Source organism: Malaclemys terrapin, chromosome 11 (genome assembly GCF_027887155.1).
Source record: "Malaclemys terrapin pileata isolate rMalTer1 chromosome 11, rMalTer1.hap1, whole genome shotgun sequence".
Classification (NCBI taxonomy): domain Eukaryota; kingdom Metazoa; phylum Chordata; order Testudines; family Emydidae; genus Malaclemys; species Malaclemys terrapin.
In genome coordinates, this window is record NC_071515.1 from 987,584 (window position 1) to 1,118,193 (window position 130,610).

The window sequence follows — 130,610 nt, forward strand, 5'->3', positions numbered from 1 at the left end:
CCCTCTCCGTCGGGGCTGTGTGGCCCAGAGAACAGAGTCCGTGCGGCCGCCCTCTCCGTCGGGTCTGTGTGGCCCAATGACCACAGTCCGTGCGGCCGCCCTCTCCGTCGGGGCTGTGTGGCCCAATGACCACAGTCCGTGCATCCGCCCTCTCCGTCGGGGCTGTGTGGCCCAGAGAACAGAGTCCGTGCGGCCGCCCTCTCCGTCGGGGCTGTGTGGCCCAATGACCACAGTCCGTGCGGCCGCTCTCTCCGTTGGGGCTGTGTGGCCCAATGACCACAGTCCGTGCATCCGCCCTCTCCGTCGGGGCTGTGTGGCACAGAGAACAGAGTCCGTGCGGCCGCCCTCTCCGTCATGGCTGTGTGGCCCAATGACCACAGTCCGTGCATCCGCCCTCTCCGTCGGGGCTGTTTGGTCCAGAGACCAGAGTCCCTGCATCCGCCCTCTCCGTCGGGGCTGTGTAGCCCAGAGACCAGAGTCCGTGCGGCCGCCCTCTCCGTCGGGGCTGTGTGGCCCAGAGACCAGAGTCTGTGCAGCCGCCCTCTCCGTCGGGGCTGTGTGGCCCAGAGAACAGAGTCCATGCGGCCGCCCTCTCCGTTGGGGCTGTGTGGCCCAGAGAACAGAGTCCGTGCATCCGCCCTCTCCGTCGGGGCTGTGTGGCCCAGAGACCAGAGTCCGTGCGGCCGCCCTCTCCGTCGGGTCTGTGTGGCCCAATGACCACAGTCCGTGCATCCTCCCTCTCCGTCGGGGCTGTGTGGCCTAGAGAACAGAGTCCGTGCGGCTGCCCTCTCCGTCGGGGCTGTGTGGTCCAGAGACCAGAGTCTGTGCGGCCGCCCTCTCCGTCGGGGCTGTGTGGCCCAGAGACCAGAGTCCGTGCGGCCGCCCTCTCCGTCGGGTCTGTGTGGCCCAATGACCACAGTCCGTGCATCCTCCCTCTCCGTCGGGGCTGTGTGGCCTAGAGAACAGAGTCCGTGCGGCTGCCCTCTCCGTCGGGGCTGTGTGGTCCAGAGACCAGAGTCTGTGCGGCCGCCCTCTCCGTCGGGGCTGTGTGGCCCAGAGAACAGAGTCCGTGCGGCCGCCCTCTCCGTCGGGGCTGTGTGGCCCAGAGACCAGAGTCCGTGCGGCCGCCCTCTCCGTCGGGTCTGTGTGGCCCAATGACCACAGTCCGTGCATCCGCCCTCTCCGTCGCGGCTGTGTGGCCCAGAGCCCAGAGTCGGTGCGGCCGCCCTCTCCGTCGGGGCTGTGTGGCCCAGAGACCAGAGTCCGTGCGGCCGCCCTCTCCGTCGGGGCTGTGTGGCCCAGAGAACAGAGTCCGTGCGGCCGCCATCTCCGTCGGGGCTGTGTGGCCCAGAGACCAGAGTCCGTGCGGCCGCCCTCTCCGTCGGGTCTGTGTGGCCCAATGACCACAGTCCGTGCATCCGCCCTCTCCGTCGCGGCTGTGTGGCCCAGAGCCCAGAGTCGGTGCGGCCGCCCTCTCCGTCGGGGCTGTGTGGCCCAGAGACCAGAGTCCGTGCGGCCGCCCTCTCCGTCGGGGCTGTGTGGCCCAGAGACCAGAGTCCGTGCGGCCGCCCTCTCCGTCGGGTCTGTGTGGCTCAATAACCACAGTCCGTGCATCCGCCCTCCCCGTCGTGGCTGTGTGGCCCAGAGACCAGAGTCCGTGCGGCCGCCCTCTCCGTCGGGGCTGTGTGGCCCAGAGACCAGAGTCCGTGCGGCCGCCCTCTCCGTCGGGGCTGTGTGGCCCAGAGACCAGAGTCTGTGCGGCCGCCCTCTCCATAGGGGCTGTGTGGTCCAGAGACCAGAGTCCGTGCGGCCGCCCTCTCCGTCGGGGCTGTGTGGCCCAATGACCACAGTCCGTGCATCCGCCCTCTCCGTTGGGGCTGTTTGGCCCAGAGAACAGAGTCCGTGCATCCGCCCTCTCCGTCGGGGCTGTGTGGCCGAATGACCAGAGTCCGTGCATCCGCCCTCTCCGTCGGGGCTGTGTGGCCCAGAGAACAGAGTCCGTGCATCCGCCCTCTCCGTCATGGCTGTGTGGCCCAATGACCACAGTCCGTGCATCCGCCCTCTCCGTCGGGGCTGTGTGGCCCAGAGAACAGAGTCCGTGAAGCGGCCCTCTCCGTCGGGGCTGTTTGGTCCAGAGACCAGAGTCCGTGCGGCCGCCCTCTCCGTCGGGGCTGTGTGGCCCAATGACCACAGTCCGTGCGGCCGCCCTCTCCGTCGGGGCTGTGTGGCCCAGAGACCAGAGTCTGTGCGGCCGCCCTCTCCGTCGGGGCTGTGTGGCCCAGAGAACAGAGTCCGTGCGGCCGCCCTCTCCGTCGGGGCTGTGTGGCCCAGAGAACAGAGTCCGTGCATCCGCCCTCTCCTTCGGGGCTGTGTGGCCCAGAGACCAGAGTCCGTGCGGCCGCCCTCTCCATCGGGTCTGTGTGGCCCAATGACCACAGTCCGTGCATCCGCCCTCTCCGTTGGGGCTGTGTGGCCCAGAGAACAGAGTCCGTGCGGCTGCCCTCTCCGTCGGGGCTGTGTGGCCCAGAGACCAGAGTCCGTGCGGCCGCCCTCTCCGTCCGGTCTGTGTGGCCCAATGACCACAGTCCGTGCATCCGCCCTCTCCGTCGGGGCTGTGTGGCCCAGAGACCAGAGTCCGTGCGGCCGCCCTCTCCGTCGGGTCTGTGTGGCCCAATGACCACAGTCCGTGCATCCGCCCTCTCCGTCGGGGCTGTGTGGCCCAGAGAACGGAGTCCGTGCGGCCGCCCTCTCCGTCGGGGCTGTGTGGTCCAGAGACCAGAGTCTGTGCGGCCGCCCTCTCCGTCGGGGCTGTGTGGCCCAGAGACCAGAGTCCGTGCGGCCGCCCTCTCCGTTGGGTCTGTGTGGCTCAATAACCACAGTCCGTGCATCCGCCCTCCCCGTCGGGGCTGTGTGGCCCAGAGACCAGAGTCCGTGCGGCCGCCCTGTCCGTTGGGTCTGTGTGGCTCAATAACCACAGTCCGTGCATCCGCCCTCCCCGTCGGGGCTGTGTGGCCCAGAGACCAGAGTCCGTGCGGCCGCCCTCTCCGTCGGGGCTGTGTGGCCCAGAGACCAGAGTCCGTGCGGCCGCCCTCTCCGTCGGGGCTGTGTGGCCCAGAGACCAGAGTCCGTGCGGCCGCCCTCTCCGTCGGGTCTGTGTGGCCCAATGACCACAGTCCGTGCATCCTCCCTCTCCGTCGGGGCTGTGTGGCCCAGAGACCAGAGTCCGTGCGGCCGCCCTCTCCGTCGGGGCTGTGTGGCCCAGAGACCAGAGTCCGTGCGGCCGCCCTGTCCGTCGGGGCTGTGTGGTCCAGAGACCAGAGTCCGTGCGGCCGCCCTCTCCATCGGGGCTGTGTGGCCCAGAGAACAGAGTCCGTGCGGCTGCCCTCTCCGTCGGGGCTGTGTGGTCCAATGACCACAGTCCGTGCATCCGCCCTCTCCGTCGGGGCTGTGTGGCCCAGAGAACAGAGTCCGTGCGGATGCCCTCTCCGTCGGGGCTGTGTGGCCCAGAGACCAGAGTCCGTGCGGCCGCCCTCTCCGTCGGGTCTGTGTGGCCCAATGACCACAGTCCGTGCATCCGCCCTCTCCGTCGGGGCTGTGTGGCCCAGAGAACGGAGTCCGTGCGGCCGCCCTCTCCGTCGGGGCTGTGTGGTCCAGAGACCAGAGTCTGTGCGGCCGCCCTCTCCGTCGGGGCTGTGTGGCCCAGAGACCAGAGTCCGTGCGGCCGCCCTCTCCGTCGGGCCTGTGTGGCCCAGAGAACAGAGTCCTTGCGGCCGCCCTCTCCGTCGGGGCTATGTGGCCCAATGACCACAATCCGTGCATCCGCCCTCCCCGTCGGGGCTGTGTGGCCCAGAGAACAGAGTCCGTGCGGCCGCCCTCTCCGTCGGGTCTGTGTGGCTCAATAACCACAGTCCGTGCATCCGCCCTCCCCGTCGGGGCTGTGTGGCCCAGAGAACAGAGTCCGTGCGGCCGCCCTCTCCGTCGGGGCTGTGTGGCCCAGAGACCAGAGTCCGTGCGGCCGCCCTCTCCGTCGGGGCTGTGTGGTCCAGAGACCAGAGTCCGTGCGGCCGCCCTCTCCGTCGGGGCTGTGTGGCCCAATGACCACAGTCCGTGCATCCGCCCTCTCCGTCGGGGCTGTGTGGCCCAGAGAACAGAGTCCGTGCGGCTGCCCTCTCCGTCGGGGCTGTGTGGTCCAGAGAACAGAGTCCGTGCGGCCGCCCTCTCCGTCGGGGCTGTGTGGCCCAATGACCACAGTCCGTGCATCCGCCCTCTCCGTCGGGGCTGTGTGGCCCAGAGAACAGAGTCCGTGCGGCTGCCCTCTCCGTCGGGGCTGTGTGGTCCAGAGAACAGAGTCCGTGCGGCCGCCCTCTCCGTCGGGGCTGTGTGGCCCAGAGACCAGAGTCCGTGCGGCCGCCCTCTCCGTCGGGGCTGTGTGGCCCAATGACCACAGTCCGTGCAGCCGCCCTCTCCGTTGGGGCTGTGTGGCCCAGAGAACAGAGTCCGTGCATCCGCCCTCTCCGTCGGGGCTGTGTGGCCCAATGACCACAGTCCGTGCATCCGCCCTCTCCGTCGGGGCTGTGTGGCCCAGAGAACAGAGTCCGTGAAGCGGCACTCTCCGTCGGGGCTGTTTGGTCCAGAGACCAGAGTCCCTGCATCCGCCCTCTCCGTCGGGGCTGTGTGGCCCAGAGACCAGAGTCCGTGCGGCCGCCCTCTCCGTCGGGGCTGTGTGGCCCAATGACCACAGTCCGTGCGGCCACCCTCTCCGTCGGGGCTATGTGGCCCAGAGACCAGAGTCTGTGCGGCTGCCCTCTCCGTCGGGGCTGTGTGGCCCAGAGAACAGAGTCCGTGCATCCGCCCTCTCCCTCGGGGCTGTGTGCCCCAATGACCAGAGTCCGTGCATCCGCCCTCTCCGTCGGGGCTGTGTGGGCCAGAGAACAGAGTCCGTGCATCCGCCCTCTCCGTCATGGCTGTGTGGCCCAATGACCACAGTCCGTGCATCCGCCCTCTCCGTCGGGGCTGTGTGGCCCAGAGAACAGAGTCCGTGTGGCCGCCCTCTCCGTCGCGGCTGTATGGCCCAGAGAACAGAGTCCCTGCATCCGCCCTCTCCGTCGTGGCTGGGTGGCCCAGAGAACAGAGTCCGTGCATCCGCCCTCTCCGTCGGGGCTGTGTGGCCCAGAGAACGGAGTCCGTGCGGCCGCCCTCTCCGTCGGGGCTGTGTGGTCCAGAGACCAGAGTCCGTGCAGCCGCCCTCTCCGTCGGGGCTGTGTGGCCCAGAGAACAGAGTCCGTGCGGCCGCCCTCTCCGTCGGGGCTGTGTGGCCCAGAGACCAGAGTCCGTGCGGCCGCCCTCTCCGTCGGGTCTGTGTGGCCCAATGACCACAGTCCGTGCATCCGCCCTCTCCGTCGCGGCTGTGTGGCCCAGAGCCCAGAGTCGGTGCGGCCGCCCTCTCCGTCGGGGCTGTGTGGCCCAGAGACCACAGTCCGTGCATCCGCCCTCTCCGTTGGGGCTGTGTGGCCCAGAGAACAGAGTCCGTGCGGCTGCCCTCTCCGTCGGGGCTGTGTGGCCCAGAGACCAGAGTCCGTGCGGCCGCCCTCTCCGTCCGGTCTGTGTGGCCCAATGACCACAGTCCGTGCATCCGCCCTCTCCGTCGGGGCTGTGTGGCCCAGAGACCAGAGTCCGTGCGGCCGCCCTCTCCGTCGGGTCTGTGTGGCCCAATGACCACAGTCCGTGCATCCGCCCTCTCCGTCGAGGCTCTGTGGCCCAGAGAACGGAGTCCGTGCGGCCGCCCTCTCCGTCGGGGCTGTGTGGTCCAGAGACCAGAGTCTGTGCGGCCGCCCTCTCCGTCGGGGCTGTGTGGCCCAGAGACCAGAGTCCGTGCGGCCGCCCTCTCCGTCGGGGCTGTGTGGCCCAGAGACCAGAATCCGTGCGGCCGCCCTCTCCGTCGGGGCTGTGTGGCCCAGAGACCAGAGTCCTTGCGGCCGCCCTCTCCGTCGGGGCTATGTGGCCCAATGACCACAATCCGTGCATCCGCCCTCCCCGTCGGGGCTGTGTGGCCCAGAGAACAGAGTCCGTGCGGCCGCCTTCTCCATTGGGTCTGTGTGGCTCAATAACCACAGTCCGTGCATCCGCCCTCCCCGTCGGGGCTGTGTGGCCCAGAGAACAGAGTCCGTGCGGCCGCCCTCTCCGTCGGGGCTGTGTGGCCCAGAGACCAGAGTCCGTGCGGCCGCCCTCTCCGTCGGGGCTGTGTGGCCCAGAGACCAGAGTCCGTGCGGCCGCCCTCTCCGTCGGGTCTGTGTGGCCCAATGACCACAGTCCGTGCATCCTCCCTCTCCGTCGGGGCTGTGTGGCCCAGAGAACAGAGTCCGTGCGGCTGCCCTCTCCGTCGGGGCTGTGTGGTCCAGAGCCCAGAGTCCGTGCGGCCGCCGTCTCCGTCGGGGCTGTGTGGCCCAGAGACCAGAGTCCGTGCGGCCGCCCTCTCCGTCGGGGCTGTGTGGTCCAGAGACCAGAGTCCGTGCGGCCGCCCTCTCCGTCGGGGCTGTGTGGCCCAGAGAACAGAGTCCGTGCGGCTGCCCTCTCCGTCGGGGCTGTGTGGTCCAATGACCACAGTCCGTGCATCCGCCCTCTCCGTCGGGGCTGTGTGGCCCAGAGAACAGAGTCCGTGCGGCTGCCCTCTCCGTCGGGGCTGTGTGGCCCAGAGACCAGAGTCCGTGCGGCCGCCCTCTCCGTCGGGTCTGTGTGGCCCAATGACCACAGTCCGTGCATCCGCCCTCTCCGTCGGGGCTGTGTGGCCCAGAGAACGGAGTCCGTGCGGCCGCCCTCTCCGTCGGGGCTGTGTGGTCCAGAGACCAGAGTCTGTGCGGCCGCCCTCTCCGTCGGGGCTGTGTGGCCCAGAGACCAGAGTCCGTGCGGCCGCCCTCTCCGTCGGGCCTGTGTGGCCCAGAGAACAGAGTCCTTGCGGCCGCCCTCTCCGTCGGGGCTATGTGGCCCAATGACCACAATCCGTGCATCCGCCCTCCCCGTCTGGGCTGTGTGGCCCAGAGAACAGAGTCCGTGCGGCCGCCCTCTCCGTCGGGTCTGTGTGGCTCAATAACCACAGTCCGTGCATCCGCCCTCCCCGTCGGGGCTGTGTGGCCCAGAGACCAGAGTCCGTACGGCCGCCCTCTCCGTCGGGGCTGTGTGGTCCAGAGACCAGAGTCCGTGCGGCCGCCCTCTCCGTCGGGGCTGTGTGGCCCAATGACCACAGTCCGTGCATCCGCCCTCTCCGTCGGGGCTGTGTGGCCCAGAGAACAGAGTCCGTGCGGCTGCCCTCTCCGTCGGGGCTGTGTGGTCCAGAGAACAGAGTCCGTGCGGCCGCCCTCTCCGTCGGGGCTGTGTGGCCCAATGACCACAGTCCGTGCATCCGCCCTCTCCGTCGGGGCTGTGTGGCCCAGAGAACAGAGTCCGTGCGGCTGCCCTCTCCGTCGGGGCTGTGTGGTCCAGAGAACAGAGTCCGTGCGGCCGCCCTCTCCGTCGGGGCTGTGTGGCCCAGAGACCAGAGTCCGTGCGGCCGCCCTCTCCGTCGGGGCTGTGTGGCCCAATGACCACAGTCCGTGCAGCCGCCCTCTCCGTTGGGGCTGTGTGGCCCAGAGAACAGAGTCCGTGCATCCGCCCTCTCCGTCGGGGCTGTGTGGCCCAATGGCCACAGTCCGTGCATCCGCCCTCTCCGTCGGGGCTGTGTGGCCCAGAGAACAGAGTCCGTGAAGCGGCACTCTCCGTCGGGGCTGTTTGGTCCAGAGACCAGAGTCCCTGCATCCGCCCTCTCCGTCGGGGCTGTGTGGCCCAGAGACCAGAGTCCGTGCGGCCGCCCTCTCCGTCGGGGCTGTGTGGCCCAATGACCACAGTCCGTGCGGCCACCCTCTCCGTCGGGGCTGTGTGGCCCAGAGACCAGAGTCTGTGCGGCTGCCCTCTCCGTCGGGGCTGTGTGGCCCAGAGAACAGAGTCCGTGCATCCGCCCTCTCCCTCGGGGCTGTGTGCCCCAATGACCAGAGTCCGTGCATCCGCCCTCTCCGTCGGGGCTGTGTGGGCCAGAGAACAGAGTCCGTGCATCCGCCCTCTCCGTCATGGCTGTGTGGCCCAATGACCACAGTCCGTGCATCCGCCCTCTCCGTCGGGGCTGTGTGGCCCAGAGAACAGAGTCCGTGTGGCCGCCCTCTCCGTCGCGGCTGTGTGGCCCAGAGAACAGAGTCCCTGCATCCGCCCTCTCCGTCGTGGCTGGGTGGCCCAGAGAACAGAGTCCGTGCATCCGCCCTCTCCGTCGGGGCTGTGTGGCCCAGAGAACAGAGTCCGTGCGGCCGCCCTCTCCGTCGGGGCTGTGTGGTCCAGAGACCAGAGTCTGTGCGGCCGCCCTCTCCGTCGGGGCTGTGTGGCCCAGAGACCAGAGTCCGTGCGGCCGCCCTCTCCGTCGGGGCTGTGTGGCCCAGAGACCAGAATCCGTGCGGCCGCCCTCTCCGTCGGGGCTGTGTGGCCCAGAGACCAGAGTCCGTGCGGCCGCCCTCTCCGTCGGGGCTATGTGGCCCAATGACCACAATCCGTGCATCCGCCCTCCCCGTCGGGGCTGTGTGGCCCAGAGACCAGAGTCCGTGCGGCCGCCCTCTCCGTCGGGTCTGTGTGGCTCAATAACCACAGTCCGTGCATCCGCCCTCCCCTTCGGGGCTGTGTGGCCCAGAGAACAGAGTCCGTGCGGCCGCCCTCTCCATCGGGGCTGTGTGGCCCAATGACCACAGTCCGTGCATCCGCCCTCTCCGTCGGGGCTGTGTGGCCCAGAGAACAGAGTCCGTGCGGCTGCCCTCTCCGTCGGGGCTGTGTGGTCCAGAGAACAGAGTCCGTGCGGCCGCCCTCTCCGTCGGGGCTGTGTGGCCCAGAGACCAGAGTCCGTGCGGCCGCCCTCTCCGTCGGGGCTGTGTGGCCCAATGACCACAGTCCGTGCAGCCGCCCTCTCCGTTGGGGCTGTGTGGCCCAGAGAACAGAGTCCGTGCATCCGCCCTCTCCGTCGGGGCTGTGTGGCCCAATGACCAGAGTCCGTGCAGCCGCCCTCTCCGTCATGGCTGTGTGGCCCAATGACCACAGTCCGTGCATCCGCCCTCTCCGTCGGGGCTGTGTGGCCCAGAGAACAGAGTCCGTGAAGCGGCCCTCTCCGTCGGGGCTGTTTGGTCCAGAGACCAGAGTCCCTGCATCCGCCCTCTCCGTCGGGGCTGTGTGGCCCAGAGACCAGAGTCCGTGCGGCCGCCCTCTCCGTCGGGGCTGTGTGGCCCAATGACCACAGTCCGTGCGGCCGCCCTCTCCGTCGGGGCTGTGTGGCCCAGAGACCAGAGTCTGTGCGGCCGCCCTCTCCGTCGGGGCTGTGTGGCCCAGAGAACAGAGTCCGTGCAGCCGCCCTCTCCGTCGGGGCTGTGTGGCCCAGAGAACAGAGTCCGTGCATCCGCCCTCTCCGTCGGGGCTGTGTGGCCCAGAGACCAGAGTCCGTGCGGCCGCCCTCTCCGTCGGGTCTGTGTGGCCCAATGACCATAGTCCGTGCATCCGCCCTCTCCGTCGGGGCTGTGTGGCCCAGAGAACAGAGTCCGTGCGGCCGCCCTCTCCGTCGGGGCTGTGTGGTCCAGAGACCAGAGTCTGTGCGGCCGCCCTCTCCGTCGGGGCTGTGTGGCCCAATGACCACAGTCCGTTCATCCGCCCTCTCCGTCCGGGCTGTGTGGCCCAGAGAACAGAGTCCATGCGGCCGCCCTCTCCGTCGGGGCTGTGTGGCCCAGAGAACAGAGTCCGTGCGGCCGCCCTCTCCGTCAGGGCTGTGTGGCCCAATGACCACAGTCCGTGCATCCGCCCTCTCTGTCGGGGCTTTGTGGCCCAGAAGCCAGAGTCCGTGCGTCCGCCCCCTCCGTCGGGGCTGTGTGGCCCAGAGACCAAAGTCCGTGTGGCTGCCCTCTCCGTCGGGGCTGTGTGGCCCAGAGACCAGAGTCTGTGCCTCTATCCCGTCTGTTATGCCTGTGTGGCCCGTTGGCTCCAGACAATATGGCTGCTCTCTCCCTCAGTGCTGTCTAGCCCAGAGACCAGAGTCAATCTCGCTGCCCTTCAGCGCAGGGCTCTTTGGCTGAGAGTTCAGAGACAAGATGGCTGCCCCTCCTCTTGGGGCTGTGCAGTCTAGTGGCACACTGCGGAGGTGGGCTGCCACCCAAGGATGGATGGCGGCCAGGGCAGGGGGACCCGGGCCCTCGTTACTCCACCGGGTCCTAGCCCGAGGCCTTGTCCATGGCCAATGTGTTTGCCATTCATTCAGTGGGGATCCAACCAGAACATCTGACGTCACGCAGCATGACAATGGCTAGTTCACCCAGGTTACTTCCTACGAGATGTTTCTAGGGCTTGGGCTGGGGGTCTCTGTGTTCCCGGCCTGGGAAACTCCCAGAGTCTCTGATCTCCCCTGCACTTCTGCAGGCCCCTGGGGATGCGGTTGGGTCTCGGCTCCTCGGGGCGCTGCAGTCAGGGGCTTCAGCTGCTTCTGGACTGGAGCCCACAATGTGCATCCTCCATTTTCAGCGCTCTGTCTAGACTGAGCTGAGCTGCTCCCTTTCACACGGTGCTCCAGCTGTAGCATGTCCGGCAGGGCTGGGGAGGGGCTTGGCTTCCTCCGCCTAGACTATGGGGTTCTGTGTGGCTGGTGCACCCGGCACATCCTGCTCTGCCTCTTCTGTCTCCTCCTTCCCAGGCAACAGCTGCTTTGGCGTCTCACAAGAGATTTGATCGGCGGTGGGCTCGGTTGGCTCCTGTTAGCCTCTAGATGTCTGTAGGAGGGAGAAAAGGCAGGAACACAAATCAGAAGAACAAAACCTTCAAGCAGGGGAGTTTTCCATGGCACAACCCCCCCCCATACTTTGCTAAAGCTCATTTGCAACTTCCCTGAGAGCTGGCATTGCTTAAAGAGAGCACCCACCGCCCGCAAGCTCCGCTGCCCTGTGGTTGAAGGGAGTCTGGGAGAATGTCTCCTCTCCCCGCCTGTCTCCGAGGACTTCGGGAATCACATGCGAGAAGCTCTGTGAATGTCGGGCTCGGTGCAGTGGGGTGAGATGTCCGACATGGAGCCCAAAGGTGGGGTTGTCCTGACTCTGCAGTAACTTCATTCCAGTCAGAGAGATTTCAGAGCTCAGCTACGGGGCTCTGCCTGCGTGCTGCGTTCCGGCCGGGCCGGCTCTGCCTGGCTGGGGTGGGGGCGAGGTGGCTCCGCGCACTGCCGTTCCTCTCCCCCCAGCCGCATCGCCGCGACGACCACCGCACCAGGAACCTCTGTCCCGGGTGCTGGTCTGGTCTGTAGGCTCCGCCCCCGCAGCTCCCATTGGCCAGGAATCCTTAATCCCGTCCTGGCCCTACTCCCCAGCCCGTTCCAATCCTGCTCTTGACTCCTGACTCCGGCTCCAACCCTTGGCTCCCCTCGGCTCGACCTCCACCACCCTGACCAGTAGGCCCCACTGCCACTGCTCAACCACTGGGCCCAACCAACCGTGCTTTGGTGTCCGACACCAGCGATATGTAGGAGTCGTTCACCGCACTGCTTTCCATGAGTATGGCTTTGTCAGCACTGGTTTTCATCTGCCATTGTGCTGCCCAGTCACATGGCTTCATTAGATCCTTTTCAACTGCTTCAAAGTCTTCTCTACGCCTGACTAACCTACATAATTTTGTGTCATCTGCCAATATCCACCTCGTTCAGTCCCGGTTCCAAATATAAGAACATAAGAAAGGCCATAGTGGGTCAGACCAAAGGTCCATCTAGCCCAGTATCCTGTCTTCTGACAGTGGCCAATGCCAGGTGCCCCAGAGGGAATGAACAGACAGGTAATCATGTAGTGATCAATCCCCTGTCACCCATTCCCAGCTTCTGGCAAACAGAGGCTCGGGACACCAAAAAGTTGATAAGCGTCTGTTGTACGTACCATAGCACGACAAAGAGGTCTTCTGTCTCGGTCCCGGTTCCCTAGTCGAATGCAGAACCCGACACAAGATTTCCAAGCTTCTCCAGCCATTTGTAATGTCTCTTGAGGATGCACCCTGTGGTCCTGTCAGATGTCAAAGGCACTTCCTGAAAAGCTGAAACAAAGAGGAAACGGGTTGAAAGCCCCATGGTGCTGATGTGACTGGTGCCTAGGAAACCTCCCCTTCAGATGGCCATCGCCACAGGCTACTAGCTACCCAAGAGTCTGGGGGCACAGAAACAATAACTCTGCTACTCCCAAAATAGCCCTGGACAGAGAGGAGACCCCATTCTGTGTGTAACTTCCCCCTCCCCCAGGATACACCCGGTCACACACACGTCCACACACACGTCCACACACTAAAACACAGGCAGGTGGGAGCAATTGTTCTTGGGATGTAACAAAAAAGTGACAACAGCAGAGGTGTTAAATCATCAAACATTTATGCACAGATCCGCAAAGGAATTTAGACTGAAATTCTTTGTGGCCCTGTGCCTTCATTCCTTAAGAGATCACAGGGAAAAGTGTTTTCCATCTGCACTGATGGGATTTCCTATGAGCTGATAACCAATCTCTGAGTGGTTCCCTGGCCTGCAATCACTCCATTACAGGGAGGGCAGGTGATGAATCTTTCCCTACAGAGGGTAATTGTCATCATCATCATCATGCTTAATAACAACAGCCCTTTTCAATTCTGTCCGGCCTTCCTTTAGAGACTTTCTGATCTTTCTAAAGACAGTCTCCCCACACAGCTCTAAGGCTACCTCTATCCTAGGAGCTAGGGATGGTTATCCCCTGCTCCCGTACACATCTTGTGGGACCTCGATGAAAGCTCGCGTCACCATCCTTCTTCCTTAAACACTGTCCTTAGCCAGAGAGGGACACATTCAAACCTGTGTTCAGGCCTTGTGCTGCACCCCTGTACTTCCCACAGAGGCACAAACACACAGAGCTATTTCCTTACCTTCATACAGGCGGGAGATGCCATCTTCAGTCACGGTTTCAGACAACAAGTCGCAGTAATGGCAGATAGTATTTCCTAGACATACAATGGATCTCATTACTTTTCAAATCCTTCGCTGAAAACTGCGAAAGGTGCAGCCATTCCCCCAAGACAGCCCTTGGGAAATGAAATACATTCCTTACATCTGCTCACAAAGCACATAAAAGCATCTGATGCACAGAAGTTACTGAGAGGCTGATTTCCAAAGGAGATTGAATTCACATCATGCGGGTTTCCACTAGGTGCAGCCAAAGAGTTGTTGTGGGCAGGGGAAGTTGGTGCAATCAATAGAGCTAAATTGCTCCCTTAATCTTGGAATACATGTTAATTCTGTCTCTCTCTCTCTCACACACACACCAGAAGTCTAGAAAAGGGCTTTGAAGGAAGCAGTTCAAAAAAGATCAAGTGAATTTCTCTGCTTACCAATGAACAGGGCTGCAGAATGTCTGATTGTTGTCTGTGAGCTTTCCAGGTACTCTAAGGCCTGGAACAGGAATTTGGGGATGTGTCTCTCGTTGTTCTGCATCTAGGAGGGAAGAAGGAAGAAATGCACAATATACAAATGACATGTTCTTCCCACAGCGAAGGGGCCAGGAAAGCCAAAGCACACAGCCAGGGCAAAGCAACAGCCAGTGTGAGCCCATACACCATAGCAGCACCTCTCTGGAGTTACTAGTGTGTTCTCCAGAACCTCAGCTTTCATTTTAAAAGACACAAGTTTGGAGGTCTGACAGTTGTGGAGAAAAATTTCAAAAATGTGAAGGGATTGTAACTCATGCAGAATTGAACCAGCAGAGAGCCTGGACTAGAGTCCTGCCACCCGCCCGAAGCGGATGGGTACTCAGGGTGTGGGGTTAGAAAGGTCTCCCTCAAGTCACCATTCACCACTCTCAAGGCACAAGGAATCCACCTACCAAGCACTTCCAAACACACTTCAGGAGCTGTGAGGAGCCATCCCAGGCCATGCTGCGGAACAGCCTCTTCAAATGAGCCCACCTGAGAAACACTGCGCAGCGGAAGAGCGTCAGTTTACATCTCTGCAAGAGAAGGTGAGACCAAGAGGGTTCTCACTGAGAGAGGGCCTTTTCCATCTCCGCCCTCTCTCACGCAATAGGGAGCAGCCAGCCCTCATGACCCAGGGATGTGGAGTGAGCCCCAAAGTCATTTATTGGCCCTGTACTGGAGCTGAGAGGAAGTGGGGTGACCCATAGAAATCAGCACAATGCTGAAATTCTCCAGAAAACTGGCACGTCTCCATCCCGGGGAGTGCAGGAGGAGGGGTTGGCTCCTCAGTGGCTGGGCCTGGGCATCCCCTCTTAGCGAGCATGGTCAGCTCTCTGCACCGCAGGAAACTCCCTGTCAGTGAAGGGCAACAGGCCTCATTGGCACTTAAGCCCCCAAAAAGTAATGGCTCAGCTCTGTTACCGTTCCCAGCTGTGACCTGCTGAGACCTCTGGAGCATTTTACTGATGAAATGAACCCGATCTAGGAGACAAGAAATGATTTCCTACAATGTCCAGCCTCTCTGTTCTCCTTACAGCCTGGAGCAATGTTAGTACTCCCCACCCCACAGTGCCAGACCCCCAGAGGGGGTGACCTGACACTGGCAGCTCTCCCCACCTCAGCGATGGACCTCGGCCACCCTCTCCAAGAGGATCTGGCACTAAATGGATTCCAGAGTCTGAGGTTCCCATCACTGTCCCATGAGAAGCCCTGATGTGTAAGGCTTGTAGAGTGACTGGTATGAGTGTTCCTCACATGCTCCTCGCTAACCATGTGGATTGAATCCTCACCTGTAAGATCCAGTTCGACTTTTTCTGTGTTCTCCTGCAGCTTCACTTCCTCTGACTCCACGTGGGTCTCAGCTGCTCTCTTCTTCAGGGACAAGTGCGTCCACCTTCGTGGTGAGGAAACTGTTCTCTCCTCATCGCTCTCTGCCATCGAGGTGTCAGATTGGCTGCAGACACAGAGTGTTTTCATGCCTGATAAGATGGTCCATGAGAATTTGCTTCTCTGGGGCTTCTCTGGCAAGGCCTGTTCTTGCTGGCTGAGGACAGAGCTGCCTCAATTGCTGCAGGTTGGACGAACACTTTGTGCACGTGGATCTCTCTGTGCTCCCTAGAGGCGAGTCTTTGGAAAAAGGAACGAAGCCTGGAGTAGAAAGAAGGAGGAAATGGGGGTTTCTGTCATTCTCTAAAGGAAGGGAATTAGTTTGCCCAGGATTCACAGATCCAAGAGACTGGTCTTTTGAACCCATCTGCTCCTCTAATAGCCAGGACTTGATCATACAAGTGAGAACATAAGCAACACAAGACCGCCCAGACTGGGTCAAACCAAAGGTCCATCTAGCACAGTATCCTGTCTTCCAACAGTAGCCAGTGCCCCAGAGGGAATGAACAGGGACTGATCAAGTGATCCATTCCTGTCGCTCATTTCCGGCTCCTGGCAAACGGAGGTTAGGGACACCATCCCTGTGCATCCTGGCTAATAGCCATTAATGGACCTCACCTGCCTGAATTTAGCTAGTTCATTTTTGAACTCTGTTATAGTTTTGGCCTTCACAACATCCTCCGGCAAAGAGTTCCACAGGTTAACTGTGCGTTGTGTGAAAAATACTTCCTTTTGTTTGTGTGAAACCTGCTGCTTTATTAACAAAGTCTTCAAAGGGGGCACTAGGGTGTGAACCAAGGACCATTTGATCTGCAGTCAAACACTCTACTCCTGAACTCTACCCCCATGATTAAACCCAGCTGAAGGTGAAGACACATGGGACCATGGTGAAACAGGAATTCTTCTGGGGAAGTTCTAGGGCCTGTGTTATGCAGGAGGTCAGACTAGATGATCAGGGCTGGCCTTAGAGCCTTCGAAACTCTGAATTTATGAACATCACAGGTTCTCCCCTTTTGTTCTCTAATAGGAAACCTCCATCCACCAGATCTGTAATTCCTCCCATCCTAGCACAGTCGCTGGCTACATTTCCTAGCCTGACTCTCACCCCATGGATCTCACGCCTCCTCTGCCATTGGGCAGACATGGAAACAGCAAAGGTCAATTTCTATTTTCCTTGGTCACTGCCTGGGCCTAGTTGCAAAACTGCTTCATTATTAACCCCGCTCCTTTGTGCACAGAATGTTGGGACTCTGGGAACAGATGGGGCCAAGCTGAAAACCAATAAACCTCTGTTCCCAGAGAACCCAGGAAAAGGAACAAAAGATTGTCATCGAGAAGGATTAAGGGTCTGGAAGGATGGATTAGCAGCTGCAAATATGTTGACTTATTCTCAACTATTTGAAAATCTGGAATTTATTAGCATGGGGAAAATAATCAGGAAACTTTCAATGAAGAATTTCCCACACTATTTATAACATCCAGTCAGAAGTTGGGCCACCAGCACAATAACAAAGAAATCACACCGAGACCCATGACAAATGTAGGCTACAGTTTATTTAAACCCCGTTCCTGGAAAGGAACTGCAGGGGGGAATTTACACATCTATTGTATATAGCCCAATGGGGGCATAGTAGAATTTGTAGAGAGTTTTGAAGTCTATCTCCATGAGATTATTTCTGAGAGAACTGCCAAGATGACAGCCAGGGGATGGGAGTGGAGCTGTATCACTTTCAATAGCTTAAGATTTATTTCTTCTGCATTATTTGAGCTCATTTATGTGTGTTTCAATCATGTAAAGTCTGAGATAGATATTGTCTCAAGACACATACAAAAGACAATCATTACATGAGACAAGAGGTTTAGATTCACAACTTGAAGGCAAGGAGTGCATTGGGGCAACTCCAAGGGAAATACTGTTTATGGAGATATCAATCTAAATTCTACACGAGTTTTGTTATCTTCCCTTTAGGTTATACCCATGGAAATTGACCCATACTCGTCTGCTGAAAGATCAAATCATGGAAATCTGCCTCCAGAGAGCGTGGAAGGCTGACGCAGAAGGGGAACTGAAAGATGCCCACATTCAACTCAAAACGGGATGTTGAGAAGTGACTGTTGCGACGCTGGCCCCACCAGTCCCTACGACAGGGGTGGCCAACCTGAGCCTGAGAAGGAGCCAGAATTTACCAATGAACATTGCCAAAGAGCCACAGGAATATGTCAGCAGCCCCCCATCCGCTCTCCCCCTCCAGCCCCCAGCACCTCCCGCCCACCAGCAGCCCCGCCAATCACCGCCTCCCCCTCCCTCCCCACTCCTCCCGCCCGCCGCAATCAGCTGTTTTGCAGTGCACAGGAGGCTCTGGTGGGGAGGGGGGAGGAGCGAGGGCATGGCAGGCTCGGGGGAAGGGGCGGGGGCCTTGGGGGAAGGGGTGGGGTGGTGGCAGGAGCTGGGGTAAAGCAGGGAGTTGAGCAGTGAGGACCCCGCCACATATTGGAAAGTTAGCATCTGTAGCTCCAGCCTCGCAGTCAGTGCCTATGAAAGGAGCTGAATATTAACCTCGAAGAGCCACGTGTGGCTCCGGAGCCACAGGTTGGCCACGACTGCCCTAGGAGAAGGAGGCACCAAGCTGTCATGTGCCATCTAATGAGCAGGAAAAGAATCTGGGAATTACCTTCTGTAACAACTCATCTTCTTTCAAACACCTGTGGAAATAGCTGATTCAAGAAGTTGTTGACAGATGGATAGTACGCGTCTATCAGCAGCTCCTTGGGTCACCAGCCGTTGTCAACCAAGCCAGTTGGCAGACTGAAGGCAGGGCAAGAATGCTGAAGCAGAACATTCTTTGCTGTTGGGATACGTGACATCACAATAAACTTATACATCAACACACCTGGACACCCACCCAGAGAGACACACAGAAAAGTTAGTAACTTTAACAACAGTGAGAGACTCACCCAAAATCTCTAGGAATTTTGATTTTGGGGAAGGGGATTATAGAAGCCGATTGCATGGGTGCTCTGGGCCTGGAGCACCCACAAGGAAAAATTAGTGGGTGTTTAGCACCCACTGGCAGCCAAGCTGTGCTCTCCCCGCAGTGCGTCTTGCCCGCCGGCGGCCTCATCTACACCTCACCCACTGCAACTTGAGACCATTGCTTCTTGTTCTCTCTTCTGCCACCACTGAGAACAGCCGAGCTCCATCCTCTTTGGACCCCCCCTTCAGGTAGTTGAAGGCTGCTATCAAATCCCCCCTCACTCTTCTCTTCTGTAGACTAAATAAGCCCAGTTCCCTTAGCCAATCCTCATACGTCATGTGCCCCAGCCTCCTAATCATTTTTGTTGCCGTCCACTGGACACTGCATTTGTTCTTGTTGAACCTCATCAGATTTGTTTTGGCCCAATCCTCTAATTTGCCTAGGTCACTCTGGACACTATCCCTACCCTCCAGCATATCTACCTCTCCCTCCAGCTTAGTGTCCTCTGCGAACTTGCTGAGGGTGCAATCCATCCCATCATCCAGATCATTAATGAAGATGTTGAATAAAACCAGCCCCAGCTTGGCCCATGGGCAAGTGGGGGAGGGGTGGAGGAGAGCAGGCACATGGTGAGCGGCAGGGACCCCACAGAGGGTGGGTGCGGTGCAGGAGAGGGGGAACTCAGCCAGGCAGAGGTGGGCAATGGGGGCTGGGAGAAGGGGCAAAGCAGATACAGGAAGAGATGGCGCCCAGGAGGGGCCTGAGCAACCAGAGCTTGTAATTAGACCACTCACAGCCTCCCCGCGGGGAGCGTATGGACACAAACAGGCTGGAGACAAGTGATGGCAGAAATCACTGGGGACTCGGGGAGCTAAGGAGGGTGACACCCGCCACAGGAGCTGAATTTCTGACTCGGGGCTGAGTAGTGTAGGGTGGATGCACAGCACAGCTGTGAGGCTGTCTGCTGCAATCAATCCCCCGGGGGCCAATTTAGTGGGGGTCTAGTGAAGACCCACTAAATCGACAGCGAAAGGACGGGACAAGGGTGGTCAGTTTTATTGGGTTAGAAAGTTGGCAACCCTAGATCCAGGGGAAACAACTCAAACACCCAACGAGGCTGGCCAGGGGCAAGACATCAGCTTTGAGGGGAGGGGTGGGGGTGGCACTGACATCACAAAGGCCTGTTGCAGGAACTCGGCCTATTGGGCAAAGGTGGTGGGGAGGGGGTGACCTCACAGAGAGACCCTGACATCAGCCGGGCAGGACAGCGGTGCAGGGCCAGGCCAGTCTCTGAGACCCCCCGCCTTTGCTGCCGCAAGTCTCCTTCGCGAGGTCTCTCCTCGAGGACTGAGAGAGAATTAGGATTCATGGATGTGAGCATGAGGAGGAACCTCTGTGGAGTTTTCTCCTTTCCTGCCACTGATTGTGCCAGAAAACAAACTTCCCTTTTCCAAGGTAAGAGGCCCAGAGAGGTTTGGAACCTGTTCAGTCTGATCCCCCTGGTGCAGGCAGCATTCTAGGCCCAGAAAACACTGGCTTAAGGTGGCCGAATATGTCAGCAGCCCCCCATCCACTACCCCCTCCAGCCCCCAGCACCTCCCGCCCACCGGCAGCCCTGCCAATCAACGCCAATCAACGCATCTGTAGCTCCAGCCTCGCAGTCAGTGCCTATGAAAGGAGCCGCATAGTAACCTCTGAAGAGCCACATGCGGCTCCGGAGCCACAGGTTGGCCACCCCTGCCCTAGGAGAAGGAGGCACCAAGCTGTCATGTGCCATCTAATGAGCAGGAAAAGAATCTGGGAATTACCTTCTGTAAAAACTCATCTTCTTTCAAACACCTGTGGAAATAGCTGATTCAAGAAGTTGTTGACAGATGGATAGTACGCGTCTATCAGCAGCTCCTTGGGTCACAGCCGTTGTCAACCAAGCCAGTTGGCAGACTGAAGGCAGGGCAAGAATGCTGAAGCAGAACATTCTTTGCTGTTGGGATACGTGACATCACAATAAACTTATACATCAACACACCTGGACCCCACCCAGAGAGACACACAGAAAAGTTAATAACTTTAACAACACTGAGAGACTCACCCAAAATATCTAGGAATTTTGATTTTGGGGAGAGGGATTATAGAAGCCGATTGCATGGGTGCTCTGGGCCTGGAGCACCCACAAGGAAAAATTAGTGGGTGTTTAGCACCCACTGGCAGCCAAGCTGTGCTCTCCCCTCAGTGCGTCTCACCCACCAGCGGCCCCACTGAGCAACTCCTCCCGCTCCCTCCCAGCACTTCCTGCCCACCGCAAAACAGCTCTTTCATGGAATTCAGGATGCTCCGGGAGGGTAGGGGAGGAGCGGGGACATGGCATACTTGGTGGAGGAGATTGGGAAGAGGCGGGGTGGGGGTTGGGGGAAGGGGTGGGATAGAAGCGGAACGGGGGTGGAGCAGGGTTAGGAAGAGGGGGCAGGGGTTTAGAGGAAGGGGTTGAGTTGGGGGTGCGGCCGGGGCAGAGCAGGGGCGGGAGAAGGTGGAACGGAGCTTTGGAAAAGGGGTGGAGTGGGGGCAGGGCCTGGGACTGAGCGGGAGTTGAGCACCCACTGGCCAGAGGGGAAGTCGGTGCCTACTGAGGGGGTGGACAAAGGACAAACCTACACCTTCCCCACTGCAATTTGAGACCGTTTCTTCTTGTTCTATCTTCTGCCACCACTGAGAACAGCCGAGCTCCATCCTCTTTGGATCCCCCCTTCAGGTAGTTGAAGGCTGCTATCAAATCCCCCCTCACTCTTCTCTTCTGTAGACTAACTAAGCCCAGTTCCCTCAGCCAATCCTCATACGTCATGTGCCCCAGCCTCCTAATCATTTTTGTTGCCGTCCGCTGGACTCTGCACTTGTCCTTGTTGAACCTCATCAGATTTGTTTTGGCCCAATCCTCTAATTTGCCTAGGTCACTCTGGACCCTATCCCTACCCTCCCGCATATCTACCTCTCCCCCCAGTTTAGTGGGAACTTGCTGAGGGTGCAATCCATCCCATCATCCAGATCATTAATGAAGATGTTGAATAAAACCAGCCCCAGGTTGGCCCATGGGCAAGCGGGGGAGGGGGTGGAGGAGAGCAGGCACACAGTGAGCGGCAGGGACCCCACAGGTGTGGGGTGCAGTGCAGGAGAGGGGGAACTCAGCCAGGCAGAGGTGGGCGATGGGGGCTGGGAGAAGGGGCGAAGCAGATACAGGAAGAGATGGAGCACCGGAGGGGCCACCGGGGCCCAGGCATCCGGGGCCTGGTCGGCGGCTGTGCCAGGCCAGGCTTAGCCTCCCCGCCTTTTATACCCACAGCCTGTGCTTCCTCTGAGGGATCTCCAGTGTCAATGTTCCCCGGAGCTCGCCTTCCCTGACAGGCCTGAGCAACCAGAGCTTGTAACTAGACCACTCACAGCCTCCCCGCGGGGAGCGTATGGACACAAACAGGCTGGAGACAAGTGATGGCAGAAATCACTGGGGACTCGGGGAGCTGAGGAGGGTGACACACCCCACAGGAGCTGAATTTCTGACTCGGAGCTGAGTAGTGCAGGGTGGATGCGCAGCACAGCTGTGAGGGGGTCTAGTGAAGACCCACTAAATCGACAGCGGAGCGCTCTCCGGGCGACTCGGGGACTACACCGGGAACGCCAGGAGTAAGGTAAGTCTCCCGTCGGCCCAGCACAGAGTAGACACAGCAGTAAGTCGACCTAAGCTACGTCGAATCCAGCTGTGTTATTCACGTAGCTGGAGCAGCGTCACTTAGGACGACTTACTGCGGTAGGATAGACACTGCCTGAGGCCTGAGTTTCCACTGCAGTCTGGATGCTCAAACACCGGCTTGGCAACACAAGTCACCAAGCCCAGGCCACACAGAGACAGGCCCAGTGTGCAGTGTGGACACGCCCCCAGACAAGCCCAGGATTGTCACATGAGGAAATCATTCCTTTCGTTTCACTTGCTGGCAGAGGAGCCCAGTGATATTGGAGCTCCCCAAGCGTCAGTGACAAACGCAGCGCTCCAGCCACTGAGCTCTAGGGCTCCCTGCTGAAAGAAACGCTTCATGAGGGACAGGTCAGAGAGAGGTGCTGGTCTCTGGCCAAGGGCAGGGAGTCCCACCCTCACATATAGACCATTTCCCTCGTTGTCTGTCTGTGCTGGGCCAGGAGCAATAACACGGCCTCCTGCATTTGCTATTGCAGAGAGTGGTTTATGACGGTCTCCTCAAACACAGGGTGCGAAACAGGTGTTGCTGGCACAGAGGGCCCGAGGGGGCAACAGTGGGGTTCGTTGTCCGGTGTGCTTCACGCCAATGAACACACCAGGGTGGAGAAGCAGAGAAAGTTTATTCAAGAGCTCTGAATAGGCATTAGGAGACCAGCATGTCTCAAATCAAGCGCACTGAGACAAGCAGTTTTCCCTTTTTATTCTTTTTTTTCCCCTTCCCTACTTTCCCCCCTTCCTCCCCCTGCAGTAGTTATATTAAACGACCTTGGCTGTGCACCTTGTTTGCTATGTTCCCTTCTGCAAGTAATCTTGTCCTTCAGCTAGAAGCATGTAGGTTTCCCTTATCACTACCGCTTCCCAGCTGCTGGCCTGTGAGGTTAGTAAACTTTAACATGCAGGGGCTTTGGTTCACTTTGGCCTAGTGCGGGGGGGCTTCATCAACTCTCATGGTCTTCCACCCCCCCCCGCTCCCGCCCGAGTTACCTAGGGTGATGCCTAGTGACACCAACACAGGCCTCAGACCTGGCTGGGTGTAAACAAGAACTACGCAGCTAGACTGAGCCAGCTGAGAATTCAGATGTGCCCCTTGCCTAGAGCGATGGACTGACCTGTGAGGGGACTGGAACCTGAGCTCCCAGTGTTTAACTGCCACTCGTTCAGCATCTTTCCTCCGAGTGCCGTCCCTGTAGGTTAAATACTCCAGCACCGGCCTCCCTGCCAGCTCTGGGCCCCACAAGCTTTCCTTGGGACTGGATTCTGTACAGCAGGGGTGCAGGGAACCAGCAGGTGCATGTGACTCCTTGGTGAGGTTTTGCGTGCGAGGTGTGTGTGTGAGTCTGTGTGTCGGAAACAATGTGTGTGGCACTCTCACTGAACCGACAGAGGGCGACGGTGGTCGGAGCGAGACACCAGAAGAATAAAGGGGCAACGATGGGCATAACGATGATGATTGTGTTGTGTTTCATTCCTTAGATCTGGTGCCACCGCCCGTCCCTTTAGCCTTGTAGTTTACCAAGGGTAAAACTAACCATCTGTTCAGATACAAGGGAGTGTTTGTGTTCATTTCCGCTAGCTACACAGGGGTTTGATGTTGCTACTTTCAATCCTCCAGTTCTGCCGGGATAAGGAACAATTCAGGCCATCACTGAACTGAAGGAGGGAGATGATTTTCTGACAGGGAGGGACGCCTCCTCTTCAAGGTGTTTGGCAGGCAGCCTCCTTCCCAGCTCTGTCCTGACAACAGCCAGTTGAAAAGGGACCCTCCCCAGCCCTCCTCAGCCCGGTGAAAATGAGGAGTGAGAGAGCGTGGGGCGGGACAAGGGTGGTCAGTTTTGTTGGGTCAGCAAGTTGGCAACCCTAGAACCAGGGGAAACAACTCAAACACCCAACGAGGCTGGCCAGGGGCAGGACATCAGCTTTGAGGGGAGGGGTGGGGATGGCACTGACAGCACAAAGGCCTGTTGCAGGAGCTCGGCCTATTGGGTAAAGGTGGTGGGGAGGGGGTGACCTCACAGAGAGACCCTGACATCAGCCGGGCAGGACAGCGGTGCAGGGCCAGGCCAGTCTCTGAGACCCCCCGGCTTTGCTGCCGCAAGTCTCCTTCGCCAGGTCTCTCCTCGAGGACTGAGAGCAGAGGTGAAAGTAAGCCGGTACAGGCCGGTATGGAGGACCGGTAAGAAAAGGTGCAGTCTGACTCCTCCAGCCAGGCTGACAACGCTAGGCTCCGTGCTTTCCCCTGCCTGGCACTCAGCAGCGGCTGCAGGGGCTCCCCTCTAGCTTGCAGCAGGGAGCAGGGAGCCTGGCTGAGAGGGAGAAGCGAGCCTACCCCCTGCATAAGAACAGTTTAACCCCAGCTGTTCCCTGCGCGGTTCAGCCCCTGGGGTTAGGAGCCGTTTCTGGCATCCTTGTTAATCTCACTCACAGTTGTTGCGGGGGGGAAGGGTGTGTGTGACCATGGCAGGGGCAGTTCTTTTCTGCCCTCGGGATGAGGGGATCTCTCCAATAAATATACACAACGAATACAAGCATTTCGCTGCACAGCTTAAATCCTCCCCTCCCCCCACTCAGCCGGGGCTCTCCCCTCTAGCTGCCTGCGTAAGAACCTAGGGCACAATCTCAGATCTCTTTGTGTTTTGTCCTGCCTGCAGAGTGCAGAGACTGAAATTGACAACACTTTCTCTAAGTATCTTGTATATTTCATGAAGGCTATTCCAGTTGTCCTTCACTCACCCCTGCCCTGCCTTCCCCTACTACTAGCCACCCACTGGTGTGCCCCCTGCACTCTTTTATGTGCCTGGAAGGGAGATTAAAAAATCCTTGATATCTGACTTGCTAGGAAATAGGATCTAGGGAAAGCAGGGCACTGGTGGGCATGGTGCAACACAGTCCCTTGCCCCCCGGCTCCCACCATGTGGGGGTATGGCACTCAAAAGCTAACTTTGGAACATCCACATGAATGTCTTCCTGGGAAAACAAAATCTTCTTGTCTTGCTTCACCGATCTAAACCTACTCTGATCCAGGTATGTTCTAAATGTATAGGTTCAGTATGGATGGATCTCTCAAAAAAGAGAAAAAGAGAGCTCTTCAGGGTAGGAGTTGGACCAACAGCCCCCTGGGGAAGGACGGACTCCATTAAGCAGCACACATTAAGCAGAAGTTCCTGAGGTGTTAGCCCAGAAACACTTGTCTCCCCCCTTAAAAGGGCACTGGCACCTTCCCCACAGGACAGTAATACATACAGTGTGTGTGTATGAATGTGTGTGTCACAAACAATACAGCTGCAGCCTGCTGCCGACTGGCCCGACCCCAGCAACCGGCCCCTGCTATTGTATTATAGGAGTATTGGAGATCCCCTCCTCCCGGGGGCAGAAAAGAACTGCCCCTGCCGTGGTCACACACACCCTTCCCCCCGCAGCCCCTGCAGCCTGCTGCCGACTGCCCCGACCCCAGCAACCGGCCCCTGCTATTGTATTATAGGAGTATTGGAGATCCCCTCGTCCTGGGGGCAGAAAAGAACTGCCCCTGCCGTGGTCACACACACCCTTCCCCCCGCAGCCCCTGCAGCCGCTGCTGAGTGCCAGGCAGGGGGGGAGCACGGAGCCTAGCGTTGTCAGCCTGGCTGGAGGAGGAGTCAGACTGCTTTGTCCCATTGCTCCAGAACGAGCAAATAGGGATGTAAAACCCCTGTCGCTTTCCCGTCTTCTCTCTCCCATGATTGAGTTCCTCTGTTCTCTGCCACAGCTTTTGCCCCATTCTCTTTGTAGAGAGGCAAAGTTTGTCTTGTAAATGGCTTGTCTAGTTTTTGTAAAGTCTATCCATGAGGAAGTTTGTGTGGAAGGAACTTTGCCTCTCTACAAAGGAAAAAGGACACTAAACTATCTAAACTGCTACATGCCACAAGGAGCCACAACAGTAGTTCCCTTAACCCACCCAGCAATATTGTTAATCTTTCCAGCTATACTCTTAGCCCAGCAGAAGAGTCTGTCCTATCTCGGGGCCTCTCCTTTTGTCCCTCCAGACCCACGAACATGATACAGTTCTGCGGTGACCTAGAATCCTACTTTCGACGTCTCCGACTCAAAGAATATTTCCAACATACCTCTGAACAGCATACTAACCCACAGAATCCCCCCTACCAGCACTACAAAAAAAAGGATTCTGTGTGGACTCCTCCGGACAGTCGAAACAACAGACTGGATTTCTACATAGATTGCTTCTGTCAACGTGCAAAGGCTGAAATTGTGAAAAGCAACATCACTTGCCCCATAACCTCAGCCATGCTGAACACAACGCCATCTACAGCCTCAGAAACAACCCTGACATCATAATCAAAAAGGCTGACAAAGGAGGTGCTGTCATCATCATGAATAAATTGGAATATGACCAAGAGGCTGCTAGACAGCTCTCTAACACCACATTCTACAGGCCATTACCCTCTGATCCCACTGAGGATTACCTAAAGAAACTACACCATCTGCTAAAAAAACTCCCTGACAAAGCACAGGAACAAATCTGTACAGACACATGCCTAGAACCCCGACCAGGGATATTCTATTTGCTACCCAAGATCCATAAACCTGGAAATCCTGGACGCCCCATCATCTCAGTCATTGGCACCCTAACATCAGGCTTGTCTGGTTATGTGGACTCTCTCCTCAGACCCTACACTACCAGCACTCCTAGCTATCTTCGAGACACCACTGACTTCCTGACTTCCTGAGGAAACTACAATCCATCGGTGATCTTCCAGAAAACACCTGGCCACTATGGACGTAGAAGCCCTCTACACCAATATTCCACACAAAGATGGACTACAAGCTATCAGGAACAGTATCCCCGATAATGTCACAGCTAACCTGGTGGCTGAACTCTGTGACTTTGTCCTCACCCACAACTATTTCACATTTGGGGACAATATATACCTTCAAGTCAGCGGCACTGCTATGGGTACCCGCATGGCCCCACAGTATGCCAACATTTTTATGGCTGACTTAGAACAACGCTTCCTTAGCTCTCGTCCCCTAACGCCCCTACTCTACTTGCGCTACATTGATGACATCTTCATCATCTGGACCCATGGAAAAGAAGCCCTTGAGGAATTCCACCATGATTTCAATAATTTCCATCCCACCATCAACCTCAGCCTAGATCAATCCACACAAGCGGTCCATTTCCTGGACACTACTGTGCTAATAAGCGATGGTCACATAAATACCACCCTATACCGGAAACCTACTGACCGCTACACTTACCTACATGCCTCCAGCTTCCATCCAGGACACACCACACGGTCCATTGTCTACAGCCAAGCTCTAAGATATAACCGCATTTGCTCTAATCCCTCAGATAGAGACAAGCACCTACAAGATCTCTATCAAGCATTCTTAAAACTACAATACCCACCTGCCGAAGTGAAAAAACAGATTGACAGAGCCAGACGAGTACCCAGAAGTCACCTCCTACAAGACAGGGCCAACAAAGAAAATAACAGAACACCACTAGCTGTCACCTTCAGCCCCCAACTAAAACCTCTCCAGCGCATCATCAGAGATCTACAACCTATCCTGAAAGATGATCCTTTACTCTCACAGATCTTGGGAGACAGACCTGTCCTCGCTTACAGACAACCCCCCAACCTAAAGCAAATACTCACCAGCAACCACACATCACTGAACAAAACCACTGACCCAGGAACCTATCCTTGTAACAAACCCCGATGCCAACTCTGTCCACATATCTATTCAAGTGACATCATCATAGGACCTAATCACATCAGCCATACCATCAGGGGCTCGTTCACCTGCACATCTACCAATGTGATCTATGCCATCATGTGCCAGCAATGCCCCTCTGCCATGTACATTGGCCAAACCGGACAGTCTCTACGCAAAAGAATTAATGGACACAAATCTGACATCAGGAATCATAATACTCAAAAACCAGTGGGAGAACACTTTAACCTGTCTGTTCATTCTATGACAGACCTGCGGGTGGCTATCTTAAAACAGAAAACCTTCAAAAACAGACTCCAATGAGAGACTGCTGTGCTGGAATTGATATGCAAACTAGACACAATCAACTCAGGATTGAATAAGGACTGGGAATGGCTGAGCCATTACAAACATTGAATCTATCTCCCCTTGTAAGTATTCTCACACTTGCTTCTTATCAAACTGTCTGTACTGAGCTATCTTGATTATCACTTCAAAAGTTTTTTTTCCTCTTACTTAATTGGCCTCTCAGAGTTGGTAAGACAACTCCCACCTGTTTATGCTCTCTGTATGTGTGTATATATATCTCCTCAATATATGTTCCATTCTATATGCATCCGAAGAAGTGGGCTGTAGTCCACGAAAGCTTATGCTCTAATAAATGTGTTAGTCTCTAAGGTGCCACAAGTACTCCTGTTCTTTTTGAGCTCAAACTTCATCACACATCAGAGAGTCCACATGGGAGAGCGACCCTACACATGCCCTGAGTGCAGGAAAAGCTTCAAACACAGGTCAAACCTGATGGCACATTGGAGAGTCCACACTGGGGAGACACCCTGCACCTGCTCGGAGTGTGGGAAAAGATTTAGTGACACCTCAACCCTCATCACACATCAGAGAATCCACATGGGAGAGAGACCCTACATGTTCTCTGAATGTGGGAAAAGCTCAGCTTTCAGCAAACATAAGAGAATCCACACCAGTGAGTAATGCCATAAATATCTTGACAAGGGCTGGCTAAAGATTTTTTGTAAAATACATTAGCTAATTCCCACACAGTTTGCACCATTTTCTTCAGTGTGGTGTCTCAGCTCCACGTGCGTTGCCTGCCTCTGTCTTTTGCCCCTCACCCTTCTTTGGGGTGATTCCCATCCTCCTTTATCAACTTCTTTGTCTGATATCACCTGGGAGTGTGTCCCCCTCCTGCCAGAAATATCCATCAGTACCATGTGCAGGAGATAGTGTTCACCTTGATTACCTACACTGAGGTTAAAACTACCTGTGCCTTGTCTCCACTGGGAGGTACATGGAAGTAGCGGCTCAGCTTAGTGAACTTTTGCAGTGCAGACGTAACCCGGGTACAGTGCAGATATAATCCGGGTACAGTGGCTGGGGTTAGCTTTCCCCTTGACCTGAGCTCACCTCCATCATTCTTCCCAGTCTAGACAAATCCCGAGCATCACGTTGATACCAATCCCCCATTACAAAGTGATTGTTAGTCACCGTGTTCCCCCTTGGGCCAGATTGTCTCAATCCCAGTTGTTCTCACCTTGCTCAGGGTTATGCTGGACAGAAGTATTTTTCTACCATTTTCCTCAATTAAAATAGATTGAAATCGAACAAAGAGCAGGAGCGGGATAGGGAAAATGTGTCATTTCAGCCTCTGTGACACCTGAAGGAGATGGGTGAATCAAAGGGATTCCCTCCTTCCCCATCCCTGTCACAATCCCCCCTCGCCCCAGCAGCACTAGCTTCTGTGTAAGCCACAATAGCGTTTATCCTCCCCACGTTCTACCCCTGCACCTCTCGAAGTGTCACGTGATGCCGTGTTCTGAGCGCTCTCTGTGCTTAGGTGTCACACGTTGAACCTAAATCCGACTCACTGGGGCTAGATGTGAAAGTGTCACCGACCTGGAGGGGGGATTTGAATGGATCCCAAACACAGAGTTGTCATTCTGTGCTTTCATCTCTGCTTTCATCTCTTGGCCAAGCTACTTCTGGGCTTTTTCCTGCTGAGCTGGGATTGTTGCAGATAGGAAGGTTGGCTGCTTTTCCCCCGCGTGATGGAGCTAAATATTTTGTAAATAACGTGCCTCAATCATGAGGTGGCACAGAGTGAAGCGAGTCTGAATGGGTCAGAGGAGAACACAAAGGGAGAAGCTGTTTTCATTTTGAGTTATCAGATATAAGCTGCTCTGGAATTTCATTTGATATGAAGCTGAAAGTGCCTTCCACCCCTCTGTGTTGTGGGGTTTTCTCTTTCCTGAAAGCGGTTTGGTCTCACAATTGGATATTACCTTTGTCTGACAGAATGTACCTCAGATTTACTGGGGACTTGGAGACAAGTGACCATTTGCTCAAACGATAATATCTGATTTTATTTGTGTCTTTTCCCCACCCCTCTATGGTGACATGGAGGAAGTTGAGTGCAGTTCAGCCAGCAGGAAACAATACTCCAAGCTGTCCAGCATGCTCCCACGGAACAAACCCATTTTAAAAGTTTTACTCGGAAATGGTGAACAATGGTATGCCACAAATTGTGCAGCTAACAGAAGTAACTGCACACGATCACACTTGTGGGTGCATTATAAATTAAAAACAAGAGATGTCCAATAACTAGGTGTGACCAGGGTTCTGGGGGGCACACTGAGATTGCTCAATTAGGGCAAACTGCAAAGAATGGTATCAGAGGGGTAGCCGTGTTAGTCTGGATCTGTAAGAAGCAACAGAGAGTCCTGGGGCACCTTTAAGACTAACAGATGTATTGGATGCCCACTTCGTCGGATGCATTCACCCACAAAAGCTTATGCTCCAATACATCTGTTAGGCTTAAAGGTGCCCCAGGACTCTCTGTTGCTTCTTGCAAAGAATGGGGCAGTCAAAACTGGTGGTTATTCCAATAGTTAGATTCACCAAGCCAGCAACAAAACAGCTTCCACAATACCTTACTGCTTACACAGAAGCCAAAACTCAGTTCCCTCCAAGCAACCCAGCCTGGGGCTCCCTCTCAGACAGCCGAGTCAAATCTGAGGAGGATTATTGAAAATCTTGTTCGTCATATAAAATGTTCTACCAGCCCCAAAAGATCGGACACATTACCCACCAGGTTAATGAATCTTTCAGATCTTACCCAAATACACACTTACCGCCAATTCTTTTTAACGAAACTAACGTTTATTAAAACAGAAAAGGGAGAGAGTTATTGGTTAAAAGATCATTATACATACAGGTACTAACATAGTTCTTCGATCAGTTTCATAGTAGAGATGGTGAGCTTTAGTGTTGCAAGGAGTCCTTTTAGAATTAGTCCATAGGTTCAGTCCAATATGCAAATACTCAATATCAGGGTGGTCCAGATGGGACTGGAGATCTCAGTCTTACAAATCGAACTGCCCCTGATTGAAGCTTAAACAGATCTGAGATGAAAGGATCAGGGCCCAAGAGTTTTTAATAGAGATTTTTTGCAGCCTCTTGACAGCACCCATCCTTGGGTGAATAGGCTTTTGAAGTAACCTTTATTTCCTAAGTATCACCGGTAATTAGTGACATGGATTAACATAAGACAGTTACCCATCTCCCACCATTTGCGGGTGATTTGCTATATACTTCAAAGAGAAATTGAGTCAGTGATATTGCTATATTTACATGTTCATTTACATGTTCGTATCTTCTTTTGATCGCTGCATTAACAGAATCCAGGATAGACAGGAACTGTTTGATTAAATATTGTTAGAATAGATGTAAACACACAAAAGCACAAACATTATCTATCAATATGTCTCTAAAAGTTGAATCTGGGTCAATTAGCCTGCAAGTTGCTTAACCCTTTCTAGCCCTGTGTCTCACTAGGCTTAATCAATGTAGTAATCAATGATTATGAATCAAAGACGAATACAGCTGAATACAGCAAGGAAGGGTCCCGACATGACCGGTGGCTCTGGAAGACAGGCTTGTGGAGCTCTTTAGCGGGGTGGTTACCCCGCTCCTGCCCTGAAGGGCTCAAAACAGCCCTGGGGGAAGGAAAAGCTACTAGGCTGATTGGGGAAGTAGCTGCAGCTGGGCCACGCCCCAATCAGGCCCCAGCTGGCCTGTATAAAAAGGCTGGGAGCCAGCGGCGCAGGGCAGTTTCTCTCTGCGTTCAGAGAGAGAAGGGCCTGGCTGCCGGGAGTGAGAGACAGGGTACCTGAGTGGAGCAGGCCTGGGGAGCTCCAGCCTGGAAAGCCCCAGGCTGCGGCCTAGCAGAAGGCCAAGGGGTACTGGGGGTTGCAGAGGGCAGCCCAGGGCTAGGCCAAGGCAGCAGGTCCAAACCCAACCTTGCCAATGATGAGTGGCCTATACTGCAGTCTGCCCCAGGGAGCCGGGGCTAGTTGGAGACTGGCAGTGGCCTTATCCTGAGGTGATGTGGGAATAGTGGGTGGGGGTTCCCTGGGGATGGGGGAGACCCTAAGACTGAGGGGTTACGGCCGGGGGGCAGCACCCCAGGTAAAAGAGCACCGGGGTCCAGGGAGGGACAGGTGGATCACCGACCTGCAGAGGGCGCTCCGGAGCTGGAACAAGCTAATTCCCAGAAGTCACCAGCAGGAGGCGCTGCAGGGGTAAGTCTGCTCCTCTACAAGCTCACGCTGTCTTAAAGATTCTGTGCTTATCCTGCCTGTATTTGTACCAAACTGGGGGAGTTTCACAATTTTCCCCAGATCACTTGATTTAATAGATCTTTGTTCTCAGTTTTCTGTGACATGTTTTTTACCAACCGTAATTGCTACAACTTCCTTGGAGGGGATACGTTGTAAGTTTCAACATGGCATATATTTTATGATTTGAGAGTTATGCAGTCTCCACACATTAAACAAAAGCAGAGAGGCATGGACACAAGACAAGAATTTAGTTTTGAACATTCCAGGCCTAATATCTGTTTTTCTGCTAGCCCTGAAATGACAATACTCCAGCTCTCTTTCTGTAACCGAAATAAAAAAGCATTTTAGAAGATCTTAACATGAGGACAAATCAAGAAACATGTGTGATGTTCTAGACAGTATAATGTTAATATTGCCAATATTGGCTAACACTGTAGAAGTTAACAGACTCTCTCCCCTAACTTCATCTCTAGTGTAGTAGCCAGGGATAGCACAACACCTAGAAGCTGTTGTATTTACGTGTATGTTACAAGCTTCTTGTATCTTAATTTTTGCTAAACTTGTATTCTCCAGCACAGATGCAAAGGAGAAGTTCGTACAAAGGTCACAGCATCTACCTACCATAGAGTTTCAGAGGATGCAACATGAATATAAAGGACTTCAAATCTAATCTACTTTACATATGCACTACTGACTACTTTCTTGTTTTGACTATATAACGCTGCTTTTCCACCTATGTTTGCTACTATAATCAATTACATTTGATCAGTTAGCACACTTTTAACCTTTTGTTTATAAAAACTGATTTCCCAGTATAGCTTATCCAGACAAACTGGTACTTTGTAATTAAAGAATTACATCCTTGAATAATCGTTCTGATTGTGAGAGCTTCGGTAAGCAAATTACATTCCAGAATAATAACTCCGTGTTAGAACTCAGGTTTCAGTCAAATTCTGTTCTTACAGGGTAGCTGTCATTGCACCAGCACTGCCGGGATTTCCCAACCTGTGTTTAGTTTAGCTAAGGCCTACACTGACTCAGTTTGCACAATAGTCGGATCGCAGAGCACTCTGGTCCCGTTCTGCCAGCTAGTGTTGTGAAGCATTGTGGGTTTTACTGCAGTTTGGTCATCACGCTGTTGTTCACTTGGCAATATAGTTTCAGATGATCTGGGAAGTGTGTTCCCCAGTCAGTGACTTGGAACTTGGCGAAAGGCCCATGGATTCGGATCCCAAAGCAATGGTGGTCCAGGCCCTACAGGAGGTTACCGTTGAAGACGTGTCCTTCCAAATCAGAGGCACGCTGTCGCTTCTGGAAGTTGCGGGGGAGGGGGGGAAGCGCAGACAACTTAGTCTGCCAGGAAGAGCAAGAGTCAGGCTAACTCTTCCAGTTAATAACGCGAGACTTTAATGCAGGGCCTGGGCGAGTGGGAAGAACTGAGAGGTTATTGACCTTGTTAGATAAGAACGGAACACAGACTGGAGCAGAAAATTGCTGAGGAAAGTAAGATATCAGGAAGGAACATGTATAAACAAAATGCAGCTGTTGCTCATTACTGTCTGTAACAAAAGGTATTGGGGTGTGTGACGGGTCCCCTGGGTGCCACCTGGAACTGGCGTACCAGTGAATCCCCCTGACCCACCAGCCCAGGCTCCCTTTACACTGTTCTGCTGTGACAAGCTCCTAACCCCTCCCGCACAGACAGGTAGAGACACACCCAGCTGCAGCTACACACACATGCTGAGATCCGCTCAGCTAAGAAGCTGCCCAGTTACTCAAGTGCACCCTCCCCCCCCCCCCCTGAGGGTAAACCCAAAGTTATACCGTCGTGCACTGCACAGGGAACTGTACAGTGCAAGCTCGTGAAATTTGCCCCCTCCCTCAACGTGGAGAGGAATATATACAGCTTTCTGCCCCAGGTAATGACTCCCCCACACACTGGTTTTAGACAAAACCAAAATGAGTTTATTAACCACAAAAGGTAGATTTTAGTGATAATAAGGGATAGCAAATGGATCAAATAAAAACACAATCTAAGCTTAATATACTAAAGAAATTGGATGAGTAGCAAATTCTCCCCCAACAGTTGATCAGCCTGGGTTCTGCCCTTCGCCCCCAGTTCAGTCCTCGCTTCTCAGGTGTTTCCACCAATCTTCTTGCTGAAGATCCATGATGACAGTCACTCCCCTGCCTTAAATAGCTTTTGCATAGGGCGGGAACCCTTTGACTCCAACTTTAGTTCCCACACCTTTCAGTGGAAAAACATTAGTATTCCAACATGGAGTCCAGTAGCAGGTGACTCGGTCACATGTTCTGGTAGGCAGAGCCATCCCTAGCTATTCTGGGGCCCTCTGCAGCCCCCCCTGTGGGTGGGGGGTTGTGGGGCCCCAGGCCTCTGTGGGGGGGGGCACCACCCCCCACCCCCCAGCACTCACCAGCAGCATGGCTGGGACCGGGTCGCTGCACTTCCCGCCGCTGGTGAGTGCAGGCCCTCAGGGGCAGGAAGAGGCGGGGCAGGGGCTTTGAGGAAGGGGTGGAGTGGGGGCAGGAAGCGGTGGGGCTGGGGCGGAGGAGAGGCGGGGGCCCTGGGGAAGAGGGGGGCAGGGGCTGGAGTAGCACACAGCTGCGCAGGGCACCAGGCAATCTGCTGGTGCCCAACGCAGCTGCGTACTTTGCGTATGGGTAAGGATGGCCCTGCCGGTAGGGCTACAGCAGCCATGTAGCGTCCTCAGGAAGGTTCCCTGTTGGGAGATTAGCATCTTCTAAGACCTATTGTTCTCCCTAATGGCCCTTCCCAGCCAGGCATCTAGTCTGAGTGCATTCTACCTACTGGGCGTTCCCAGGTGTAAACACATTTGTAATCGATGTATAGACGATATGCCTAACTTCAGATACCAAAATGATACATGCATGAAATTGGATAATCATATTCAGTAAATCATAACCTTTTCACTGATGCCTTATATGACCCATCTTGCCTAAAATACATCATAGTTATGCCATAATCTTATCACAATAATATTTACGATGATGAATACGGGGCATAAAGCCCAGGATGTACTGGCTTCACACCCCCAAACTTTTCTCTATTGAATGAAATCTAAGAATCTCTTGTATTAGAATTCTAGCAGCCGGGGCTTTAACGAATACACCACGAATAAAATCATGAGCGTTTGCAACACTGGAGGATCAGAGACAGTCGCTGAGTACCTTAAATATATACTGGGAATGATCTCGTTTTGTAGTACCCATAACGTAGCTCAATGTGAAATCCATTTCAGACTCTACGGTGGGACACACCATGTGGACAAGTTTCAGAGTAACAGCCGTGTTAGTCTGTATCCGCAAAAAGAAGAACAGGAGTACTTGTGGCACCTTAGAGACTAACAAATTTATTAGAGCATAAGCTTTCGTGGACTACAGCCCACTTCTTCGGATGCATATAGAATGGAACATATAATGAGGAGATATATATACACACATACAGAGAGCATAAACAGGTGGGAGTTGTCTTACCAACTCTGAGAGGCCAATTAATTAAGAGAGAAAAAAAAAAAAAAAAAAAAACTTTTGAAGTGATAATCAAGCTAGCCGAGTACAGACAGTGTGATAAGAAGTGTGAGAGTACTTACAAGGGGAGATAGAGTCAATGTTTGTAATGGCTCAGCCATTCCCAGTCCTTATTCAAACCGGAGTTGATTGTGTCTAGTTTGCATATCAATTCTAGCTCTGCAGTCTCTCTTTGGAGTCTGTTTTTGAAGTTTTTCTGTTGTAATATAGCCACCCGCAGGTCTGTGGGGGCCCCACCTCTTCGCACCACTACTCCGCCTCTTCGCACCACTACTCCGCCTCTTCCCCGAGGCCCCACGGCCTGGTCAGTCCCTGTGTGCACCGACCCACCCACCGACCGCCGGACACCTGGCCTGGGGGGGCCCCACCTCTTCGCACCACTACTCCGCCTCTTCGCACCACTGCTCCGCCTCTTCCCCAAGACCCCACGGCCTGGTCAGTCCCTGCGTGCACCCACCCACCTACCCACCTGCTGCCCGCCGAGACCCTCCCCACCTGCCGTGTCTCTCCTCACCCCCTCTCCCCGGTGGGGCTCAGCTCCGGCTAGCGGCCTGGGGCTCGGGGCTCGGGCTGGCCAATAGCCGGGGGCGCTCGGGCCGGTGCTGGGCCAAGGCCGGGATCGGGGGGTTTCGCCAGGGCTCCTGCGGGCGCGGTTGTGGGGCTCCAGCAGGCCGGGGGGGGAGGGGCGGCCTAGGGGAGGGGCCTTGGGCAGCAGGGCGGGGTCAGGGGTCAGGGTCCCCGAGGCGGGTTTCACCCTCTCCTAACCCGCCTCCAGCTGCTTGACCCCTCGGCCCAGTCAATGTCCCCCCCCTTTGCCCCCAGACCACGTGGGGCTAGTACGGGCAGGGGCCTCAGCAGCGCTTACTGCGCATGCTCAGTGCACCCCACGTGGCCCAGCCCCAGGCTGCAGCACTAAAACTAACCCGAGAGCCCCGCACGGAGGCCCGGGACACGTGACTCTCGCCAGCAAATCAGCGCAGGCGTCACCGTCTCCTGCAACCTCCGCCCCACCCGCTCGGGGCAGAGTCTGAGCCGGCCACGCCCCCGCTGTCCGGCGGGACAGCACCCGGAAGTTAAGTTGCCTGGTGAAAGCGCTAATTGTGTTCGACTAAACCCAGTGACCGGAAGTTATTTGCCCGAGTGGTCACTCTAGTAGTGTCTGACCGGATACAGTACCAGTGCCCCGGTACGCGGCTTAGTGTCCCCCCGGGAACAGTGACCGGAACTTATTTAACCTGGTGCGGTCTTCAATACTGTCCCCCCGGGAACAGTGACCGGAACTCATTTAGATTGGTGTGCTGTTTAATACTGTCCCCCGGGAACAGTGACCGGAACTCATTTAGCTTGGTGTGCTGTTTAATACTGTCCCCCCGGGAACAGTGACCGGAACTCATTTAACCTGGTGCGGTCTTCAATACTGTCCCCCCGGGAACAGTGACCGGAACTCATTAAACTTGGTGTGCTGTTTCATTCTGTCCCCCCGGGAACAGTGAGCGGAAATCATTCGACATGGTGCGGTTTTTAATACTGTCCCCCCGGGAACAGTAACCGGAAGTTATTCCCCCATAATACTCTCATTACGCAGGTGCCATCAAGACCAGTGGAGTACGCGGACTGGCCGTTGTCCCGGTTTCACGGCCCGGGGCACCCGGCGCACTCAGTGGGGAGGGCTGGGGGGGATGCGCTGAGGACTAGAGCGGGCGAACTCCATCTCCCATGGAAGCCACCGAGAGGTCACGTGTCCCTGCGGCGACAGCCTCGCTCTGAGAGCGGGAAATCCTGGTCGGGCCACACCCACAGCGCGTGCCCCGCACTGCCTGATGGGAAATGGAGGGTCACCCGCACTGGCCGGCTTCACCCCCGGTTGTTCTCGCTAGGGCGCGCGTGGCCCTCTCCGAAGGGGGGGGGGCGCTGTGACGTCATCTCGGTGCGACAGAGACGGGGCGGAAACGCAGTGGCTGACGGGACTAGTCCCCAGACAGCGGCCTAGCTTGGGGCCGAAGCCCTCGCGGGGGCCGATGGGAAATGCAGGCGCTTGACGCAGGCGCACTAGGGTTCCGTTCCCACAATGCCGCGTTGCCGCTGGACCCCGCTGCCGCGCTACGGCGGCCCGCGAGGTTGGGACACGGCGGGGGCGGGGCTCAGCGCGTGCGCGGGGAGAGGTGCCCACCCGGCCCGAGCAGGTAACGCGGGGGGGGGGGCGGGAGCAGCGCGGCCGGGGCGGGTCCGAGCCGCGAGCGGGGAGCGCCGGGAGCCTCCCTCGGCCCGGCACAGCGGGACTGCCCGGGACTAGCGCCGGAGCCGGGGAGTCGCGTTCCGGCCCCGATCCCTCCCCCCCCCCCCCCCACACAGACACCCCGACACCGCCCCCCCCAGACAGACACCACCCACACAGACCCCCCCCACACACACACACCCCACAGACACACACACAACCCCCCCCACACACAGACACTGCCCCCCACCCCCCCAGACAGACACCGACACCACCCACACAGACCCCCCCCCACACACAGACACTGTCCCCCCACACACACACCCCACACAGACACACACACAACCCCCCCAGACACAGACACTCCCCAACACAGACCCCACACACAGACACACACACACACACACACCCCGACTCTCACACAGACACAGACCCCATCATCCCAGCCAGGGCTTTGTCAAGCCGGGCCTTAAAAACCTCCAAGGAAGGAGACTCCACCACCTCCCTAGGGAACCCATTCCAGTGCTTCACCATCCTCCTAGTATGTCTGAGGTGAATTGAAAAATACTATTTCTTTTGTTGTATCATTTTTACAGTGCATATGTTTGTAATAAAAAATAATAATATAAAGTGAGCACTGTGTACTTTGTATTCTGTGTTGTAATTGAAATCAGTATTGAAAATGTGTCCAAAAATATTTAATACATTTCAATTGGTATTCTGTTGTTATAAGTGCAATTAATCACAATTGATTTGAGTTAATCGTGTGAGTTAACTGCAATTAATTGACAGCCCTAATATATAAAAACGCCAGATCCTCAGGACACCAATTTAATGTGGAAGCTAATTCTTACCTTAAAATGACAAGTTTCAGAGTAACAGCCGTGTTAGTCTGTATCCGCAAAAAGAAGAACAGGAGTACTTGTGGCACCTTAGAGACTAACAAATTTATTAGAGCATAAGCTTTCGTGGACTACAGCCCACTTCTTCGGATGCATATAGAATGGAACATATAATGAGGAGATATATATACACACATACAGAGAGCATAAACAGGTGGGAGTTGTCTTACTAACTCTGAGAGGCCAATTAATTAAGAGAAAAAAAAAAACTTTTGAAGTGATAATCAAGCTAGCCGAGTACAGACAGTGTGATAAGAAGTGTGAGAGTACTTACAAGGGGAGATAGTCAACGTTTGTAATGGCTCAGCCATTCCCAGTCCTTATTCAAACCGGAGTTAATTGTGTCTAGTTTGCATATCAATTCTAGCTCTGCAGTCTCTCTTTGGAGTCTGTTTTTGAAGTTTTTCTGTTGTAATATAGCCACCCGCAGGTCTGTCACTGAATGACCAGACAGGTTAAAGTGTTCTCCCACTGGTTTTTGAGTATTTTGATTCCTGATGTCAGATTTGTGTCCATTAATTCTTTTGCGTAGAGACTGTCCGGTTTGGCCAATGTACATGGCAGAGGGGCATTGCTGGCACATGATGGCATAGATCACATTGGTAGATGTGCAGGTGAACGAGCCCCTGATGGTATGGCTGATGTGATTAGGTCCTATGATGATGTCACTTGAATAGATATGTGGACAGAGTTGGCATCGGGGTTTGTTACAAGGATAGGTTCCTGGGTTAGTGGTTTTGTTCAGTGATGTGTGGTTGCTGGTGAGTATTTGCTTTAGGTTGGGGGGTTGTCTGTAAGCGAGGACAGGTCTGTCTCCCAAGATCTGTGAGAGTAAAGGATCATCTTTCAGGATAGGTTGTAGATCTCTGATGATGCGCTGGAGAGGCTTTAGTTGGGGGCTGAAGGTGACAGCTAGTGGTGTTCTGTTATTTTCTTTGTTGGGCCTGTCTTGTAAGAGGTGACTTCTGGGTACTCGTCTGGCTCTGTCAATCTGTTTTTTCACTTCAGCAGGTGGGTATTGTAGTTTTAAGAATGCTTGATAGAGATCTTGTAGGTGCTTGTCTCTATCGGAGGGATTGGAGCAAATGCGGTTATATCTTAGAGCTTGGCTGTAGACAATGGATCGTGTGGTGTGTCCTGGATGGAAGCTGGAGGCATGTAGGTAAGTGTAGCGGTCAGTAGGTTTCCGGTATAGGGTGGTATTGATGTGACCATCGCTTATTAGCACAGTAGTGTCCAGGAAATGGACCGCTTGTGTGGATTGATCTAGGCTGAGGTTGATGGTGGGATGGAAATTATTGAAATCATGGTGAAATTCCTCAAGGGCTTCTTTTCCAAACTCCGGTTTGAATAAGGACTGGGAATGGCTGAGCCATTACAAACGTTGACTATCTCCCCTTGTAAGTACTCTCACACTTCTTATCACACTGTCTGTACTCGGCTAGCTTGATTATCACTTCAAAAGTTTTTTTTTTTTCTCTTAATTAATTGGCCTCTCAGAGTTAGTAAGACAACTCCCACCTGTTTATGCTCTCTGTATGTGTGTATATATATCTCCTCATTATATGTTCCATTCTATATGCATCCGAAGAAGTGGGCTGTAGTCCACGAAAGCTTATGCTCTAATAAATTTGTTAGTCTCTAAGGTGCCACAAGTACTCCTGTTCTTCTTAAAATGACAAGTGATTTTATGTACTCATGTGGCACTTGTTGGCATTCCCCTAGCAACAAAGCTATTGAAACAGAAAGGCAAGCAGGGTGAGGCAGTGAAGCTGCTGCCTATCAGGGCTACCAGGAAAAAAAAATGCTTTTAATTTTGCCTGTGCTCCTAAGAGGTTGAAAGTTACCTAAACCCTGAACCACAAAAGTGGGAGCGGGGGCAGGTGCTTTGAAACTTCCATTCCCAGGATCGCCATGGCCAGTGGGTCATGAGAGACAGACTCTATAGGGGTCAGGGCAGGGCTTGCAACTCAGGGATAGCTCACGGAGGGGGGGGATAGCTCAGTGGTTTGAGCATTGGCCTGCTAAACCCAGGCTTGTGAGTTCAATCCTTGAGGGGGCCACTTAGGGATCTGGGGTAAAATCAGTCCTTGGTCCTGCTAGTGAAGGCAGGGGGCTGGACTCGATGACCTTTCAAGGTCCCTTCCAGTTCTAGGAGATAGGATATCTCCATTTAAAACAAAGAAACAAACAAAAAAAACCCCACTCCCATGTTTCCCTCAGGATTTTCAAACTATAACTTTCAGTTATAACTCATCTCGGTCAACTAAGGCTATGTCTACCCTATAGCATTCACAGCTGCAGTGGGCTGGCCCCGTGTTTGGGAGTGGCAGGGGATTCATTCATGGTCTTTTTCCTCTTTCAGGTGCTGGCAAGAGTCATCATGGTGCACCTTGGTAAGTGCAGACAGGGCTTGTTACCCTGTTTCCCCGAAAATAAGACATCCTCCGAAAATAAGGCCTACTTACAGTTTTGCCTCTCGTTGTAATATAAGGCATCCCCCCGATAATAAGACCTCCCCGGTAATAAGGCATCCACCGATAATAAGGCATTTTTCATTTCTGAAAAATAAGACATCCCCTGAAAATAAGACCTAGCGCATCTTTGGGAGCAAAAATTAATATAAGACACTGTCTTATTTTCGGGGAAACAGGGTAAGTGTTGCACGCACAGACTCCTAGTTTCTGCATCCCTCTAAATCAATCACAGTTAGTGGAGAATGTGCAGCCTTCTCCGCGGAACTCTCTTAAGGGTTGGTAAAGCAAATCTGTCTTATTTATTGTAAATAAATTGAGGTCTTAAAGCAATCTCATGGCAGGTACAGACGTCAGTTCCATCATAAAGAATAATCTATTGTTGGTGTGTAAGGGACGGTTACAGCAGTTTTATTGATTTTAAGTGAAACCAAACTTTTCTCGAAGGCCTTTTGGAATTTTTTGGCTAGACGTCTATACACATCTGTTATAATCAAATCTCTTGTGATACCTGTTGATCTTTCCTTCAGCTCACCTCCTTATGAAAAATTATCATGGAGGACACGTAGCTATCCGATTGGCTCTTGGTGGCTGTGCCAACAGACCCTTCTTCCGTATAGTGGTCGCATATAACAAGCGAGCTCGGGACAGCAAGTATTTGGAGCAAGTGGGCTGTTATGACCCGCTTCCAAATGGCCACAACGAAAAGCTGGTTGGCTTGAACATCGAGAGACTCAAACACTGGATTGGTTGTGGAGCACACATCACAAAACCAGTTGAAAAACTTCTAGGTAACTCAACGTGTTTTTTCATCTGAACTATTTCCTTATTTCGCTTAAACGACAATAGATTTTCCTAGGTGATCCTCCGCGTATTTGGAGTACCAAAGACCCTTTCTTCATTTCTTTGCATGAATTCTTGAAAATATGTATATATGCAATCACCCTTCTTTTGGCCACAGGAAATGGGATGGGTCTCATTTATGGAGACACTGAGCTGGCCGAGACAGCAGTAAAAGGCACTTCAAGTCACTAGAGGGAGGGTGAGAGAGACAATTACTCTCACTTCTTAAAAGTCTCATTAACTATTGGAACACTTTACCCAGGCTTGTGGTGGATTCTCCATCACTGACAATTTAACTCAAGATTGGGTGTTTTTCTAAAATATATCCTCCTAAGAATTATTTTGGGGTAGTTGTATAGCAGGGGTCTCAAACACGTGGCCCGCGGGGTTATTTTCTGCGGCCTGCGAGCTCCTCACGCCCCCCCCCAGCGTTTACCTAGAGCGGCTCCGGCCCGACGCGCACCGGGGGCAAACCCTGCCTGCCTGTCTGGCCTGCCCTGCCCCCGCGCCGGGAAGCGGCCGGAACGTGGGGAAGGGGGGGGCACATGGGTCTGTGTGTTGCTCTTGCTTCAGGCAGCGCCCCCAGCAACTCCCATTGGCCATAGTTCCCCATTCCCAGGCAATGGGAGCTGCAGGGGCCGGTGCCTGAAGCAACAGCAACACCTAGACCCTTGTGTCCCTCTTCCCCAGGTTCCGACCACTTCCCAGAGCGGCACGGGTGCAGGGCAGGGCAGACAGGCAGGCAAGGAGCCTGCCCTGCCCCCGGTGCACACTGGGCCAGAGCCTGCCCCCCGAACCCTTCCTGCAGCCGAACCCCTTGCCGCACCCCTGCCCTGAACCCCTTGCTGCACCCCTCTTGCACCCCAACCCCCTGCTGCACCCCACACCCCAACTCCCTGCCCTGAGCCCCCGCCACACCCCACACCCCTCCTGTACCCCCTGGGGGCAGGGAGGGGGCCGAGTTGGGGGTGGGGAATTTGGGGAAGGGGTTGGAATGGGGGCAGGGCAGGGCCTCATAGAAGGGGTGGAGTGGGGGCGGGGCTGAGGGCAGTGTGGGGGGAGGTGTCAGTAATGCGGCCAATGTACTAGTCCTCATGTGGCCCTCGTGGTCATTTGAGTTTGAGATCCCTGTTCTATAGCATGTGTTATATAGGAGGTCAGATGAGATCATCACAATGCTCCCTTCTAGCCTTTGAATCTCTGAGACTAGAACAGTAATATTGCAATTCCAGCTATAAACATAAATAATCTTTCAGGTCTATCTGGATTTTTCCCATTGCATCCTATGACCATCACAAATGCAGAAAGATTAAGGAAGAGAAGAGCCTTGAAGGCCATAACAGCTTCTGAGGAAGAAACTCCAGGTGATTGATAACATCTGTCTGAACTGAATTACTCAAAAGATTACTGTACAGACGAGGATCAGGACAGTGTGCCAGCTCAAAAGACAATATATTTACTACAGGGAAAACCGATAGTGGATGTGAATTATTTCATAAGAACATTAAAGTATTTTGAGGCTTTAGGAGGCCTCAGACAAGGATTCTGATTGTCCTCATTTGTTAATTAATAATTTGTGTCAAAATAAGAAGTAATCGTTCATGTTTATGTCAAACTGCGATTACTTAGGCCCAGATCCACAAAGGTAAAATTTAGGCTCCTAAATTCCACTGAAATCCAATGGAAGTCAAGAACCAAAATAGCTTTGTGGATCTGGGCCTTCCAGATTACAGCATTTATACAAATTGAACACAAACTCCTGTTTTGTAAATAGCTCTAGTGTGGAGGTGGAGAGAGTGTTACTGACTGTCATCAGTCTAATGTATAGGAAGTTGTGCTGGATGCCCCTGTAGGCGTCCTTCTAAAGTAATCTTACCATGACGTAAGCCATAGTTGGTTTCTAATTTTACAGTTAACTATTTCAAGATTTTGGGCAGAGGAGGGGCACTCAGAATTGGCCACTGTTGCTTCTTTATCTTCACCCAATTAAGCTGCAAATAGCGTAAGCAGCAGAAAATCTTTTTTTCGATTCGGGGTGCAGCACTGAATGTGACCAGAATTATTTACCCACACTACTGTTCTTCCAGAAGGTATCCCACAGAACATCACCGCTCTAAGCACAGCAAATACTTGGGTGTTTTTATACCTTTCTCCCTGAACAGTATTTGTTCAAACGTTATACATGAGTCCAGCTAAAACAATCATGTAAAAATCCAGGAATTACTACACGATGTTCATAGGTTATCAGCCACCACTAGCAGCCATTCGTATTCCAGTGTGATAAGCACAATAAGAATCGAGCTGTGGTCAGAGGCAGACAGTTATCACTGTTACTTGGAGGAACTCGCACATCATTCATTCTATCGTCTTCAATCCACATTCTAACTCGCTTAAATGTCTTAGGTAAGGCTTGTACCATCCCCAAAGATCACCAACCTCAGACTCTGGTAGCCAAACAAAGCCACTGCGTTTGAGTCATGGAACAGTCATCCCAAAAGCCTTAACGCCACAGTGCAAATCTCAGAATTAATTATGGGGAGCACATAAGATATTTCTCAGCCCACACAGTGCAGCACATCACACCTTTTAAAGCACTTGACGTAACAAAACTGAGACACACTCATTGAAGATCACAGGTTTCCGAGTGGTAGCTGTGTTAGTCTGTATCAGCAAAAAGAACAGGAGTCCTTGTGGCACCTTACAGACTAACAAATTTATTTGAGCATAAGCTTTTGTGGGCTGAAACCAACTTCATCAGATGCATGGAGTGGAAAATACAGTAGGAAGATGCATATACACAGAGAACATGAAAAGATGGGGGTTGCTGTACCAACTCTAACGAGACAAACCAATTAAAGTCTGCTATTAGCAGCAGGAGGAAAAATTGCTTTTGTAGTGGTAATCAAGGATGGCCCATTTCAAACAGTTGACAAGGTGTGAGTAACAATGGTGGGGGGGGGGGATTAGCATGGGGAAATAGTTTTTAGTTTGTGTAGTGAGCCATCCACTCCCAGTCTTTATTCAAGCCAGATTTAATGGTGTCCAGTTTGCAAATTAATTCCAGTTCTGCAGTTTCTCACTGGAGTCTGTTTTTGAAGGTTTTTTTTGTTGAAGAAAGGCCACTTTTAGGGTGGGTTCTAGCCCAAATAAATTTGTTAGTCTCTAAGGTGTCACAAATACTCCGTGTTCTTTCTGAAGATCACAGTCTCCTGCTTATTTAAGAAGCCCACAATGCAATAGTCCACTGTAGTGCTGACAGAAAAGTCGCCGTCCTCAGCTATTGCTCCAAGATGAATCTGCTGCTGTTCGTGCACCTGAGGAAGTTGGTGGGGGCCCAAAAGAGGGCAGCTCAGAGCAAGAGAAAGGGCTGAGAAGAGCCAGGCAAGATGGAGGCACTTGAGATTCATTGCAGGCCTATGTGTTGCTCCCTTGGCACCACACCCCTACGGCAAACCATGGCAACTCAGCCAGCTCTCAGTTGACAGGCAGCTGGGAATTGGTTACTTTTTTAACGGAGAAGTAAAATCTGAGCAAATGTACACATGGAACCACAGACAAATAAGATCTTTTGGGTGATACCTGAAGTCCTGCCTGCAAAGGTTCAGGCAGACATGGCGGGTTTGGATTTCGCCTGGGAGTACATTTAAACCAGGGGTTCTCACAACAAAGTCTTGTGTGGCCTCAGCGTGTGACCACCAATTCTTGCTGGTGGCTGCTCTGACACTTTTCCCTAAAATACTTAAACTTTAGGAAAAACAAATAAATATGCACATACACATGTCCAAATCATTTATTTATGTTGGTTTTTTCAGACAATAATAAAAATGAGGTGAAAAATGATATTTGTGTGTTTAATAGTGCTTTTCACAGCACACTCAGTAGCTCGCTGGGAAAACTGATTTTAACAAACAGACAAGTATCACTTTTCCCAGCCTCCCAGGGAGCTAGAAAGTGTGCTGGGAAAAGTGATATTTGCATGGTTGTGAGGCATCGGGGGAAGGGTGAGCCCCGCTGCCGTATGGCCGGAGCTGGGGGTCAGCTCCCACGGGGTCCAGAGTGAGTGGCCGGAGCCCAGGGTCGCTGGCTGCTGCTGCGCGGCTGGAGCTGTCGATCAACACCCACCACCACGGGGCTGAGGCTGGGGGTTGGTGACTGAGGCCAGCAACTGCCACTACACAGCCAGAGCCTGGAGCCAGCGCTTGTTGCTGCACAGCCGGGGTTAGCGCCCAGGGCCAAGGACACATGGCCGAAGCCAGAGGTCAGTGCCCCCCTGATGCACAGTCAGAGCCCGGGGCTCAAACCGTGCAGCTGAAACCCTGCGGCCAGGTTCTCCCCTAGGGCTGAAGCCCAAGCCCCAACGTGCCCTGCCCACCCCACAGGTGGGTCAAGAACTCGCCTTGCTCCTGCAGCATTGTGCCCCATCTGTCTCCAGAGGCAGTGCAGGAGCAACAGGGAGGGAGGGGGCGAGGCTGATGCTTTGGCCTCTCCATCACTGCCCAGGAGGCTGTTCTGACTGCACAAAAAGCCCCTGGTGGCTGCATGCGAGAAATGCTGATTTAAACTGACTTCCAGCTGTCAAACCCTTTGCCGTTGTACCTCGAACTGCTGGTTTCTCAGGGCAGAGTACTTAAGGGTTAAGTGAAGTGCTGCTGAAGAATAAGCTTCGTGTCCTTTAAAGGAAACCAGGATAGACACAAATACTGAAGATTTTTAATATTTTCTTTATCCAAAACAAATAATGAAACGATATAGAAAATTCTATAAACCAACCTTTTGCATTTTACAGATTTGTAGTAGGCAAAATTTGATTTTAGATAGTGCCCATCCCCAGATATATTCCAGATTAGTAGAAACAAGACATGATTTCCCTGGGAACTAGGACCAGTTTTTATTCTGTCCCCTTAAATATGAAAGGAGCAAATTAAAAGTTCATTTGTATGTGGGCTTCGGGAAGAGTTCCTTTCTAGTTTCTAAAAACACAACACGGTTTTCTTTTCTGGATTTCTCAGCCTCAAATACAAGGAGGTGGGTCTGCAGGGTTGCTTCTGGACCAGTCTGAATGCGGGATGGTTTATTCTCCTGTTTAAAAAACAAAATTATTTCTAGTGTTACAGGAATTAAAGCCAGAAGTCTGGTTTATAAACCTGGATCCTTGCATCCCTCTCACAAGGGGACTGTCTGATCAGGCTCAAGGCAGTATTCAGAAATAAATTGTTTACTTTGTCCCTTTACTATTCGAGTTATACCAAAGCAAGAGTTAGATAGTGGTTGGGCAATCATCATACAGTTAAATGGGGTAGATATTAATTAGAATGTTATTGCCAATAAAGACAGTCGACTCAGTAGTAAAGCTTTTGATAATTAGGGGAGGCAACATTGTTTAGTAATAACTGGCTGAAGGAAGAGAGGTCCTACTCAGTCACTCCAATGCTGGGGGAATCTCCGCTTTGTTCGTCTTCCCAAAAGAATTTTAAAATGGTGACGCCCAAATGAGACCTCTCTCAGACAGAAAGAGAAGAAATAATGGTGGGGAGAAGGGGGGGCCCTGGTCTGGGGAGAGGAGGCATACAGAACTTCTGGATGGTATGGGAGGGACAGAGGGCACACAGAGCCCCGGCTGGGCGAGATGAAGAAACGTGGGACAGAGCCTGTGACATGAAGGAGGGGTAGGCAGATGCAGGGAATCTGTGAAATAGAGGGGGATGGGAGGGTGGCACATGAAGGGGGGGACGAAGGGAAGTCAGGAGCCCTCGGTGTGTGCAATGAGTACAGCTAAGTGTGAGAGTGCCAGTGAATAATACTTTGCACTTCAAAAGTGACTTTTATCACGGTCTCAAAGAACTTTAGAAATGCAGATTATTTCTTCCCATTTACAAATAAACACTCTGCCGTGGTTTTCTGAAGAGAGCAGCACAGAGTCAGAGGATTAGCTATGCTTCTGCCTCATGACCAAAACAGATCATCTGCCAACGTTTGCTTTATGTGCATGTAGCATTCGGGGGTGGGGTTCTGGGAAGGGATCAGGAGTGATGCTTATATGTCTAAATCGTCCAGTAGAAGATCTGGAAGTAAAAGAAGACTGACAGAGGCAGGTTTCAGTATGAACCCAGCTCCCAGGTAAAGCCTGGCCCCTTCTTGGCAGCTGTGGAGCATTCTTAAAAGACCTAGTCTTGGACTGCAAAGGTTTGGGGTAGCGTTTAAGGAGCACTGACAGGCGATGCATACTTCCTACTGCCCAGGATAGGGTGAGCAGACAGCAAATGTGAAAAATCGGGACGGGGGTGGGGGGTAATAGGAGACTATATAAGAAAAAGACCCAAAAATTGGGACTGTCCCTATAAAATTGGGACATCTGGTCACCCTAGGCCAGGAGTTCGGCTGCACAGGGGCTCACTGCACACCACTATACAGCTGAGATTTGGAACTTGATCAGTGGATCCTTTGTGTTCTCTTAAATAGTAGGGATGAATATTCCCTCCACTGTGGGAATTTCTGGGTAAAATCCTATTGTTGGTATAATGCAGGAAGTCAGATTAGAAAAACCACATTAGTCCTTTCCATGGAATCATAGGACTGGAAGGGCCATCAAGAGCTCATCTAGTCCAGTCCCCTCCGCTCAAGGCAAGACTAAGTACAGTAGAACCTCAAAAATACGAACACCAGAGTTACAGACTGACCCGTCAACCAGACTCCACGTGGACCCAGAAGTATGCAATCAGGCAGCAGCGGAGATGAAAAAGAAAAAAAAACCCAACAAATACTGTGCTGTGCCGTGCCAGTATTGCATCTTAAAGTTAGGCACATCTGGACTGCCTGTCCCCGCCCCTACCCCCCACTTGCCAGGCAGCAGGCGAGCCACTTACAGGTGAAGATGCTGAGGTTCACAGGCACAACTGTGAGCTCCCGAGCAGAAGTGCTGGGGTCTGCACTGGTCACAGGGGCTGTTTGCCCCTCTTGCCGGAGCGGGACAAGCTTGCAACCTTAGTCTCAGTCCAGGAAAGAAGCTTCTTGAGTTGCTGCTGGAACCTGGCCTAGAGTGTGAGCTGCTGGAGCCCGGACTCCTGCCTGCATGCTGTGCCCTGGAGGAGCAGCTCACTTTTAAAGGGCCCCAGCCTGCACCACGCGCCCACTGATGCCCCAGTGCCCCAGGGTGCCTCACTCATCACCCTGGCAGTTGGGCTAGAATCAGAAACTTGTCGGGCAGCCGCTGCAGAGCTGTGAGCCCCCATTCTGAGCAGTCCGCCCTGAGGAGCATCCCGTACCGGCTTGTTCAGAGTTACGAACCACCTCCATTCCCGAGGTGTCCGTAACGCCGAGGTGCTACTGTATTATCTAGACCATGGTAGTCAATAGGCAGATCATGGGCCAAATCTGGATTGAAAGGACCCCAAAATCTTTTTATTTACATATTATTGTTATTTTTTTAAATGATTTTCTCTGCAGTCTGGCCCCTGACTATACATTGATGAAGAATTTGGACCTTGACAAAAAATAATTGACTACCCTCATCTAGACCATCCCTGAGAGGTGACTGTCTAGCCTGCTAAAAACCTACAATGACAGAGATTTCACAACCTCCCCAGGCAATTTGTTCCAGTCAGCGGCGGCTCCAGGCACCAGCGCACCAAGTGCGTGCCTGGGGCGGCAAGCCGCGGGGGCGGGGGTGGGGGCGGCCTACCATTCGCTCCGAGGGCGGCAGTCAGGCGGCCTTCGGCGGCATGCCTGCGGGAGGTCCGCCGGTCCCGCGGCTTCGGCAGCAATTCGGCGGTGGGTACACCGAAGGCGCGGGACAGGACTGGCAGACCACCCACAGGCATGCCGCCGAATCCGCGGGACTGGGGACCTCCCGCAGGCATGCCGCCGAATCCGCGGGACTGGGGACCTCCCGCAGGCGTGCCGCCGAAGGCCACCTGACTGCCCTGCTTGGGGGTGGCCAAAAAGCTAGAGCTGCCCCTGGTTCCAGTGCTTAACTATGCTGGCAGGAAGTTTTTCCTAATGTCCAACCTAAACCTCCCTGGCTGCAATTTAAGCCCATTGCTTCTTGTTCTGTCCTCAGAGGTTAAGAACAATTTTTTCCCCTTCTTGTAACAATCTTTTATGTGCTTGGAAACTGTTGTTATGTCCCCTCTCAGTCTTCTTTTCTCCAGACTAAACAAACCCAGTTCTTTCAATCTTTCCTCATAGATCATGTTTTCTAGACCAGCGGTTCTCAACAGGGGGTTTGTGGCCCACTGGGTGTCCGTGAACCCTTTCAGGGGGGCCACAGGGCCCTGTGGCTAAAATCCAGAGCCCGAACCCCAGCACCTCCCGCAGGGCTGACGCCCTGATCCCTGGGGCCCCCCACAGGGCTGAAGCTGGGAGCAGCAGGGTTCAATTCTGGAGCCCCGATGCTCCCCACGGGGCAGAAGCCCTGAGCCCATGGGAGTACACAGGGGTGTTACACGCCCCCCAACTACAGTGCAAGAGCAGGGCAGTCCTGGGGCAGCTCCCCACCCCCCCTCCACCTCCTTCTCTCCCCACCCCCTGGCTATGTCGGAGGTGGGAAGCCAGAGCCCGGAAGTGTGGTCCAGCTACTGCTCTGGGCTGGTGCCATGGAGCAGGCAGCCGCAGCGTTCCCTCGTCTCCTGCTGCTGCAGGGGGTTGAACCTGCTCCCCTTTGCTCGGCTTTGTGGCTGGCAGAGCCCTCAGGGTATAGGGACCGCATGGGAGCCCTCACAGCACATAGCCCCTAGTTACCTCCTCCCTGCACCCTGAGCTACCCCCTGCCTGCACATAGCCCCTAGTTACCCCCTCCCTGCACCCTGAGCTACCCCCTGCCCGCACACAGCCCCTAGTTACCCCCTCCCTGCACCCTGAGCTACCCCCTCCCTGCACACAGCTCCTAGTTACCCCCTCCCTGCACCCTGAGCTACCCCCTGCCCCCACACAGCCCCTAACTACCCCCTCCCTGCCCCCTGAGCTACCCCCTGCCCGTACACAGCCCCTAGCTACCCCCTCCCTGCACCCTGAGCTACCCCCTGCCTGCACATAGCCCCTAGTTACCCCCTCCCTGCACCCTGAGCTACCCCCTGCCTGCACACAGCCCCTAGCTACCCCCTCCCTGTACCCTGAGCTACCCCCTGCCTGCACATAGCCCCTAGTTACCCCCTCCCTGCACCCTGTGCTACCCCCTGCCCACACACAGTCCCTAGCTACCCCCTCCCTGCACCCTGAGCTACCCCCTGCCCACACACAGCCCCTAGTTACCCCCGGCCTGCACCCTGAGCTACCCCCTCCCTACACCCTGAGCTGTTTTCAAACTTTTTGAGCTGAGCCCCCCACCTTTGAGTTGCTGAGGTGAGTCAGGGGGTGGAGGTGGCATTCCCTCCCCAGACCCCGACGTGCGGAGCTGGCTTGAGCCTCACTGGCCCCTGCCCACCCAAAACAGAAGTCAAACTATGCCCGCGTTTCCACCCTCCCCCGGCCCAGAGCCTCCCCCTCCCCCGCTGGGCTCTGGAGTTTTTATGGCATGTTGTGGGTGGCCTCCGAAAGAAAAAGGTTGAGAACCCGTTCTAGACCTTTAATCATTTTTGTTACTCTCCTCTGGACCCTCTCCAATTTGTCCACATCCCTCCCGAAATGGCGCCCAGACCTAGACACAATACGCTAGCTGAGGCCATGTCAGCGCAGAGTAGAGCGGAAGGATTACTTCTCGTGTCTTGCTTACAGCTCTCCTGCTCATCCTGCCCAGAGTGATGTTTGCTATTTTTGCAAGTGTGACACTGTTAACTCATGTTTAGCTTGTGGTTCACTCTGACCCCCAGATCCCTTTCTGCAGCATTCCTTCCTAGGCCGTCATTTCCCATTGTGTGTGTGTGTGTGCAACTGATTGGTCTGTCCTAAGGGGAGCACTTTGCATTTGTCCTTATTGAATTTCATCCTGTTTGCTTCAGACCATTTCTCCAGTTTGTCCAGATCATTTTGAATGTTCATCCTATCCTCCAAAGCACTTGCAACCCGTCCCAGCCTGGTATCATCTGCAAACTCTATGCCATTATCCAAATCATTGATGAAGATATTGAACACGCCCGATCCCTGTGGGACCCCACTCGTTATGCCCTTGCAGCTTGACTGTGAACCACTGATAACTACTCCCTGGGTACAGTTTTCCAACCAGTTATCCACCCACCTTGTAGTAGCTCCATCTAGGTTGTATTTCCCTAGTTTGTTTATGCAAGGTCAGAAAGCCTTACCAAAGTAAAGATATACCACATCTACCGCTTCCCCTCTGTCCACAAGGCTGGTTACCTTGTCAAAGAAAGCTATTAGGGATTCATACCTGGATCTATCCAGTCTTAATAGCTATGAATCCAATGGCTTCCCCTCCCACATGATGTCAGCAAAAGTAGCAACGAGGCAGCTGAACAGCTCTGCTGCCACAGTGTGGCATGGGGGGAAAGGATTTTTTCCACTCAGTCCCAGAATCCCTCCCCAGGGACCAGCCCAGCTGCTTGGGATATGCCTTGGCCACAAAGTTTAGGCTTCAGCCAGTTCATAGCTCAGTTTCAGACCATGTGAAAAATCAGAAAAAGTAACAACCATCACCAATTACATTTGAAAACTTGTCTTCACAACCATAAACGTTTAACAGAAAGTTTCTATGTAAAGCTTCAATTCTGCAGAAAGTGATGGGAAAGCATCCCACAAGTAAGGGACATTTTCTTCCTTGCTATATTGCCAGGCTCTGAAAGAAAGGGAGCCAATGGCAAAGCTGGGACCAGAACCTATAATTCCCGACTCCCAGACACTTACTCTAACCACTGGAGACAGCAAGCTTAGCAGGGTGTGAAGATTGGTAGTCAGGAGATCTGGGTTCTGGTTTTGGTTCTACCATTAACTCGCTGAGAAACCATGAGAAACCACTGAGCCTCTCTTTGCTACAGGTTCTGTAAAACAAACGTAAGTTCTACATAAACGCAGGTGTGATGTGAGTTTTAACTACTTTTTGAAATGTACTTTGTCTTTCACTTAAAAATCCCAAAGTATTAATAAAAAGAAGAACAGGAGTACTTGTGGCACCTTAGAGACTAACAAATTTATTAGAGCATAAGCTTTCGTGGACTACAGCCCACTTCTGGGCTGTAGTCCACGAAAGCTTATGCTCTAATAAATTTGTTAGTCTCTAAGGTGCCACAAGTACTCCTGTTCTTCTTTTTGCGGATACAGACTAACACGGCTGTTACTCTGAAACTTGTCAAAGTATTAATGTAGGGTAAAAATAAACGGGGACTTCTTAAAACGTATATTTTTTAAATACTCAAAGTGCTTTCAAAATTAACAATCCACACTCTGGGCAAATTATTGGCTCACAAACTAAACATAAATATTTAAGAGTTAGTTTCTCCAAAACATTTAATGAAACAATCCTCAAGCATTAAAAAGCAAGCAAGTTATAAATGAAGGCAACATACATAGCCAATACGTATCAGTTTCCAAGCACTGGCCCACTATCATGCTATTTAATCTCGCCAAGATAGTAACACTCCAACACACTCACCTTCGACTCAACTAGTGCTATCGCCTCATCCTCAAATGAACACATCAAATGACTGATCACCTGCAATGCACAACCTTAGCTCTGACCTTCCAATGCTACAGTTATCATCTTAAAATTGCAGTTTTTAGCATCTCCATATACTATGCCCTAGATAAAGAAAAAACATAACACTGATCACACAAACATATTTCTCAAAAACACACCTGAACTTCACAACGTTCACATTATGAGCCAGATCCTTGGTGCAAAAGGACCAGGAAAAACGGCACTTCCAGAATTGGGATTCACCCAGCATCAGTAGATGGGGGGGGGTTCCTACCCCTCACTACTTCTAGATCCCAGTGTGGGGCACTACTGGGGTAATTCAAATGGATCCTTTGCAGCGCCCTGGACTTAACTAGGTGCAGCTGTGTACAGAAGCGGATTACAATATATTGGGCCCCCCACTGTGGGCCCCCCCCTGCTCCTTCCCTTCCCCCAAGGCCCCGCCCTCTGGTCTGGCCAGAAGCTGGGCCACGGTAAGAACTGCCCAGGGAGCCTGGGCCACCCTGGGGAGCCGTGGACCCTCCACCTGCCCTGGGCGGAATGCACTGTGGGGCATGCACTGGGCGGCATGCACTGGGGGGAAGGGACAAGGGCTAGGGGCTGCTGTCAGGCACTCTGGCCCCCTGCCCAAGGCAGGTGCAGCCAGGGTCCGGGGCTCCCCACAGCTGCCTGGACTCCCTGGGTAGCTCTTACCACAGCCTAGGGCAGGGGTCCCCAAACTGTGGGGCCGCCCCACTAGGGGGGCATGGAGGAACGTTTGGGGGGACGCAGCAGGGCCCAGCTCTACTCCCAGCTCTGCTCTCACCCCACCCCAACCTTGCCCCAGCTGTGACTCTGTTCCTAGCCGCATCCCCACTCACAGCCCCTGACTGTGGGCCCCAGCCCCACTCCTGCCCTGGCTCCGGGGGAGGAGGGGAGGTGAGCGCAACTGAAAAAGTTCGGGGACCCCGGCCTAGGATGACCAGACGTCCCATTTTGACCCCAGTCGTCCCAACCTTTTTAGCAAAACCAGGCATTTGTCCTATTTGCTCTTGCCAACTGATCACTAGCTGGCAAGATTAAATGGAACAAATGCCCACTTTTGCCAAAAATGAGCTTGGAGGGAGGGTGAGTGGCAGGGCTTGGGGTGGGGGGGGTGAGCAGTGAGGCTCGAGTCAGCCCAGCGAGAGGGAAGGTGGGGGGTTTCATTGCGTGGTTTGGGCCAGCCCCGCAAGGGGGAGGGGAGAGGGGGAGCTCAGCGCCACACGGAGGAGGGGGAAAGGGATGGGAGAGGGGCTCAGAGCACCTCCATGCCGAGGAGGGGGAGGGGAGGGGAAAAGGGGCTGAGAGCAGCTCCACGCCGGGGAGGGAGGGGGAAGGGAGAGGGGCTTGCGTGAACTCCATGCCGCGCAGTGTGGGGGGTAACAGGGCTCGCTCCAGTCTCACACAGGGGGCCCCTCGCTCCAGCGCCAGGCGGGGGGCTAGGGCCAGCTCTGCCTGGGGCGGGGGGAATTGCTCACCTCCTCCACAGGTGTCTCTGGCTGGGCCGGAGGCGGAGCCTCAGGGGGAAGAGGAGCGGGAGGGGGATAGAGAAGGAGCAGGGGCCGCGGCTAGAGTTCTAGCTGCTCCTGTGGGGCCCCCAATTGGTCGGGGCCTCTGGGCACGCTCCCGCTGGCCCATACGGTAATCCGCCAGTGGCTGTGTATTGAGCCCTATGACTTTAAAGAGACAGGATCAGCTACACAGCACACAACACCAAACATAACCCAGAATGACAAAGTGTAGTTCTCTGTCCCCCCTCTATCGACTGGGCCACAGAGATGTGTATTTGTCTGCTACAGCCGTTTAGCTCAGGCAATAAATAGAGGCTTGTCGTTTTAGATCCAGAGGTGCAAGTTCAGTCTCTGCTGCTGACCCTCGTGTACACAAACACGACTGGAATGTACAGTCATACCAACGTTCACAACGTTACACAACACAACGAATGAACAGGTTAGAATTACCCCTGTGCAGTGCTGTTTCAGTTAGCATGTTGGTGTGGCTTCAGAGAGTCCAGGGCTAGAAGGGACAACTATGATCATTTAGTCTGACCTCCTGCATAACACAGGCCAGAGAGTTTACCCAGAAATTCCTGCAGTCGGTCCAACAATTTGTGTTTGAACTAAACCGTATATGTTAGAAAAGCATCAAAGCCTTGATTTAAAGACAAGGTGTGGTAATTTAACCACTGGAACAGATTACCAAGAACTGTGGTAATTACCCTCCCTGATAGAACTGGTGGCATCTTATTGCAAGTTTCAACTTCTCTGACTTCAACTTCCAGCCAGTGGATCTTGTAACACCTTTGTCTGCTAGATTAAAAAGAGTCCTCTAGTAGCAGATATCTGCTCCCTATGTCGATAACTATAGCACCATGATCAACTCACCTCTTAACCTTCTCTGAGGTAAACTAAATGGATTGAGCCAAAGTTTCTCTTTGCGGGGTATGCTGTCAGACCACACATCATTCTTGTAGCTTTAACTCTCGCCAATTTTTCAGCATTCTTTTTGAAGCAGTTGAGTAGCACAATGGTAGTAACCTAATGCTTGGAGATTGGTATTGTGTTGAGAATGAATGTTCCTTTAACTTACGTGTTTCATGCTTTCTAATGTTTGTGTTTTTGTGAAGACATGCACTTGCGCAACCCTAATTCACAAGGGGTTTTTACATAGGACTGTCATAGTTTTAAAAAATAAAAACAGAAGTAAATGTGAGGGCTGAGGCCCGAGGGCTGTGTTGTTTACTTAAAACTTTGCATCCTCAGAAGACAAACTTTAGCTGATGTTCCAGCTTCCTCTGACACTCAAAGTTTTAACATTTGAAGGAAGAGCCATTTTATAAACCACATTTTATCTTGAAGTCTTTTTTCTGAATTAGGAGATAAGGGACAGCTAACAATACAAACATATTGTCATTTTAAGTTGTAAACGCATTCCAAATCCACACTTAAGATGTAATTATCCCCGCATCACCCAGAAATGTGACTACAGTCTAGAGAAGTTTCTCAGAAGAGGCTTGTAGAATGGTGGATTAGATGTCTAAATAATGGGACTTCTGCTACCATTGCTGCTTTTATTGAATGTCTGTTATTGTGGAAATCCCTATACTTGTGGCAGGGTTGACAAAGAGAACTTACAGTTAAAGCTGAAATAAAGCTGTCCATCAGATAGTAGTCAGCTCCATCGTGCCCCATTAAATGGCTTGGAATGAATGCGGATTTGTTTGTTGGATAAGCAGTTTTCTCTCTTGTGCAAAAGTCAAAAACTTGCACTGGTCCCCCCCCATCACAGAATAGTTCTCCCTAGAAGTCCAAAGTAAAGCACAAAACACACCTTACTAAACACATCACTACGAATCTTTGACAGTGTTTCTAGTGTGTCTAAAACATGTCTACATTGCCCACAGCGCGGCCGCACTGCAACATGGGCAGTGTAGACACACCCTAAATGTAATGTCCACAATGAGTTTCTATCACAATTAAAATGTATTAAAATCTCTAAACAAGATATTAAGACCACTCCTAGAAAAGTTACGTTATATGTTTTTAGTATTTTTCATTATGGACAGCATCTACCCGGTATTAAAATAACGGCTAGCTTAATCAGCAGGAGGGTCAAAAATGCACGACAGAGCTATTGCACTTGTTTATTTGCTAGTCACTGACCTCCAGTTTGACACAGGCCTCATATGGTCACAGGCCTTTAGAACGTGTCTCAAAAGTCAGCGTAAAACACCAGGAAATACTATATGGTAAAATAGTTTTTAAGGGGCAGTTAGCAGACATAGCATTGAATTACTAGACCATAGTTGTTTGCGTAATAGAGGTGTCCAATAAACTAGTGCAGCAACACAGATGAAAACTATTGCACTCAGCAAGACTTTTCCCCGTAACAACACTTGGTTAGCAGTTACACACATAGTATGCTGAAGTGTTAGTGTTTATAGCAAGATACTAATTCAAAAATCGCTAAGGCCCATAACCCAGGCATGTCCCCCTTTTTTCACTCACACATCCAGGCCATGTCCAAGCCGTGCTGCTTCTACTTACCTTGTTCTACATTCCTACCTTTCCAAACTACTAGAGCTTTTGTTCAGAATCTCTCTATTCTGAATACAGGCCCTCAGTATCTCTGTCTCTCTGGCCTTTAATGGGAATGAGGTAGTGTCCCCATAACTAAGGCCCTAAGAAAATAACAGACTTGTTCTTTTCTTTTTTAAATTCACGGTAGCATCCTAGGTAAATATTTGCATTTCAGGGACACGCATGGCCGTTGATCACCCCTGAACTGCTGTGATTTTTCCAACAGTGGCAAGGCAGAAGCAGGGTTAGCGGGTCAGTCCCATCCCAGGCTGTGGTAGGAGGTGAAGGGCTGGTCCTATCCCAGGGACTGTTGGTGTTTTACCACATGGTGCTGGCCAGCCCGACCCAGGTCAGGGATTGGGATCCAGCTAGTTCCATGCTCAGCTCCAGCAACTGCTGCTGCTTCCTGTCTGTCCAGTGCGGAGAAGGGGGCAGCACGGACAACACCACGATTAAGCTCCCTGGCCTGGTCCGCCCCATTGCGACCTCCGGCAGCCCAAGAGGAGACAACACAGCACCAGCTGGTGGGGAGCTGAGGCCAGCCTGATCCTCTTGCCAAGGCGTGGCCTTCCTCACACTCCGATCACCCTGCAGGGGAAAGGGCTACCTCACGCCCCGATCTCTCCATCAGGGTAAGGCTTCCTCACACAGCTGTTCATATTACAAGTGGCTGCAGTGCTAGACATTGTGCTGGCTACGGTGGGGGGATGGATCCTGGTCTCGGCTCCTGCGCTGTCTCCCCCAAGGCTGCCAGGGGCTGCTCTGGGATGGGCCACTCCTAACTGCTGCATTGTCAGAGCTGCCTCTCTCTGCCTGCTGGCCAGACAGGAAACAGCACCGGCAGCCTGAGCCAGATCTCAGTGCGGCGTGAGCTAGCCCCCGATTCCTGCCCCGGACCATCTAGTGCCATGTGGTCAGACATTCCCCGCACTGCCCTCACCATCTTCCTGCCCCCCTCCTGAATGGGACCAGCCTGCTAACTCCCCCCACCCCAATGAGCAACCTCAGCAGAGAGGTGGGAGCAGGGATGCCCACTTCCACCTCCCTGCTGTTGGAAAGGGCTAATTCCATGATTTCCATGGAGTCCATGAAATTGTGATTTACAAAGGGCCTTACCCATAATATCCTTATAATAGGCCTTATCCACAACTCTCATTGATTTCAGTGGGACCAAGATTGTGCCCAGTAACTAGTAATGGTGAATAGTGTGGCAATCACCCATTAATTTACCTTGGTCCCATAGATTGTGGTTTTCCTTGTACCCAGCCGCTCCGTAAAGGCCATCATAGTAAAAGCAGCTGTTGCTCCTCCTTCAAACTCCATATTAACATCCTGGAAAGAGTAAAGAAGTTAAGAAACATACGGCTGCTCTAGAAGTGCTGAGAGGAGTCCGGCAGGAGTGGGTGACGGGGTATTTCCTCTCATCTATCCTATAACTAGGAGTTACAAAGTAGACAGCACACACATCTGAAAGAGGAAATTAACAGAAGTTACATATCTCGCACATGAGGTAAGCTGGAAACTCCATGAGTGGTGTGCTGTGAGCATTTCTACTAGAGCAGCACAGAATTCACGTGTTGTATGCGCGCTATTTGTCAGAGAGTTTTACTTTGTTTTATCTGTGCTGCACACAAGATACTTTTCAATAGTTTACTTTTTGCAGCAGGACTCCTGGCAGATTCACACCGTCTCAGAGCGGTGCTACTAGAGCTATGCTTATGGAAGCACTTCCAAAAGACTAGAGCTTACACACAAAAGTTTTCTCAAGGGCCAAGCTTTCCTTACAACATCTCAAACAGGGAAAACTTTAACCAAATAAAACAACTTAACTGGTTTATTTTAAGACATACAAATTGAAGTGTACTGGTTTCATACGCCGAACTAATTTCTACAATTTTTAAAAATGTAAACAAATAAATAAATAAATAAATAAATGTTTACATGCGCTAGCTAGATGAACAAAAAATATCATACCTGGTTACTGACAACATCATTGTCACATTCATAAACACATCTTCCATATGGACCGCTGCGCAGGGCCTCTGTCACAGCTTCTATGTCACAAACACCACTATTGCACACAACAGATACTGGCCAATTAAAATAACCCTACAAAAAATAACAACAACGTTACTTATGCAAGACATACTGTATTCTTATCTCAAACTTGCCTCTCATCTTGGACCAAATTCTCATTATATGTACAGAAATCAGAACCATTTGCTACAGCTGGGTCACAAAACTGTTCCTGTAGGTAAACAACATGAACTCTCAGCGTGATGCTGTGGCAAGAGAGTTAGCATGATCCACTGAGGTATAAACGGGAGTTTCAAGTAGGAGTCCAGAGGTGGTATTATCTCTGTGTAAGTTGGGTCCACTTCTGGGGTCCACACTTTAAAAATTATGTTAACAAATTGGAAAGACCTCAGAAGAGAGCTACAGGAGTGACTCTAGGTCAGTAGGCGACTTGATCAGTCTAATTTTCTACGTGAAGAGAAGATTTCTGATAGTTGGGGGGTTTCTAGGTGACAAAGGCATAAAAAGATCCAGTGTCTGGGTGCAGAAGCCAGACAAATTAAGATGGGAAATAAAATTATATTTTTTAAACGAAAAGGGTAATTAGCTATTGGAACAACTTACCTAGGGAGGTGGTGGATTCACCTTGAAATCTTTAAATCAAAACTGGAATTCTTTCTAACAGATATGCTATAGCTAGGGCTCCGTGTCTGTCTGTCTGTCCACCCGTGTCTGACTTCTGCAGCGGCCAGTGTGGCTGAGTCCAGGGCTCCCTCCCTGCAGCTGGTGCTGGGGGCCCCTGGGGCACCCCCCGACCTCCAAGATTCAGTCAGGGTTATTTGTGGTACAAGTCATGGACAGGTCATGGGCCGTGATATTTTGTTTCTTGCCCGTGACCTGTCCATGACTTTTACTAGAAATACCCGTGATTAAATCGTAGCCTTAGCTATAGCTCAACTGAGAAGGTCTGAGCTTGAGGAAGGTGAAATTCCATGGCCTGTGGTATGAAAAAGATCAGTCCAGATGATCATGATGGTCCTTTCCAGCCTTGAAAAGTCTTATGAATTCTTGCTATCCCTGGGATTCTCCACTGGCCTCCTCAGGTCACCCCTGAATCACAGCCAACATCAGTGCAGGTGCTGTTCCTATGCCTCCACTTTACACTGGCAGGCTACCTGAGAGCAGGCAGCGGCAGGACTCCAGGCTGCTTTATTGTAGCTTGCAGCTGGAAAGAGTGCTTGCCGAGTGACAATGGCAAAGAATCAAAGAGTTGCTTCTTTTAACAATGAACAAGTAACTTTTAGAATAAGGAGAAAAATACCACCCCAAAAGCATCTCTTTCTCTGCTTCACTGTAGAGCTTCTGCCTCCAACCTCCCGCAATCATCTCCCAGTTGGCTTCTTGCTACTGATTTAAAGAAACAGCACGGATATCCTCACGGTGTCCGCAGTGGCTAAATGTCCTGCTGGATTTGGAGTTCAGCACTCCTGGAGTGGACAAACCATGCACAACTTTGCTCAGGTCATGCCCCTGCCTTACTGCACACTGACACTAACGGGAGTCAGTATTGTCTGCAGCTTCCTCCAGCAACGTGAACATACAGTTACAGAGATACTCGACCCTTTTCTCCCTGACACTAGTGTGCACTGGGTCAGTCACTTGTGTCTGCTTATGGACCCAACTGTGACACTACGCCCCATATTCTTCATAAAAATATTGTTATAATATGACTTTGGCATAACTAAGGTGGCTTATGCAAGATGGGTCATGTGAGATATCATTGGGAAGGTTCTGATTTACTGAATATGATTATCCTATTTGTATACATGTATCATTTCTGTACCTGAAGATAGGAATATTGACTATGTAACAATTACAAGTGGGTTTGAACCTGGGGAATGCGCACCAGACAAAATGCAATCAGTCTGGCTGGCTAGTCAATGGCCCATTAGGAAGAACAATAGGACTTTGAAGATGCTAATCTCCCAACTTCCTAGGAAGTCTTCCTGAGTATTTATGACTGCTTTGACACTGCAGGGTCATGTGATCATGTCACCTGGTACTGGACTCCATCTTGGACTGCTAGTGTTTCTCCACTAGTAAAGGGTGTGGATCAAACTAGGAAACAAAGGATTCCCGCCATATGTAAATCCTAGTTAAGGCTGGGAAGTGAGTCAATCAGGGTCAGTTCTTCATGGAATCCCTGCCCGAGATGACTGCTGAAAACACCCAAGACTGATCTGGGGAAGAAAGGACTGGTCTCAGGCTAGAAGGTGTCTGGCCTGTGAAAGGAATAACTGGAGTTCTAAGTTGCAAGCAAGAGCAGTTTGTCTTCAAGAAACTCTGCAACCTGCTTAAAACAACATTTAGGGTGAGAAATTACTACTTGTAGCCAGTTTCTTTAGAGTATTAAGCTTAGTTTGTGTGTTTATTTGCTCAGTAATCTGCTTTGCTCCGTTTCCTATCCCTTATGATCACTTAACATCTATCCTTTGTGGTTAATAAACTTGTTTTTGTTTTGCAGTTTGTGCAACTCATAATGGGGGGGGGAGCTGTGCATATCTTCCTCCACATTGAGGGAGGGGGCGATATTCCTGAGCTTATGCTGTACAGTTCTCCGTGCAGCGCAAGACAATACAATTTTGGGTTTGCACCCCAGAGGGGTGTGTGCCCTTGAATGCTGGGCAATCCCCAAGCTGATTCTTCCCAGGCAGAGCTGATTTCAGTGTCTATGTCTTTCTGCAGGTGGGTGGTCCCTACCTGTGTGTGCTAGAGGAGGCTTGAGGGCCTGGCTCAGCAGGACAGGGTGAGGGAGCCCAGACTGGTGGAACGGGCGGCTCAGGGGGACCCCAGTACATCAGGTGGCACCAGGGCCGGATTAACCCATAAGCTAATAAGGCTAAAGCCTTAGGCCCTCCTATTTTTAGGCCCCACTGTAGGCCCTCCATTCCATATTGAGCGATGGTAGCGGGGCCATGTGAAATTTTTTGTCTCATTAGATATTGCTTTGTACAAATTAATCCATCAAGATTGTGAATTCAATTTATGGGGGTTGTGATTTTGTCATTGTGGGCTAAGTAAGTGTTTGTGGGCCCAAGCAATATTGAACTTTGTACACAGTAGGCCTACACTGGACAATGGAAACCATGTAGAGAAAAGGAGGATGGCAGAAATTGAAGGAGGCCCAAGAAAGATGGCAAAGACAAGATGCAGTGCTGATAGGAACTCCTTCTCTCCTAACGTTTTTTCCTCCTGCTAAATCTGGTGGTGAGGAAGTCCAGGCGATACCAGCCCAAGTGAACCCGCTGCACCTGCGCCTGATGGAAAGGAGCAGCCTCCCGTGACTTCTCTAGCTGCAGTCTCACCCCACCCCTCTGAAGACTTTCCCAGTGATAGTAATACAAACATATCCTTCTCCAGCGATCCAGGCGAGTGGGACATGACTTCTCAAGAGCTCATTACATATTGGACTGAGAAGGGCCCACAGAAATGCCAGGATCTAGATGCTGACTTTTCATTGACAAAGCGAGAGTACACCAATCAGAATCGTTATCTGATCAAATCAATGTTTGAATATGTGAAGCCTAACGAACAGATTGGCAAGCAAGAATGGCTCATCTATTCACCTTCTAAGAGAAAGTGTACTGTTTTATTGCTGCCTGTTTTCTGATACCAAAAAGCGGGGAATGTTCTGCGAAGGCTTCAGTGATTGGAAGAATACTGCATACATTACCAATCATGCAATGAGTGAGCAGCATACATTGTCAGTTAGCAGCAACCATGCCCGAAAGAAAGTTAATGGCAGAATTGATACCCAGATGGAAAACCAGTTTTGGAAGCTCGTGCTTATTGGAAGAACGTTCTCAGGCAAGTAGTGGAAACCATAGGTTTTTTTGCTGAGCGTGGTCTGCCATTCCATGGCTCAGATGAGACTGTTGGATCGAAACACAATGGCAATTATCTTAGTGTTCTAGAGCTAATCGTTAAGTTCGACCCTTTCTTAGCTCAGCACATCAATGAACACGCAAATCGTGGAAAAGGCCATACATCATATCTATCAAAGACTATTTGTGATGAATTCATTGCACTGCTGGCGAAGAAGATGCTATCAGCCATTGTAGATGAGATCAAAGATGTGGGATATTTTTCAGTGTCCGTCGACTCAACATCGGATGTGTCACATGTAGATCAGCTGACTGTCATCTTGCGTTATGTGCTACCAGCAGACCAGCTGAATGTTTCATGACCTTCATAAACATCACCAGCCACACAGGGGAGAAACCTGCCTCGTACCCACTTGATTTCCTCACCGAAAATGGGATTGATATCAGCCTTTGTCATGGACAAAGCTCTAACAATTCAAGTAATATGAATGGCAAATATTCAGGGATGCAGGCAAAGATAAAAGAGCGCAATGTTTTGGTGGATTCCATACAATGTGCTGTACACTCACTCAACCTTGTTGGCCAGTCTGCCGTCGATTATTGTGTTGAAGCAGTTTCTTTCTTTGGATTTGTCCAAGAATTCTACAATTTTTTCTCTGCATCAACCAGTCATGGGATGATTCTTAGAGATTCACTACCAGAGGGATGCCCAGTGCCCAAATCACTCTCAGGGACATGGTGGAGTGCCAATGCTGAAGCTGTAAATGCAGTTGTTCTGGGATACCCCAACATCCTTGAAGCGCTAGAGAGAACCAAGGATGATGAATCTCAAAAATCAGCAACAAGAAAAGATGCAAAGATCCTGAAGGATGTAATGCGCACTTTGGAAACTGGTATTTTGTGTGAGGGCTGTAATGATGTACTTCAGCCATTCACCAAGTGCCGTCTAAGCTTGCAAAGTGCTCAAATTGACCTTTCCAGTGCTGTAAACCTATTGAGGAGTCTTGGAACTGTTCATCAGGAAATGTGGGATAGTTTTGATGACTATGAAATTCAGGGGGCTGCAAGGACTGCTAACCATGAGCATAAGTCAGCCAAACGCCGCAAACGACAGAAGACATGTGACGATGCAACTGCCCACTCATTCAGTGACAAGGAGGCCTTCACAGTTAATACCTTCATTACAATCATCGACAAACTGAAGTGTGCATTAGAACATCGGCTCGAGGCTTACGAAAATATTGACAAAACCTTTAGAGTACTGGCAAATTTTTCGCCTAACATTTCAAGTTCCAAACTCAGTGAAGGTATCAAATGTCTGTGTCAGAAGTGCCCAAATGATCTCCTGGCAGATTTTACTAAAGAATTTCTTCAATTTGCTGAATTCACATCACTCTCAGATATAGAGAGAAAAGATGACAAAAGCAAATCTATTTGGATGTACCGAGTTATCACTGAATCCAGTGACAGAATGTTTCCCAAATGTTGAAAGTGCATTACGGCTGCATTTGTCACTAACGATCACTAACTCTAGTGGAGAACACTCCTTCTGTCTTCTAACAAGGGTCAAAAATGTCCTCGGATCCACCATGACTCAAGAGCATCTCAGTGCTTTCTCCCTCTTGAGCACTGAGAATGAAATCCTCAGGTCTTTGAATTACGGTGATATCATTCATGACTTTGCCAAAGCTAAAGCTAGGGAAAAAATGTGTTTGAAGAATTGGGTGTAGTGAGAATAGAATAAACTTGTTAATTTTACATAAACAACTATGTAAATATGTATGTAGATAAATGTTTGATGACCTCATATTGTTTTTGCAATATGTAATTCATACTTAGGCCCTTCCCTCCCATCAGCCTTAGGCCCCTCATAACCTTAATCTGGCCCTGGGTGGCACCCCAAAAGGGGTGGGGGGGCAACCCCATCACACCAATTCCTCACTTTCATATTTCTATGTCCTTGTAAAGAGACATGCATCCGACCAAGTGGGCATTCACCCACGGAAGCTCATGCTCCAATACATCTGTTAGTCTTAAAGGTGCCACAGGACTCTCTGTTGCATTTAATATAGTGTCTGCCACCACTCTAAGAGCCTCCTATGAGTTTAATCTAGTCCTGCTGAGTTACATATGTTTACAGAAGCGAAGTATTCTCTTATCTGCTTCCTAATCATGCTGTTTCCCAATTTTCTAAGATCCTCAACAATGTAAATTAATCTCCAGCTTCCTTTTTGTTGAAGGCTGAAATCTAATGGTTGAGTATTTTAGCCTTCTCCATCTTCCAAACAGCTCGGAGTTGAAGCTAGGCAAATTCCGACTAGAAATAAGGTGCAATTTTTTTTAACAGTGAAGGTAATCACTGTAATAATGTACAAAGGGTTGTGGTGGATTCTCCATCACTAGAAATTGTTAATCAAGATTGGATGTTTTGATAAAGGATTTACTCTAGTTCAACAACAGCTACTGGACTTGAAGCAGAAATTAATTCAGGCAAGTCCTATGCCCGTGTTATGAGTCAGACGAGATGATCACAATGGTCCATCTGGCCTTAAAATCTATTACTGAAGCTCCCTCCTAACTTTTCTTTAATTTTTGATCCCATTTATTTATAAAATCTTTTAAAATTCACTTTTATACGAAGTTGGAGTCAGAAAGAAATCATCTCCTTCCCACGTTGAACACTGAACAAACAGCTTAGGAATGTTTTGGCTTCTTGTTTCTTCCAAAATATCAAGTGTTGGCCACCAGAAGCAAGATATCATCCTTGATGACTCAGTGTTTTGATGTTATACAGTAATTTTTATGTTCCAAGTGTGATGGTACCTCCCATAAGGCTTTATGAAAATATGCATATGAATGTATATATATAACATAACTAGAATGTGTTTTATACTGCATATGCCATGTAACATCTCTGTAAAGGTCATTCTCTACTGAATCTATTAATCCTATTTGTATGTGTGTATCACTTTTGTATTCGAAGTTATGAATATTGGCTGTGTACTTGTTTGATTCTAAGTAGGCTGTAGTGAAGCAGTTGGTCAGTTCCTGAGAAAAGACTCATCTCAGTAAGTGCCCAATCCGGAAACACTTAAGCCAACAATGAACTTGGAGGCACCAATACACATCTGGGCTTTCCCAGGAATGTGACTTGGCTGGTAAGTAACTCAGTCATGCAGGGACATGTGACTTGCCCAGGTGACTCCAAAACTCCATCTTGGAGCTGGACTTTGCATAGGAGAGAGGAGGGGGTCTCCACACACAAAAAGAAAGTCTATTTAAGCCCGTGGGAGACCCCTCCACTTTGTCTTCAGCTGGCTAAAGAGAGAGCCTCTCCTCCCCCCAGGATACTTGAAGGAAACTGGAACAAAGAACAGTGTACAGGGGGTGAGAGTGATTGCTGGACCCAGGCTAAAAGGAGATTAGTCTGTAAAAGGGAGCATTCTGGAACTGGTGAGGATCTTATCTGTATTCAGTTTCGTGTTTTAGTTTATTTTGTTTGGTGACTTACTTTGTTCTGTCTGTTACTACTTGGAACCACTTAAATCCTACTTTCTATATTTAATAAAATCACTGTTTACTTATTAATTAACTCAGAGTATGTATTAATATCGAGGGGAGCAAACAGCTGCGCATATCTCTCTATCAGTGTTAGAGGGCAAACAATTTATGAATTTACCCTGCATAAGTTTTATAGAGGGTAAAACGGATTTATTTGAGTTTAGACCCCATTGGGAGTTGGGCATCTGGGTGTTAAAGACAAGAACACTTCTGTTAGCTGCTTTCAGTGAAGCCTGCAGCTTTGGCGAAAGTAATTCAGACCCTGGGTCTATGTTGGAGCAGACGGGTGTGTCTGGCTCAGCAAGACAGGGTGCTGGAAAGGGAAAGCAGGGGTAGAAGTAGTCTGGGCACATCAGGTGGCAGCTCCCAAGGGGGGGTTCTGTGATCCAACCCATCTCACCAAGATCTTATTCATAGATTCATAGATTCTAGGACTGGAAGGGACCTCGAGAGGTCATCGAGTCCAGTCCCCTGCCCGCATGGCAGGACCAAATACTGCCTAGACCATCCCTAATAGACATTTATCTAACCTACTCTTAAATATCTCCAGAGACGGAGATTCCACAACCTCCCTAGGCAATTTGTTCCAGTGTTTAACCACCCTGACAGTTAGGAACTTTTTCCTAATGTCCAATCTAGACCTCCCTTGCTGCAGTTTAAACCCATTGTTTCTGGTTCTATCCTTAGAGGCTAAGGTGAACAAGTTCTTATGAAAACCAAAAGATGAGTTCCTTTTGCTTGGAAACTGAACACATTTTGAGATCAATGTAGTCAATATTTGGAAGATATGTTGCTTGAAAACAGTACTGTTCTCACCTTCTCTGCACGTTGCAGATAAATCTTCTTGGCTGAATATGGACAGGTCTGTTCAACTGAACAGTCTAAGCACCGACTGGCAGCTCCTTTGGGCTAAAACAAATTTACAATGGTTCATTATTTACAGTTTATTATTTATTAATTTTACTCATCTATTTTCATCCACAGAAAGACACTTCTTGCAATATTAGGAAGATATGACCCAAACACATTTTACCAGAGACAACTCCAACCAGATCCCCCTGTTCTTCCAGTAAACTTCCTCTTTCCTCATGGTAAGGAGGCAACACAGTCCCGTGTTTGGCACACAAGACCTCCTTCCGAACACCACCTCTTACACTGACTCAGTGTGTGATTTTGAACTAGACACAGCCAGGTTCTCAGTTTTCAATCTGTAAAGTAGTCATGAAACTACTTACTGCTTAAAGTTAGTCACCTGCTTAAGTGCTTTGCTGATTCGGGGCCAAAATAGGGATAATACTACTAAGCTAATACTGTGTTGTGAGGAGTATAACTAATAAATGTAAGGTGATTTGATATCCTTGGAGGAAAGACACTATACAAGTACTTATTACGGTAAAAGCTGTTTTATCCAGCATGTTGGGGGAATGGGGGGTGCCGGTAAGTGAAAAATGCCGGTTAACTAAGAGAGAGGGAGTTTGGGTGTGTGTGTGGGGTGCAGGGCTGGGGATTGGGGTGCAGGAGGGGATGAGGGGCGCAGGCTCTGGGAGGGACTTTGGGTGCAGGAGGGGGCTCAGGGTGCCAGATCTGGGGGGCGCTTACCTCAGGTGGCTCTCTGCAAGCACCAACCTGTCCCAGCTGCTCCTAGGTAGAGATGCAGCAGGCAGCTCTGCGCACTGCCCTCACCCTGCCCCGAGCGCTGGCTCTGCAGCTCCCATTGGCCGGGAACCGCGTCCAATGGGAGCTGTGGGGGCAGCGCATGTGGGCAGAGACAGTGTGCAGAGCCATCTGCCGCACCTCCACCTAGGAGCAGCCGGGACAGGTCACCGCTTGCGGGAAGCTGCCCGAGGTGAGAGGCCCCTGGATCTGACACCCCACACCCCTTCCCACGCCCTAAGCATCCTCCCGTGCCCAAATTCCCTCCGAGAGCCTGCGCTCTGCATGCCCTCCCACACTCCACCCCCTGCCGGCCCCACGCCAACTGGATTATAAACCGGAATTTCAATGAAGATCAGAAATGCTGGTTTATAGCGCTTTCTGGCTGGTGAAGTGCCAGATAAAACAGTGTTTACTGTATTATTAATACAATCAAGATAACCTGATGTTAGCACTGGTCATTGTTAATATGCACCCTACAGTATCCTGCAAATAAGGATATTCAGCTCTGTGAGTGACTGGCAGTTTGAACAAGTCACATAACTTCTTTGCACCGCAGTTTTCACATTTCTAAACGAGAGGGATTGTTGGGAGGCTTGATTTAATAATATTTATAAAGTAGCTATGAAGATGTGAAGTGCTACCTATTATTTCTCCATTAGGAATAAAGGTATCTACATAAATCATTTAAAAACACAGGTTGTTCAAATGAAACTCCTACAAATTACGACTGACACCAGCCGCTGCCGAAGTCACGGAGGCCACGGAAAGTCCCGGAATCCGTGACATCCCTGACCTCGGTGACAGACTCGCAGCCTTACTCATCATCTCCCAAGAAAACGTGGTTTACAGCCATCCAGTTGAGCCTGCAGTGCAAAGGCTGCAGCTAGCCCTCTGTCACCAGGGAGCGAGAGAAGCATATGCCAACAGTACTAAGTAAGATGCTCAGGCAGCAAGTAATTGGTAGTTAAAGTTGGAAAACAATTTTAATTTTACCCCATTTTCACATCTTCACAGTCTTCCAAGAATTCACCTTTGGGGTTGAAACCTTTGATCTCTGCCCAAAAATGATTTTTTTGAAGTCTGAGCAAATCTTCTCCCTCATTTTAAGGTATGGGACAGCAGAAAAAATTATGCAAAATATTCACTGTACAAAATTAAATCTACACATTCCTGAAGATACAGCAGAAGCGACCAGGGAGTAAAACTTTGAAGTTAAAATGGACATACAATAGCACTGTGTTTCGTTTGAGGACAAAAAGAAAGTTAAAATTATTTCTGAATTGGCGTCATTGGCATTTGGTGCCTAAAGCACTTAGGCTCTTTTGAAAATCCCAGCCTAAGGCTACGTCTGCACTACAGAGCCTATGATAGCATACGTTAATGCCTTAGTGCAGATGCAGCGTATGACACTATACGGAGTTTTTCTGTCACTAAAGGAATACCCCCCCCTTGAACGATGTTAGCTATGCTGACAGAAGAACTCTTGGCATAGCAGTGTTTGCACTGGGAGTTTTATTGGCATAGCTATGTTGCTAGGGGGTGTGGGGTTTTTTACATCTTAACCCGCATCACTATGCTGACAAAACTTTGTGGTGTAGACCCGGCATAATATTTTCATTAGAGTCAACGTTTTTTTACCACCACAATCCATAATCTCACTGCCCCAGCCTTACAGGCGCATGGGAAACTGGTCTCAGACTGCTGAGATTACAATTTCTATGAATGGAGTAGTAACAGTTTCTGCCCAGCCCGGTCCCATCACCTAAAACACCATCACAATAAAAACAACATGTAGGTGCTCTTTTAAGGGAGCCTTGCAAAAAACTGTCATCAGCCAATTAAAAGAAGCAGCAAAAATGTGAACCCAACAACAATTGCCTCAGCAAGGTGTGACCATCAAGGTCTAACTGGGACAATTTAAATGCTAACACTTTAAATACAGGCATTTTCCCCATCCCCCGCTTAAAAAACAAAGAAAAAGAAAGTAAGTGCAAATGGCTAAGTTAATGAAACACTGAGGTTGCACAATTATAATTACAAAAAGTCAAGATCTGGAAAATGCAAAGGCTCCACCAGCCACAAGTATTTAGCCTCATTGCTCATGTATGATGTACTAATATCTATTCCTATTGGTCTGGTTAAACATGTAACTCAACAATGGTGTTTAGATACCCACAATTATAGGTACCTTAGAAATGCCCAATGTTGATATTACCCACACCTGAGATTCATATTACAGTTTAAGTAACAATATGTATACTAAAAGACACAGAATTTATAGATGCCTAAATTAATGTTGCTGGTGGATCCTTAAATTATTTCACTGCTTATTATTTGTATTGTGGTAGTGCCCAAAATCTGCTAAAACACGTTTCAAGCCCCAAAGAGCTTATACTTTGCAAACAAACTGAACATATGCAGGACAGGGGAAAGGGATACACTACACAAGAAAAGTAATCTGGATGATGGCAGGCACATCTTGTTAGCTTCATATTGGGTTTAGGTTTTTTTTGGTTGGTTGATTTTTGAATGTAAGTGTATTCGTGTTTTGTAAGCAAAGCTGCAACAGTAGTTTTTATGTTCTGCATTTCCTTTTTGGTGAATCCAAAGGACAACCAGACTGTTACATTTACATAGCCTTTGCATTTTTATAAACTGATCATGACATGAAACATGATTGTTAGGAATGAACACCTATGCGGACAAACTCTTTTGTCCTGACTATTTTTTTAAACAAATTCAGATTATTTAGCTGAATATTTATTCTCTTAAAAGTTACCTTACAATTAATAGATGTTTTAAATTAACATTAGAAAGTCAATATTTTTTCCATTTAAAAAAAAAATCCAAGGTCCCAAACTGTGAATCTGAATATTCTACAAACTGTGGGCCCAATCTGGTAAAAATGTACGCGCATGAGTAATTTTACTCACGTGAGTAGTTTTATTGACACAAATTAAAATCCAAATCTAAAGTAGAGGTAGATACTGAAAATGGCTTGGAACAATTTTATAGCATGGAAGGTGCTAAAGGGAATGGAAGGCACAATGGGAAAGCCAGGATGAGCTAGCTAAGTGTGTCTTTAGAAGTAATGCATACTATACTGAGATTAAAAAAAAATTTAAATAAACAGCATAAGCAATTTCTGCTTGGGCTATTTCATTTTAGGCTCTCTACACTACGGAGTTATTTCACTAGGGCTTCACGGCCTTGGCTACTGTAAGAATAGGCTTCTGTTAACACAAAACAAGAATGGAATGTTTATGTCATTTTCCCTATATATTTCAAAATGCACATTTTTAAGCAGGAAAACTACTGATAACTACAGGCATGTTTAAAATGGTCACATACTTTCTGGAAAGAAAATAAAATGGAGATTAAATGATAATATAGACCCCAATGTAGCAAAGAAGTGTGAACTTGATTTACAGCATGTGCTTATGTGACTTAAACACATGCTTAAATGCTTTGCTGAAATAAGGCTAGAGACTTTGAGTATTCCTTCATACAGGTGTATTTATACAAACCTTATGCTCATTAGTAAAATGAGAAAGACTGCCAAAAGATGACACCTTTAAGCACCTGAAATAAAACAGACATTTTCATAAATAAACAAACATATCAACATAAAAAAGTGTAAAAATGGTCATTTTTTTAACCGTTCATTTTGGGCTTGATCCAACACTCCGAAGTCTACAGAAGTCTAACTAATTTCAATCCAACCTAGATCGGGCTTTTAGATATTCAAAGTCCTTCAACACCGATTAATTGATGGTTTTCTGTTGCACTAGTGGAGCAACTGTTTTCTCTAAGATTTTTTTCTGATGACATGTCTTAGTATTGGGAATAATTTTCTTACTCAGGAAATTTCTAACTGAGCAGGGTCCTAGTCAACGGAATGATGTCAGAAGAGCTCTGATTTTTTTCTCTTGTCTCCAGTTTCTGTTATAAGAATTTACAAACAATAACTGTCTGGGCTGCCTTCAAGGAACTGGAAAAAATATGTCTTTAATTCTATACTAAAAAAGTTATGGGACTAAAATGAGTCCGAGAATACAAATATAACATCTCTATGTTTATACTTTTAAGTCAAGGATCACAATTTCTTTATGACCTCTAGTCCAGGATCAGTGCTGGATAATATTTACTGGTCCTGAAAGTGTTAGCATTGGTCCCACTGGATGTTCTGAGAGGTGAGGAGCTATCAAACAGTAAAAATCACATCATTCTGATTCTCATCTTCTTTTCCTCCCTCACCCACTTCAGTTCTGGCATGATTTTTAGAAACTGATATTTCACAGACTGTTCGAGATTATGGACCAGTGAAGATAAATGACTTCAACAGGAGCTGCACAACAGTAACGGAGACTATCTGAACATTTAAAAGATGTAATCCAACTTGGCTAATTCTAGTGGTTTTAGAGATAATGTTACAGAAATTAAGTATTTTACAAAAATAAAAGAGGGATAATAAAAATAAGATATTAAGGTCTGATATCTCAATCTGTCAGGATAGAAAAATAATGTATGTCATTGAGAAATGGAAATGCCTCGCTTTCCACAAGCTGACCTTCCAAGGAATATTTCTAGCCTTGAAGATTAGTAAAATTATCACACCTTGAAATTGTCACTGTGACGACCAACAAAGCACTTAAGTCCCATTTAAGCACATGTTTATGTTCTTTGCTGAACTGGGGCCCTTAAGCACTGGTTCAGAAGTAGACACAGCGAGTCCCAGACCCAGGGCCATTGTCATTCCAATTCCTCCATTTTTGAGGATTCCATCCTTTTCTGATAAATACTAGTTTTACATCCAACTTGCAACTAACTCACCAGTGAAGCTATAATGGTTTAGTTAGCTAATTTGCCTAGGTTGGTGATTTTGGACAGACTGGAGAATTCAATTTAAAAAAAGAAATTATACCGTTCTTGGAATACTAAGTTTCAGGAGAGAAAGAATGACCTGTGGCTAAGGTACTAGTGTTGGACTCAGGAGATCTGGGCTGAGCTCCCAGCTCTGTCACACAGACTCACTGTGTGACCTTGGAAAAGTCACAGACTTTGCCTCAGTTCAAAATCCATAAAATGGATATAAAAAAACCCTACCTCACAAGGGCATTGTAAGGGTAAATTCATTAATATTTGCAGTGCATTCAGATACTACAGTGATGGAGACATACATGTCCCGAGATAGATACTTTCCCCCACAATCTGATTATCGCCTTTGGTTTATTCTTCCTGCCAGGATGTAATAACAACTACAAGCATTTTCCTTTAAATAATGTGAACGGCAAGATTTAAATCAAGGTAATTTAATCTATCATTTTTTGTATCACTGCAGGAGATCTACATTTAGAAGGTGGTTCAGCCTTCTTGTTCTCTAGGAGGGTGATGGTCAATGACACGCAGAGGGGAAAAGAGCTAACTGGAGCTAGGTTTACACTACAAAGTTTTGTCGGCACAGCTATGTCAGCAAACCTCCAATGCAGATGCAGTGATACTGACAGAAGAGTTCTTCTGACGACATAAGTACTGTCGTTTGGAGGAGTGGTGCTACGGTGCCGACAGAAAGACTCCTTCTGTCATCATAAGCTGCATCTACACTGGCAAAACATCTGTAGCCTAGACACGGCCTTAGTCTCTCGGAAGGGGAAAGTTACATAAAACGTGTGTAACTATAGCACCCCTTATTTGTGTTTGCACATGTTTATTCTTAGAACAAATATGATAAAAAAGATGCTGTAAACCTTTTATCACCCATCCAAAAATTAATGAGGTCGATGTCATGGCAGGACTTGGCTAACAAAGAAAATGTACTTTCTGCTTCATTCCTCCAATTTCCTCTCACAAACGAGTGGGCAAAATGCCAGAATCCAACCTATGCTTACAAGAAATAAACAGTAATTAATGAAATGAATAGATACAAATAATTTATAGTTTAAAACAATTAATCATCCCAAATCTGGAAGGAGAAGGGGCTTGACAGCTAAGAAGGTGCTAGATTGACAGGCTCACGGAGGTCTTATTACAAGGAACAGGTACAGCAAGAGAAGCAGTAGTGCATGCTTACCTCGCCCTATGCCCTACGAGTGCTTCTTACTCTGGACCTGGAAGGAGGAACTTTAGGGACTCAAGTGACCCTGGCTTTCAATCCCTGGCTTCCCTATGAGACTATCAAAGTTACCAATTAGTGCTAACCGCGGTTGTCTTCTATAATATGGACCCCTGTTTACTAGAAACTTGAATGAAGATACCAAATTCATTTCAGCTAGAAAAACATCACCTTGGTGCATCCTCCAAAAACCATGTTTGAAATTTGTATATTGCATAATCTTAACATACAGAAAACACAAGTAAGGACCACTGATCCTGTAAATAATGCAGATTTCAACCACTTATATATATCAGATAGTTTGAAAATTATATTATTTTCAATTTTTTCTTAGTGAAAAGTTTGTGGTAAAAAGGGAAAATTTAGCAAAATACATTAAATTGTGTCAACAATATTTCCATCTGAAATGTCACACACATTTCACTAACTTCTTCATTATACTTCAGTGACAAAAATGGGCTATGTCTATCATACGGACTCCATTTTGTACTATGCGTTGAGGATATATCTAAACTTGCCCAAGGCAAGTACATATTGAATTGCTTCCAGACAGCTGGCCTGCCCAGGAAAGTTGCTTAACGCCTCATTGAAGAACTATTACCGAGAAGCCATCAAGATGGCAGTTTGGACCTATCAGACTTAAATGTCTCTCAACTGCTGGTCCATCCCCATGGAACAATGTTTTTTTCTACACAGTGGCCTGTGGGGAGGACAAGAATGACAGGGGAATGGGAGCTAGCACATTCCAGGTAAGCACAGGGCAGGAAGACAGAGACTAGTGCTACTCTGAGCAGGGGATCAAATATCACCAAACTCAAGGAGGACTTGCAGGAGAAAGAGGATAGGAGAGACTCTGTCCTGCCTATAATGCTGAAAAATTCCCCACTTCCAGAAGGGGTGAGATAGGGAGGCTCAGGACTTTTCTTGTTTTAAAAGATCTATAACTCTTGAATTCTTTCAAGAGAGAAGTGTCTGTGGTTAAGAAATTTCTTTGCTAGCCCTGTGTTTCTTGCTTTCCTTTGTCTGCACAGGGCTTAAACTAGAAGCCCAGAGCATCCACAGCCTCAGTGGAGTTCAGTGGGAGCATGAGTAAGCAACTGTGAGGCTCAGGAGGTCTCAGACACAGATTTTGAGGTCTAGGGCAGCAATGCCCCATGTCCCAAGGAAAGGCACAAAGAGGTCTAAGTCTTGGAGTGTGTCCTAAGGACCCAGAAATGGTGATGAGAGTCTACCCAGACCCAGCTGGCTTGGAAACACATGAGAGCCAGTATACGGATCCACTCAGACTGGTGTCCATACAAAGGGATATTGGGCCAGACGGTAACAACTTATACTTCCTATAAACTCCAAAAATGGAGTTCCAGGAAACAAAACAAAAACCATAGTCCCTCCCAATCTGCTTAAGTATAAACAAACAATTTGGCATCTTCCTTGTGAATGATCCAATCCAGATTTGTTTGGCTAAGTGTCACAGCAGAATTTGTTGAATATCTAAAATCCTTTTCACTAAAAAAAGGAGGCTAATTTCCTGAGTGTTATTAATGTAAGAAGATCATAGGAAAATTCTGCTTTTCTAAACACCTGATTCCTGCCAGTTTATTAAAAATGCCTTAAACTGGGGACACAATTTATGTGACTTTAATTTTGCCGAGCGAGAGACCGGAGAATCTGCCACCGTATCCGGTGCCGCCCCAAGGCTTGGACACGGTAGCTTCCTATATATGAAAAGTATATAGTGTCATTTATCCACTGTTCTTGGAAACTGAAGTATTCCTCCTAAAAAGGAATAGTGAACAAAGACAATGTTTGTCTGCTTGGAATTTATAAGCCACATTAGTTTCTTACATATTAAACCACAACTGACATGGTAGGGCAAAAAACATTACTGACATTTAAATCAAATTTAATTTCAATGCTTGAATTTTTAAGTTTTCACTAACTTTAAACAGTGATGATCTGACAGTAAATTTCTTCTGACTGATATCAACTTTAGAAATAAAAATCCAACATTTTGCTGAAAAATTTAAAAAACACATTGGTAAGGCCCCCACAAAATAATGCTCTTAGCACCTTTTCATAGCTCTGATTAGAAGTTACTACAAACTATTTCCAGATATTGCCCATTCCCGCTGATTCAACAGATGCTGTTGGTGTACAAACAAGGAGATACATGAGAAGGAGCTAGATTCATGTGGGGGAGAAGAGAATCAAATTTGCCAAATAAGATGGGACAAAATATGAGAGATTCTCCCTCGCCCACACACATATACTTTTAAAAATGGATCACAGTCAGCAGAAAGTTCAAAACAAAAAAATTGTTTAGGGGTGCTTCTCATTACAACGGTCATGGACGTGCAGTCAGCAGTTCTCCAGTAAGTTACCCCCGAGTTTTGGCAACAAGAGGATTAAGCAATTTGTTTTCTAAAGCATTTAAAAAGGAATATTTCTAGTTGTTTTATGTTCACAATAGATGATTAATAAAGAATATAAAAAATACACAAGACTTAAAAAATAGTAAAATAAAGTCTGTTGTCTCAAATCCTATTTAACTAATTAAATTTTGTAACAAAGAAGGAAAAGGAACAATAGTATTCAGCACTTAGTTGCATCTAGTACACTTGAGAAGAAGCTGAATAGCATATATGCTAAGTGTTATTTACTACTAAGGCACTGATTAATAGGTATAACACAGCTCAGATAATACCATGACACACACACTTACGGGCTCCAGATGCTGTATGTGGCAGATGTCTCCAATTGCTCCAGCATCTAGTAGCTCCTATATTAACACACAGCGAGGAAACATAACTCAGTTTGCTCTGCCTATCCAGATACACAAAGCCTCTTTCTGATACCACAAACAGACATGGCAACTCTCGCGAATTTATCGTGTGAGTTGTGATTTGTGAGTAAAATTCAGTCTCACTCATGATCTAGCGATAGAACTCTCAAATGTCAGGATTTTTTCTGAGCCGCACCACATTCTTAAAATGGGTTTCTGGTCAAACAGGAGTTACCCCCCACAAACAAAAGAATGTGGTTTCGCACCTAGACAGTAACTTCCAAAGTACTTTGAAAGACAATGAGAATTCATGTACATATCAGATAAAAAACGCTTACTTACCTTTTCCTAACTGTTGTTCTTCGAGATGTGTTGTTCACGACCATTCCACATTAGGTGTGCGCGCGCCGCGTGCAGGAGCGTCGGAAACTTTTTCCCTTAGCGGCTCCCGGCAGGGCCCCCGCCAGAGTGGCGCCACTGTGCTGTGCATATATACCCACACTGGCTCGACCCCCTCCAGTTCCTTCTTGCCGGCAACTCCAACAGAGGGGTAGGAGGATGGGTGGTGGAATGGACGTGAACAACACATCTCGAAGAACAACAGTTAGGAAAAGGTAAGTAACCGTTTTTTCTTCTTCAAGTGCTTGTTCACATCCATTCCACATTCGGTGAATCACAAGCTTACTGTTGGAGGAGGGTAGGGTCACGAAACAATTGATCGGAGGACCGCCCTGCCAACTGCCGCGTCCTCCCATGCCTGCTGGTTGACCGCGTAGTGGGTCATGAAGGTGTTCACCAATGACCAGGTGGCCGCCCTGCAGATCTCCTGGATCGGGATCTGTGCCAGGAAGGCCGCAGAAGCTGCCTGTGCTCTGGTCGAGTGGGCCATGATCGCTGGAGCTGGGACACTTGTGAGGTCATAACACACCCGAATGCAGCTCGTGATCCACGACGAGATTTGCTGCGCCGACACCGGAAGGCCTCGCAACCTCTCAGCTACAGCCACGAACAGTTGCGTGGATTTACGAAAGGGCTTGGTCCAAGTAGAATGCCAGCGCTTGGCGGACATCTAGGGTGTGCAGGCTGCGGTGCCTCGGGTCCGCATGGGGTTTGGGAAAAAACACCGGCAGACAAATGTCCTGGCCCAGATGGAATTGTGAGACCACCTTTGGGAGGAACTTAGGATGTGGGCGGAGCTGCACCTTGTCTTTGTGAAACAGTGTATGGTGGCCCCGAGGTGAGAGCCCTCAGCTCAGATACCCTTCTGGCCAAGATGACAGCCACCAGGAATGCCACCTTCCAGGAAAGGTGGAGAAGGGAGCAGGTAGCTAGGGGCTCGAACGGGGGCCCCATAAGCTTAGAAAAGACTAAGTTAAGATTCCATGGTGGGACTGGGGGGCATGTGTAAGGGAACACCCTTTCCAGACCTTTGAGGAATCGCCCCACCATTGGTGGGATAAAACTGAGCTACCTGAAAACCCTGGGTGGAAGGTGGAGATAGCCGCCAGGTGCACCTTAATCGAGGACGGGGCCAGCCCCTGCTGCTTGAGGTGCAGTAGATATTCTAGAATGGTCGGCACCGGGGCCTGGAGTGGCTGCACCTGTTGTGGCCCACACCAGCACGAGAACCTCTTCCACTTGGCCAAGTAAGTCGCCCTGGTAGAGGACTTCCTGCTACCAAGTAGAACCTGCTGCACAGGAAGGGAGCACTGGCTCTCCAAAGCATTTAACCACATAGCTTCCATGCCGTCAGATGCAACAATTGCAGGTCGAGGTGGAGAAGCCGCCCCCTGTCCTCCATAATGAGGTCCTGATGTAGGGGCAGAGTTATCGGGGCCTCCACCGACAGCTCCAGGAGCGTGGTGAATCAGTGCTGGCGGGGCCAGGCCGGGGCGATGAGAATGATCGATGCCCTGTCCCTGCGCACCTTGAGCAGTACCTTGTGCACCAGAGGAAGCAGGGGAAAGGTGTATTTCAATTCCCTTCCCCGCGGGATCGCGAAAGCGTCGGCTATTAAGCCCGGGCTGCAACCCTGGAACGAGCAGAATTGCAGGCACTGGGCATTGCCCTTGGTAGCAAACAGGTCCACCCGGGGAAACCCCCACTTTCAGAAGACTGAAAGCACGAGGTCTGCTCTGAGCATCCACTTGTGCATGCGGTAGGACCTGCTGAGGTGGTCCACCAGTTCGTTCCGCTCCCCCGGGAGATACACCGCCTCGAGGTGAATGGCATGGGCTATGCAAAAGTTCCAGAGAAGGAGAGCCGTGTGGCAGAGTGGGGAGGAACGGGCTCTGCCCTGCATGTTTATGTAAAACATGGCGGTCGTGTTGTCTGTCAGAACTATCACGCTGTGACCACTCAGAGAGGCGTGAAAGGTCTGGCATGCTAAACGAACCGCCCTGAGCTCCTTCATGTTGATATGGAGCGATCGCTCCGGCGCCAACCACAAGCCCTGAGTCCTGAGGTCCCCCAGGTGAGCCCCACATCTGAGGTCTGACGTGTCTGTTACCAGCGTCAAGTCCGGCTGTTGTGCGGCAAAGGGGATGTTTTCGCAAACCACGGTCTGGGACCGCCACCACATCAAGGAGACCAGCCCAGCACATCCCCTGGGGCTGTCACTATCAAGTCTAGGGGGTCCCTGCCAGGGCGGTATACACGGGTGAGCCAAGCCTGCAGCGTCCTGAGTCTCAGTCTGGCATGCTTGACCACATGTGTACAAGCTGCCATGTGGCCTACTAGCCGCAGGGAACATCTGGCCGTTGTAGTGGGAACTGGCACAGGAAGTTCACTGCTTGCTGGATGGCCAGGAATCGTGATTCCAGAAGGCTTGCCCTTGCCTGTACCGCGTCTAGAACTGCCCCTATGAATTCCACTCTCTGCGTTGGAACGAGAGTGGACTTGGGAATGTTGACAAGGAGCCTCAGCTTGCGGAATAGACTCAAGGCCGTCTGCACGTCGGACCGAACCTCCTCTTCGGACCGACCCGCCAGGAGCCAGTTGTCAAGGTACGGGTAAAATCGAATCCTCTGCCTCTGTAAGAATGCCGCCATTACCACCATGCATTTTGTGAATACCCGGGGGGCCACAGCTACGCCAAATGGTAAAACTGCGAACTGGTTCACGGTGAAGCGCAGGAATCGGCGATGAGCTGGGTGGATGGCGATATGAAAGTATGCGTCCTTCATGTCGAGGGCAGCATACCAGTTTCCTGGATCCAGGGAAGGGATGATGGTGCCCAGAGAGACCATGCGGAACCGGGCCTTGACCAGGAACTTGTTTAGCCCGCGCAGGTCTAGAATGGGATGAAGGCCCCCTTTGGCCTTGGGGATGAGGAAGTAGCGGGAGTAGAACCCTTTCCCCCTTAGGTCTAAGAGTACTAGCTGTACCGCTCCCGCCTCTAGGAGCGAGTGAACCTCCTTTTCTAGGAAATGCTCGTGAGAAGGGTCCATGAAGAGGTATGGGGAAGGGGGGTGGGGAGTAGGCAGGGAGGAAAACTGTAGCATGTTCCCACTTCACACTGTGCGTAACACCCAACGGTCTGATGTAATGCTGGACCACGCACGGAGAAGCGGGACAGGCGGTTGAGGAAACAAGGGGATGGATCCGGTAGTTGATCTGGTACGCGGTCCTCGAGTGCACCTTCAAAAGCCTGGCTTAGGGCCCGGCTGAGATTTATGTTGGCCTTGGCTCTGGCCCGGCCTATTGGAGTTGTTGTTATTATTGCGCCACCTCCTGTTGTCTCCGCCTCGTCTGCGGTAAGGCTCCTGTCGAGGACGAGGCTGATACTGGCGCTGGGGAGGAGGCTGTGGCTTGAAGGGCTTCCTCTGAGTCTCCGGGGTATGCATACCCAGCGACTTGAGTGTAGCTCTAGAGTCCTTGAGGCTATGCAGCTTTGCGTCCGTCTGGTCCGAAAAGAGCCCAGATCCTTCGAAGGGGAGGTCCTGGAGCGAATTCTGGACCTCAGGCGGCAGACCTGACTCCTGCAGCCACGCCGAGTGCCGCATGACCACGCCCGACGCGATTGTCCTGGCTGCTGCGTCCGCCGAGTCCAAGGACGCTTGGAGGGAGGTTTTCGCTACAGCCTTGCCTTCCTCCACCAGGGCCGTGAACTCCTGTTGGGAACCTTGCAGGAGGTTGTCCTTAAATTTCCCCACTGCTGCCCAGGAGTTGAAGTTATGCCTATTGAGGATGGCCTGCTGGTTAGCAATCCTCAACTGGAGGCCCCCTGACGAATACACCTTCCTGCCGAACAGGTCTAGGCGTTTTGCTTCCTTGGCCTTAGGGACCGGAGCCTGTTGCCCATGGCGCTCTTTCTCGTTTACCACCGAGACTACAAGGGAACATGGGCTCGGGTGGCAGAACAAGAAGTCGTATCCTTTTGACGGGGCGAAGTACTTGCGCTCCACACCTTTGGCTGTTGGTGTGCTGGATGCCGGGGTCTGCCATATAGTCGTGTAATTAGACTGAATGGTCTTAATGAGCGGGCGCGCTATTCTGGATGGACCTTCTGGACTCAGAATGTCCACCATGGGGTCCTCCTGCTCAACTGTCTCCTCGGCTTGCAACCCCAAGTTATGGCCACCTTACATAGCAGCTCTTGGTGGGCTTTGTGGTTATTGGTGGAGGTCCTGTTACCGCCGTGCCTGCTACTGCTTCATCCGGGGATGACGAGGAAGTTAGCAGCTGCTCAGCTTCCTCCGGCCGGTCTCCCTGGTCCTCCTTCCCCAGGGGAGGAGCTTCCGGCTCGAGCTGGGGGCGGTGGCCTGGGGGCGGCACCGGATACGGTGCCAGACTCTCCGGTCTCTCGCTCGGCACGGCTGCGGGTGGCTTGGACACCATAGCTTCCCTTATGGAGGACCGTCAGTGCGGGGACCGGGACTGCTGCACTGAGTAGCTGGCCCTGGAGGGAGCACCTTGTCGCTGGTGATAGGCCAAAGGCGTCCAGAAGGGCCAGTGTCCTGGCGGTCCCCATTGTGGTTGCCAACCAGTTTGTTGTTCCCTGCTGTCCGGAGCCCGGTGTGGGTAGCTGTATTGGCCCGAGTCGGCGCCGGACCCCGCCGACGCCGAGCGTGAGGGCCACGGTGGTGCCGTCGATCTGTGTTGGCAGGAGGTTGATGATCATTGGATGAGTTTAAACGAGCATGTTCTCTAATAGATCAGCAACCTAATAACGAAACAATGTTAACCGGGACGAATTTAAGTGAGGAGTTACTGTAATTTGTATGGACATATTTTTCCATCAGTACAGCATAGTTAGCAATTTGAAATTGGAAAGTGGCCAATGAACAGGCTTCTTGCTGATCAGGAGAGGGACCAGTACCGCTGCTCTCTGGATCGGGACCAGGACCGGGACCAATGCCGGGAGCAGTGCCTGGACAATGTCCTCGAACGGTGCACCATTGCTGGCTTTCCTTTCGACAGCACCCTGGGCCCGGGTGCCGGAGGCTTTTCCCTGGCCAGGAGGGGGCTTGCCACCACCAGTCCGATGAGGTCTTTTGCCGCCTCAAAGGTGTCAGGCGTGGAGGGCTGATCTATTACGCCCTCGAGCCCTTCGTCCGCACTGAGTTAACTTATGGCTGGACTCGGTGTGACTTGTGGCGCCGGTGCCACCGGTGCCAAAGTCGGTGCGGTGTGCATTCCGCTCTTCCCGGTATCCGGGGCCTGATATAGTGCCGGTCTCCTTTGCGGGGAGCGTCCGCGCCCCTCCTTTGGTTTTGCGTTGGGCCGTACCGGGGAGGACGAGCGGTGCTGGGGCCTACTTTGGCATTCCGAGGCCGACGGCTTGCGGTGTTTGGCCGGTACCAGGTCTCTTGATGACTCCGGGGCGCTCTGCACCGAGGAGGCTGAGGCTGGCGTCGGGCGTTCCGGGCCCGATGGCTGCAACGCGGCCTCCATCAACAACTACTTTAAGTGAAAGTCTCTCTCTTTCTTTGTTCTCGGCTTAAAGGCCTGCAAATTTTACACTTCTCTGCTTGGTGAACTTCCCCCAGGCAACGTAGACAGGAGTCGTGGGGGTCACTAACCGGCATAGGCTTGCGGCACGTGGCGCAAGCCTTACACCCTTGGGCCTGCGGCATTCCCCGCAGCCCGGGGCAGGTGCTAGAATCCTCCAAGCACCTAATCTATTAAGTGTCCAACAACAATGAAATGCTAACTAACTGATAACTAACTGATAACAGCTATGCAACTCTAAGGCTAAGGGATTGCTTCTCTTACGAGAGCAAGAGGTTGTTCCAACGCCGCCACGGACGGTAAGAAGGAACTGGAGGGGGTTGGGCCAGCAGGGGTATATATGCACAGCGCAATGGCGCCACTCTGGCAGGGGCCCCGCCGGCCCACTGGGAGCCACTAAGGGAAAAAGTTTCCGACGTTCGTGCACGCAGCACGTGCACACCTAATGTGGAATGGATGAGAACAAGCACTTGAAGAAGAAACAAAGCTATCAAGCTAATGGGGGGGAAGAGACACCGTGGCTACACCCCAGCAGGGAAGAGAAACTTCATCTGAGGTATAAAGAAGAGGGAGAGCCAAACCTCAAATAAGCAACTGAATCAGCTGGGAAAAAAAGAACTTACTCACCTTGTGCAGTAACGATGGTTCTTCGAGATGTGTGGCCCTGTGGGTGTTCCACTGTAGGAGTACGTGCGCTGCTGATCGGAGAACTTCGGTAGCAGAGTCTGTTCGGCCCGTAGAGTCATAGCGAGAACTCCGAAGTAGAGGGGAGGAGGGCGGGTAGCGGAGCACCCGCAGGGACACACATCTCGAAGAACCATCGTTACTGCACAAGGTAACTTCTTCTTCGACTAGTGTCCCTATGGGTATTCCACTGTAGGTGATTCCTGAGCAGTACCCCCCTTGGAGGGCTGGGAATTCGGAGTTCGGTTAGTCACAGATGAAAGTACTGTGGAGCCAAAGATGGCATCAGAGGCAGAGTCCCTGGTGATTGCATAATGTTCTGCAAAGATGTGGACTGATGCACCCATCAACCCTGAAACCGGGGGGGCGGGACTACTCAGGGAGACTAGTTTCAGAGTAGCAGCAGGGAGACTAGGGGTTTAAAAAGCCTGCTCCTAAGTGACCAGTGGAGCTAGCGAACACAAGCAGCTAACAGAGGAGTTTGGCGAAGGAGTTCTCCAGGTTAAGGAGGAGCAACTACATGAGCCTTGGGGTGAGTCTGTTGTCTGTAGTGTGTGTGTTTGTGTTTGTGTTTGTGGTGTGCTTGCTGCTTGACTGAAGTATATAGTGTGGTCGGTTTGTTTGGGGGACTGTGAGCTGAGTCTAGCAAGGCTGAGAGCTTCTTAACCAGGCTTTGATCCCTAAGCCCCTTAGCACCCATCAACCCTAAACCAGGGGGTGGGGCTACTCAGGGAGACCAGGGGGTTAAAAAGCCTGCTTCTAAGCGACCAGAGGAGCTAGCGAACACAAGCAGCCACCAGGGAAGATTTGCGAGGGAGTTTAGGGGGGTGTATGTGGCAGAGGCCAGATACACTTAACATTCTTTAAGGCAATAAACACCCCCTGATAAAAACAAAACAACGACAGAGGAAAGAGCTGCAGGAGTAAAAAGAGAATGTAGGCAGAAGACCAGCAACAGAGTGGGGGCTATCCAGTTTATTGCACCCAATGCAGCATGTATGGTTACCTATCCTATCGTATGTGTACATTCAGTGCAAGGAGCTCGTGGCCCTAAGAGACCATGTATGAGCTTTGGAGACCAGGGTGGCGGAGCTGGCGGAGCTGAGGGAGACAGAGAGGTACATAGATGAGACTTTCCAGGACACAGCAGAACGATCCCACCCCCAGTCTGACAGCCTTTGTGCTGTTGAGGAGGATGAAAGTCCCAGGGAAGGAGAACATCCAACTGGAGCAGAGGGGAAAGATCCTGTAGTTGGGACCCTCCTTCCAGATGATGATGTGGTTTCCTCTCGCACTGAGGATACCTCTCCCGGGGAGAAAACTCCAGTTATTAGGAAGAGACAGGTAATAGTAATAGGGAATTTGATCATTAGAAACATAGATAGCTGGGTTTGCAAGGACTGGGAGAACTGCATGGTGACTTGCATTCCAAGTGGGAAGGTTGCAGATCTCTCAAGACATGGGGAGGAGCTGGTGGTCGTGGTACATGGAGGTACCAATGACAAAGGGAAGGATAGGAGAAAGGTCCTGGAGGCCAAATTTAGGCTCATGGTATATCTCATCTGCCTCTCTCCAGTGTCACTATTCTGTAATATCAAATGTATTTATAGCTAAATATCAATTTAAGTCAAAATTAACAGCATCTCTTTTAACTTGTCAAGATCGTTGTGACCCCGGGAGCCTCTCAATGCCAATTGGCAGAGGGCACAACATAACATAACTCATACAAGGCCTGACACACTCATTGCCCCACCTCACTATAGTCATAATCTGTATCTAAAAGATGTCTTGTAAGGTATCATATATAAACTGGTAACATGCTGGTCATTAATATTATTGTGGGGTGTATGAAGAATTATAAATATGTGCCAGAAATACATTCTCAAAATGTGTTTGGCAGGCAGGGTTTAAGTCATCCCGTTCTGGACAAAGGAATGTATCTTGCTTGGATGTTTCTCCAATGTAAACTGAACATGAGAGACAATGAAATTACATTTACACGCAAGACAGAAAAAGCCATTAGGCAAACCAGTGTGGGGGATGGCCACTTAATTCTCTCAGCGCGGGATGGACGCTGCAGCTCCAGGAAACCTTCCTGCCTCCTGAAGCAATACCATTGAACTTTGGAAGATATAAGCAAGGACAAAGAGCCATCTTGTGTATCCATTACTGAGCAGATGCAAAATGTCAGAGCTCTTGTACATCTCAGAAAAGTGGAACCTTTTAACAAAGAGGGTTGAAAGTCTCTGAAAACTGAACATAGGTGAGAAACTTGCTCAGACCAAGACTGTAGCTTGCTGAAGTTAAATTTAGTCACTAGAAGCCTATTTTGGTTGTAACTTTTCATATCTTTCCCTCTTACTAGAAGTCACTTAAATCCTGTGGTCTTTGCTAACCAACTTATTTTTAGTTTTACTACAAGCCAGCTCAGTGCTGTACATTTCAACCGAGTGTGGGCTTTCAACTACACTAGCAGGCTGGTGTTTGTTCTGTCGCTTTGGAGGCAGTGAACTGAGTATCTTCTGTGAGGGTCCAGTGAGAAGGACTGGATACTGCAGGGGAGCCAGTTTGGGAGAATCTTGGAGCTGCAAGGGCTGGTGATGTCACCCTGCAAGGAGTAACCGGGCTGGTGGAAGTCAGGGTGAGGCTGCTGTGCTGTGAGCATGATACTAGGATCAGGGCTCTGAGCCAAGGCTACACCAAGGGTGCAAAGCAGGTGAGGACAGAACTCCTTACTGGGCCGGGCCGAAACCCAAAGCATCACAATGAGATCTTACCCAGGTGTAACCATTATGCATTTTTTTTGGAAATAAAGACTTGGTATCTTTCCTGAAAGTGGGAATTAACTGTTCCAACTCCATACCCCCTTTACCCTTCCAGGTAATATGATATTTTTGTAATCCTATATTTCAACCATGCATTTCTAGTCAATATGTGTGCCCATTTGATAATCTTTCATAATACACATTTCCACAGCTCAAATCTGTCATTAAATCTGATTGTCAACTAAAGCCTTACAAATACGTTTCATCTAATTACAACCACTGACAAGGCCCCACATACTCAATTCAGTACAAAATCAAGCAACCACAAGACTCTGAAATAGTGGGCAAGGAAGGCAGGGACTCCAGAGCCACACAGGCAGTCATCTCAAAGTAACCACTCTTTGTGCACTGGTCAAGACCAAGTCTCCACCCACCGTTCTTTTTCTAGGTTAAGAAGTAGTGGGAATAAAAGCCCTTCCCTACGTGTTATGATGGTACTGGTTCCATGGCGACCAAATGTAGGAGGTGGTTTACTTCTTGCTGTAGAAGGTGTTTGTGAGAGGGGTCACTGAAGAGAGACAGGGAGGGAGAGTGGGTAGGGGGGATGGAGGTGAATGGTATTGAATAATCTGTGCTGAGTATTTCTAGAACCCATTTGTCTGTGGTGACGGTCTTCCATGCTGAGTAGAAAGGGGTCAAATGGTGTCCAAAATGGGGGTCAGTAATGGTGTCAGCACTGAGGAATGGGGGAGGTGTCTTAGGCCCTCGACCAAATCTTCAAAATTATGGTTTTGCAGAGGGTTGCTGATGATTGAGCAGGGAGTGGTCGACGCCTTGGAGATCTCTGTCTGCGTTTTTGTGTATTAGATTGTCTCTGTTCTTGGGCGTAGGGGGCAGCTCTTGCAAGCTGGGTTGAATAGTATTTCCCTGTTTTTTCCCTCTGTGCAGATGTGTATATCCTGAGGGAACGAAGAGTTGCCCTAGAGGCCTTCAAGGTGTGAAGGGACTCGTCGGTCGTCGTGGCAAACAACTTCAGACCATTAAAAGGGGGATCCTCCACAGCCGACTGTACTTCCCTTGAGACGCCGGAGAAGTGAAGCAATGAAGCCTGACACATGACTACGGCGGTAGCTGTGGAACATGCCACCATATCTGCCACATCTAGAGATGCCTGTAAAGCAGTTCTGACTAGGAGACGGCGCTCTGTGATCACCACTTTGAATTGTTCTCTCTTGTCCTCTGGTATGTATTCAATAAAGTCTGACATTTTGGAGTACGGTAACTCCTCGCTTAAGGTTGTAGTTATGTTCCTGAAAAATGCTACTTTAAGCAAAACGATGTTAAGTTAATCCAATTTCCCCATAAGAATTAAAGTAAATAGAGGGGTTAGATTCCAGGGGGAAAATTTTCACCAGACAAAAGACATTGTATACATATACAGTACAAGTTTTAAATAATTTTAAACAAACAGTTTAATACTGTACTTACCAATGATGATTGTGAAGCTTGACTGAGGCAGGGGCATAGCGGGGTCAGGGTGCGGGGGCTTGCTCCACTCTGCCCGCCTGGCACTCCTGCTGGGGAGTGGGGTCGGGGGCTTGCCTGTCCCCCGGCTGGAATGCCAGGAGGGAAAAGTGGGGTAAGACCCTGCGCCTTGACCCCACTCCCTGGGTGGAACTGGGCAAGTCCCCACGCCCTGACCCCGCTCCCTGACCCCACTCCCCAGTAGGAACGTTGGGCTGGCGGAGCAGGGCAAGCCCCCATGCCCCGACTGGAATGCCAGGCAGGCGGGCGGACCAGGGCAAGCCAAACAACCTTATAACGGAACATTGCACAACTTTAAACGAGCATGTTCTCTAATAGATCAGCAACCTAATAATGAAACAATGTTAACCGGGACAAATTTAAGTGAGGAGTTACTGTAATTTGTATGGTCATATTTTTCCATCAGTGCAGCACAATTAGCAATTTGAAATTGGAAAGTGGCCGATGAACAGGCCTTGCGGCCAAAGCAGTCTAACCGTTTCCACTCTTTGTCATAGGGAGTGGATCTGCAGTGGTGTTGTCTGCCCAGTTCACTGATGGCGTCAACCACTAAGGAGTTTGGTGTGGGGTGAGAGAATAAAAAGTCCATTTTCTTTGAGTGGATGTAACATTTTTTATCCCCTCTCTTTTAAGTGGGCGGGATAGTTGCTTGGGTCTGCCATATATTTTTAGCTGGTTCCATAAGTGCTTCATTTACAGGAAGTGCAATCTTTGATGATGTTTGCAGAATGTCTAGTAATTTATGTTGGGACTCTGGAACCTCCTCTCGGAGAATCTCTAGGGAATCGGCAATTCTTCTGAACAGCTCTTGAAAATATTTGAAGTCATTGGCTGTTGTGGGTGATGGAGGCATCATGGCCTCGTCTAAGGAAGAAGAGAAAATGTTGGTTGTTGGGGTAGTTTCTTGTTCCAGGGTTTCTTCCTGTTATTCAAAAATTTCACTGAGAGTGGTGGGGGAGATCTAGTCCTCTCTCTGTAGAGTTCGGGGGTCTAGGGTATTGTCTCCTGTATGTCCCCCAGGAGTCTCAGCAGGGCCACTATGTAGGGAATGGCATAGGTGGTGGCGTCCATGGGTGCCCATACCGTATCGAGGTGTCAGCCCAGTGGTGATATTTGGGCTGTACAGGTGGACCTAATACCGTACTCGTTTGAATGTGAGAGGAATGGCGTGATGAGTAAGCACCCTTTTCCTCATCACCTTCACCGGAAAATGGAGGGGCCAGAGGGGAGGTGAGTTGGCGTGGGTACCGTGTGCACCGAAGTAACGTGTGCTGAGGAGTGGTGAGTCCGACGTTGACACGATTAGTAAGTCCTTGTGGTGAAGAAGAAGAAATTGGTGTGTTACAGATGGTTTCGGTACCAAGGCGGTCAATAATCCCTGTGCTGTTGTAGTCGTAGACATCTGTGTTGACGTCGGAGCACCCTGCGCTATGGGAGCTGAGGGTGGCACCGTAGCCTATGGAGAGCGTATCGGTGCCACATGTTTAGGCAGCCCCGTCGGTACTGCGGTGGAGGAGGTAGGCTTCTCTTTGCCTCTTGACTCTGAGCCTGCCTGCTTGTGGTCACTGGCGTTCTTGGTCCGTGCGGTACCCGAGGACCCCGGTGCTTTGTATGTACTCAGCCATGGTGCGGTTGGTACCGAGAACCTAGAACCCGCCAGAGACTATTTCTTTTTCGGTGGCTCTTTAAGAGGAAAAGTTGGTGCCCGTTTTCTTGCCATATTTTTAGAGGAGTGAGCTTTCCTCTGTGACACGGGTGAAGTCTGTTTGTCAGAAGTGGTTGTTGGACACCCGTGTCCAGAGGGAATCTGCTGACCGGGGTCGGATGCCAGGCGCAGTGACTGCTCCATTAGAATACCCTGTTTCCCCGAAAATAAGACATCCTCCGAAAATAAGGCCTACTTACAGTTTTGCCTCTCGTTGTAATATAAGGCATCCCCCCGATAATAAGACCTCCCCGATAATAAGGCATCCACCGATAATAAGGCATTTTTCATTTCTGAAAAATAAGACATCCCCTGAAAATAAGACCTAGCGCATCTTTGGGAGCAAAAATTAATATAAGACACTGTCTTATTTTCGGGGAAACAGGGTAAGTTTAAGTTTTAAATCTATTGTTTTCCTGGGGCGAGCTTTTAAGCTGTGGCAGTGAGAGCATTCTTGTGGAATTTCATTTACAACCTTATTTTCTCAGTAACCGAACACCTGAAGTCCTGGTCTCAACTTTCAGAGCTGCTTCTTGCAATTCTAAATGATTATTTTTTATGCTCTGACAACCAATCGCAGTAGTACCAGGAGTGTGACACATAGTACAGGAATTTATTGACCCTACTCCCATGACCAATGTCAAGGTCACAAAAGTTAATATCCATATCACATAGCAGGAATGACCATTTATTGACTCAATTGGTTACTGAAAGCAATAAGTATACCTTTATCTTCAGTGAGGCTGGATAGTACCGCAGGACATGGCACACTGCAAGCATGACATTGTTAGCTGCACATACAGACACAATTTCTTTGCAGTCCTCAGGTGTTACCTTATAAACCAGAGAAAACAACCCAGTCAGTTATTTCTATTCTGACTGCATTATGTACCACAGTTACTGCATGAATCTGCTGTCACAACACCAGCGATTTGAAAAATACGTTTTATTAAATATCTTTGTAGGCACTTATGTGCTAATTGTAATTTCATCTTCAACTGTATGAAAATGGCACTCATCAATAATACTCTAGTTATGTATATGTTTGCATTATTATTAGAAACTACATTTAACTAGACCAAAGCACGCTCCTGCAGGGTGAAACTTATCCAAGACTTCAGCACAGCAGCAAATAGTTTTTATTGATGTAAAATGTGTGTCATTACTTTTTTAAACAAAGACGTTAAAGGAAGGATGGTTTTATGGTTGAGGCACTAGCCTTGGGTCTCCAGGATACAGGCAGTCCTCGACTTTACAACGTTCAACTTATGACGAACGGCACTTACGACGTTTCTGAATTGACCCCCTGATTCGACTTACGACAGTTGGTTTCGACTTTACAATGCTTGGTACCACAATGGAGTGTATTGCGGTTCCAAGTTACGACATTTCGACTTACGACGTAATTTTTCAGGTACCAATTGTGCCATAAGTCCGAGGACTGCCTGTATTGGGATCAACTCCTAGGCTCCGCCAGACTCTGTTACCATGAGTATGTTGCTTCTCTGTGCCTCAATTTCCATCTATAAAATGAAGACAATACTCCTCCTTTCTCCTACGCTGTGTCCATCTTGTCTATACTCTTTGGGGGAAATGATTGTCTCTTACTACATTTCTGTACAGCACTGAGAGCACACTAATACAAATATAAACAATAATAAAAGATGTTATTTATACAGCACCCCAAAGATTTAATCTGTCTGTAAAGCAACTTTCACATAGTACAAACTTGGAAGTGCAAAAACATTTATGTGGAAAGACAGGTAGATTGCAGGAACTGGTGTTCCTCCGACTCTCAGAATTAGCTCCTGTGCCCACTGAAGTCAATGGCAAGGCTCCCACTGACATCAGAGGTGCAGGTTCAGGGCACCTTATTGCAGACAGCAGGACAGTATTAAACCAAAAATTTCATTTCTTGTTCTTCTGGATTCTGCAATGAAGTCAAAATCCTGTGCCTAACATAATGTTCTACTGCCAGAGAAATTACATGATATCATGAATTTAACATGACCACCTTACTGCAAGATCCCAAAGCGAGAGATGTGCTGTAAGGAAGCAAACCCCACATTATATTTACACACAGGCAGAATATTATTTATTACATTAACACCTACATGTGCTAGGGCTGTACAAACACACACCCACTTTAAGGGAGTTTCCACCCTGAGGAGTTTATATTCTAAGTTAAACGAAAATAGGAAGGATCAGGGAAAGGAAGTCTATGTACAATTTTTTTTCCATTTTCTGTTTATTAAATATAAAAGAATATGGATCAGGGCTTTGATAATTAGCAAATGTAGCAGAAAAGATACTAAGGAAATTGACTGAAGATTTTACCCTGATATTTGAAAATTACCCCAACTGTTTAAACTTTAACATTATGATCTTGCTTAACTTACTGCCATGGGCTTTTCCAACAAAATGTGGTAGCCTTTGTTAGCAAAAGCTATCGCTGGAGCCTAGGGAAAGAAAGACACCAAAGAGACAAGTTACAAGAAACTAAACGTTTCTCCCTATCATTGTTTACTCACAATTAGAAATAAACAACATTTTTCAGACAGTTTATTCATCAAAATATACAGTTTCAGGTCCACCAAAACTACTTGCGAATTTCACACAACTTTGCCAAATAGTTTTGGCCCACAACATTTTTTGGGCTAGATTTGCAAGGGGCGTTAGATGCCATTCACAAAACCAACAGAAGTGGAAATGCCTCCCCAAGGCCATAGACTCATGGTGACAGCACTTACCTAGGATGTCTGAACCCAGGTTCAAGTCCCCACTCAGAGGAGGGATTTGAACTAGAGACTCCCACTTCCAACGGAATAGTCCAGTGTTATGGCACTGAATATCCTGGGACAGCATCAACTCAGTCACTCCTACGGAAGCTGTTACACTTGGTATAAAATACTTAAATAGTCACTGGGGTGGAGAGAGAGAACGACACGACAGCCTGCTGGTTAGGAGACTCTCCAGAGGGAGACACCTGCATCCCACTCCCTCCTCCAATAAAGTATTAAGCTATAAGTGACTAATGTTCAAATCCCTGCTGTAAACCAGGCAGAGTGGAGACATGAGCCCAGGTGTCGCCCACCCCAGGGAAGTGCTCTAACCAAAAGGCTGTAGGATATACAGGAGAGGCTTGGTTGTCTGAATGGGGTTTTTGTATTTCCTTTGCTCTTCATAAAAAGCTGGATAAAATCAAAACAAAGTGTTGAATTCAACCCAAATATTTTTCCTTCAGATATTTGTTTCTCTAAGAAAAGTGAAAAAGAATTCATTTTGGGTTGATCCAAAACAATTTTTATTTTTCAGTAGTGACTGAATTAATGTCATGCCTTTTGCATGCAGCCACTTAAGGTTTGTCTTCTGATTTACATTCTTCATTTGCCTTCCTCTTCCTGCTTCATATAATAACTTCCTGAAGACCCCCTGGGTCTGTAGAACATTCGGACTATCAAGCAGTCTTCCCTTTGTTTGTTTAATTGGATACTGCAGTGTATTGTACTGTTTTACTGCCTTTTCGGCTTGGTATTAGTGGGCTTTGGACAAGGTCCTTCAGCTGTAAGCTCTTTGGCACTCTTTATATAACCTGTTCTATAAACACATAATCTCAAAAAGTGATTTTCTAGATTTTTTATGTTAAAAAGGGATATTCATATCTTCTCTAAGGGGTTATAAATGCTAAGTATGATTATTATTACTAATAGAATATTCCATGTTTTAGTTCACTGACAATATTGCCAAAGTCCTTATGACGTTATAACTTGAATAATACTAGAGTTGATTTTCTAAGGGCAATTTACAGATTGATTTTTTTAGGGGAGGGGTATTCCTTCTTTGAGCAAGTTAGTGGGGACAGGGGTGAGAAGCAGTAGATGTGCTATATATTGATTTTAGTAAGGCTTTGGTCATAGTCCCACATGACATTCTCATAACAAAACTAGGGGAATGCAGTCTACATGGAATTACTATAAGGTGGTTGCACAACTGGTTGAGAGACGATACTTAAAGAGTAGTTATCAATGGTTTGCTGTCAAATTGGGATGGCGTGTCTACTGGGATCCCACAGGGTCAGTCCTGGGTCCAGCGCTATTCAATAATTTTCATTAATGATTTGGATAATGGAGTTGCGAGCAATGTTCCCTCTAGTTTTTTTCATCCATGTGTGGAATAAATTTTGATATGTGCACCGAGATGAAGTGCGACACCAGTAGAAACAAAAAACCTAGATATACTATGTATATTTTTAAAAGGTACCATAGGGATAATTACTCCAGCCAGGACAGGTTAGGCATTTTAGAACTCAAAGAATTAAATTAAAGTGTAAGAGAGAAATAAAAATTATGAAATGCACAGACCAGTCAAAAAACGAAAACAACAGCACTTTGAAAAAATAAAATTACAGAGAATATATGTGCATTGCAGGAAGTACGAAGACGTAACAACAACAATAATACAAGTATGTGTTAGGAGGTGAGTGTGAAAGAGAGAGAGAGAGAGACACACACACACAGAGACAGTGTGTTTGCTGGCTGCTGGGTAAGTTTCTGAGAGACACCGTGCACTGTGCACTGTCTCTTGAACGAGGAGCAGACCATACACTTAGCCTGTATATAGGTGTCTCCCAAACAGACACGAGAGTGTCCATCACTTACTGGGGCAGCCTGTCAGCAGAAAAGACAACGCTTAAAGCCTGGGGATCCCCTACTTAACTAAAATCCCAAACCAGCCCTTCAAATGGGGAACCGGCAAAGGGGAAACAACAAACTCCAAATTAAACTAACTGCACTAAGTCAAAGTAAAGCTCCATCACAGGCCAAAGGTGGTTGAGAAGGAACTGAGGGCAGATTTCCCGCACAGCCCTATGTATCCCCAGTATGGGTCATGAGGATGTGTGGGGTGCACGTGTGGGTAAAATGGGCACTGCTACCAAAATTCTCCAGTCAAAGGCATGGGGGTGGACACTCACAAGAAGACCAACTGTCCTACCTTCAGTGGACATGGAGAACAAGGAACAGGCTTAAACCGCAGTAAGGGAGATTTAGGTTAGGTATTAGGAAAAACTTTCTAGCTATAAGGGTAGTTAAGCACTGGAATAGTCTTTCAAGGGAGGTTGTAGAACAGGGGTGGGCAAACTTTTTGGCCATGAATGCTCACAAAAGTGGGGTTGGGGTGAGGGCTCTGGCTGGGGGTGGAGGCTCTGGAGTGGGGCGGGGGATGAGGGGTTTGGGGTGTAGGAGGGTGCCCCAGGCTGGGATCGAGGGGTTCAGAGAGTGGGAGGAGGATCAGGGCTGAGGCAGGGGGTTGGGGCATAGGGGGGTGAGGGCTCCGGCTGGGAATGCAGGCTCTGGGGTTTGGAGGGTGCTCTGAGTTGGGACCGAGGGGTTTGGAGGGGGATCAGTGCTGGGGCAGGAGGTTGGGGCGTGGGGGGGGGAGTGGCTCAGGGGTGCAGGCTCGGGGCGGCGCTTACCTCAAGCAGCTCCCGGAAGCAGCGGCATGTCCCCCCTCCGGTTCCTACCCAGATGAGCGGCCAGGCAGCTCTGTTGCGCACTGGCCCATCTGCAGGCGACGCCCCTGCAGCTCCCATTGGCCGTGGTTCCTGGCCAATGGGAACTGTGGGGGTGGCCCTTGGGGTGGGGGCAGTATGCGAAGCGGAGCCCCGTGGCTGCCCCTATGCATAGGAGCCAGAGGGAGGACATACTGCTGCGTCTGGGAGCCAAGCGGAGCGGCCCCGACCCTGCTCCCTGGCTGGAGCGCCGAAGGGCGTAAGCCCCAGACCTTGCTCCCCAGCAGGAGCTTGAGGGCCAGATTAAAATGGCTGACAGGCCAGATGTGGCCTGCAGGCCATAGTTTGCCCATCCCTTTTGTAGAATCCCCATCATTGGAGATTTTTTAAGAACAGGCTGGACAAACAACTGTGAGGGACAGTCTATGTTTACTTGATCCTGATGCACCGCCGTGGGCTGGCTTTGATTACTTCTCAAGGTGCCCTACACTTCTACAATTCTATGTTTAAAATTTAAAAACCCTCATCTTAATTCCCGTCCTTTTGAGTCTGCTTTGTTCCTACACTTACCAACATGAAAACCTGATTGTGCCGGTGATAGCTTCTCCCCCATGTGATGACTTTGGGGACTCTGCACAACTTACACGCTCTGGTTGATATTATGAAACTGCTGTCTCATGTCAGGCCTCTATGTCTCTGGCCATGTCTACACTACAGAACCCACAGCAGCATGGGAATGCCAGCACACCTCCTAGTATAGACACACTCTGCAATGACATATTTTTCTTTTGGCATATGATCACCACCTCCGTGAACGACATTCACTACATCAACAGAAGCACTCTTCTGTTGACGTAGCTGCAGCTATATTGTCAGGATAGTTACGTTGGTGAGGGGTGTATTTTTGTTCACACCCCCGACACAGATATGCCAACATAACTTCTAAGTGAGAACAAAATCTGTGTATCCACCATAGCCAACAACTATGTTCCTCCTCTGTGAGGTACAATGACGGAACTCAGTGACCATCTATTCGGGACGAAGCACCTCGGGACAATGGGCTTGCTCAAGCTGCTCTTCTCTGAAGTGATGGAGGGAGTGGAAATGATAGAAGAGAGAGAAGTGACCAAGCAAGAGGTTGCAAAGGCATTAACTGGAGGAAGGCTCCAGGAAACGCACAGGAAATTTTGGGCAAGAAAGGGGAAGGAGACAAACCAGTCAAGGGGAGGAGGTAAACTGGGAGAGACATTCCAGCTTTCAGAACCCAAGCCACGCAACTGCCCCAGACACCATGACCCCAGCCCAGAGAACATTCCAGTGTGGGGAGGAAACTGAAAAGGGAAATGCAGGTAGGGTTTATTATTTTAATATAGATTAGTGGCATGAAAAATACACGAAGAAAGAGCAAAAGCATTGGAGAACCCTGTGCAAAGTGTTTATGAGTTTATAAATGACACCCAGCACCTGGTCCCCTTCGGGTAAGGATCTGACAGGGGGTGTGTTGTGTGTTCAAGCTATGGGAGGAGGAATCTAAGGGCTCCGTCAGCACTGGTTCTAGGGGCTGGGCCAGGGAATGAGTGGCCTCGGCTCTTGGCTGTGAATGCCAGATAGAAGACTGGCAGCTTGAGAATGAGACCAGAGGCCCTCAGACAGCAGCACTAGTAGAACTCTGTTAAGACTCTGGGGGTTTAAAACACCTAAGGATTCAGCAGCTGGATTCCCTCACAGCAATCTGGTGAGCGGGGGGGCTCAACTGGACACGGTTGTCATCATTTAATGGGTTAGGTGTTAAATTCTGGATTTTAATTTTTCTAGCTAAGACGCTATTGGTAGAGAATGACTTAAGTCCTGGCATTGAATATTCATGCACGTTCATATTTTCCAAGTGCATATCAAACCTGTTGTGAGAAAGAATGGATCAAAATAGTGAACAAACAAAGACTGGAAAGACAGAGCTAGGTGAATGATGTACACTTTATAATCCGGGGCTCTCCTCTGTTATTCCAGTTATGATTTTTGTGTAATGCTCAAGAAGTCGATAGTACCTTATGCAGTCTATCTGGTGTTGCTATTATAACAGCATCCGCAAACCTCTCTCTCTCTGTGGCTACTTTCCAGTCTGAAGGAAAAGAGATTTAAAATAGTGAGTCAACTAATGTCAGTAGTTGAGACAGCCTTTATGTTACAAAAAGTGAGCAAGTATAAAAAAAGGAAAAATATTATTTCACATTAAAAAGAATAGAACAAACTATTTGTTACTACAGTGCAAGTTTTATATGCACCTCTTGAATTAATTCTAGGCTAAATTCCAAGTAGTCTGTTATACTAAAACTGATTCTATAATTAAGGCTGAGACAGTATTTTAGTGCCCCCACTCTGCAATCACCGAAGTCAATTAAAATAGACTGAGCCCAAGATCCTATTTCAGATACTTAACTTTCTGAAACAATTAACATGATATATGAAGGGACAAAAGGTTACAGCCCAAAGGAAATGTTTAGAAGGTCTGAACAAATCCGACTGAGCTCTTTTTTAAAATGTTTCACCACATTTCTAAAATGTTTCCTTGTTACTTTCTAAAAGTCCAAAAATAAAGGACAATTATATTAATGTGGTAAAACAATTATTTTCTCAATCAAAACAAATATTAATATATTTAAATATACACAAAGCCTCTCCATGCATGGCTTACTTAATTGCACAGGATCATTTCATACAGGATTACTCTGAAATTGCTCTTGAAAGCAAGTGTATTAGACTGAAAAGCCAGTGATAGAATTAGTAACTCTAGGTAGTAGAAATATTCTTTTGCCTATTGTTTTTGGAGGCAGATATCCCATTTACGGTATTTTTGTAACTCCAGTATTTGTTTTAGAGGGTTGTGATGGTCTAGAGTGACTCTTTTCATCTTTTGCACAAACTACTCCTTGCAGTTGATGTATGTAGTACTTGCCTCAGAATGAAATCTGTCCAACAGTATTCCTGTTATTAGATTATCACAGGAAGTTCAAAAAACAATGCCTATGCCATCTCAATTCATAGATGGCAACTCTTACTAGGTATGCAGAAAATAAAATATGCATATTAGCCAGTTTCTCCCTTATTTTGCCAACTGTAGCTTTACTACCTTTATATTTTTGTATGCATTGACCCACTGGGCACCCCCAAAAATAGTAACTTTTGATAAGCAATTCAAAGTGTTCACTGTAGGCCTGTACTTAAAAAAAATGGATTTTTATGAAGTGTTCAGATGCTTCTTTTCTACTCAACTTAAAACAACTCCACTTTAGAACTTAACATTTGGCTTGTATGCAGGTCTATTGAGAAATACTATATGTGTAAATACTATATATGTAATTTGCTATATTTGAAGACATTGCTAAATAGAATCAGATGCAGTGAACGTCACATAATGTGGATTCACAATCACTTTATCAATAGAGACACAGACTGCGTGCACTCTTCCAGATGCACACTGAAATAGGCACAGTTGTGTTATTTCAGAGATCAGACAATCAAATAAATTTTCCCCCCTTATACTCCTAACTTCTGTCAGACATACTGAAATGCAGAAAGCCACAATAATCATTACTATGAAGTTCCCACCACTGCAGGTTTGCTTAAATCAAAGCCCATCATAGAATCATAGAATATCAGGGTTGGAAGGGACCTCAGGAGGTCATCTAGTTCAACCCCCTGCTCAAAGCAGGACCAATTCCCAACTAAATCATCCCAGCCAGGGCTTTGTCAAGCCGGGCCTTAAAAACCTCCAAGGAAGGAGATTCCACCACCTCCCAAGATAACGCATTCCAGTGCTTCACCACCCTCCTAGTGAAATAGTGTGTCCTAATATCCAACCTAGACCTCCCCCACTGCAACTTGAGGCCATTGCTCCTTGTTCTGTCATCTGCCACCACTGAGAACAGCCGAGCTCCATCCTCTTTGGAACCTCCCTTCAGGTAGTTGAAGGCTGCTATCAAATCCCCCCTCATTCTTCTCTTCTGGAGACTAAACAATCCCAGTTCCCTCAGCCTCTCCTCATAAGTCATGTGCTCCAGACCCCTAATCATTTTTGTTGCCCTCCGCTGGACTCTTTCCAATATTTCCACATCCTTCTTGTAGTGTGGGGCCGAAAACTGGACACAGTACTTCAGATGAGGCCTCACCAGTGTCGAATAAAGGGGAATGATCACGTTCCTCAATCTGCTGGCAATGCCCCTACTTATACAGCCCAAAATGCCGTTAGCCTTCTTGGCAACAAGAGCACACTGTTGACTCATATCCAGCTTCTCGTCCACTGTGACCCCTAGGTCCTTTTCTGCAGAACTGTTACCTAGCCACTCAGTCCCTAGTCTGTAGCAGTCCATAGGATTCTTTCGTCCTAAGTGCAGGACTCTGCACTTGTCCTTGTTGAACCTCATCAGGTTTTTTTGGCCCAATCCTCTAATTTGTCTAGGTCCCTCTGTATCTGATCCCTACCCTCCAGTGTATGTACCAAGCCTCCCAGTTTAGTGTCATCTGCAAACTTGCTGAGAATGCAGTCCACACCATCCTCCAGATCATTAATAAAGATATTAAACAAAACTGGCCCCAGGACTGACCCCTGGGGCACTCCGCTTGATACCGGCTGCCAACTAGACATGGAGCCATTGATTACTACCCGTTGAGCCCGACGATCTAGACAGCTTTCTATCCACCTTATAGTCCATTCATCCAGCCCATACTTCTTTAACTTGGCGGCAAGAATACTGTGGGAGACCGTATCAAAAGCTTTGCTAAAGTCAAGGAATAACACATCCACTGCTTTCCCCTCATCCACAGAGCCAGTTATCTCATCATAGAAGGCAATTAGGTTAGTCAGGCATGACTCACCCTTGGTGAATCCATGCTGACTGTTCCTGATCACTTTCCTCTCCTCTAAGTGTTTCATAATTGATTCCTTGAGGACCTGCTCCATGATTTTTCCATGATCACTTTATCAAGATCTAACGATTCCCTCACTAAGCAGATCCCATCCTAACTCACACACTTTCCTTCAAAACAATAGTTCACTATTTTTATTCAGTACAGTGGAACTCCCATTATCCAGTCTTATCCAGATCAGATAACCAAAAATCCAGGTAAACCAGATAATGGCCACCAGGGGCTGACAGCCCGAGCCTCAGCCAGCTGGGGGCTCACAGTGGTTCAGTTAATAAGGAGAGCCAGAAAATGGAGTACTCCTGCAGGAATTCTGTGCCACTGCACACACGCAGAATTAATGTCCCCCACAGATTTCTTTGCTTCCCCACAGAAAAATTACTTCTGACAGGGAAGCAATGCCGGGGGGAGGGGGAGGAGCATGGCCTGTCAATGAACGAGACTCTGTCCCTCTCGCTTGCTATTGTGGCACACCTGGCACGGGAGGCAGGGCTTTGGCGTGTTTCTGAGGAGGTAGGCATGAGGCAGGCACTGTCAGGCAGAGCAGCATGTAGCAGCCTGCCTGCTTTGTGAATTGTTCCCATTGTTCTTAGTGAATTCCCCCAGGAGTATAAAACAGGTGTAAAAGATTTCAAGGTCCTTTACATTGCCAGAGTGGTGTAAAGGACAGCATGGCCTTATAAATGCTCATGGTGCTTCAGTCAATAGAACTGGTCTAAATTTTTGGACTGAAAAATGTTCTTATCAAAATGTGCTCCAGGAACTGTTTGCTACTGACCTGTCTGGCGATGGTGAGTAGCCAATATACATTTTGATTCTCCAACCCTCACTTGCGCTTCAGTTGCCTATGATGTAATTCTGAGCATAAGGCTGCATATATTTATTGACTAATAACTAGAAATAAAGGGTCAAAACTAGCTACATTACTATTAGACAAAGGCAATTTGGAGATTTCCTCCAGTGTTCCCCACTCCTATTCTCCATCCATCATATAGTCCTTTAAATAAATTACCAAAATAATTGAAACTGGCATGATTATATTGCGTTATTTTGACAAATAAAATATGCAGAATTTTAAAATGTGTGCAGAATTTTTAATTTTTTGGTGCAGAATGCTCCAAGGAGTAAATGGAGACTCAGTGAAGCAGGGTTCTACTGTATTTAAAAGTGTTTAGATTTCAATGGGTAGATATCACATTATAGGTCTTATTGTTCTCACAGCAAAAACATTTCGCTATTACTGTAGAATAAAATGTCACAAAAGGAAGACATGAGCAGATTACCTAAAAATGGCAACAGTGGTTGTTTCTATGATCCGGTATAAGTAATTTTGCTCTAACATGTACAGTCACCAAGGGAACATCATCCTTCTAAAGATGAGAAGTTATAGTTTTTTTAAACTATGTCAAGACTGCTTAAAGCCCTGAATGGGCATTTTTTGATTATTTTTTTAAATACAAAATAATACTATATTCCATGAATACAATCCCCAGATGTATGTCCTAAAAGGCACTGCATATGAACTAATATTAGTGTTTGGATTTAGAGAAATATATTTCATTAATTTAGTCTTTCATAATATGGCCTATAGAACAAGACAGCGAGGCAATTATTACCATTAAATACATTTTTCTTGTCAATGCTGTGAATCTTCTGAAGGTCATTTCTAGCAAAAGCACGAGGATCTGCAACTCCAACTACCTAAAAAAAGAAGAACATTGTTATGTTCTACAAACAGCGGTGGGAGTGTCAATACCAGAAAGATGTCAACAAAAGAATTCAGAGAACAGCAACAAAGTGATTAGGCAGATGAAGACATTGACTAAAGTGAAAATATTCCAGGAACTAAGTACAACCTGGCTTAATAGCTATATGGGAAGAGGATAACCATTTACAAGTATACATAGGGTTTACATGTTAAGGAGGAAGAGGAATTATTTAGGACAGCATAATTAAGATTACATACAAAAAGCCAAGTTCAGTAGTTACAAAGTTAAATACCCAAAAGTTAGTAAATGCCAGATTTACCGTCACCCATGAAACCTTAATTTGGCTCCCCTATGCATCTATCTTGTGCAGTGGTTACTCCTGGGGGAATTCTGTGCCAAAAATTTAAAAATTCTGCACACAATATTTGAAAATTCTGCATATTTTATTTGTCAAAATAACACAATATAATCATGCCAGTTTCAATTATTTTGGTAATTTATTTCAAAATATCTGTCTGCAAGTATGTCTGTAACAATACAGAGCCCCCCAAAAAAAGATTCTGGTCATTTTTTTTTGACAAATAGATTCCTTACTAGGCATATTAATACAGAATGTTGTGTAATTCATTTAAATTATAATACAGAACTGTATTTCCTGCACCTGTCAGAAGCAGTGCAAAGGCTTGGGGGAGTCAGGGGTAATGGAGGAACAGAGGGAGAGGGAAGGCGCATAGGAGTGAACCTGGAGGGTGTTGGGTGTGATGGATTTTTTGAGGGGTGGGGAGTGGGATTGTTGGGAAGCCTCCCCCATGCAGATCCTGCCTGACCTCAAGCCTCTCCCATTCAGTCAGGCACATCTGCCCCTGTCCCTGCACCCCCCATCCCCGTGGGTCTCTGAAGCCCTCCCCACCCCATCCCCAGGCTCAATGCTGTCAGCCCACTAGCTCCTGAGCCCATTCCCCGGTCTGGCCCTCCCCCCTAGCTATTCTGAACCCCAGTCTGTGACCCCTCAGCAGTTGTGTTCCCCACTCTGTCCTAACCTGATTCCGCAGGCAGGGTACTGTGATCAACTTCTACTCCTGAGGGAATTCTGCACCACTGGGCAGAGAATTTTTTATTTTCCTGCATAAAATACAGTTTGCCTAAGAAGTGCTGCAGTCCTGCGTTTTGCCCACCAGAAGCTGCTCTGGCACCAGAACGGCCGGCATGAACGCAGCCAGCTGTTCTGGCACCACAGCGGCTTAAGGCAGAACGGCAGCACTTCTTAGGCAAAATGTATTTTATGCAGGAAAATACAAAATGATGTGAGACAGAGGAATTCTGCACGTCCGCTGATGCTCAGAATTCCCTCAGGAGTAAGTGATAATAGTGTGCTATCACTGTAATTAAAGATCATAATGCATAAACACAAGGGGGACAAATTAAGGTTGCAGAGGCCGCCATAGATCTGGGATTTTTTTAACATCTGAGCGCGTAACTTGGCAACCTAAAGTGTTCCCCCCTCCCCTGTATGTAAATTCATAGAGTATTTTTAAAAGGTAAAAACAAATTCTATTATGTACAATTACATTATCATCAGTAGGATTTGAACCCTGAACCTTAGCTAGTCCTGTAGTGCAAGCTTTGCCTAGGTTAGCTGGCAGCAAGAGAAGGGCTATCTCAAGGGCTATGTGTTCATATCACCTTTGTATTTTGGATGATAGATATGTATGTCTGTATTACAAAACTTGTGCTATGCTTCTGGGTGATACCCCTAGGCAGTTTGGCAACAGAACTGCCTAGCCTGCTTGATGGCCCATTAAGGGCCATCAGCTATACAACTGACCCATTGAGAGAAGGCAGATACCCCTATGACTCAGCAAGGCATGCAGGGGACATGCCCATGGACAGAACTCTAAGGCTTTCAAGCCATGTGCTAGGCAGCTTGTGTTTAAAACAAAGGAAGCACAGGCCGCATGGCAAAAGACTATAAAAGGCAGCTACATCTTCTCCACTTTGTCTTCATTCCTGCTTCTTACCTCCAGAGGAACTTTGCTACAAACTAAGCTCTGAAAAAAGGACTGAATGACCCATCCAAACTAGGGATGTATTCCAGATGGACTTCCAAGCCAGCAAAGTCACCAATACTGTGAAGAACCTGATATATGGACTTTGAAGTCTTTGTATGTATGTGACGGTTTTACCATTTAACAACTCTCTTCTTCTTCTTTCTTTATAATAAATGTTTAGTTTTAGACACTAAAGGAGTGGCTGGCAGCATGGTATTTTGAGTAAGATCCAAACCTATACTCACCTGGTAACATGGCTGACCCTTCGGGGTCAGATCATTTTGTATAGGTGAGCAGAGTTTAAAATAACTTCTCACTGTACTGCACCTAGGTCAGGGCCAGCTCCAAGCACCAGCTTGCTAAGCAGGTGCTTGGGGCAGCCACTCCGGAGAGGGATGGCACGTCCAGCTATTCGGCAGAAATTCGGCGGACGGTCCCTCACTCCTGCTTGGGGCGGCAAAAACCCTGGAGCCGGCCCTGACCTAGGTGTTGATTGGGAGCCAGAGAACTGGAATGCAATAAAGGGGGCTGTGTGATTTCTTTTTTGCTTCTTGATAACCGGTGTGGGGGATCAGCAGCACAAGTTGTGACTGGTTGGGGAGTTTAACTTCAGTGTTACCCACCAGTCTGGGGAGTATCTGCTCTCCTTTTTGCAGCCTGCCCTTACCTTAGCATTTCCAGTGAGGGCTGCCACAGAGAGGTCCCTGTGGAACAGTTTGTGTGCTCTGGGATGTCCTCCATAGAGATCTCGAGGAAACTTTCCCAGAGGTAGTCTGCAATCCTCTGCTGAAGGTTGCTGGGGAGAGCAGCCTTATTTCTTCTGTAGCAGTAGGACATTTTCCCAAGCCATTCCGCAATTACTTCAGCAGGGATCATTGCAGCACACAGACTAGCAGCATATGGACCTGATCTGCAGCCACATGGTGCAGGAGCTGTTCCGTTTCAGCTTCCGTGCCCTTAGGAGTGAGATCAGCTAAAGTCACCAGTGCCTGTGGCAAACTGTGCCAGTATTCAGTGTAATTGCCCTATCCACATATACTCATGCCCATGAGCTCCCTCCTTAGTGTGCCACCTTGCCCCCTACCCTCCAGGCCATACGCAGCATGGCTAGGACTGTCGCTGTGCTTTAGGAATCCTGAGCAGAAGAGAATGCAGTGCTTGTAAATCGCGTGGATCAAGGGGAGTGAATACACTCACAACAGTACTTCTGTAGAGTGTAGCTAGGGCTGTCAATTAATCACAGTTAACTCATACGATCAAATCAAATTAATCATGATTAATCACACAGAATACCAATTGAAATTTATTAAACATTTTTGGATGTTTTTCTACATTTTCAATGTTAATTTCAATTACAAAACAGAATACAAAGTGCACAGTGCTCACTATATATATATTTTATTACAAATATATGCACTGTAAAAATACTATTTCTTTTATCATTTTTCAGTTCACCTCATGAAAGTACTGAAGTGCAATCTCTTTACCGTGAAAGTGTAACTTAAAAATGCAGATTTTTTTGGTTGCATAACAGCACTCAAAAACAAAACAGTGTAAAACTTTAGAGCCTACAAGTCCACTCAGTCCTACTTATTCTGCCAATCGCTATGTCAAACAAGTTTGTTTACATTGACGGGAGATACTGCTGCCTGTTTCTTTACAATGTCACCTGAAAGTGAGAACGGGTGTTCACATGGCACTTTTGTAGCCAGCATTGCAAGGTATTTACATGCCAGATATGCTAAACATTTGTATGCCCCTTCTATGCTTTGGCCACCATTCCAGAGGACATGCTTCCATGCTGATGATGCTAGTTTAAAAAAATAAAAAGCGTCAATTAAATTTGTGACTGTACTTCTTGGGGGGAGAATTGTATGTCTCCTGTTCTACCCACATACTGCATATATTTCATGTTATAGCTATCTCGGATGATTACCCAGCACATACTTGTTTTAAGAACACTTTCACAGCAGATTTGACAAAACGCAGAAAAGGTACTGATGTGAGATTTCTAAAACTAGCTACAGCACTCGACCCAAGGTTTAAGAATCTGAAGTGCCTTCCAAAATCTGAGAGGGATGATGTGTGCAGCATGCTTTTAGAAGTCTTAAAAGAACAACACTCTGATGCAAAAACTTCAGAACCCAAACCACCAAAAAAGAAAATCAGCCTTCTGCTGGTGGCATCTGACTCAGATGATGAAAATGTGTCAGTCTGCGCTGCTTTGGATCGTTATCAAGCAGAACCTGTCATCAGCATGGAAGTATGTCCTCTGGAATGGTGGTTGAAGCATGAAGGGACATACAAATGTTTAGCACATCTGGCACGTAATTACCTTGCAACGCTGGCTACAAAAGTGCCATGTGAACGCCTGTTCTCACTTTCAGATGACATTGTAAATAAGCAGGCAGCAGTATCTCCCGTCAATGTAAACAAACTTGTTTGACTTAGCGATTGGCAGAATAAGTAGGATTTAAAGCCTCTCTGGCTTTAAGATTAAGCTAGATAAGTTTATGGAGGGAATGGTTTGATGGGATAACGTGATTTTAGTCAATTAATCAACAGGGTGCCATCGCTGGTAAATAGTATCAATAGTCAATGAGGGTCTGGCTAGAGAATCTTGCCTACATGCTCGGGGTTCTACTGATCGCCATATTTGGGGTCGGGAAGGAATTTTCCTCCAGGGTAGATTGGCTGAGGCCCTGGAGGTTTTTCACCTTCCTCCGCAGAATGGGGCGGGGGTCGCTAGCTGGAGGATTCTCTGCGACTTGAAGTCTTTAAATCACAGGATTTGGGGACTTCAACAGCTGAGTCAAGGGAAAGGGGGTGGGTCAGCTTTTGTGGCCTGCATCATAGAATATCAGGGTTGGAAGGGACCTCAAGAGGTCATCTAATCCAACCCCCTGCTCAAAGCAGGACCAATTCCCAGCTAAATCATCCCAGCCAGGGCTTTGTCAAGCCGGGCCTTAAAAACCTCCAAGGAAGGAGACTCCACCACCTCCCTAGGTATCGCATTCCAGTGTTTCACCACCCTCCTAGTGAAATAGTTTTTCCTAATATCCAACCTGGACCTCCCCCACTGCAACTTGAGACCATTGCTCCTTGTTCTGTCATCTGCCACCACTGAGAACATCCGAGCTCCATCCTCTTTGGAACCCCCCTTCAGGCAGTTGAAGGCTGCTATCAAATCCCCCCTCATTCTTCTCTTCTGGAGACTAAACAATCCCAGTTACCTCAGCCTCTCCTCGTAAGTCATGTGCTCCAGACCCCTAATCATTTTTTTGTTGCCTTAACAATCATGCGGGAGGTCAGACTAGATGATCATAATGGTCCCTTCTGACCTTAAAGTCTATGAGTGGACGTGTAGGCTCTAAAGTTTTACATTGTTTTGTTTTTGAATACAGGTGGGTGTTTTTTGTTTTTTTTTTTTTACATTTCTACATTTGTAAGTTCAACTTTCATGATAAAGGCATTGCACTACAGTACTTGTATGAGGTGAATTGAAAAATACCATTTTTAGTGCAAATACCTGTAATAAAGTATAAAGTGGGCACTGTACACATTGTAATTGATATTAATATTTGAAAATGTAGTAAACATCCCAAAATATTTCAAATAAATAGCATTGTACTGTTTAATGTGATTAATTGCAGTTAATTTTTTTAATCACTTCTCAGCCCTAATTGTAGCTTTTACAGCTGGAAACATAACCGTAAGCGGCTCTCCATGCACACCCACAGAAAGGCTCAGCCAGGCAAGGAGAAGGAAGAAGACAGGGGATGACATGTTCTAAGAGATCCTGCAAACCTCTGACGCTATGGATACCAAGCAGAGGGCTTGGAGGATCATGCTCACAGACAGAATGGACAGAGGTCGTGCAGACGAGAGAAAAGTGCAGGAAATGGAGAGTGACATGTAGCAGGAGATTAAAGTGTTTCTCAAGCAGCAAATAGACATCCTGGAGACTCTTACTGACCTTCAAGCTCAACAGATCGATGCTCGCCTCCCTTTGTGGCCAGAGAACTGCGTTCTGGTACCTCCCTACATTCCACCCAGCGTACAGGGCTGTTGCAATACCCCTACCACTCCACCCCAGGGAAAGAGTATAAACAATCACAGCTGCATGTACACTGATCTGTGAGACAGGGTCGGTGAATGTGTTTGTTCTTTCCCCTTTAAAGATTCTTTTCCCTGTATTAATAAAGTTTCATTCAGTTATAAATACAGTAGAACCTCAGAGTTACAAACTGACCAGTCAATCACGCACCTCATCTGGAACGGGAAGTACACAATCACGCAGCACCAGAGACCAAAAAAAGAAAAAGTACTGTACTTTGTTTAACAAACTATTAAAAGAATAAAAGGAAAGCAGCATTTTTCTTCTGCATAGTAAAGTTTCAAAGCTGTATTAAGTCAATGTTCAGTTGTAAACTTTTGAAAGAACATACATAACATTTTGTTCAGCGTTACAAACATTTTGAGAGTTATTCGCAACCTCCATGTTCATAACTGAGGTTCTACTGTATATCTGTTTGCATGTGTTTGGAATAAAAGTCTGTTTATAGAAACGTAATTCACTTTTATTAGTTCACAACACAGTGGTTTGGGCTGACATTCACAGATAATAGCAATAGGTCCATTTGCAATGTTACACTACTACTACAAAAAGCAGTCATTACAAGGTTCATACTGAGGTGCAAAAAACCCACCAATGATAGGCACACAACAAACAAACACCACAAATTACTGTGGCTCATTATTAAAATGGTCTTTCAAAGACCCCCTGAGCTGTATAGCTCCCTGCTGAGCTCTTCTTAGAGCCTCTACCCTGGCGGCAACTTCTCCCCCTTTGCTTTACAGATATTAGGGAGCACACAGCAGGCAGCTAGAGCCATAGGGATATTTTTTTCACTGATGCCAGCAGCCTTTCAAGCAGCCAAAGGCACATTCAGTCACTCTGCACCTGCAGAGCCTGTTGCTGAAGTGCTCCTTGATGCTGCCAAGGTGGCCGCTGTAAGGCTTCATGAGCCATGGGAGCATGAGGTAGGCTGGATCTCTCAGGATCACTATTGATATTTCCCCATCACCAATAATCCTCTGGTCTGGAAAGAGTCTCTGCTTGCAGCTTTCTGAACAAGCCTGTGTTCTTAAAGATGCGTGCATCATGCACCTCCTCTGACATTCCTGCACTGATGTTGGTTAAATGTCCCTGGCGATCCACCAGCGCTTGCAATACCATACAAAAGTAGCCCTTTCTGTTGATGTACTCTGTGGCACAGTTGTCTGGTCCCAAGATAGAGGATACGCACATCCCTATCACCCCACTGCAGCTGGGAAACCCCATTGCTACAAAACCATCCACTACATGCTGCTGATTGCCTCGCTCCATGCTTTCTGCTCACAATCCGAAGCACCAGACAACTGCAGCACCTCCTTGAACATGTCTGCTTAACTCCTCCTTATCCGAGAGAGGTGATCAGCTGGTGTGTGGGAGACCGTCAAGGGCACATCTGCATCTGCTAAAGAAACAATAGAGGTGTTATTGTCTGTGCACTTATACCCTTGATCTAAACAAGCAACAAGCGCATCTTTCTCACTTTCCCTTGGTGCACTCACAGCATGGTGGTAGCCCCAGCCATGGTGAGTATGACCCAGGGGAAAGGAGTGAGTGGGACAAAGGTGTGTGTGTGTGGGGGGGGATGGGTGGTACCCCTCGGGTATCAGTACCAATGCATAAGGCTACGGTACTGAATACCGGCACTGTTATCCACAGGTGCAGGGATTGCAGCTGATCTCACTCCTAAGGTTAACCGACGCTGCAAGGTTCCAGCTGCAGACGGGGACTGTATGCTGATGCCCTATGTGCTGCTATCCTGCCTGCTGAAGTAATTGCTGAGTGGTCACCACAGGGGAAGAAACAAAGCAGCCCTCCCAAAAAACCTTCAGCAGAAGATTGCAGATTACCGCCAGGAAACTTTCCTAGAGGTCTCTATGGAGGATTCATGGGATATCCCATTGTGCATAAACAAACTTTTCCACAGGGCCCCCTCTGCCTAGCTGTGCAGGGGAATGAGAAGCAGATAGCAACTGTTTCTGCGCTGGTTATTTCACTAGCTCTTGTAGCCCAATTTAAAAAGCAGTACATGAGCAGATGTGTCCCTGCAGCATTGAAGCAGAGTGCTTACCAGAGCGCTTACCAGAGCTTCCCGCCCCTGCATCCGGCTTGCCAGGGTTGGACTGCTGAGACCGGCTAGACCGCTCAGGACTCAAAGGAGATCCTGGCTCTCCATGCCACTGGATCTCCCTGTTGCCTGTCCCTCATTCTCCTCCGCCTCCACTTCCTCGTCCAACACGTCGTCCTCTGTGTTCACTCCGGTGACCAGGGACTCCAGCCCCGAAGTACCCACAGGGCTCTTGGGGGTGGAGGTAGGGTCGCTGCCAAGGATGGCATGAAGCTCCCTGTAGAAGCAGCATGTTTACAGCTCTGCACCAGAGTGTCTATTTGCCTTCTGGTACGCCTGTCTCAGCTCCTTGATTTTTACGCCGCACTGCAGCGTGTCGCTGCCATAGCCCTTCTCCACCATGCCCCAAGCCAGGGGTCTCAAACTCAAATGACCACGAGGGCCACATGAGGACTAGTTCATTGGCCTGAGGGCCGCATCACTGACACACACCCCCTCGCTGCCCCCGGCCCTGCCCCACTCCACCCCTTCCCTGCCCCCATTCTAACTCCGCCCCCTCTCTGCCCCCAGAGGGTGCATGAGGGGTGGGTCGGGGGCTCAGGGCAGGGAGTTGGAATGTGGGATGTGGCAGGGGGCTCAGGGCAGGGAGTTGGGGTGTGGGATGTGGCAGGGGGCTCAGGGCAGGGAGTTGGGGTGCAGGAGGGGTGTGGAATGTGGGATGTGGCAGGGGGCTCAGGGCAGGGGGTTGGGGTGCAGGCAGGGGACTCAAGGCAGGGAGTTGGGGGACAAGGTGCAGGAGGGCTTCAGGCTCCGGGGTGGCAGCGGCACACACCGTGGCCAGGGCAGTCTGCCAGCCTCAGCCCTGCTCCGGGAAGTAGCTGGAACCATGTCCCTGCGGCCCCTGGGTGAGGGGGACACAGGGCTCCGCATGCTGCTTGCCGCTCCTCCAGGTACCTCCCCCAAAGCTCCCATTGGCCGCGGATCCCCATTCCTGGCCAATGGGAGCTGCAGGGGGGCATGCCTGGAAGCCAGGGCAACACACGGACGGAGCCCTCTGCTTCCCCCACACCCTCGGCTGCAGGGACGTGATGCCAGCCGGCGCGGGGCTCGAGGGGGGCAATCCCGCAGGTGTAGTTTGCCCACCCCTGGTCTGGAGGTAGGCCGGGGGGGGGCTGGTGCCAGCTGCTCAGCGTGCCGCAGGAAACAGCCCCGTGGGCCGTGTGTTTGAGACCCCTGCCCCAAGCGATCTTGCCGTAGATATCAAAGTTCTGCGGCTGGAGCGCAGCTGTGATTGCACAGCCTGCTCTCCTCACAGACCCAGGAGATCCACCATCTCCCGTGTACTCCAGGCAGGAGCACATTTGCTGCATGGAGCCAGTAGTCAATTAGGCAGCTGCTAGGTGAGCTCTCCATGCCCAGCAAACAGGAAGAGCAATTTCAAAATTTCCTGGGGCTTTAAAGGGGATGGGACGTTCTACCTGGCTACAGGGCAGAGGAGTTGAAAATGGTGACCAGAGCGGTCACAGTGAGCATTGCAGGACACCTCCTGGAAACCACTTAAGGCAACGTCTAACGGACACTGCCTCAGTCTAACTAGGTTGCAAAAAGCACTGCCTCTCACCCAGGTCGGTGTAGCAGGCGAGTTAAAGCGGCAGGAAGAGCATTGCGGTGCGTACACCTCCATAGTTAGGTAGTCATAAGCTGCCTTGTGTCAACTTAACTTTGTAGTGTAGACATGCCCTAATTTTTCACTTGTGATTTTTGTCAAGCTGAAATTCAAATTCAATTAAAATGCACAAAAAAACCCAGCAATTTAGTTTTATTTAACTAATAAGAAAGTCTCTTATGTATCTGGCACATTTAAGAAGAATGTTTATCAAAACACGTTTTGCATTTAAGACTACGTGATTAATTAAACTAGGTATCATTTGTAGTTAATGAATTGAACTGATCGTGATGACCAGAAACATCCTTCAAGATTTTAGAACTATTCAATCTCCTCTCAAAGCTAGTTTTTATTCATAGATTGGAAGAGGAAACAAGCTTTTCTGCTTTTTCAACTCCCACTGGCCTCTTTGAATGAATTATAGTCATCAACTGAAAATATTCTCTCCACACTTGCAGAAAAGACTACTCCTGTAAAAAGCTGGTTTAGCACTTCAGCTAATTCTAGTTCAAGTGTTTAGCTAGTGACTTGCACCAGTTCAGCGATTTGACTTTCTTTAAAATTTAACAAAAACACATATTGCTTAATTTTTTAAGTTTACAATAAATTATTATAGTAAGTTAAGGGTTTACCCTAGTTCATCATAATTTCAAATTTAATTTTAAATATTCAATTTAAAAAATCTGATTTAAATACCCCCCCTTTAAAAAAAAAAAATCAGCAATTTTTATCCGCCCTGGACAAGTGAAAGGCACATCTCTAGCCCAGGGTTTTGCCATGCCAAATTCCAAAGACCTGCTGCTCACAATGGAGAGCTTAGTGTTTCCTCAAAGAGACCACAAAAATCTTTCATAATGGGTAACTTTAGGAAGCCTAAATCAAGGGGTCACTATTAGCAACAATAAAATAAAAACAACACAGCATTTTACATATTCAAAACACTGCAAACACTTTAATCTAGGAGTCAGGAAAGAAAACTTAGCAAAGAAAATTTTAGGCTGAATTTCAGGAAAAAAATCCTGACAATCATTTAATAGGTTGTAGAAACATCTCCTCATTAAAGCCACATCATTTAGGGTATTTAAAACTTGACCGAATAAAACACCACACCACTTACTGTAGGAAACTCTCTTTAAATTGCAACAAAAATAATGGAAACAAAAACCAAGCTAGCAAACAAAACTAATCAAACATCAGATCAGATAATTAAGTCTGACATTGAACATGTAGTTCAACAAACCCAAGCTCTGTTGAACCATAAAGTGGAGCAAATTCAAAAGATGGAGACCCTCTACCAAGGACACCCTCCCATGCGTCTGACGAAGTGGGTATTCACCCACGAAAGCTTATGCTCCAACATCTGTTAGTCTTAAAGGTGTCACAGGACTCTCTGTTGCTTTTTACAGTATCCCAAATGATTTCCATTGCTGTGATGGAGTATAGGACAAGAGGTGTCTCAGACAACTTGATCCCAGATCATTCAAGGTTTAAAAAACCTGACCAACTTGACCTGGACCTGGAAGCACGTCAAAGACGATCTGGCACAGAGGTGCCTGGGGCAGCCCTCCCTGGAAATGCCAAGGTCAGGGAAAGCTGCAAATGAAGAGCAGAAGCCTGGTGGGTAATGCTGAAGTTAAACTCCCCAACCAGTCACAAACTGTGCTGCTTGTAACCAGAAGTGCCCCCCGCCCCCGTTTGCTCTTTCAGGTGCAGTCTGAACAGTACCCTGTTATGCCCTTACAAAGCTAGGAGCAGAGGTAAGTCCCCAATGATGTCAGATGCTTGCTTAAAGCTGCATAACTTTATCTAATCAATTGTATTCATGCTTATGAATATGTAATTGATTAATGTAAGGAATGAGTGAGATAGTGTGAGTGAGTAACAGCCAATGGCAAAACAAAGAGGCAAATCTCTTTTCTGGAACCATGGTATTATCTTGGTAAAGGTATAAATCTTGAGACTGGCGGCCAGGTCAGGAGTACCAACAAGGAAATGTAAGAGCACGCTAAACTCGGGACCGGACCAGAAGCAGTAGAGCCCTCCCACAGATCCGAAGGGACTTCGGGACTCTTGTCGCCTCAAAGCACAAAGAATTCAGGACAGCAATGGGCCAAATAGGCCTGCCAGAGATCTGCAAAGCATATTGACAAGAAGTAGGCAAAACCCATTCAATTAGCATGGACACTGACCAGACTCTCTCCTCTAGCTACTATCACCAACATCTTAGTGATGATATTTCAGCCCCATATGTTACACTATTTCCCCGGGTGGCTTTTCACATACACATTGACCAGGAGGGGCATCAAGAACTCTCTGTGTAAGAGCCCTTTGTAAGGAGCAGCAGTTGCCCAACACTACCCTCTGTATCTTGTACAGAGGGAGGAACAAACCACTGAAGGGTCATTTTGTCTATCCCTACAAGAACCTACAGGAGAGTAAAAACCTCAGTAGCGAATGGCATCAAAAGGCAGAAATAATTAGTAGAATCAGTTTGGCATCTTACTTGAGATCAACTGTCAATACAATGAGTCTCTCTTCCATTCCCAAATCTGAAGCCAGATTGATAGGGACCCTGGAAATTGACGGAGCTTACTGCAGCTGTAAACAAAACAAAACCCACCACCACCTTCTCAATCTTTCATTTAAAAAAATATTCAAGACTGCAATATAGTTGGTGAATTTCCAGAGCAAGTCAAACTGCTATTTGTAAGACTTTGGACAGCCTGTTGCCCTCAACAAGAAAATCATTGACAGTTTCTTGTAATAATGGGTCTAAAGTCTTGTTACTGACTTTAACCACCCATGGAAGACATTCTTCTAGTACACAAATAGTTGTTGTTGCTGTCTGAGAGTACGTCTACATTGCAACTAAACACCTACAGCTGACTCAGGGTCACAGGGCTCAGGCTGTGGGGCTTTTTAACTGTGGTGGAGATGTTTGATCTCAGACTGGAGTCCAGGCTCTGTCTACTGGAGCAAACCAAGTCATCACAGGACTAACAGAATCCTCCAGCTTGTTTTAGTAATACACAAAAGGCCAAGCATCTTATCCATTACCAGAATAAAGGTGGCAATTGTCTTATTAGCAATTGACTGTATGTTAAACAGCATGTGTTGAAGATTAACTCCCAAAATGAAGTCATTAGCAAGATCAGTGGGATAATGAGGTTAGCAAGCGCCACACCTTGAAGATAGCTTCTCCTGCCAGGACTGTGGCTAACATCGGCACCTTGCTGCACAGGAGGATCTTGTGCCATGGTCACTCCTCCACCACCCACTGCTGTCAGCACTAATCAGAAGTGGACAGCAGAGCAAAAACCAAGTGCAGGAAATCTCATTCTCATAGTACCATGATGGGGTGGGGGTGGGGTGGGGGGGCAGTTTGGCATTTGTATAACCAAGTTTGGTTTACGGACACAGTTAAACTGAAGAGGGCATGATGGCAGAGTAGGCTCCTGATGTGTCTAATAAGGAGCTGGGATTAGACTCTGCTCCTCCGTGTCCTTGATTATCACCACCTCTATTGCTACTTTAAAGGGATATGAGGAGAATTACAGCACTGCTAGCTGTTGGAAAGGGTGCTCTCAGATCCACCGGCCAAAACCCACGTGTACTATACCACGGACTAAGAAGATGCTGTGGGCACGGCCCAGACTTTGGCCTTTAAGTCTTAAGTTTACTGTTGACTTAGTCAGGAGATTCTTTAGACTGTGCTCAATGTAATTTAATAGTTGGAGAATATGACGTCAAGCATTTTTCTAGTAGTGCAACTGAACACCAGCTCTGTGTCCCTTGTTCTCTTCCTCTTTCACCAATTGCTCACTTGCAGTCGGATCTGTAACTGCTGCAGGTAAGTACCAAGGCTCAAAGTGGACTTGTTTTTTTAGCAAGTGTGATGTAAATCAAAACACCGCTCATGTAGGATAGTGAAAGAGGAGGGAAGAGAGTCCAACTTCAGTTTTGTCAGATTGCTTCGAAATGCTCCAGTTCCCCAGCGGCGCATGCACGCCCAGTGGCTCTAGCTGCAATTCTGAACTTTACACTTAAGGAAAAACAACAAAGTGCTCACACTCAATACCACACTTTCAGAAGGTAAATATAGTAGTTGAAAACCAGCCCTTTTCTAACACAAGGCATTGCGAATGCTGTGTTTGAAATTTAAAATTCCTGCTGTTATGAGTTATGAACCAATAAAGTAGTAAAATACTGGGAAAAGATCTGTTTTCTCATTAACTGTGTACTTTCAAACATTTAAAGAAATTTGCCTCACATTTTATATGGTGGTTGTTAATTTTAACAGAGTTCTTGAATTGCAGCAACCATAAGACACAAGACCCCTTGAAAAATGTTGACAGCATATGACATCTTTACCTTCATTCGATTGGGAAAATGCACAGCAAAATAAGAGTAGTGTTTTCCCCGGCATCCAGCTCCAATAATCAGAACAGTTACACAAGGAGGCATCTCTGCTCGGTTATCTACCTGGAGCTAGAAATAAGACGTGTTTTAGAATCATCTAGGTTAAAAAACACCCACCAATATTAGGTGTATTTATTTTTATCGTGATTAAGGCTTACATCAGCACTATCTGACGTAAACCTATAGAGCATGAATTCTCAGACACGTCCTTTTCCCTTCTCTGTCACCGCACATTTTGTTTCCTTCTTCCTCTGGCAAGCTGAACTTTAAGGTCACAAAGTTATACGCTAAAAAGTCAGGAAGTACCAGAACTGAAGTTATGCATGGAACCTAAATTCTGTTCCTTCGTATGCAGGCGTTAGGATAGTCTTTAATGTTCTCATCAATGCCTAGACGATTTAGAAACGTACATCTCTCATTTTGACAGTCAGTTAGATGTAGGTACCTAAACTAGCTAGGAATTGCAATGCTGAGCACACCAACTCCTAAACACCATGACATTTCTGAGCCTAAATGCCTCTACCAAGGTCACATCGGAAGTCTGTGAGAGCAGAGAACAGAAGCCGGATCTCCTAAGCCCTAGGCCAACACCTACCTTCTCGGCCATGCTTCCTCAGAGCCATGCCAAGCCACAGGCAACTTCTACCCTCGGTCACAGGGCTGGCACCCCCTCCTGCCACAACCTCCCCGGGGTGGAGAAGAGACTCTCCCTCAGCCCCCGTCCCCCCACGACCTCCCTGGAGGGGAGCAGACACCCCCCCCCACGACATCCATGCTGGGGAGACCCGCCCCCAGGCACGGGGCCGGCACCCCACGGGGGGGGGGGGAGAGGAAGGGGGGCAGGGACCCGGGACCCGCCCCCAGGCACGGGGCCGGCACCCCCGGGGGGGAAGAAGGGGGGCAGGGACCCTCCCCCCAGGCACGGGGCCGGCACCCCCGGGGGGGAGAGAAGGGGGGGCAGGGACCCACCCCCCAGGCACGGGGCCGGCACCCCCGGGGGGGAGAGAAGGGGGGGCAGGGACCCACCCCCCAGGCACGGGGCCGGCACCCCCGGGGGGGAAGAAGGGGGGCAGGGACCCACCCCCCAGGCACGGGGCCGGCACCCCCCGGGGGGGAGAGAAGGGGGGCAGGGACCCGCCCCCAGGCACGGAGCAGGGACCCGCGGCCCTCGGGCCGGGCCCAGAGCCGCAGCCGGATCGGGCCCCGCGCTCCGGGCTCACGAGACTCACCCACCGCTGGGGCCGCGCGGACTCAGGGCACTCGGCGCCCGACAGACCGGCCCGGCGGCAGCTCGCGCCGCGCCGGTGTAGCCCCACAAAGTGCTCCCGCTCCCGTTTTGCTACTTTGGGTGTACTGAGCATGCTCAGTAACCTTCGTTGTAGCCACTGCCCTCTCTCTGCCCTTACTTCTGCTAACGATTTGCTGCCTCCTCTTTGGGGGGGTTTAAAAGGATTAAGGGGGGCAAATCGCAGCGGGGGGCTGTCAGGGTCTGAGCAGGGGCAGAATTTTACTGGCCTGGGGGGTTCAAGCTACTGTAGCTAGCGGCAGAAGAGGGGCTGAAGGGCAAAACTCGGTGGTGGGGGGTGAGAGCCAGGGTTAAGCGGGGGGGGGGAGACACTGCCAGACCCCGTGCGGGTACAAAACCCCCGTTTAGGGAGGGGGAGGGGGGGGAACAGTGACCCCGTGGGATGAGCCACCCACTGTGCTCGCTAATCTAGGGGTGTGGGGGGGCAGAGGCTGTTTTTGTTGTTCTCACAGGGACGCTGCATGTCAGCCTCGGAGCAGGGGGCGGGTTCCTGGGACTGGGGTCTTAAAGGCACAGGCCTCCAATTCCTAGCCTGTCAAAGCTTAATCAACGCAGCTCCTCTCTATCCTATACAAGTGTTGCAGGGCCAGGGCCGCCCAGACGGGGGGGGGGGGGCAAGTGGGGCAATTTTTTGCAGGGGCCCCCATGAATATGTCGGAGGCTGCCCCCGCCTCCGTCTTCCCCCGGTGTCTCAGCGTGCCGCGTCCGGGAGCGGCCCTGGCGCACTGCAGCGCGGTGGCTCCAACGCGGTCCGGGGCCGCTCCTGGTCGCAGCACACTGAGGCTCCAGGAGAGGGGGTAAGCGCCATGGTAAGGTGTGGGGCCCCCCCCCGACCCCATCCTAACCATCACCATCACCCAGCAACAGCCCATTATGTAATTGCAAATATATACATACCATTAAAGCATTGAATGTTTTTAAATAATGTATTTTGTGTATTTTCAAATTATTACAAATTAATTTTTGAATGTATGTCACTGGTTATTTTTTACATTTTAAAATACATGTTACTAGAGTATTGCAACTTTTTTTATGGAAGGGGCCCCCAAAATTGCTTTGACCCAGGCCCCCTGAATCCTCTGGGCAGCCCTGTACACGGCTACGTTACTGATCCAGCCAGGAGACTGAATGCGGTGAAATATTGTACAGACACCCCCTCCCTCCAACTCTGCCTCTCACATTTTGAATATGTAAAAGTGTCTTCTATCAGTTTCTATGCCTATATGAAATCACTGCAGTTCATTTCTCTTATATAACATGCTGAGTTGCTAACTCCCTCCCAGAGCCCACATGTCTGCACCCCCTCCTGTACCCCAATCCCATGCCCCAGGTCAGAGCCTGCACCCCTCACTCAAACTACCCAAACTACCTATAGCCTGCAACCCTCCTGCACCCCAACTCCATCCCAGAGCCTGCACCCCAAAAAGGGATGGATTAACTTTTTGTGGTCCTGGTGCTAAACATATTTGTGGTCCCCCAGGGGGGAAATGGGGACATGGGGCATGGGGGGCAGAGTCCTCAGAGCGACGGGTGGGGGGGGGGCATTGTATGTCAATAGTGAAATAAGCTGTAAAGAAATAATAGTTGATGGAATAGATAACACAGAGTCCGTCTGGGCAATACTCACACAGGGTAAAAGGACTACTAGAGCCTCTCCGTGGATAGTGCTTGGGGTGTGCTATAGACCGCCGGGATCGACCCAGGACATGGATAAGGAACTATTTAATGTGTTTAGAGAAGTAATTACTAACAGAAACTGTATAATTATGGGGACTTTAACTTCCCGGATATAGATTGGGGAACAAACGCTAGTAGCAATAATAGGGCTCAGATGTTCCTAGATGTGCTTGCTGATCAATTCCTTCATCAAGTGGTAGCTGAACCGACGAGGGGGGGGGCATTTTAGATTTGATTCTGGTAAGTAGTGAGGACCTCGTTGAGGAAGTGGTAGTAGGGGACAATTTGGGCTCCAGTGATCATGAGCTAATTCGGTTTAAACTAAATGGAAGGAGTAACAGAATTAAGTCAAAGACTAGGGTTTATAATTTTAAAAAGGCCAATTTTAACAAATTAAGGGGACTGGTAAGGGAAGTGGATTGGGCAAACATATTAATGGATCTAAAGGCAGAAGAAGCCTGGGATTACTTCAAGTTAAAGATGCATGAGCTGTCAGAGGCCTGTATCCCAAAAAAGGGAAAAAGATTACTAAGCAAGAGATTTAGACTGAGCTGGATGAGCGACCGACTCAAAGGGGCGATTAGGAAAAAACAGAAAGCGTACAAAGAGTGGAAGAGGGGAGGGATCAGTAAGGAAACTTACCTTAGTGAAGTCAGAGAATGTAGAGATAGAGTGAGAAAGGCCAAAGGCCGTGTAGAGTTGGACCTAGCGAGGGGAATTAAAAGCAATAGTAAGAGGTTTTACAGCCATATAAATAGGAAGAAAGCAAAGAAAGAAGAAGTGGAACCACTGAAGACTATTGCCGGCGAGGATATTAAAGATAATCTAGGCATGGCGCAATATCTCAATGAATATTTTGCATTGGTGTTTAATGAGGCCAATGAAGGTATTAGGGTTACTAGCACCATTACAGAGGGGCATTCAGGATGGGGGATTACCGTATCCGAGGTAGAAACAAAACTCGAACACCTTAATGGGGCTAAGTCGGGAGGACCGGACGATCTTCATCCGAGAATATTGAAGGAATTGGCGCGGGAAATAGCAGGCCCATTAGCGATAATATTTAATGAATCTGTAAACTCGGGGGTGGTCCCGTTAGACTGGAGAATAGCTAATGTGGTTCCTATTTTCAAGAAAGGGAAAAAAAGTGATCCGGGTAACTACAGGCCTGTTAGTTTAACATCTGTAGTGTGCAAGGTGTTAGAGAAAATTCTGAAAGAGAAACTAGTTGAGGACCTGGAGGTTAATGGCAATTGCGATAAATTACAACATGGTTTTACGAAGGGCAGATCGTGCCAAACGAATCTGATCTCCTTCTTTGAGAAAGTAACGGACTTATTAGATAAGGGAAATGCGGTGGACCTAATATACCTGGATTTCAGTAAAGCGTTTGATACTGTACCCCATGAGGAATTATTGGTTAAACTGAAAAACATGGTGATTGATATGAAAATCCAGAGGTGGATAAGGAATTGGTTAATGGGGAGACTGCAGCGGGTCGTATTGAAGGGTGAACTGTCAGGTTGGAGGGAGGTTACTAGTGGAGTGCCTCAAGGTTCAGTTTTGGGACCCATTTTATTCAATCTATTTATAACTGACCTCGGAACCGATTGCAGGGGTGGGCTGATAAAGTTTGCGGATGATACGAAGGTGGGAGGCGTTGTAAATTCGGAGGAGGATAGGGATATTCTGCAGGGAGACTTGAATGAGCTTGTGAATTGGAGTGTCAGAAATAAGATGAAATTTAATAGTGAAAAGTGTAAGGTGATGCATTTGGGGATGACTAACAACAATTTTAGTTACAAGATGAGGACGCATTGGTTAGAAGTAACGGAAGAGGAGAAGGACCTAGGGGTCCTTGTAGACCACCCCCAGGCAGCGACAGCCCTTTTGCACCAACCATCACCATCACCCAGTGAGAGCCCATTATGTAACTGCAAATGTCTACATCCTATTAAAGCATTTAATGTTTTCAAATGTTGGATTTAGTGTATTTTCAAATTATAACAAATTAATTTTTGAATGTATTTCACTGGTTATTTTTTACATTTCCAAATACATGTTACTAGAGTATTGCAACTTTTTTTTAATGGAAGTGGCCCCAAAAATTGCTTTGTATATGATGCAAATTGGAAGAGTAAAGTAAAAACAATCCCTTTTCACGGATTCACACAAAAAAAAGTGAAACAGCATGCCTCAATCATGCAATAGATCAATTTGGCACATTAGCCAGGAGGAAGCAGACCGGGAGTGTTTTCCACCACAACCCCATCCCTCCCGTTGTGCAACCATCCCCCAGAGGAAGCAGATTGGGAGTGTTTTCGACCACAAACCCCATCCCTCCCGTTTTGCAACCATCCCTGGACCAGTGACAGGTGCATGAGCAGCCCAGTCATTGGAACTAAGCAAGGAGAAGCCAGTGGAAAAAATGAAAAGGGGCCACTGTGTCTCACCTTGGGCTCAGGGGCATGCTCCGTTCCCCCAAACCTTACCTCCCTTTTCACGGATTCACACACAAAAAAGTAAAACAGTATGCCTCAATCATGCAACAGATCAATTTGGCACATTAGCCAGGAGGAAGCAGACTGTGAGTGTTTTCCACCACAACCCCATCCCTCCCGTTTTGCAACCCCCCCTCCCCCCAAATCATGCAACAGATCAATTTGGCACATTAGCCAGGAGGAAGCAGATTGGGAGTGTTTTCCACCACAACCCCATCCCTCCCGTTTTGCAACCCCCCCCCCCCCCAGGAAGCAGACCGGGAGTGTTTTCCACCACAACCCCATCCCTCCCGTTTTGCAACCATCCCCCCCCCCAGAGGAAGCAGACCGGGAGGGTTTACCAAACTGCTACGCTGCGTGGCAGAAACCGCTCCCAGCAGCAAAAGGGGAGGGGAGCACTTTGTGGGGCTACACCGGCAGCCAATCGGGGGGCGGCCACAGCGCGCAAGGGAGCCCATTGGTGGCCGATGAGCCAGCGGGGCGGGCGGCCCGCGGGAGGGGGCGGGGCCGTTGGCTGGGCTGCGGCTGGCCAATAGAATTCAGGAGCGTCACGCCGTATTGATTGTTGTCAGCGTGGCCGGGCCGGGCCGCCCCGCCCGCTGCCCTTTCGCCTCGCGGAGCCCGGCAGTGCCCGCTGGCTGCGTTCATTACGGGGCCGGGCCGCTGCCACGGCGCTGAGGGGAGGGGCTGGCGCTGGCTCTCCCTGAGGCTGGCGTCGCGAGCTGGCCTGGGGCCGGTTGCTTTGAAATCCCTGTCACGGGCGCGCGCGGGCGGGCGGGGCCAGCTGCGGGCCCTGGGAGCGGCTCGAGCCAGCAAACCCCGAACGAGCGGCAGCCGCAGGGAGCGCGTGGATCGCGGGGTCAAGGGCGGCTAAGCCCGCCCACTTCCCGGTTTGCCAATACGGCAAGAGGCCCCCCCCCTCCGGCCTTGGGAGCCTCTCCCGCCCGCCCCGCTGTTGTTTTCCTTGGGGCGGCCAGAAAGCCAGAGCCGGGGGGAGCTCCGCTGGGCGGGAACTTGCAGCAGGGAGAACGAGAGCTCCACCTGAAAAGACACGTGACACAAGCAGCACATGGATAAAATACAGACCCCCCCCCCGCCCCCGGAAGAGTAACCCGAATACACGAGCATCCCCCACAGCAATGGGCAAAGCTGGTAAACGTTAGTGGCTAAGGGGGGCAGCCCATGACCCTAATCACGTGGTACTTGCCGAGTAGTTGCTGTGGAGTGGGGAAACCGAGGCACAGACCTGCGCAAACGGTCTCTTCCTTTTCCAGATTAAGCTCCTTTAGCGAGGTCTCTCTCTCATAGAGTATTTGGTAACGGCCTGTAACTTTTAAGTTAAGAATCGCGCTTAGAGTAACTGTAGGACCGTGCAATGAGTTAAAGAGTTCTGCCTTAAACGTAAAGATTTTAGAGCAATACTGTGACTGCGTGAAAGGGCTTTTGGTGGGGATCCTTAGTGAGAGAAGGGAAACAGAGATGGCTGGAATAAGAACCCCTTGGCTGCTCGCTTGAGACGAGAAAACCAACAGGTTAGAGATGGGTAATGAAGAAGAGGAAATGCCCTTGGGAAAGGGGGTGCTCTCAGGGAACCAACTCCAGGAAACAGCCCCGGGACCTTGACACTCGCCCGTGGCACCATGCAGAGGCTGAGTCCCCCAGATGGACCTGATCCTGGCTAGCCATCAGGAAGGGTTCATGTCTTGTTGGGAGTGGTGAGCATTGTGTGTATGGTTTGTACATTCTGTTTTGATAATTGTTAATAGGTGGAGATTGAGTGGGGTATTGCGGTGTGGGGCTCTTTCGCTGGTGGGAGACCCCATAAACCCGCAAAAGATTAAGCTCTGAGTCCACAGGGAATGGGTGTTTGCTCGGAGCTCACTGTAACCAGGGAAAATCAAAACTAAATGAACCCCAGTATGCCTCTCTGTTTGCCTTTTACAGGTACAGGTTCTTGGTCTTGTTATGAGGGTCTGTCACCTGAGGAAGCAGCTCCTGTGACCCACCCTCCCTCACAAGTGTGATGTAGAAAAGAGGAGGAGAGACAAAAATTACGTTGAAACAGGTAAGCAGTGTATGAAGGGTTGGTTACAGGAAAGGGGTAAGGGGAAAGCCACAAGTAAACACACAAAACTCAGCAAACAGTGGACTGCAACAAAGGAGCTTGAAGCTCAGACCTAATGTACCCCTCCCTTGGCAACAAGAATATAACAAATCTCCAGTATAGCCTATTGCTAGTCAGATGTCATGTATGGGCAGGTCAGATGGTAGTGAGAAGTGGGTCCAGGACCTTCTATCCTCGGCCAAACGCTGGCCTTTGGGGAGGAACACTGGGTCTCGGCTGCTGGAACTGAAGTTGCTGACTGGTGGACCAAAGGACCCTGGATGGCAGGTAAGTCGATAGTGTCACAGGATCCTTTACAGCTCTTGATCCGGAGACCCGCGCAAAAGCCCAGCCCCCCATGGCTGCCTCCTGGACGGACAGCGCCGTGATGATGTGGCACAGTTCCTTAGAAGGAGTGAGTGGCGGGAAAGTGCTGAGGTGATGGCAGGTACACATCAGTTCCAACTGGTTTGAACCAACCCTCATGCCACAGCTTTGGTGCCTTAATTTTCCCGCCTTTGGGGACAAAATGGAAATTCGATTCCATATTGAAGCCCATATGGGTGAGGGGAAACAATATAAAAACTTTATCCTAAACATTTTAAATCATTTATATAAAATCACCAACACCACGGAGTAGATGATCCTGGAACCCACAGAGTAGTAGAGCCCAGAGCCCACACAGTTTAGCAGGTAGAAATCCTGAACGGAAAAAATGGGAAACCCTGGCAGAAATGGTTTCATTCTTCACAGCCCAAAGAGCGGAAGGGTAAACCACCTGACCGACAAGGAGTAGTATAACTGTCTTCTCCATCCTGCCAGCCATCCTCCTTGGCTAGCAAGGAGGAACAGCTTGGGGCTGTTAGAAAATATGCGGTGGGTGGGCTTGTCAGTGCCTACCACGATGTTGAGGCAGGAAAAGGCCAGAGATGTCCTCAACTTATTATGGCCACCCCCACATAGGTCACTGCTTCATGTTCACCCTGTAATATTGGCCCCAGATTCTCCCAGTGTATATGGGGGGAGTGTGGGAGTTTATTCTCTCTTCTGTGCCCCCTCACAGGTCCCAAACACGAGCCATCACATCCCACTGTTGCACCAGCACCCTGCTGTTCATAAGTGTCTGGAGTCTGATGCGGTTCAGGTTCTATGCTGTACCTGTGATCCCTCAGAACCTCTGGAGGTGCTTGCCAGCTGGAACCCCGGAAGTAAAATTGCTGTGCCACATGCGTGGATTCAATGGGAATGGGAGCAACCCCCTGGCTCTGCAGCATCGCTACCAGTTCTATGCTGTCGGCAACTCCTCGGGTTGCCCCTGGGAAAGCATTGCCAATTGCATGCAGAGTGCCACCGGGGAGTCACTCAAGTTTTGTTATGAAACTAAGACCACACCAGACTCTGTCCCATTCTTCTGTAAGCTGTTGTGGTCTTGTGCCTGGGGCAAGGGATTTGGGATGCAGGAGGGGGTATGGGATGTTGCCTCTGGGAGGGGGGTTAGGGTGCAGCCTCCTGCTGGACAGCACTTATCTCCGGTGGCTCCTGGTCAGTGGCGGGTGCAGCGAGGCTAAGGCAGGCTCCCTGCCTACCCTGGCCCTACACCGCTCCCAGAAGGGGGTATGTGGCTCGGCATGCTGCCCCTGTCTGCAAGCACCGCCCCTGCAGCTCTCCCGGCCACTGGGAGCTGCAGGGGCGGTGCTTGCAGGCAAGAGCAGTGCGCGGAAAGACCCCTGGGGCTACGCTGGCCTCTTCCGGGAGCAGTGCAGGGCTGCGGTAGGCAGGGAGTCTGCCTTAGCAGCAGTCACACTGCACCACCGGAGATCGCGATCGCCTGGGAGATCCTCTAGGATTGACAAGTCGATCGTGAGCGACTGGTTGGTGACCACTGCCTTAAAGCAATCCAGCCACTCAGACACCCAAATCAAATATGAGGAGGATTACGGAAAAATCTTATTCATCAGATAAAAACGTTCTACCAATCCCAAAGGATCGGACACATTACCTCCCAGGTTAATGAATATTCCAGATTTTACCCAAATACACTCTCTTCTTTTGGTTGTAAGCATGTATTGGTTAAAAGATCAATCTACATACAGACAGGAGTACAGTTCTTGAGATTAGATCCATAGGGGAGATGATTAACTTTGTAGTTACAAAGAGTTCTGTCAGAAATAGTCCAGAGGTTATAGTCCAATGTTCATATTCAAGGTGATTCCAGATTAGGCCTGGAGATCTCAGTCTTGGGTTTAAGCTTCCCCTGTATGAAGCATCAAGCAGATCTGAGATAAAAAGGATGGGGACCCCAGGCTTCTTTATTCAGTTTCAAGCCTTCTCATGACAGCTCGGAGTCTTTCGGCGAACAATAGGCAATTATGGGGACTTTTGAAGTAGAGCCATTTCCTAAGATTCGCCGGTAATTACCACACAGATTAACACAAGGCAGTGTTGCCCGTTTTCCATCATTCTCAGGTGATTCGCTGCACATTTCAAAGAGAGATGAACCCAGTGATGTTACTATGTTTACAGTTCAGCTAAATGTTAATATGTCCTTTTGATCTCTGAATCAATAGCAACAGTGATAGACAGGAACGGTCTTGTTTACACGGTTAGCATCAAACAAGAGATGAGTACAGTACACACATACAATTAGTATCACCTCTAATTTCTAACAATATAGATTTGCATTTCAAAGTTCTAGCCTATCTACCATGAAATGGCCTTAATTACTATTTACATACCTTTCTAACATCTCTCTAATGGGTGACTCTGGGTCAATTATCCTGTCGGATGCTTAACCCTCTCTGGCCATACATGACACTTTGTATAAGATTTGTTGCAATTATAGAACAGTGGTAGCAACAATATTTTGCATGGTCATATTTTAATTAGATAACGTCACACCCCTAACACGAGATTGGTGTAGAAGGGAGTAAATAGAGCTCCTGGATACACCTTAAGTACGTTCCAATTTTGACAGGAGCTGTGTTTATACTGAATTCTTTGTAAGGCCAAATTAGTGATGCATGCTCTGGTCCAAGTTAAAAACAGTCCGTACTTTGTGAAACAGTTCAGTGATTCCAGGGTTTGGTCTGTGTGTTGACTTAACATAGCCATTAATGTTCTTCAGAGAGCACTTACTCTGGCATTCAGCCAGGAAGGCTGTGAGCTGTTGTACCTCAGTTTCCCTTTTTGCACAGCAGTCCCAGCTTGTAATGGTTTTTCTGCTATGGAAAGTTTTAGGAGTGTGGATGGGCATTAGCTGAGAAACCTCAACATTATTAGGCTTTCTAATGCAAAGGGTGGTGTTCTTACTGAACCAAACAGCATCAGTATAAGAGTTTCTATTACATAGTTTGTTTCCATGTACCATTTCAGCATGTTTGAGGATTTTCCCGTAAGTCATACACATTGTACATTTTTACAGTTTTTGGCATCAGTAACACATTGGTCACAAGAGGTTTCCAACACATACACAACAACAGTGCAGCATGTGTGTAATCTACTGCTACGAGTGGCTGTTGAAGAATTCATTCCAAATCATGTAGCAAATTCCTCGTGCAGCTTATGCATTGGCTCCTCCACTGACTACACCTGCACCAGGTTCTTCGCTGCATGGACCTGACTGAAGGGATGCACATTCCCCCAGACCTTGTGTCATAACTATAAAGGGAAGGGTAATAGCTGTCCTGTGTACAGTACTATAAATCCCTCCTGGCCAGAGACTCCAAAATCCTTTTCCCTGTAAAGGGTTAAGAAGCTCAGGTAACCTGGCTGGCATCTGACCTAAAGGACCAATAAGGGGACAAGATACTTTCAAATCTTGGGGGGGGAAGGCTTTTGTTTGTGTTCTTTGTTTGGGGAGTGTGTTCGTTCTCGGGGACTGAGAGGGACCAGACATCAATCCAGGTTCTCCACATCTTTCTAAACAAGCCTCTCCTATTTCAAACTTGTAAGTAAATAGCCAGGCAAGGCGTGTTAGTTTTCCTTTGTTTTTCTCAACTTGTAAATGTACCTTTTACTAGAGTGTTTCTCTTTGTTTGCTGTACTTTGAACCTGAGACTAGAGGGGAGTCCTCTGAGCTCTTTAAGTTTGATTACCCTGTAAGGTTGATTTCCATACTGATTTTACAGAGATGATTTTTACCTTTTTTCTTTAATTAAAAACCTTCTTTTTAAGAACCTGATTGATTTTTTCCTTGTTTTAGATCCAAAGGGGTTTTGGATCTTGATTCACCAGGAGTTGGTGGGAGGAAGGAGGGGAATGGTTAATTTCCCCTTGTTTTAAATCCAAGGGGTTGGATTTGTTTTCACCAGGGATTTGGTGAAGGTTTTTCAAGGTTTCCCAGGGAGGGAATCCATTGAAAATGGTGGCAGCCGAACCAGAGCTAAGCTGGTAATTAAGCTTAGAAGTTTTTATGCAGGCCCCTACATTTGTACCCTAAAGTTCAAAGTGGGGATCTCAGTCCTGACATGGTGAATAGCGGTGGGATCATTTTAAACCCAAAAGCCAGTGATTTTTTTTTTTCCTTCTAGCTGCTTGGAAAGCCGAGCTGGAAGTAGATAGATGCATATCTTATCTCTCCTTGCCTGAAGGCAGAGGTGTTAAGTTTTTTTTACAGGTCCTTTGTTAAGAGAAGGGTTCAATTAGCAAATGACTGGTAAAAGGTATTTACAAGCTGAATTGTTTTTTTTTATTTTTACATCCTCGGGAGTAGCTAGTTAGAAAGTTACTGTTAACTCTGCAGCAGCCAGAGCTGAGAGCTTCCCAGTTTGTCAACTGCAAAGGGGGTTACCCAGCACAAGAAAACAGGAAAATGACTACCAAAGAAGTAGCTAACAAAATAGAACTGGCCAAACTAGAAGCAGAAGAAAATGAAAGAAAACATCAGAGACTGCTTCAATTAACAAAACTCGAGACAGAGCAGAGAGAAAGAGAAGAAAAAGCCAAAAAGGAGGCCCATGAAAGAGAGATGGAGCTGGAAAAAGCCAAAGAGAGGGCCCACAAGAGAGAGATGGAGCTGAAAGAAAAAGAGATGGAGGAGAGAGAAAAAGAAAGGAAACATGAACTGGAAGTAGCAAAGGCTAAGCAGGATGCACCAGCCAATGCTAACAACCCCCCTCCAGGTACCACTTCCCATCCCAGAAAATTCCCCATCTACAAGGCAGGCGATGATACTGAGGCCTTCTTAGAAAATTTTGAAAGGGCCTGCCTTGGATACAGCATCACTGCAGACCAGTACATGGTAGAGCTGAGGCCGCAGCTCAGTGGACCCTTAGCAGAGGTGGCGGCTGAAATGCCTAAGGAACACATGAACAGTTATGAACTTTTTAAAAACAAGGCCAGACTCAGAATGGGGCTAACACCCGAGCATGCCCGTCGGCGGTTCAGAGCCCTAAAGTGGAAACCGGATGTGTCATTTACCCGTCATGCCTACCACATTGACAAAAATTGTGATGCCTGGGTATCAGGAGCAAATGTTAAATCTCTGGAAGATCTGCTTTCCCTAGTAAAAATGGAGCAGTTTTTAGAGGGTGTTCCTGAGGAAATAGAAAGGTACATCCTAGATAGGAAGCCCAAAACTGTAACTGAGGCGGGGGAGATTGGAGCCCAATGGGTGGAGGTGGCAGAAAAGAAAAAAACTAGTAGCAGTTGGAGCGAATATCAGAAGGGGCAAGCCGAAACAAAACCTTACCACCGGGGACAACCCAAGGCCCCACCCACATCCCAAGGGAAACCCCAGACGCCTTCTCACCCCACCACACCAGTCTCCACCAACCAACCTCGTCCCGGTGATACCTTAGCAGGGCGATGTTTTAAATGTAATGGACTGGGACATATAAAGGCTCACTGCCCCAAGAACCCCAACCGATTACAGTTCATTACACCCCAATCACACCAAAGATCCCCAAACCCAGATGCCTCTCTCATACCCTCGGAGCGAAGGGAAACCTTGAGAGTGGGCGGAAGGAAGGTTACCGCTTGGAGGGACACTGGGGCTCAAGTGTCAACTATCCACCAATCCCTAGTGGACCCCAAACTCATCAACCCAGAGGCTACAGTGACAATTCAACCCTTCGTGTCACAATCTGTAACCTTGCCTACAGCCACGTTGCATGTCCAGTACAAGGGCTGGTCAGGAATGTGGACTTTTGCAGTCTATGACAATTATCCCATTCCCATGCTGCTGGGGGAAGATTTGGCCAACCATGTGAAGGTAGCCAAGAGGGTGGGAATAGTCACCCGCAGCCAGGCTAAGCAAGCTTTCACCCCCATCCCTGT

General features: G+C 49.4%; 2 protein-coding genes across 4 annotated transcripts; one reads left to right on the plus strand and one right to left on the minus strand.

Moving 5' to 3' along the window:
- Positions 1-37,625: 37,625 nt before the first annotated feature.
- On the plus strand, positions 37,626-45,790 carry LOC128845170 (28S ribosomal protein S16, mitochondrial-like). The gene is made up of 4 exons (XM_054043552.1): positions 37,626-37,699; positions 40,999-41,029; positions 41,638-41,898; positions 43,207-45,790. Exons 2-4 carry the CDS (start codon positions 41,017-41,019, stop codon positions 43,320-43,322), a joined length of 390 nt encoding a protein of 129 aa, XP_053899527.1. The 5' UTR covers positions 37,626-37,699; positions 40,999-41,016; the 3' UTR covers positions 43,323-45,790.
- Positions 45,791-46,648: 858 nt separating this feature from the next.
- Positions 46,649-118,049, minus strand: LOC128845155 (uncharacterized oxidoreductase YjhC-like). 3 transcript variants are annotated; one of them, XM_054043521.1, is made up of 14 exons: positions 117,342-117,368; positions 116,699-116,815; positions 102,339-102,423; positions 97,848-97,921; positions 92,693-92,752; positions 91,020-91,127; positions 77,583-77,639; positions 74,496-74,626; positions 72,276-72,330; positions 67,909-68,001; positions 59,606-59,740; positions 58,862-58,963; positions 56,687-56,851; positions 46,649-47,029 (listed from the first exon to the last, which is right to left on the minus strand). In XM_054043521.1, exons 1-14 carry the CDS (start codon positions 117,351-117,353, stop codon positions 46,880-46,882), a joined length of 1,344 nt encoding a protein of 447 aa, XP_053899496.1. In that variant the 5' UTR covers positions 117,354-117,368; the 3' UTR covers positions 46,649-46,879. The 3 variants fall into 3 exon arrangements, with proteins under 3 accessions (XP_053899496.1, XP_053899498.1, XP_053899497.1); XM_054043523.1 differs by lacking the exons at positions 102,339-102,423; positions 117,342-117,368 and adding an exon at positions 117,976-118,049; XM_054043522.1 differs by lacking the exon at positions 116,699-116,815 and having other exon boundaries at positions 102,339-102,419; positions 117,338-117,386.
- Between the last annotated feature and the right edge of the window lie 12,561 nt (positions 118,050-130,610).

What these genes read in the sequence shown, in the direction of transcription:
- LOC128845170 (XM_054043552.1), top strand. An exon ending in ACCAGTTGAAAAACTTCTAG is followed by an intron (nt 41,899 to 43,206) that starts GTAACTCAACGT and finishes ATAATCTTTCAG; the next exon opens with GTCTATCTGGATTTTTCCCA.
- LOC128845155 (XM_054043521.1), bottom strand. An exon ending in TGTTGGAAAAGCCCATGGCA is followed by an intron (nt 91,128 to 92,692) that starts GTAAGTTAAGCA and finishes CTGGTTTATAAG; the next exon opens with GTAACACCTGAGGACTGCAA. An exon ending in GCTTTATTTCAGCTTTAACT is followed by an intron (nt 47,030 to 56,686) that starts GTAAGTTCTCTT and finishes TTTTTTAAACAG; the next exon opens with GAGAATAAACCATCCCGCAT.